Raw genomic sequence first — 144,179 nt, 5'->3', positions numbered from 1 at the left:
CATGACAAAAAAAAAAAACAGTTAAGGACAAACAGTTCAAAGTAATATGAAAATGAAGATAACGAAAGCGAAAAAGCCACGATGAAGCAGTCTGGGAAAAAAAGAGCAGTAGTTACCACATATACGTGGTCTTAAATTAAAGATATGTAGAATGTATCAAAATGCTTTTTAGGGTGTGTTCGGTATGGAGGAAAATATTTTCCAAGGAAAATGTATTCTTGGAAAATAAGTGAATTTTCACTTATTTTCTTATGTTCTTTTGGGTAGCGGAAAATAAGTGAATTTCTTACTTATTTTCTCATGTTCGTTTGGTTGGTAGAAAACATTTTCAGGAAGATACACACCCAAGCCCCACAACTCCACCCCCACCCCCACCCCAACCCCACCCACCCCCCACCCCAATTTTTTTTTTTAAAGTATTTAATTTTTTTCTGGATTTTCTAAACCACCACATCCCCTCCCCTCGGTGTGGACCCATACCACACCAACCCCCACAACCACCCACCCCTACCCCCACCCTCAATTTTTTTTGGAGAGGGTGGTGGGGGTGGGGCAAAAAACAAAACAAAAAAAAAATTTCAAAACTTTTTTTTCAAAACAAAATTAATTTTTTTTGGGGGGGGGGAGGGTGGGGGAGAGGAAGGGGTGGATGGTGCAAATAACCAAAAATAAAATAAAATTCAAAATTTTTTTTTCAAAACAAAATTAATATTTTTTTTGGCAGGGGGTGGGGGTGGGGGCAGGGTGGGATGGGGGTGGGGCAGGAGTAGGGTGGTGCAAAAAACCAAAAAAAAAAATATATTCAAAACTTTTTTTTCAAAACAACATTAATTTTGGCGTGGGGCGTGGGGGTGGGTGGTGCAAAAAACAAAAAATTTAAAACTTTTTTTTCAAAACAAAATTAATTTTTTTTTGCGAGGGGGTTGGGGGTGGGTGGGGTGAGGATGGATTGGGGGTGGGGCAGGGTGGGGTTTGATTGCGCGTGGGGGTGAGGTGGTGCAAAAAATTAAAAAAAAAATTATTTATTTTTCAAAACAATTTTTTTTTTTGCCAGGGGGTGGAGCAGGGGTGGGTGGGTGGGGTGGTGAGAGGGTGAGTTGGGTGGTTGGTAGAATACACTTACAGACTTGTTTTTCCTACTTTTATTAAGGAAGTCATTTTTTTTATTTTTGAGGAATTTATTTTCCTAAAAAAAATATTTTTCAAAATTTTTGACCAAAAGAACATGGAAAAATTGGAAAATATTCATACGGAACACACCCTTAATTTATAATAGATGTGAGGAGGACTAACAAATTCAAGCCTTGTGGATGGGTCCCACTGTATACTTCATTTTTGTATTTATTCATTTAATTATCAACCTTAAGTTTATCCATACTATAAAAATATCAAGGGACACCATCTACTCAGCTGAAACTCATTCTGAATGTCAATAATAACTCTAAAATGACATCATTTTAAAGTATATCTATAAAGCCAAGAACCTCAAAGAACTTGCTAAAATCTTCAATCACTCACTTTATTTCACTTTCCAAAAATCCAATCAAAGCAATGATTCTACAAACTACAACCAATTCCTTCACATTTTCATCTCAACCAATTTCAAGAAACAATTTTTTACTCAAAAATCTTAACTTTTTCACTTCTCCTTTGTTACCCAAATCTTTTTTACCCAGTCTTGATTACAAGTTTTATTTGGGAAACAAAAGGAGTTCATTGAGTGTTAAAACTGGGAACAACCATTCATGCCACTTTGCTTGAAGCTCCTGTTTTGTGGGCTGGTAGAGTTTGTGTATTTTATGCACTCTTGAAAGCTGGTTTAGCTGGATCTCCTTCTAATCCTCTTGTCTCAGGTATTTGTGTTGTTAAACATCAAGAATAGGAAATGGGGCTGTTTTAATTTATGTGGAGAAGTATGGTGTGTGAGTCTTTTGCTTGGTTTGTTGTGTATTAATGAGAAATGGGGTTGTTTTGATTTATGTGGGGAAGTATCATATTTGAGTCTTTAGTTTGATTTGTGATGTGTTAATGAGAAATGGGGTTGTTTTGTTTACTTGAGAAGTGTTGTTTTTGAGTCTTTTAGCTTTGATATTTTATGTGTTTTGGTTGTAGAGTTAATCAAGAATGGTAAATGGGGCTGTTTTCTTATGTGGTGAAGTATGGGTTTTCAGTCTTTTAGCTTGATTTTTAATGTGTTAATGAGAAATGGGGTTGTTTTGCTTATTTGGTAAGTGTTGGTGTTTTAGTCTTTTAGCTTGATTTTATGTTCTAATGAGAAATGGGAAGCACCTGTTTTGTGGGCTGGTAGAGTTTGTGTATTTTATGCACTCTTGAAAGCTGGCTTAGCTGGATCTCCTTCTAATCCACTCGTCTCAGGTATTTTTGGTTTTTCACATCAAGAATGAGTAATAGGGTTGTTATATTATGTGGAAAAGAATGGTTTTTTAGTCTTTAGTTTGGTATGTTATGTTTAATGAGAAATGGGGTTGTTTTGTTTCTTTTATGTGCTTTTAGCTTGGGAATTGTGATTTTTTGTGTCTTTTAGCTTGATTTTTGTATGTGTTTTGGTTGTAGGTTTATCAAGAATGGGAAATGAGGTTGTTTTCTTATGTGGGGAAGTATTGTATTTGAGTCTTTAGCTTGATTTTTAATGTGTTAGTGAGAAATGAGGTTGTTTTGCTTATTTGGTAAGTGTTGGTGTTTTAGTCTTTTAGCTTGATTTTATGTTCTAATGAGAAATGGGGTTGTTTTGGTTATTTGGGAAGTGTGAATTTTTTGTGTCTTTTAGCTTGATTTGTTATGTGTTTTGATTGTATATTTATCAAGAATGGGAAATGAGGTTGTTTTCTTATGTGGAGAAGTATGGTGTGTGAGTCTTTTGCTTGGTTTGTTGTGTGTTAGTGAGAAATGGGGTTGTTTTGTTTACTTGGGAACTATGTTATTGTTAATGAGAAATTGGATTGTTTTATCTATTTGGGAAGTGTGGTTTTTAAGTGTTTTAGCTTGATTTATAATGTGCTAAAAAAGAGGGGGGTTGTTTTGTTTATTTGGGGACTGTGGTTTTTGAGTCTTTTAGCTTGAATTGTTAAGTGTTAATGAGAATGGAATTGTTTTCTTATGTGGGGAAGTGTGGTTTTGAGTGTTGTAGCTTGATTTGTCATGTGTTAATGAGAATTGGGGTTGTTTTGTTTAGTTGGGAACTGTGGGGTTTTTGAATCTTTTTGCTTGATTTGTTATGGTTAATGAGAAATGGGGTTGTTTTTATCTATTTTGGAATTGTGGTTTTGAGTGTTTTAGCTTGATTTGTAATGTTTTAATGAGAAATGGGGTTGTTTTTTTTTTTTTTTTGCTTGGAAACTGTGTGGTTCTTGAGTCTTTTTGCTTGATTTGTTATTGTTAATGAGAATGGGGTTGTTTTCTTATGTGGGGAAGTATGCTATTTGAGTCTTTAGCTTTATGTAATATGTTAAGTGAGAAATGGGGTTGTTTTGTTTATTTGGGAAGTGCGACCTCTTGAGTCTTTTAGCTTGATTTTTTATGTGTGTGGTTGTAGATTTATCAAGAATGGGAAATAGGGTTGTTTCCTTATGTGGGAAGGTATGGTATTTGTGTCTTCAGCTTGATTTGTTATGTTTTAATGAGAAATGGGGTTGTTTGTTTACTTGGGAACTGTGGGGTTTTTGAATCTTTTTGTTTGATTTGTTATTGTTAATGAGAAATGGGGTTGTTTTTATCTATTTGGGAAGTGTGGTTTTGAGTGTTTTAGCTTGTTAATGAGTGTTTTCATCTCAACCCATTTCAAGAAAGAACTTTTTCTCTAAAAATATGACCTTTTTCACCTCTCCTTTGTTACCCAATCTTGATTACAAGTTTTATTTGGGTAACAAAAGGAGCTCATTGATTGTTGGTAGTGCTAAAACTGGGACAACAAACATTCATGCTACTTTGCTTGACGCTCCTTTTTTATGGGCTGGTAGAGTTTGTGTATTTTATTCACTCTTGAAAGCATGTTTAGCTGGATCTCCTTCTAATCCACTTGTATCAGGTATTCTTGTTGTTAAACATCAAGAATGGGAAATGGTTTTGTTTTGTTATGTGGGAAAGTATGATATTTGAGTCTTTAGCTTGAGTTAGAAATTTTGGTGAACGGTTGGGAACTATAGTTTTTGAGTCTTTTAGGTTGAGTTGTAAACCAGTAATGTGTTAATGGAAATGGGGTCTTTTCTTATGTGGGAAAGTATGGTTTTTGAGTCTTTAACTTGATTTGTAATGTGCTAATGAGAAATGGGGTTGTTTAGTTTACTTGGGAAGTGTTCTTTTTATGCCTTTTAGCTGATTTGTTATGTGTTTTCGTTATAAAATTATGAGTCTTTAGCTTCATTTGTAATGTGTTAATGAGAAATGGAGTTGTTTTGTTTACTTGGGAACTGTGGGGTTTTTGAATCTTTGAGCCTGATTTGTAATGTGCTAATGAGAATGGGGTTGTTTCGTTTACTTAAAAACTTTGTTTGTGTCTTTTAGCTTGATTGTAATGTGCTAATGAGAATGGGGTTGTTTTGTTTATTTGGGAACTGTGGTTTTTGAGTCTTCTAGCTTGATTTGTTAATTGTTAATGAGAAATGAGGTTTGTTTTGTTTATATGGGAATTGTGGTTTTTGAGTTTTTAGCTTGATTTGTAATGTGTTAATGAGAAATGGGGCTGTTTGTTTATTTGGGAACTGTGGTTTTTAGAGTGTTTTTAGCTTGATTTGTTGTGCATTAATGAGAAATGGGGTTGTTTTTTTGTTTATTTGAAACCTGTGGTTTTTTGAGTCTTTTAGTTTGATATGCTATGTGTTTTGGTTGTAGATTTGGAGACTGATGGGAGTGCTGATTTGGGTTTCGCCAAATGGTTTGAGGAGTTACAAAGCAAACCAGGTTTGTGGAGTGTTCTTTGATACATCTACATTTGTTTGTATTTGTGCGTTAGGAATGAAGGATTATACTGTATAATTTGATGTGCTGATATGCTGATGATCAACTTCTGACTAGGCGTACTTTTAGAAAATAATGGCTTCGTAGGAAGTTTGAGTGGTTCTGTTTTTCTTCCTTTTGGTTTTTGCGGCAAGTGATAGGAGTATTACTTACATGACGAACTGGTTAATCAATGTTGTAGGAAAACCGAGGTACTAGTAGGATATAAACCATATATTGATGGGGTTTTTAGCTCTCAAGCCTCAACTTTAAATCCTTAAAGAGCAGTGGTGGAGCCAGGACTTTCGCCAAGGAAATTCAAAACATTAAGACGCAACACATGGAGAAGCCAAGGAAAATTCAATATCTACTATATATAACATAAATAAATTTTTTTGACCTTGTATATACAGTGTGGATTCGGATGAACCCCTTGCGTCCCTCTACCTCTGCTGCTTAAGAGCGTGGTTGCTATTGAGTGTAGCTCCCTCCTTCACTTGGTCCATCCTTAATCCTTCTCTATCAGCTCACTCCTGTAGAGAGTGGATTGGATCAGACTTACACGTTCTGAGGTTTCAGTGACCCCTTATTTCTTGATTCAGCTTAAAATCTTGGAAAGTTTGGAGTTCATATAATTTATAGTGTGTGCGCTACACTCTCGCCCTCCTTCCATTTGTGAAGCTGAGGTGGGAGAAAAAGCTTGATTTCCCAGTGTCATAGGTAGTATGTATTTTGCGAGGGTGATAATTAAGGATGCAAAATATATGCCAATCTGGAGTTTGTAAGCATTGGTAAGATTTAGAAAGAAAATTGTTTCATTACCCTTGTGTGTCAAACTCTCATGTGCTTTGCTATATGTTGATAACAATTAGCAAGAACACAGGCAACTTCAGTTTTCGAACTTAATTTTACTTTTATGCATGAACTCATACTAACAGCTCATTTACCTAATACATCAAATTTTGATATAACTTGGTCCTTATTGTTTTTTTCCCTTTGGATAGAACAAGTAGGCTCCTTACGGAAAATACCAAATACGTGTGAGTCCTCGCAGAAATATTGATTCCTTTGTGCAGTCTTACATTGCCATAGAACAACACCAATTCCCACCTCCTTTTTCATTCTTTGGGTGAAAGCAGTTGTAAATGGATGAAAATGAGGATCAATGGGAAGGGAGAACAAAGTGAAGCAAGTCTATTCGTACATATAGAGAGAATTTGAATGTTCTCAATATAATCATGTTTATCGAAAATATATTTGTGTCTTGCACCCAAGGGTGAAGCCTAGTGGTCAATGAAGTGGGAGAACCATGAGGTTTCAAGTTCAAATCTCAGCGGAGATAAAACACTAGGTAATATCTTCCCATCTGTCTAAGCCTATGTGGACAGAGTTACCCGGTACCTATTGCTGGTTGGAGGTAGCAGGTATCCGGTGAAATTAGTCGAGGTGCGCGCAAGCTTGGCTTGAACAACAGGTTTATCAAAAAGAAAAAATTGTGTCTTCATAGATGATTGTTGCTTGTACAACTAGTTACTTTTGACAATGCCACTTGGTACCTTTACCCCAATATAGCCATTGGTCGTACGTAGATTAATATTTGATAAATTTGGCTCTCTTAGTTACATATAAATGTAGTTGCTGTTTATCTTCAGATCAGTTATTTTTTTCTGAGCATTTTCTTCCAAATTCAGCCACTTAGTAAATAGAGAATTTAATGATATTCTTGTTTGAACAGAGAAGGAAGCTACTGATAGAAGGAAATTAGTGAGCAAATGGCACCCTACCACTAAGGGGACCCTACGTCGAAATTACAGGGTACCTTCCAAACCTGAAGGACGACGCCTTCTCAAATCCATTGCTTCCTTGCTATCAGATGATGACCACTTTAGAGATGCCACTTCTCACAAGGTAATGAGAGGTTCAGAAATTTTTTCCTCCGTCCCAATTTATGTCCACTCTTTCCTTATTAGTCAGTACCGAAATGAATGACATCTTTCTATAATTAGTTATAATGTAACTTTCAAAATGCCTATTTTACCCTTAATGAGATATTTATAGCCACACATATCTATATCTCAAATTTCAAAAGTCAGTCTTACTTTCTTAAATTCCATGCCCAATCAAACACCATCACGTAAATTGGGACAGGGGGAGTATTTCGGAATATGAATAACATATTCTTTTCAACATTACCAGTTTCAAAAAAAAAACAAAAAAAAAAAACATAATTCTGTGTGCAACATTTCCTAAGTTTTTATTGTTTTCTCCAGGGTTGTCAAATTAGGAGGGAGAGTGCTCATGGAGAAAGTGTCTGTTGCAACAACGTGAGAGCGTTGTTTGATGAGCTCCCTACGCCACATCTTATTGTCGAGATCACCCCTTTCCCGGCTGGTCCTCTAACAGAAACTGACTATGCAAAGGCTGAAAAACTAGAGAGGGTACTTAGATCAGGTCCTTCTGTCTGATTAAAGTGTCATGTTGAACTCCCTTTTTGTATGTATTTCTTCTCCTTTTGTACATAAGCAAGAAAAACTTGTCCAATGGTCCTAGACTTACCGAATTCAAACTATATCAAGAAATCATTTTCTAGTGCTTTATTTTCCATGCTTATCCAATCTCCCATTCCTCAACTACATGAATCCCATGACCCCCCAAACACCTGCAAGGAAGAGCTGACTGACTATCGTGCCTATGGTTGACCATGTTCTCACGAGTCCGACTGACATCAAAGAACTCGTGTGACATGAGACTTAAGATGGCGTTGAACCTATGTAATAAATGGGTCTAGATTGAATGGATTATGGCTGCTGGAAGTGCAAAAGATATGCCATCGGTGCCCAGGGTTACCGTTACTCGGTAAGAGAGCAAAGCATGATGTTAACAAGGTTTGATACTTAGGTAGGGTTGGAAGTGCAAAAGATATGCCTTTGGCCCCCAGGGTTGCTGTTGTAAGAGAGCAAAGCATGATGTTACCAAGGTTCGATACTTAAGTAGGGTTGGAAGTGCAAAAGATATGCCTTTGGCCCCCAGGGTTGCTGTTTACTGGTAAGAGAGCAAAGCATGATGCGAACAAAAGTTTGATATTTAAGCAGAGAAGAGTAAGGCTGCAGGTCCATCATTCGTCGAGTTTCAAATTGTGCACCAACTGGCCATTACAAATTTCTTGATTCTTAAAAAAAGAAAAAACAAGAAGATGAAAGGAAATGCGCATTATAAATCCAGCAAACTGAAGGTGGTTGACTAGCTTCTTCTGCATTACTTTAAGCCTTAGTAAACTCAATATCAGTTTTTATCAAAGTGAATATTGCTGTGGAGAGATACTTGTTCCATTCAAACGTTGTAATAAATTATAGTATAACTTACTAGAATCTAAGTATTATTTTTATACAAGATAGGACATATACATGTATTAGCAATATGAGAATAAGAGCATAACATTCACTGCATTATTTTTCTGGAGTGACAGTCCTGCATGCGTCACGATTCACCACATAAACAATACCTGCATTATAAACCCCACATAGTAAGGTAGTAAAACAAACACCTCTTAGTTCAAAATAATACTACTACATCCACCAACCCAAAATTCCTTCAACAAGTAGGCACCAAGCAAATAAGGATATGCACCATCCATAAGAGCTGTTTCCTAAAACACATTGCTTTTCCTATAAAATATATCTATCAAAAAGCATTTTCTGCAATACAAGAAAGGAGAATTGAAGGGGTTAGTTACCGTCTCTATGGACCCCAGTAAGAAAAAATGCATATTAAGCATTATCACCGATACATGGACAGTATAAATTTTGCTTTCACGCTGGGGGTGGGGGGAGGTTAACGATCAATTCGAAGATCAAACAGCAATCTACAGCTTGAATCATTTAACTCCAACAGATGCCATCAAGTCTTCGTATTCAGGATCACTCTCTTGTTTTCCTGCCATAGCTGGATTGCCACTAGGACGAGGAAGTCGAGGGACAGAAGTGGGTGAAAAAGGGTCATATATTTGATTTGCTCCAGCAGAGCTAGAGGCAGGCCTACCATGCCGAAAGAAGACATTATTGGGAGCCTCAAAGTTCTGTGGTCGCAGCATGGGATTTGGATTATTTTGCTGAAGAGGCATGGAGTTTCCTCTAGGAGGGAAAGAACCTACATGATTTGGAGCTGGCCTAAAGTTCATTGGTTGCATTTGAGGGCCAGCAGGCGAAGCTAGACCCTGATTCGAAAATGTCGGGTGCCTAAATTGAGGGAGAGGGCCCGCAGGTCCTCGAGCCAAGTCAAGCGACATAGGTGGTCCTGACTGGGGTCTTTGGAATCCTTGAATGACAGGTGGGCGATTTGGATTGTCTATTGCTGGTCGTAGATGAGGTCGCATCATTTGGTTTGAAGGTGAAAGTTCCTGAGATCCAAATTGACCAATTAGCCTGGAAGCCGTGGCTGGAGAGACTGGATTCTGTGGATGGCGAGGCTGGAATGTAAAATCGCTACTGGGCTGCAGTGGTTTTGGAGTTCCAAAGGAAGTAGGTCTCGTGGAATTAATATTAAGAGAACTTCCAGGAATTGGATTAGGTGTGAGACTCGGATTGACTGGTTGTCCACTAGACACAGAGTGGTTCAAGAAATGTGCTGGGGTAGATCCCGAAGATGGACGCAATGGAGGAGGCATATGCGCTGATGGAGCGGGTCCAGATGGCCCACGGAAAACATCTACATGCGGAGCTGCAGAGACATTCATTGGTCGTGAACCAAGATGATGACTTCCTTGAGGAGAAACTATGGTGGGACCCATGTTGCTTGGACCTTGACCTGTCTGGGTGTTCCATGGTGGCTGTGACCACCCAGGAGAGTTCCCAGCTGGGGTCAATGGTCGGTCTGGCTGAGGCAATGAAGACATAACTGGTCTGACAGCTTGCGGAAACCCTGTTGGACTCGGTTGGCCCTGAGAAAATTGAGGCAGAGTCATATTGGATTGAGGTGGTATTGGAGGTCTAAGTCCACCAATTTGTCCAAAATGAGCGGAAGGCATATACGGCTGCTGACGCATTAGAGGCGCCTGTGGGCTAGAGTGAACAAAAGGGTTTCGGGGAACCGAACCGAATCCATCTTGCATACCCTGTGGTGGACCAAAGGGTGATGATGGTGATACTTGGTGCGGGTTCCCGGAGTTAATGGGTCCTGGAAAGGGAGGTACTGGATTCTGAGATGTCGGTCCAGGAAACCATTGCCCTTGGTATGGCTGGAAATGACCTTGCAGTTGAGGAGGTTGTGACCCCACAACTGGTTGAGCCACCCCTTGATTTAGTACAGGAGGGGGCGTTGGGCCAGGAGTTGCTTCACTAGAAATAGTTTCTCCATCACCTGACGTTTTCATAGTTGTGGCCGCTGGAGTCACCTGAGAATCAAATGGCACTTATAACTTTATGACACAAAACAAAAAAACAAACAAGTTTTAAGAAAAATGTATTGCACAAAAAAAAGAAAGCTGAATTGCCACACTAATATTTACAAAAATATCAAGTACAACACGTCATAGTACTGTTTACTTACTGAAACTCGAGTAACCAGCAGTTCAATTAAAGCAACTGCAGCATCAACCTTTTCATATGTCTCAGCTGATACTTGGATATACATTTCATCATAAGCACCAGAGTCATTTTCACCAGAAGTAACTTCTACCTGGGGACAGATTAAAACACACAGGTCAATTTTCAAGATATCAAGGTGAACAACAGGAATATGTCGAAGATTGACAGTCCAGACATGATGATATAATACTCTATGTTGCTCGGGCTCTTCAACAATGTCGACTTTTGCGTGTTGGATCCTCCAAAAGTAGTGCATTTTTGGAATATCAGACACGGGTGCAATGGCATTTTTGGAGAGTCAGAGCAACATAGATAATACTTGGAGCAAGTAGACATAGATTGCATAAAACTCCAGTTTATAGATGTCCAACCCAGTCTAAAAAATATAAATGATGGATTGAATTGGGGGCATTACCTTCTCTCCGGTATCTGCTTTAGTACCATAAACCTTTACTTGAGCTCCAGTTTCCTGGTTTTCAGTAATCAGAAACAACTAAATGTTGACCAGGAACTCTTTTTGACTACCATGCAATCTACTAAAATAAGTAGAACTTCAAAGTCTTGGATGCTAGAAATAATTACCTTTTCCAGTTGCTTATGAGCGGGGCCAAAAATCAAACCAATAAAATTGTACCCAGGATGTTCTTTGATCTGCAATGAGAATAAATAGAGATGTCTCAGGAGGATATATCACTTCCCTTACGGTCAGAATTATGGCTAGTCTTACAGGAAATTAGTGAGTAATAGATAGAATAAGGATAACAAAGTCAGTAAAAAATAATGTCATGGCTCTTAATTACTATATGTTCCAAAGTTTTAAGTTTGTATCGTACAGCTTGACCTTAAATAGCACAAAGAATTGTTCCCTTTACAATGCCAAATAAAGGTCTCACAGTTTCCACATCCTGCATGATTTACATTGAAGAACTCCCAGGAGTCGTTTTAACAATAAGTCAAAACAAATGAAATCATTTATACGTAGCATTTCAGGAATATATCACGAACATTCTACACAATCTGGATATAGAGTTACCGACTACAACAACAACTATGCCTTATTCCCAAACAAGAGATGCTTAGCCAGGTGAAGACCAAATTCAATTTCCCTCTTAGAGAGCACAACACGGCTTTAAAGGACACATCATAACTAAATTGAATCATTAAAATAAATTAGAACATCAATTAAGCAACACCCAACTCATGGCAGTCAGAACCAGTATAAAAGAAAAGAAACGACAATGAATAAGCGCACATCTTCCATTTCACATTTAAACCTGCTCCTTTTGTTGTGGAAGCAAAGGATTAGTGGGAGGAGGACAACTAATGACAACTTTCTCCATAAATCTCCCGTTAATCCATAGTTTGTCTAAATTGTATTGCAAGGCCAGCCATCATTCGTATCAATATAAAAGCGTATTCAAGTCTTATAAGATGGCAACTAGAGTTAAATAGAGTAGTAATTTTAAGCCGACGAGAAGTTGTAGAGTGTAATATAATACAATGATGATCCTTAATCTTTATCCAGTTGATAAGAATTCAAAAATTTAAACTCAACTCACAGAACCCAAAGGGGGAACTATAGGAACAAAAAGAAAAGAAAAAAGACCAAGTGCCAGAAAACTGGATTAAACTTACAGGTACTGGTATTTTTGCCTCCTTTGGTACAGGCTTATAACCAGCAGGTGGCTTATAACTCGGATTCAGTTTTAGGATCTCCCCTGAATATAAATAAAAACATGTAAGTTGTATGGCTCATTTGATAAGAGAAAAGTAACAGTCAGCGACGCAAGGGATCAATCACAACATACCAATGGCTTCCCGTCTTTCAAGTTCCAGTAATTCCACACTCTACATCCACAGAAGACGTCAGTTTTTGAACTACTCCATGCAAAATTTGCAACTAAAAAATCTGATAAGTAATTTTACCTCATCAGTAGGATGATGATCTGAAGACTCGTAATCTTTAGCAGGAGAGTCGGGTAATGAGTCTTTGCTGACTTCTCCCTCCAAACTCCTAGAACTCAGTAGTTGTGTTATTTGATCCACACGACTCTGCCCAAAATTTGTAAGGCAGCAATATCACTTAGTGGCACCTGGAGTAGGAAATTGATAAAAGCCATTCACACAGAATTACACTGACTTTTATGACCCAATGGACAAAGGGATATTATTAATTGCCACCAAGAAATAAGACTCCTTCCCATATAATTAGGGCCATAAATGCCTGGAAAACATTTTTCTATTTGGGAGTGGGGGTGGGGTTAGTGATTAGGATGCTGGCGATCCTCATGTCGCACAAATATATGTTTACAGTTGTTTTTATCAGTAAATGACAAGTTTATTTACAGCTTTTGGATCAATGTAGCATATGCATACGCATATTGCATATATACGTATGTAATTGTACACTTACGCATAATCTATATTCTAACATGGTTAAAGTGATCTTTTATGATTGTGCTTTGAAGTGCTCTTGCCCATGTTTTTGGATTTCTTAGAGAAGGTGTGCCACTGTTATGATTCTTTTGTATATCTATGGCAAAACTCATGCATAGACTGAAGGAGCACAAAACAAAATTCTTTTCTAAAAAAGCGTAATCTCAACACATCACTACAATGTTGAGATTGGAGTAATTGTCAGTTTGTATTTGTTGGATGAAGAATATAAAGGTTTGTATTTCTGATGCAAGGACTCCTAACGGAACGAATAAACCAAAAAAATGACTAGAAAATACTTATTCCTTACTACCTACACATATTCTTTTTAGAAAGTATTACTTACACATATATTTCTCAATTTCAAGAAAAATCATAAAAAAGAACAGAAAGTGTAACTAGATTTCAAAGCATTTTTTTTTTAAACTGGTAACTGTAGATTTCAAAGCATTCTGAAGCACCTGATATGCCAAGGCTCTTGCTTTCCTGACAGTTGTATCCTGTGTGAGATCAGGGCCCCACTTGGTTTTCCTTTGCACCTGTTTAGTGCTATCTTCATTTACAGAATCACTAGTTCCTTTTTTTCCTACTCGAAATACCGGAACCAATGAACCTGCTAACTTGTTTTTTGGTATCACAAATCCAGTTTTATTGGCAAACATAGAGATCTTTGGGCCACTCAATGGTGTTGCAGATGAAGCGCGGCTAGACGCCTGCTCAATTTTTGTGCTCATGCTTCCTTTTAAGCCTTTTAAGCACAGCCGGTATTCGGTATACTAACACCTGCAATACATTTATGGTCAAGAAATCAATCCAATGGGTATCGTAGACAATTAAAAACAAACCAGAGATTCAAGAAAAAGGCCTAGAATCTACGTAGGTGTTTGGACATTAAACTATTTGAAAAAAAAAAAAGTAGTATTTGAAGTTAAGTTGAAAAAAGGTATTTGGAAATTGAAGTTGTGTTTGGCATTTAACTTGAGAAAAAAGTGAAATTTGTGAGTGCAAAAGATTTTTCAGTTGAAAATGGTTAATTTTAAAAAATCATCTTCAAAAAAGTTTCAAAAAATCAATCAAATGTTTTTTTTTTTTTTTTGAAAAACTAAAGAAGGAAAATTTGTATGGAGAAACGGCCCTAAGCTACCTATCTAATACAACAATCACATACATGTTATCCCACAAGCGGGGTCTGGAAGTTACCTATCTAATATTGACTCCAATTCTGACAGTAAGTAATTAAATAATTAGACAGCTAAATCAACAGAGATTAGTTCAAGAGCTCATAGATACAAAGAATAGGCAGCTATTCAAAACTCCACCCAATTCCACCAAATTTAAGCAAGTAAAAGCCACATTATAACTACTACTTGTGCTAGTACTACACTTATAAAGGAAAAGCATTTTTTCCTTGTAGCAGATAGATATGTACAGCATAAAGAATTCTTTTTTCTTTTACAACATAAAGAGCTCTTTACTAATTCCGTAGCTCGTAAATCTTAAGAAAAGGAAACTGAAAATGAATATGAGGCAGGCCATCCAATACAATTTTGGCCTTCAAAAATCTTCTATATGCTTTACATGGACCCACATAATTGCAACAATATAGGCAAAAATCAGGAGAACAAGAAATATGAAACAAACCACTAAATTGATGGACATGTGAAAGACCATATCTGATGTAATAATCCATCCTATTGAGACGTGAGCCGTAAAACCTTACTCTGATAACTTGTATAGATATTCCTTTTTTTTTTTTTTTTTTTTACAGCTCACAGACCTAAGTTCAAGCTGAAATACGAATAATACCAATTCTCCACCAATCTTCATAACCCTGTTTCTTCAGATACATTTTCTTAAGCAGAAAAGAGCTTCTCGTACAGCGCAGTTCCTAATCAACTACCATTACTTTATCAATATACATAAGCTTACAATGCTGATGTTTGAATGCATAAAAAGCACATAAAAAATTACAGAATACTACTATGCACTAATAGATGCATATTTGAACCCTGATTTCTACTATAACTGCTATAGAAACATTAACTTCAGAAGATGCTCTTAAACATACGTAAAACTCAAAACAAACATTTAAAAGTGTAGGCACCCTAATACCAGTCCAATAGCTTGTTTTGCCAACCTCTTAAAATCTGCTTATTCTGAGAAGTTCTTTTTGTCAGCAGTGTTTTCCAAAAAAAATACTTTTGGAGATTTACAATATGTGTTTGACAAATCAATCTAGCAAGCACTTTTGTCAATATTAAAATAGCAATTTGTGCTTGACCAAGGTTCCAAAAGTGCTTATGGGGGAAAACTATTTCTTTCAGCTTCTGAAAAACAGCTTCTACTACTGCTCAAAACCATTGTTTTCCCTAAAAGCTTGGGCAAACACCTACTCTCTAAAATAAGCACTTTTGGCTTTCCAGAAGCTTGACCGAACATGATATAAATCTAGTTCACATACATAGTTTTTTGTTTTCTTTTTCCCCGAAAGCTAACATAGCAAACAATTCTTCATGAACAGATGGGCATAGCAAGAATGACTAGGTCATATCCATCAACTAATCGCAATCAAACAGATTGTAATATCAAGAACTGAACTTTCCACTTTCCTCAAACATAAATGAAGCAAAATCCACAACATTCAAACTTCCATTTTCAAAACCAAACCATTTAACACAGCAAGGAAGAAGCATATATTTAGAATATCACATGAACAAAGAAAAATAATTCAATTAAACAACAAAAACCGAATCTTGGCTTTATATAAAAACAAATGAAATCTATAACACTTCAACAACAAACCACCCATTACCCAATAAAACCTTAAATGTCAAAAAACCCATGTCGGTTTTTACACCCAAATGCACAAAAATCACATTTTTACCAATAAGGAAAGAAGCAAATCCTTAAATATCAAAAACCCAAGTAGTATTTTGCACCCCGATGCACAAAAAAAACATATTTTTACCAATAAGGAAAGATGCAAATCCTTAAATATCAAAAACCCATGTCGGTTTTTACACCCAAATGCACAAAAATCACATTTTTACCAAAAAGGAAAGATGCAAATCCTTAAATATCAAAAACCCAAGTAGTATGTTTCACCCAAATGCACAAAAAAACATATTTTTACCAAAAAGGAAAGATGCAAATCCTTAAATATCAAAAACCCATGTTGGTTTTTTCACCCAAAAACATATTTTTACCAAGAAGGAGAGATGCAAATCCTTCAATATCAAAAACCCAAGAACTATTTTGCACCCAAATGCACAAAAAAAAAAAAAAAAACAAATATTTACAAAGAAGGAAAGATGCAAAACCTTAAAGACAATCACTTGAACTGTACTCTACAGAAGCAAATACATGGTGGGGTTTTGGAAAATTGAGGGATTTTGGATTGAAAAATGATAATTGTAAGTGCCAAGTGAAGGATTCTGGGTTTTTTGAGGGTAATGAAAGAGGGATTTATAATTCCATTGGTTGTTTTTTCTTTCTTTTCTCTTTCATGTTTAATACAAAGTTTCTTGAAACATATGCTAATTTTTTTTTTAGAGAGAATAACAAAAATGGTCCTTAATTTTGGGGTAGATTTAAAGTAGTCATCTTAATTATATTTATGAACTCTTTTGGTCCCTTAAATTTGTCGAAAAAATGAGCACTTTTTTATATTCGTCAAATAATTAACAAATTTTGTATGATAAATTTGACTTAAATGTGAAAAAAGTTTAAGCGAGAATTCACATATGAAGGTACATGTTTTAGTGTAGTGTATTTTATTACAGTTTTTAAATATTTGATGAAACTTTCCTGATATTTTCGCAGATCTCGTAAATTTAAAGGACCAAAACTACTTAAGTACAATTTTTGTCATTCTCTTAATTTGTTTACTTCTTAGTTAAGATTAGTCTTTTTTTATCTTATAAAAACCAGTTGACACATGAATATGATAAAACTAGAGAATTGGGTCGCGCTTCGCGCGGTGATTAAAGGAAATTATAAATTTTCTAACTAAGAAAATAATCTTTACTCTCCGATCAATGTCATATTCTCTTTGTTCTCCAATTGTAACATTATCAACTGTTCTACTTATATTATCAAGATTGATACCAAATGATAAAAGAAAACCAAACTTAATAAATTTAACATCGAACAAATGAGAGAGAATTTATTCTTAACTAATAAGCCAAAATATATATTCTTTAATACATTTCATTTATATTTTCGTAGTAAATCCTTTGATCTTTTTCTTTTAATCTAAATATTAGTAAAAAAATATTTTCTAGATCTTTTAAATAAAATAAATATGAAATGAAAAGTAAAGAAAGAGGATTACATTCAAGTCATATACTCTTTCCCTATTGGTTTTCCTTGTAAATTTTTTCTTTAACTGTTTATCTTTTTCTTACGTTTCCAATTCACTAATTTTGGTTCCTTTTTCTTCCTATTCCCACCTTACCCCTCCTCTATAAATATGCTGTCTCCAAGAGTGCTCGTATAGTCGTTTTTTTTTTTTCTTTTTTTCTTTTTGCAATTACCGTGCAAAAACGTTAAAGAGGCGAATAATTCTTTTTTACTTCTTCCGATCTAATCTTCAGAGTTACATAGTATACATCTTAAATAGTGAAGAGAAAAGAATTAAAAACATTATTCTTTTAATTGGGTAAAATGATAAAAGAGTTCAAAATAATAATTAATTTAATTTTACAAAAGTGTCATGACCCACGTGATCTCCCTATACTAATCCGACACAAGCCATATTATTCACACAGTGACAACAAAGATGAGAAAAATGTTTTGACACCACTGCAACACACCTATGACCAATATACTACAACACAGACCAAAAAACAGCAACAAAATGAAATGAAAGTAAAAAGTATATACAAACTATAAATTAACAGTGAATCAATTTCATTACATAAAAGCTTGCCAAACTTGTTCACCACCTAATAGAACTTGATACGGAGATATAATAGAACTTGATACGGAGGTATTTATGATATCATCATCTTGATCTAATATTTAATTTTATTTACATACATACATTTATTTTGATATGTATAGGTGAGGCCGTGAGGGTACATTTCTTGAAATATTTAATATCTTAATAATAGGTAATAAGAATATTGTTAAGACAAAAATAATTTGGAAACTCATCAAAATGTAGTTGAGATAAATCGGTGACCACAATATATATAAAGCTGAATTGGAATTTGGTTCTGGGATAAGGTAAAGAATTGAAAGGGACAAAGGATAAATGACAAATTACATTACAATTTAATACTCATAATCGTATAATACAATTCAATACCCATAATTGTATCGTAATTACTTTTAACAGTTGGAGAAATGAAACAAATCCGTTACTAATTTGAATGCTACTGCTTATGACCAAACTAAAATTGATCTCCTCCTCCTCCTCGTAATTATGTTTATAGTGAAAGTTGTAATGCAATTTCAAAATCTCGTCTCTTCCCTTTTATAAAATTCATAATTATGTATATGAAGAACATTTTAGTAAGGACATCAAAGATAACATCTATAATACCAAATAGGATAAAAGAAAAATGAGGAAAATTAAGATCATTTTTTAAAATAAGACCAAATTTATACAAATCATATATGCTATAAATAACTCTCATACTCCTAAAATTATATCTACACATATGCTTCAAAGTTTAATTAACAGTCTCCCCTCATTCCTACTTTGAGCCTATACCAAGCCACAAAATTTATTGAATGGGGGAGGTGAATGGTTTGAAACGAAGATCAAAGATCTATAAAATCAAGTTTGTATCTCATATGGAAAGCAAACAGACCGGAGCTTTAATGGTGGGTAGTTTGTGCTTCATTTTTTTCATGCAAAAGAGTGTGAATCTCCCCCTTTTTTTCTATTAATAAATATAACCTTTATAATCCCAGAAAATCTTAAATAATATTTTCCACCAATTAGATGATAGACGAAGAGAAAAAAGTGTAATTAAGAAAATTAAGAGATATAACTAACAGAATTAAGAGAGTGGTTTTGAATTTTTTAATATACAACACATTAATTTTAAAATGAGAAAAGATACATGATCTTCTCGGCCATAGAGATGTATCACCTCTTCAAGGCCTAGCTTTATATAATATATAGAAGATTACTTGCAGGCTTGCAGCAAATGAATAAAAAAGATCACAAAGAAACCAACAAAAAAGAAGAAGTTATACTTGCCTTTCGTTCTCGGTACGTATATGCCTTTTGATTCATAAGCATCATAATGAATGTGAACTTCCGCAACTACTATAGTCACCTGAGACTACAATAAACCAAAGATATCAGATTCATGACATTACCTTTTAAAAAAACCAACCGCAGCAATGGCAAAAACTAAAGAGAGAAAGCGTCATAAAAATAAGAAAATACAAGAACTTAACATATAAATTAATAGAGGAAAGCATCATGCAATGCAACACATAAAACCTGGAAACAACCTACTATCATGTTAAAAAAAAAAAAAAAAAAAAATAAATAAATAAAAGACACATTAACAGAATCGAAAATGGCAACCTTTTATCTGCAGAATGCAGCACTTATAATGATGTAATGATAAATGAAATAACAAACATTATGAGGACTTTTGTACTTCCAAAAGTTGTGGGAGTATGGAAATAAAGATCACTAAATTTTTACATTAAAGAATACGAAGTAAATGAAGGAGTAGTAATTGACACTTTTTTTTTTAATAATAAAAAATAGAAAAGTTAGAGAAATTGTCAAAAAAAGGAGAAAAAAGATAAATAGGAATGGAGACCATAAAGAGGTGTCACATCACCTCGTGTATGCCTATCTTTATATTATATATAGATTTGATTATAATGGCATTGGATTGTCCGAGTGACCAATTTTAAATTATTGCAACCATGTCATTGGGAAAATTGTCCAATTGATATTTTTCTCGGTACACGAATCATCACATTCACAAAAATTGAGAGAAGGCCGCACCTCAAGTTGTATAATGTACCAATATACCCTAGCGCAAGCATAAATGACTAATTTCACAACTCAAACTCGTAATGGTTACACAAAAACAACTTTATTGTTGATCTACGGCTCTCGGAAAAAGAGTATGAAATGGTGAATTTAAAAGAGTCCATTTTCTCAAGAAAGAATTATTCTTTCCAGTTTAGTTTCATTTTTCCTTGTTGTTTTTCTTTAGCAAAAACTTGGAAATTCAGATTTTTCCTTGAGGAATAGTCTATAATTCGGGATATTGTATTGTATATTCATGTATAAATGAGTCCAAAAAAAAAAAAAAAAAAAAAAAAAAAAGGTAAATAACTTTCCCAAATTATGTCATCTTACAGTTTCACTGGCCATTTTCGGTCATGTCTTTTGGAAAATAGCCATTGTCATACAATTTCAAATTCCACATGAAACTTCATGATATTGGGCACAAAAAGTGGCTATTTGTGAATTTTACCATCTAATAAGCATGGCATCTCATCCTCCATTGTCCATGGTGACACCTATCACTGCGAATTTACAAACTGTTATGTATGCAAAGCAAAATTGGTTTTGCGACATCCATGGTAGACATCAATTGAATAATTCTAGTTCATGTCAAATCACACAACTATGTCAAACTGGAGATGAAGAAAGCAAAATGCTCAACAATTCATCTTCATATCCTGCTCATCATAGGCTAAAACTTTTATCCTTCAAAACTGGATTAGCTGATGCTGCCGCCAGGTAGCCATCGGATACTTCAAAAAAGGAGCAGATTATGGTGAATCAGACAAAAAGAAAGTTCAGCTTAAGTTACTGGAAAGTTACCACGCGTCTCAGGTGAAGGGGTAGAAATTAGAGAAGAGCAAACTCCCGAGCAAGATGTAAGATGCACAATATGTCCAAATAATGTATCCCCATCCCTTGCTAAGACGAGGAGATGCCATGACATATGATCCAAACCAGTAGAGAGGAGGGCTGGCAGATAAGAATCGTGTTGAAACCTGTCAAAGTGATCGGAAGAGAGTCAAACACAATTTTGCCTAGCGTGTTTACCTTAGGTCAAATGACTTCCTAAATTGAGATGAAACTACAACTTTCAATCAACTAGATTCACAGTTGATGCACAAAAGGATAAGTGAGCAGAAAAGGGAGACAAAAATTTCGTGCCAGAGGACGATGCAAGCAAGAAAGTATAAACTATGTCTGTTACTAGAAAAGGAAAGAAGTTTATCAGCTCAAGAGCTCAATGTTCTTAAGACATCAAACTCCCAGAAGAAGTTAATTTACTCTCTGGTTTGTTTACAAGAACTTTTCCTTCTTTCGTTACCGCACAGAGTCTTCCAATTTCAAATAATTCAAGATTTTGCAGAACTTAATTAGCGTGTGGCAGAGATTCTCTAACCATCTTCTACAAGGTAAAAGAGAAAAAACCTATTCATTACTCGAAAATCTATTCTTCGACTGAGCAAAAGGACTTGGAATAGGTAGAAAGGGTAAAAGTACAATATGGAAGCAAAAATTCCTTGTTGCAATTACTCCCCAAGTAAAAAGGAAAAGAGAAAAGAAGATTGGTTGTACAATATATCTTATAAGTTGGAAGGATGGAGTACTGACGATCAGAACTTTTTTTAGATACAAAAACCAGTTTTATTTGGAATTTTATCATTAAGGAAAGGGTTAGGCAAATTGGAAATACGAAAGGGAAAGATTCAGTCCAATAAGAGTTATCACACCATTATACCAAAAGCTAGGTAAATATAGTCCTAGGGATGACGTCACTTCAGAAAAGGAAAAGAGGTTAGCTGACCTGTACGTGCATGACAAAAAAAGCTGTTGCAACCATGAACACAAGGTGTAGAATGAAGGGAACAATAATAACGGGTTTAAATCCTGAGTTCTCTGATGCTTCATCTTCTGATGGCTGTGCGACATAGTTTTCTTCTCTCACTGTTGGTTTCCGCCGTCTAAGAGAATCACCTATCACAAGTGAAGTACACAATGAGCATTGTCTTCACATTTCAATTCAAAATTTTGAAATAGAGTTCCAGAGGAATGTGATGGAACATACTGCCACTCATTTTTATATGAGTTGGAGAGAGATAAAATCATATCAATTCACAGATAACAATGTACATCTCATCACAAAGTGCAGCAAGATGAACAAGGAGATCATCAGAGCAAAAATTAGAGTTTAAATGAGACGCAAACATTGAAAGGAAACACGGCTACACAATATTGAATCCGAACTCCGAACTCAATGCATAACCACACAATGTTGAAAATGTTCAATCATAAGCAGTATACCATCTTTATATTACCAACTAGCAATATTGAGCAGTGCCAATATACTAGACCGAGAAAAAGATGTCCAGTCTTGAATTTTAATCAGAAACACCAAAACCTGCCTTCTGTACATGATAAACACATACGTCTTTTGGAAAATGATTATGTATCAAGCTATACCTTGCCCGGCGTCAGATCTGTTTTCAGATGGAAAGCCAACGCTCTTGGATCCTGCACTTCTCCCCCGAGGAATGGATGAAGCAGCAAGTTTTTTGTTTGGAGAGGACGCCCGAAAGCCAAGTGATACAAAAACCTCAGGCCATAGCTTCACATAATGTATGATTGTGCAGACTGCAAGAGATAATATTGGGGATGCAAGAACAAAATTTGGAATTTGTTTTACTTGAAAATACTTTAAGAAACCCACTCCCCTGAGACAGAAGAAACACAAAAGTTAGCCTCTCTTCTTGGCGGCAATCGACATTGTGTTTAGATGAGGATACTGGCATCCCCCCCCCCCCCTTTAATTTTTTTTTATTTTTTTTGGTGTTTGTGTGTGGGTGGGGAAAGTTATCCTTGAGCCGGGGGTCTATCGGAAACAGCCTCCATACCCTTCAAAAGGTAGGGGTAAGGTCTGCGTACACTCTACCCTCCCCAGACCCCACCTGGTGCGCTTATACTGGGTATGTTGTTGTTTGTGTGAAATGATAAAATAATGCATGAGAATGAGATCTACCGACAACATTACTATCTTGGCTATGACAAATCAGTTAAAGCAACAACGTGCCTTTACATGAACCTATTTCCTGTGACTAGGATCTGGCAACACAATGTGGAAAACTTTGGTAAAGCTACAATATAGGGCCCACATCACCTTTCCTCGCCAAAGATATTAAACACAGCCACACAGGGTGAGTAACTGGTGGTCACTTGGCCCGACCAATCACCGCTGATAAATTACCCTTTTTCTAGAAAGATGATCATATATCCACTCTTAGGAGCCCACCAGAGCCCCACCCCAAGTGGCATCTCACTTCAAATACATTGGTTCAAATTTAAATATAACTAAAAGAATTTTTGCACAAAAAATAAGCAAAAAAAAGATTATTATATAAATGGCTAAAAGTGGGAGATTGGAATGTGATCAAGGTACTTTTTAAAACTTAGCCTTAGGATCTTTTTAATTATTAACCTTGAGGATAGGACAAAGTAGTTATTCTAGAGTATTAGGACTTTCTAGAAGTACAAGAAATTGAAAATCCTTTTTTTCTTTTAGTAAGGGAAGAAATTGAAAATTCTTCTGGTATTAGCCTTAAAAAGAAAACAATCTTACACCCGAAGTTTCAGCACAATAAGATAAAACTGCAATTTGATATCTACCAAATCAAATTTAATGTTGAAGGGGCAAGTTAAGAGTTTGAAAAGGTAGAAAAGGTACCAACATACCAATAACGACTTTGAATATAGTTGTAGAGTAAAGGAAGTCTTGCCTTGCACCAAGGCCTCATTTCATCTGAAGTGCCTCCCACACACATATTGTAGTGCCCATAGGCTTGAAAAGCAATAAATGGGAAAAATATAAATAAGCTACGCAAAGCCCCAGAAAGAAGAACCAGCAAGGTCACCTGGCAACATGTGGAAGATTTCATCTGAGTTGAATCTCAAACAACTAAAATATCACTTTCTCTACTGCTATTTGCTGTATTTGTCGAATTTCGAGAAGAACTATTAATGCTCAAACAAATCGATAGTTCATAATCATGAAAACTATGAAGAAAACATAACGCAAGCCACTGAAACCTAACATACTCCCTATATATGTGTTTGTTTTCTATTGGGACGTCCCAAAAAAGTTAACAGATTATTTTTGATAAATTAATTTATACAAATCTAACAGATTTCAAGAATTTATGTTCTTTTAACTATCAATAAAAATGCTATAACAGTCAAACTAACAATTTAAACACCCATGTCCAGTCAAATAGTGTAACATAATATGAAAAGGAGATAGTTCTATGAGGAGCAGGAGACTCCAAAACAACTGTGCTCAACCACCATTAGGTTTACAAAGATGGGATATAACAAGCATATTGGTGATAAGACAGTTCAGAGCAAAAGAAGAAAACTGATTTATGAAAAGCATAGGGATAGGAGGAGTAAGGCTTTTGGGATTAAATAACTTTTTGAGGGAGATATAGAGAGGAATAAAGAGGGTGGAAATGGGGGAAAGTTGACCTTTTCTGTATTAACTTTGCATAGTAATACAAAAGCATGTAGATAATAAGGTGTTAATCTCAATACTAATTCCTTTCCTTTTTGTCCTTTGGCCTTAGTCTCTCTACTCTACCTTCTTCTTTTTATATCTCACATTAGAAGCCTCTGGTCTCAGAATTGACCTTCTTGAGGTTAAAGTAATAATAGTAACTCCTTTAGAAACATGGTTGAAAAGCCTGACAGGCTCATCTGGCTTTGTTTCATGGATGATCCATTAAGCAGCCCACCCCACTTGAGCCATCATCCATGAGTATATTTTATTACCACTCATGGCATGCCAGGTTAAATAATACTCCCTGAAGCCCCTTGGGAAGTAGTGTGCCAACTACAGCTTTTGCGAACTCACAGTAAAGCAGTGCAGCTTAATTTACTATGAGCCTCCGCCACTTTTCTCCATATAGAAATTCGATTTAAGAATACTAAGCACTGATCCAGAAAGAAGTTGCATCGATCAAAGGAAGAACAGCAACAGAGCAAAACTTACACCAGCATGTTTTCTAACAAAAGCTGCTTTATAGGACCTGTGCATTGTCTGGAAACAAATATAGCCAGCATTAAGCACTCCATTCGACCTTGCAAATCCAGAGAGAGCAAGCCAAAGTGTTGCGACGTTATTTGAACCCCTCATGAGATAATACAATCCTCCAATGGAACACAACGCATACATGCTCTCAGTATATCTGTAAACAAAAAGGATAGAACATACTCATACGCAAGTCATCACAATATGAGACGAATGCAAGGCAAGGCAGAAGAAAATACATTGATGAGTAGAATATGGAGGCGGGATTAAGGCAAAACAATATTGAAGCTCTCAATGCCAGCTCTGAGTCCTTCAAAATAATAGCCGAAAGTCTGTGAACCAAGAACATAAAGAATATTAAGCAGATTAAAAGAGGAAATAAATTCCTTCATAAATGTGCAAATGTCCGGAAAACCAAAGATAGCGAGATACAACTAACTGTGATATCAACAATGGTCTTAAATACAAGTTTCAAGAGATCTTTCATTTTCCTGCATCGATGGTCAACATCTCTTCAAAGTCTTTAACTGATTCCACAGTAAAAGTTCTACATACCACCCAATAGCATACTTTCATAAAGAAGTAATACTAAAACAAAATTGACACAGCTGCAAGTTCCTTAGAGATGATTAAAACCCATAATGGATTATCAAGCTTATAAAAAGAGCAAACATCATTAACATGAACGTGTGTTTACTTAACACCTATTAATTGAATAGCTAAATAAGATACTATCCAGCATAGGACATTACCTGTAAAGATAAAAAGCAGCCAAAACAAATGCAAAGTTATTAAGCACATAACCAGATAATCCGAGAACAGCTCTCTGTCCGATAAAAGGTATCAATGGGACAAACACTGCAAAAACAAACATTCCATAACTTTTTCAATCTAACAAGTAACAATTAAGGAAAAAAATGCCAACCTTTCCAGGAAAACAGGAAAACGAAAAATACCTACACAACGAGCACCATTCTTAATGAGCAACATAATATTTTTGAAGCATGACGTGTAACAGATCAGTGATTTCGCGTTTATCTATATCCATACTATAAAATGCCAAGGAAGGAGACAAAAAATTGAGGCACATCGAGCTCTCAGAAGAGCTAGAACATGGGTGGAGGCTAACAATCCGACTTCAAACTAGTTGGTACATTCAAATAATTAAAAGTTCTCTTTCTAGTCCTATTTAGATTCTGTCACGTGAATATCCTGTTGCTTCCACAGTCCCTCTTACAGCCTGTTTCGGAGTGCACCTGCTTTTCAAGAAGTACTTCTAAAAAAAAAAGTACTTATTTAGAGTTTTATCGAGCACTTCATTAAGTATTTGGTGCAATTAGCTTATGAAGCATTTAAAATTTTGCATTGACAAAAATTAACCACACATACACATTTCTATGCTTCAAATTTGATAACAAATGCAAATTGCCTTTTGGAACAAAGCCTAAAATTTAGGTCCAACAGCAATTTCAAAAGCTTCTAAATTTGAGTTAATGCAAAAAGAACTTTTACTGCCAAACCAGAAAAAACTAAAATTTTGAAGGAATAAAGAAAAGAAATTCACAATATTTACAATTAAAAATGCGTGCATGTAAACACTATACACTTCGTAATTGTACCCTTCGGCCATCTAGCTTGCCAAACATGGCCGAAGTATATATAAACTACCTATACACTTCGGTTGTATAGGTATGCATATTCTATGTATAGGTATGTATATGTTGTATATAAACCATACATTACCTATACATTGTGTATATATTTTGTAAACTAGATGGCCGAAGGGTATTTGGCTGTAATTCCCCTATTATTAATCCACAGAGTGGCATCAGATAATTCAAATAACTGGAAAAAGGAAAAATCACCCTCTATTACGCCGTATAGCCCATACTTTGAGTTTGTTACAGGGGTTTAGCTCATATTTGTGTATAAACACCTTTTATACACTTTTATACAAGGTTGATACATTATGTATAATGTTTTCCCCTCAGCTATAATGTTGTATACTATTGTAAATTGGGCTGCCTGGCGTAATAATTTTCAAAAGCTGAGATTAGTGTGGTTATTGAGATCGGAGGACGATTTTCCGTCCATTTTTACCGGCAGGGAGAGGAAGTTACCAGTCCAAGAATATATTTCTGTGTATGTGTATATATTTAAGGCCACTAATTTTACTGAGACGCTCCTGCATATGTTTATTATATGTCATCATTAATAAACAAAAATGACGTAAGAAAATTAAAAAGAGAGAATTACATGTTCATGAGGCAAAAAAGCATATGTGTGTTCATATTCATATCCACACTGCGCTATACGTACAAAGTACACACTATCCCAAACAATACTATCCTCTATTGCCGATGCTAATCTCGGAAACCGAACCGGCGGAGTATTTTCCGGTAGAGAGAGTTCGCCGGGTTTATTTTTGGGTATGTGTATATATCTCATATTAAAATTTAGTTTTAGGCCACTAATTTTATTGAGACGCCTTTGCATGCATTTATACTAATATGTAATTATTAATCAACAAAATAGCATCCGAAAATTCAAATAATTGAAAAAAGAGAATTACCTGTTCGCGAAAGCAGAGAAATACAAATCGGAACTAAAGGCATAAAAGCATACGTCTGTTCATACTCATATCCACACTCCGCAATCCGTACAAAATACACACTATCCCAAACAATACTATCCTCAATCGCCGATGCCAATCTCGGAAACCGAACCGGCCGCGAACCGGAATCCGAACCGTTAATTGAACCGGAATCTGAACCGTTAATTGAACCGGAATCTGAACCGTTGAGGCAGCTAGGGTTAATTGAACCGGAGGTATCGTAAGGGTTGATTAGTGATCGCCAGAGAAGTATTAAGGAGATTAGAATTATTCGTGAAACGACGGCGTATTTGAGGACGAGATTAGTGTGGTGATAATTGAGATCGGAAGAGGATTTTCCGGTCATTTTTTCCGGTGGAAAGAGGAGGTTACCGGCGGTTTTATTAGTCGGGAGTGTGGAAATTATGATAAACGGACGTTTGAAATGTGCGTTACACAAATTTATTTTTGTATTTTGATTTGAGAAAATTACACTATATGTTGTTGGGACAATAAAACTAATAAGGTCGAGTATACTTTACCCTCCCCAGATCTCACATTATGGGATTCAATTGGGTATGATGTTGTTATTGTTGTTCATTGGGATAATAATGCTATCAAAATTGACTTATTCTTTTAATTCTTAAAAAAAATGACTCAAAATTTTCTCTCTATCACTTTCTCTCGCTCTCTCTCTATGTATGTATGTTTGTATATATTTGTATAAGTGTCTATATATGTTTGTATATGACTATATATTTGTATATTTTGGGCTATTTTTCGCAATGTAAGTTTTGAAGTATTTTTTTATAATGTAAGTGACCAATTTGTATATTTCTGAAATTTTAACAATTTCAACGCAGAGTGTGCGTTCGGCACCAAGAAAAATATACATTTTTGTCTAAAGAGTTTTAAGGAAAAATGATGGTCCTATAATCACTAATTCTATTTAAATATATGTTTAATGACTCTCATATGATACATTAACGTGTTATTATAATAGTACTGCCTTTGTTTCAATTTATGTGAGCCTATTACTATTTGGAGAGTCTATGAAGTGATTTTTTCACCACGTTTTTCTTATAGTTTTTCGAAATGATTTGAATTGCAAATTATGATGACTTATAGTACTTTTTATATAGTATCTAAATATATAAATTTTATTTTTATAAACTTTAAAAATTTATGTCAATATTTACGATCAAAGTTAAAAAGTTTGACCCTCGTATTCCAAAAAAGTTCACATAAATTGAAACGGAGGAGTATCAAGTTTATTTATTTATTTTATTTTATTTTACTTTATTTATCTATTGTCTTTTAGACAAATATTAGTGATTTAAGGACCATTACTTGTCCTAAAACTCTTTGGATCATGTGTTTAGTTGATGGGGACTCTCATATGATGTATTAAAGTGTCATTATAATGTTTAAATAGTGGTAAGTCCCTTATTTTATTTTAATTTATTTCTTTATTACTTTTTTAGACAATTATTGGTCTTAGTGTATAAATTGATCCATCATTGACAATGATGTAGTTAAGCCAAAACTATATTTGTTGGCGATTGACAGTGTTCCAGTTTACTATATACACGATCTGTTAGATTTATATAAATTGAAGTTTGGAGTCTGGGATTTGGGGTTCAATAACGTGTCAGGCTTCCTATTCTAACAGTTTATCTTTATTTTATTAGGCTTATTATCGATTCATAAGGTCCATAATTTCTCGTAGTCTCTAATTTAGTATAGATTATGTTGGTTTATAATTTTTAACGTTTCATGGTTTAACATTGTGACGGAATCTAAAAACAATGCAGAAATGAAAGAAAACAAAACAAAGATGTATACTAAACCATATTCTCATTTCATTTCATCTCCCAACAAACATCCAAAACATAAAAAAGCTTTCAACTAATACATTCATAAATGAAAGCTTTATAAAAGTACAATGAAATGAAAAAAACTAGTCTAAGGGGGTGGAGGAGGGGTGATGACATGATCTGGCTCGATCTCGAGCCCATCCAGGATCACTAGCAGGAAGCGATTGATACGCCAGTTTTTTTTTGCAGAAAGTAAAGACAACTGAAGCAATAGCAACAAAACCACAACTGAAGCAATAGCAACAAAACCTCTTCATTCATATATAGCATAGCATAAAAAATTTCATTTGATGAAACTCAAAAGCTTCTATAACTTTCATAAAATAAAAAAAATTGCGAAATATTACATAAAAACTATAGTTTATTAGGGGTAGAAGATGGTGGTCAGATCATCAGGCTTTTCCCTGAGCTTTCAAGAATTACACGCAGAGAATGTGTAACACTGTAGATGTGCATTTCCATCCGCTATATGTCATATTCGAGCTCCATGAAGAGACGCTCCGTGTTACGTCGAGTGAAAAGCATTGACGACAGTGATGGTGATTGCATCGTGGTCGAGTCTAAATCCTTCTCGTCATTTTCTTATGTAGAGTGGCATGGTGGATCATTATCTTTAAAGACTTTCCTACTCTCCTTCTTATCATTTTTTATGATCTACATACAAACAATAGAGTGGTGTTGACCAACCACAATATAAAAATAATAACAATCGATAACAAGTCTAGTGATTGACCATGATAAATTTGCAAAAACACAAAAAGCAGTATAGAAACAAGCAAAACAAGTAGAAATAAGACATATTTCGATTAAAAAAAAGGGCTAAAACTTCAAGTCTAGTAATGGACCAAGATAAATTTGCAAAAAGAAAAACAGAAAAAGCACAATCAAAACAAGCAGAATAAGTAGAAATAACACATAGTTTGACAAAAAAAGAAGAAGCTAAATTGCAAAAAATAAAAAACCTAGAACTTTATGAACACTAGGGTTTATCAAGTTTGAAAAAACAAGAACTTTTATCTTGACGATATGGAGCTCAAAATGCTTTGCCACTGATGCAAAATTAATTAACATACTGAGGACGATGATAAGAGAGCTTCGGGACTCTAGAGAGAAGAAAAACCAATAGGAGAGATTGAGATCTTCATAGAGAATAGAGTGGGAATATGTGCAATGATGAAGAGAGAGAGAAGGGAACTAATGCATATTTAGGAGAAGAGAGAGAGGGACTTTTGTATATTCCAAGAGAAGTGAAAGGGACTTGAGTGTATAATTTTAAACCTTCAAACTTTTTAAAATTATGAATTGTACCCCGGGCCCCCTTTCCTAAACCCTAATCTGGAAAAATAAATGAAAAAGAAAATGAGTGGTGTTATTCCAAATTAAAACTTGAAAGTGGCCCGGTAGCCAAATCTTCTCCGATTTCTTACTCATTAATTTGGGTTTGGTATGTACCAAAAAAGTGTTATCCTAAAAACATTTGTGTATAATTTAGATAAATGTTATTTGGGGGGGGGGAGGTGGTGGGAGGTCAGGGTAGTAATGAAGATGAGGTGTCTTCGAAGGGTAATTATGAGACAATCAATGTGGAATGTGACTTGTTGAACTTGTTTTTTCCACTTCTAATAGGGATGCCATGTTATTCGTTTTTAATGAATTTATTTTCTAGAGAAAATACCTTTTAAAATTTTTGACCAAACATGATAAAATTGGAAAATCCTCCACACCAAACACACCCTCAATGTATTAAAAAAAACTGTTTTCTTGTTCTGTTGGATTAAGAAAAAAGATTAAAATAGTTAATCGTGTTTTAGCTTTGTACACTTACAAGTTACAAAGGCAAGTGTTAAAATATGACAGGTAATTAGTACTAAATGTTAGTAGTAATATTTTCTAGATATATAGTGAGAGGAATAAAAATGATTTCTCTTATTTATTCTTGGAATTCATAATACGAATTAGGTTATTCACTTTTATATTTTTTCCAAATGATGGCAAAGATTGATTCAAAATGCTTAAATTCAAGCATTTATTTTTCTAGTTAGATATTAACTCTTGTGGTTAATGTGGGACCGCTCAATTAGAATTTCAAGACGCAACGACACCTACAACGAAGGACATACATCACAACTTTTTTTCTTCGTTATCTTAATTTTGTTTTTTCATTTCATGAATCTTTGACATCATTTTAAAATGTTCAATTCTCGTGGGATTTACACGTTATTAGTTCCCAAAAGAGTTTGATATCTCCATAACTAAACCCTTCCTTCAATACAGAATCCGGAGGCCTTCCAATATACGATGTTGCAACATTTTCAATAACATGCTCCTATTTTGTCTTTTTCTTAATAAGTCATTTTCAATAACACGCTCACAGCTTTTTTATTCTCGAACTAAGGAAGATGAAACTCAAATAGAACCCTCATAGATATGGGCCAATGTCAACCCAAAAACAACTAAATTAAAGTGTAGCTGCTATCATCATTCAAACTTAAAGCATTTTGAAACTCGATGTTACTTCTATTAGCTACTAGTTGCGGGGGCACTCAAGACAGAAAAGTTCTTTTTTCATTTCAGTTTATGTGAAAGTATTACTATTTGAGGTGTCAAACAATTTTTTCTTTAACTATAAATTTCTCATACTTTTTAAAAATATTTCAAATCATTTTTTATGTTGATTTGTATTGCTTTTCATGTAGCTTTAAAGTATGTAAATTTTATTTTAAAATACTTGAAGAATATTTGCAAGAATTAATGGTAAAAAATAAGTGGGTCGACCCTCGTAGCATTAATATGAATTAGCTCTTCTTGTTTGATCAACTCCATGTCGATTCATGCTTATCTAACCAATCAACTCGTTTAGTTTTGATTTTGGTTTTGTTTGTTGAAAATTAATCTTTTTCAAATTTGTTGAACAATAATTACAAGAAAAAGTTGTCATTGAAGTTAATTTATCCCTAATTAGTTGTGGGATGTTGAGTTGGTTTCTTGTCGATTTTGAGCGTTCCTTACCTCATGAGCTACTTTTAACTTGTGATTGAGACTCAAAATTTATTATAAATGAATTAGACTCAAGATTTATTTTTATAATATGGTATTAATACCTCCATCTCATTATTTAATTTATTCGATGTTGGGGAGCACTTTAGTCGATAGGCCTGGACGTGCAGGAGAATTTAGTTGTCTGACATGGATTATAAGATGTGAAATTAGTATCTTTATATGTTGTTGGACAATCCTCCCTATAAATTAAGATTCAAGAATCATTAATTAACACATAGTAATTAGTTTGAAATTATTTTCTAGAAGCATTCGTATTGTATTGTATTATTAATCGCCCCCCCCCAAAAAAAAAGGAAGAAAAGTAGAAAAGGGAATAAAATCAAGAGCGGCGAAGGAGCATATGTGAGGACCATTAACAACGATGCAACTTATTTATATTATTGTTCCATAATATTGTGAATCTTGGAGATCCACAATAAAATTGAATATTTAATCATTGATCATCAAATCTTAGGTCATTAGGTGCTTCCGTCATGTTTTAAGATCGAGATAGAAAATAAACACATTACTTAAGTCTATTTTTAACTGTTGATCATGATTCAAACATCAAGAATACAGTTATTGTTTTACGCATTATTAATTTAATAGCTTAGACATATTTTTCATGAATTTAACTCACTCTAAAAAGTAAAATTTATTTTCACTAAATTATTCTTAATTAAATAGTATTTATTTAATATAATTTTTTATTATGTAAAAATTTAATACTTCTTGATTATTTAAAATATTATTTATTTTAAATTAAATATAAAAACTTAAAATACCATATACTAACATACGGAAAGTAATCCGATAAGGGCCTAAAACAGATCCTTAAATAGTTGGACCACTCACCTAATTGTAAAAGCCCACGTGGGAATGTCCACAAACACCAATTACAGCAGCTAGCCACGTGTAAAGATACAAAGAGTTGAACCTACTCAACATGTGTCACTAACAAATGTAAGGGCTGAAAATGACAAAAATAGCCCCGTGAGGACTCCAAAAAACTTTCATTCTTTCTTATATATAGTACTAGTTACGGAAGGCCCGGGCTGAAACTCAAAATATAAAAATAAAAATTCTTATTAAATATGTATAACGTGATACATTTTCTACCGCATAATTAATTTAATGTATTTGCAGGTTAATGATATTTTATTGATAAGTTTTATAATTATTAAAGTTTCTTTAACACACAATTAGATGATTTTTAATGAAAAATTTATTTATGAGGAGGAAAGTTAAATAGAAAAATTAGCAAATCTCAAAGGAATACAGTGACTCGATATCCTATACTAACATTGATTATGATAAAGTATGACAATTACAACTTGCAAAGCTCATAAATCAAAAAATATTTTCGTCTTTTTGTGAATTTGTGAGCGTGTGATTTTATTCATAGATAAAAATTGATTTGCTTTGACATTTATTAAATTTTCATTCATTATCTTGCGTCAAGGGTTTATGCCAGTTAAATGTGACTTTTCACCTTAGTTTCGGACGAAATTCAAGAAATAACCTATATTTATTAAATTGAATCATTCAATAAAATTTAATTCTTCATGTACTCTCTATACTCAAAAAAAAAAAAAAATTTAGTTAACCAAACAAGAGATTTTAAAGATAACCTGATCTCAATGTATGACATTGCCCTCATTTTCAACACTATAAGGCATCATTTAAAAAAAATTACTTTATGTATTTATAATAAATCATAGATATTTCAAAGGCAACGTATAAAATTGTCCATAACTTTTTTATTAGGCTAAAATTACATTCTTGAAAAAATTATCTTATAAAATAAAAAAGGACCTAAAAGTAATTAATTGAAAAGTTTGACATTAATTTGGAAACTTTTGTGAGGACTACAAAAGTCCTTTGATTGTCCCTTATATATTATAAATAAAATAATAATAACTAGATGATGAAAGCACGGGCTCAACACAAAAAATAGTACCGCACTTTTTTTTTTAGTTGTCAAAAAAAGAATGATATATTTTTATGTTTAGAAACCATTTAACTTGAAACTTTCCCTTTTACCTTTAATGAAATGATTTAAATCCACACAAATATTTATGGCTTGTTTTAGACCACAAGTTTTAAAGATCTTTCCTTTTTTTTTTTTTAAAACTTTGTGCCTGGTCAAACTATGTCACATAAATTAGGACAGAGACAGTACCTTTTAGTAATATAATTATGAAATTTTTATTATAGAAAGTATTATAATTCAATTAATTGAAAATATCAATAAATTATTTTACTTAGTCCGCTTCTTCCATATATGACTTTCTTGGTTTGGTTCTCCAATTGAAAGAATTGACATACACATTCTCCTACCGGGTTTCATGCCATCATCTCTTTCTACTCAACAACACTGAAAAAAGTTTTCATGCGTTAGCATCTGTTGTAGTCTTAAATTTTTAAGTATAGACCAACTTCATCATTTTAAGAAAATATGTGTACACGTTTCTTGACCGTTTTTATTTCGTCTTCTTGATGTTATTCCTTATTATTTGTGTGAGACGTATGTGTCTAAAATTAGTGCATTTTTATCCTTACCCAAAGGTATAAGTTTTAAATCTTTTGATTTTATGACTTCTTTAGCGACTTTTGTATTCCATTTAAATCGTTATTTCTTTTTCCTGAATTTCCCTTCTTTAAATTTTCTCTAACCGCACCTTTACCGTTTTCTGAATTTATTATCATTATTTAAATGTCCTGTTTTGTATTTTTTATTTTGTTTTGCAATTGTTTCCTACTTTTTCACGTGGGCCTCACCTTAATATTTTTTTTTTAAAACTATTATAGAAGAGTGGGTGGACGACAATCTCATGCCCAAACCCACAAAAATAATGTGATAATGCCAATAAATGATTTAGGTGATCATTGATGTGTACCATTGATAACGATAACGATTGATATTGAGTTGGTGGAGCCTATCAATTTCGAGGAAGGAGAGAGTCGCACATGACCAAAAGGTAATTATATAATTTTTAGCATATAAGTTCAAAGTATATATAGTAGCAAAGATCAATGGTAAATTCAGAATTGAAAATGGATACAGACTATTATTATATTTATTAGTCTTTCTTGACAATGCATACAAATTTAATGTGGGTAAGTGTGTACTCTATCTAATTTGTGTTCAAAGCTGTAAAGTCAGATTAAATTTAACTTACGGAAAAGGGCCAAATATATCCCTGTACTATCGAAAAAGGGTCAAATATACCCGTCGTTATGCTTTGGGTCCAAATATCTTTCTTTTTTAAGTTATACTTTTAAAAATATAACTCCCCTTCCACCGTTAAAGTTGACCAAGGTTAATATTTTTAATGAAGAAAATGCTTATGTGCGCATGCCTCATTGTCCAAATCCAATTTTAACCCTCCCTCCTTCCATGTCATCTTTCACCATTTGCACTTACCCTCCACCACTACTACACCACTATATCCACCACCATTTTTACAAACTCAAAAGGTGGAAGAAATCAAAATGCTTCAAATGACTCATCCCAATTAACTGCTTTCCCATCAATTGGAAGCCAGAAGAGCCATTAAACTTTGAGGTATATCTACTTCGAGCATTTGATCATAGGCAAAACATTGAGCAACTTCCTGTCTTAAAGACATGATGAGATTAATTCAACTGTGTAGTGCAGTCCGGCCAATCCAACAGGAACATATCATGAGTAAAAAGTCACGTGCACATTACAAGACACTGAAAACTAAAAGTTGGCGCACATGAATAACGTCGGAATATTGGCAATGCAAGTCAAAGGGCTTGCTCTATATATACACACATGGAGTAATACTTCGGGATTCCGATGCCTGCTTATAATCTAATTTTGAAAAACCAAAATATGTACATCTATGAAGCAGTTAATTGGGATGAGTCATTTGAAGCATTTTGATTTCTTCCACCTTTCGAGATTGTGAAAATGGTGGTGGGTATAGTGGTGTAGTAGTGGTGGAGGGGAGGTGCAAATGGTGAAAGATGACATGAAAGGAGGGAGGGTTAAAATTGGATTTGGACAATGAAGTGGCATGCCACATGGCATTTTCTTCATTAAAAATATTAACCTTGGTCAACTTTAACGGTGGAGGGGTATATTTGCACCCAAAGTATAACTGTAGGGGTATATTTGGACCCAAAGTATAAGGAGGGGTATATTTGACTCTTTTTTGTAGTACGGGGGTATATTTGGCCCTTTTCCGTTTAACTTATAAATGCTGATAATAGCACTCAAAGAAGTTTATGCTTTCAGTTCATATTTACATGTTGTAGCAGGTCCAGTGGTGGAGCCAGGATTTCTGCCGAGGGGATTCAAAATATAAAAAGGTAAACATACGAAGAAGCCTAAGGGGGTTCAATATCTACTATATATACATAAAAAATAATTTTAACTTTATAAAAACAATATTTTTTTTCCGCCGAAGGGGTTCGGATGAACACCCTCAGCATAGTGTGGCTCCGCCACTGAGCAGGTCACCCTACTTATTGATTATGAACTAATGTGCATTCATCATAGGACATTACATGCATGTAACTATCTCTTATATGACCTAATAATATTTTTATAAAAAATTATAGAGATAGCGTATCAAAATTAAACTCAATGAAAAATTACTGATTTATTATCGCATCTCTGTCAAGTGATCAGACTCTCTCACCCTCACGATGCGTCTAGGTAAAAATTTACTCATATTCGGTATTACACAAGATTAGTGAATGTGTCGTCAATACACACATTTATATCACTTATCAATAGTTAAATCATGATATGTCCTTTCACTCAGGGGTGGAGCTACGTTCCGCTTATAAGTTCGACAAATCGGTACTTTTGGCTAAATTATGTATTTATGTTAAAAATCTACTTAATATATACAATTTGTCCAAAAATCAGTAAGCTCCATTTTCTAAATTTAAAATTCATAAACTAAAAATGCTAATTCCGCCTCTATTTCGCTTTAATTTTTAATTGTTAAGATTAAATTATTTGATTTAACGCATATATACGGATAGATATTTGCTACGTGTTTGTTGTAGAAGTGAGTACCACTAGGGCCCAAATACAGGGCTTATGAGATGGGAAAACTACATATATATACATGTTAAGGAGAAATATTTACGAAACGTGACGATAGTTTTCCTTATTTACAAAACATAACGATATATTACGAAACATGACGGATTTTCATATATTTTTCGTTTTTTTATTTTTTTCCAGAAAATATATATATATTTTTTTAAAAATTAAAAATTATTTTTAAAAAAAAATTAAATATTTTTTATATATATATTTTTTAAAATTTGTTTTTTGCTCAAAGGCTTAAAAAATTACCTCAAATTTTTGTGTATGAAAGCTGTATAAAAAATGTATGAAATGTGTATGTATGAGAGAAATTTTTAATATAATTTTCATACACAAAATTGTGAGCGAAAACTTTAATCCTTGAATATTGTATGAAAGTTGTTACAATGTTGTTGTAGTTGTATTAATTTTCCAAAAACCTAATATGAATATTATATATGAAAAATGTGAATGAAATTCTAAGTCTTGAGCGAGATATACACATTTCATACCATTCTCATGCATAACTTTGAGTGTAATGTTTAAGCCTTGATCGAGATATACACACTTCATACATTCTTCATATATAAAATTTGAGCGAACTTTTTAAGCCTTGAGTAATATATATACATTTCATACACAAAAATTTGAGCGATTATTTTAAGTCTTGAATGTTGTATACAATGTTATTGTAGTTGTATTAATTTTACAGAAATCTAACATGAACTTTATACACTAAAATGTGAGCGAAATTTTAAGACTTGAGCGAGATACAAATTTCATACTGTTTTCATACACACAATTTTGAGTGGATTTTTAAAGCCTTGAATGAGATATACACATTTCATACATTTTTAATACCGTTTTCATACACTAAATTTTGAGCGAACTTTTTAAGCCTTGAGCGAGATATACACATTTCATACAACTTTCATACATAAAATTTTGAGCGAAAAAAATAAAAAAAATAAAAAATATATTTAAAAAAAATTAAATAAAAAATATTTTAAGAAAATATTTTTTTTAAAATAAAAAAATATTTTTTAAGAAAAATTAAAAAATAATTTTTTTTTTTTTAAAGCATGTTTTGTATAGGATTTGTAATGTTATATTTTGTAAATATAAAACTATCGTCACGTTTCGTAAATATTTCTCCTTAAGATGTATATATACGTAGTTGTCCCTTATGAGAATCTCATGTACAACTGGCAACCTGGATCACTGAAGAAGTTTAAAATGTTAAGAAAATAATAACATAATATAAATAAGAGTGTATTTCACTTTATCCCCTAACATTTAAAGGCCAGAAAAGAATACCCCTCACATATTAAATGGGAACGATAACCTCTTATCTAATATTTTCCGGTGAGAATCTTTTATTTTTAATAAAGATCTTTTTTTCTTCTTCTTTCTAGAATTAAATACAATATATAACTCTTATTATTGTCCCATTCACCTATTCTGCTGAAAACAATGTATAACAACTACTTGAAAAAATCTGTTAATAAATTTCAAGCTAGCTGTCGTTGGTTTTTTTTTTTTGGGACTAGAGGGCTAAGATCTTAATTATTATACAATCTAAATACAGTCTAGTATCGGTACCGCGCGGCTTGACGATATTAAAAAACACTAATCTATGTTAAATTGTGATGTCGCTTGTTTGAGGACATTGTATCATAATAAAATGTTAAGTATCATCTAATTTTCGATATAATACACTCAAATTAACGATATTTCTGTGAAATTAAAGTAAACAAATTAAATCTTTTTAAATATTATTTGATTTAATCTTTAGATTTAATTCATAACATACACACACACACATACACACACACATACACACACACACATAATCTTTCTCTTGTTATTTGTCGTAAGATATATTGATAAGTTTAATAATTACTACTTAGCACTATTTTACATAAGCAATTGAATTATCTTCTTTTTTGTTTCCAGTCCACAAATTTTGTGTTTTAATTTTAATTGTTAATATATACATATACTCTCTCTCTCTCTCTCTCTCTCTATATATATATATATATATATATATAGAGAGAGAGAGAGAGAGAGAGAGAGAGAGGAGAGAGAGAGAGATGAAAGATTCAAAACTTGGACATATAGAGAAAAATATAGGTAAGATTTAACAAAGATTAAATCTCGTTTCAATGGCCAGTTTAGTGACTTTTTATTATTCTATTGAAATTAATTACTTATTCTCACCGGAAAATATTGGATAAGGGAGTTATCGTTCCCATTCAATATGTGAGGGGGGTATCGTTTCCCAACCCTTAAATGTTAGGGGAGTAAAGTGGGATTCACTCTATAAATAATAGTAGTACTAATGTTTAATGACACTTAAAAGAACAGCCTTGAGTTTGTTGGATTGGACAGTCTGGGGTTTTAATACATTTTGGACAGTTGGAAGTAGTTGTTTCATTGATTCATATGGTTAGTTCTAGCTGTTTCTTTTAAGAATTTTACCGTATACAACAGTTCAACAGAACTCACAACAGAAAAATAACTTTAGTTTTCACTTTTAACTAATCATATTCATGGTATAATCAGTGTATTATATATACACACACACACTAATGAAAACTATAAACTGTTACGATTAGGAGGATGAAAATCATTTTAGCCGGCTTGGTAACAATGTGAAGATGAACAACTTCCTCTGTCTTTAAGAGGTAGTTTGGTTCAAAAGAAGGTTATCTCAGAATTATAATCTTGTGATTATAATCAGGATAGATAATCCCATCTTCTATACTGGATAAATGATCTCATGATTTTGGTATAAATTTTGTGCTAATATTAGCTGATATCACAACCAAATACTGGACAAATTAAGTCTCAAAATTTTATACTCGGATGTCCCCTCATCCTTGTAACCAAACGGCCCCTAATTAAGAGGTCGTTAGGTTGCCGATATTAGGACACTAGTTCCGACTTTAAATTTGGTATTGTATTTATCCACTGTTTGGTTACTGCTATTGAGGAATACTCGTATAAATTTTATAACAAAATCTTGAGATATATTATGTCATATAGGAGGTGAAAGTATATACTTTCTCCTTTCCAAAAAAAGAAAAAAGTATATACTCTCTAGATTATAATTCTAGGCTAACGGCCCTGTTTTGAAACAAACGATTAGCAAGGTTTGAAATATAAAAATTCTTGCATCTAATTTTTAGTATAAGGTAGAGACTTCAATGTTAATCAACAAAATGTTCGTCGACCATTTCTTCTCTAATCCTGCCATGTAACATAAATGTGGGTTTTATGATATAGTACAGAAAGTAAATATGGAGTAATGCTACTTAATTATGTGGAGTACCTTGCAAGATGTAATTATTGGTTCTTCTAAATAATTGAACCCCAGCTAGATAAAGAGTTTCCATTTTTTTTTTTTTTTTTTTTTTTTTGTGAAAGATGTGCTGTTAATAAAATAGACAGAACCAAGCAAAGATAAGATTTCATTAATTATTATGAGAATTTAATGCATTTTGATTTTTGGACTGTTGGAAGTTGCTATAACTTAACTATGATACCGACTTTTGCCCTAGATATTAGGTACACAAACATTGCCCTTATGTTAGGATAAGAAGACTGGATGATGATAGTTCATTTTCTTTTGTCATATCTTTCTACAAATTGTCAAAAAAGGAAATATAAAGTTAGTAGTGTGTCTTACTATTAATATCATGATCGATCGAGTTTCTTAATCAAGAACGATGTGATGTTATCATTACTAAGCATATCTAGAATTTAAACCCTGAATATGATGTGAAATCTAACAAATACTTAGATTAACAAATTTGCTTTTGATTTTGGTGCGGTAAAAGTTTATATCCTTCTCTTTGATTTGTTGTAACGACCTGAATCTTTCGCGTAATATAAAAACCTTAAGACATATCATGATTTTTCACATCTACCGCGACTTGATACACTATTAGAAACAAAGGTTTTTCCTACTGATATTTGGCGGGAAATTTGTGCTATAAAATATAATTTCCCCATCTCATTCCCATTGAACTAGCTCATTGGGAAAACACATGGTGGGAAACAGGACGTTCCCATTGAAACGGTGGGAAATTTCGTATTTTTTTTCGTGTGGAAACACTACTATGTAGTTTTTTCCTACCGACATTCAATGAAAAATAACCAGTGAACATTTTTCAGTGAGAAAATAGAGATATTTTAGTAGTGATAACTAATTTGATCTGACCATACACTAATTTGCCTTTAATTTCATGTTTAACCTTTTTTTTTTAATTAGCAACTCATTTTATCAAATAATCTTGATTCCTTGCAAAATTAATTCAATTTCACGTTTAAATTGATATTCATGACTTTTTCGAAGGTCAAAATATTACAATTCAACATAATATATTTCGTCGCCTATCATCTTATACACTATTTATGGGGTAAAATTCATATATAACTACTTTTCAGTTCTTGTAATTGAAATAGTCACGGTCATGGAATTTCAAATTCTACGAATGAAACTTATTGCATTATCCTGAAGTTTCACCGGTAGAATTTAAAATTTCATAAAATTGGCTAATTTTTAAAGACATGGACAAATGTGACCGGTAAACACTATTTTAACCTATTAATGTGCCAAACCATACAAAAGAATAAAGTGTTGCCGCACCAAACATGTTATGGATGCTAAAATGTGGCTAGACAACATCGAAATGAATGTGACCATACTACAGTAGTTGGATGCAAAAATTGTGACTAGATAATAATGAATAAAATATGAAGTTCATATACATTAAGTTGTGTACAATTAATATAACCAAAACCAGTAGGTTTATAGATTTGTTTATACATTCTCTAGAAAATAAACGAGAATACTGGAGTTACAACTAGATAATGTCCTACGTATGAACACTACTAGCTATAAATGTTGAATGCAACTATACACTCGCTATCGGCTATTCTACGCCGACGTAGGTATGTCAAAAATACCACTGCAGATCGTGGTAAATAAAATAAGAATATAAGATCCTTCGATCCTTAATCGAAAGTCTCGAGTTTGAGCTTAGATAATGAAAAAAATCTTTGAAGGAATCTAGTCGGAACTCCAAAACGTTACTGGACATCTGTTTGGAAACCATAAAAAGAAAAAGATATGTCAAAAATGATCCCAATCTTAATTTAGGGTTTGTTTGGTTTAAAGAGTTTTATCTCATCTTATTAACTTTTCTTATAACCACAGTCCCTTTTTCTTTTATGGTTTGTTTGCTTTATACAAAAACTTATTTGGATAATCAGAATAGTAGATAGCTCCTACGAAATAGAATATGCAATTGTTCAAAAATATAATTGGAGAGATTTTAATTGAAAGTTACTTTAAGCTACTCCCTCCGTTCATTTTTACTTGTTCACTTTAGACTTTTCACGCTGTTTAAGAAATAATAAATTGATTACATAATTTACTAATGTACCCATATTAATTGATGCATATTTTTATTGGATTTTAAAAATGATTTGAAGTGAGTAATTAATACTATGGGTAAAATAGGAAAAAAAAAATTGTCTTATCTTAATATGTGAAAAATGACAAGCAAAAATCAAAATTTATTTTAAAAATAGTGGATAAGTAAAAGTGAACGGAGGGAGTATATAATGCCCAATTTTAGTAAGAGAAAACAACGGGACGTTATAAGATTTCTAGGTTGAGTTAATAAATATTCAGCATTTTATGATGAATAAATAGGTGACCCATGATCACAATTCACAACTAATTTTAATTGAATGAACAGCAAGGAAAAATTTGTATTGTTCTCTTCCAACACGTGTTGGTTTTTAGTTGCAATAAATAGATCACTTTTCCCATCGACATAAGAAAAATATCAGTGATGGATAATTTTTGTTGCTAAACCGAAAAAAATCGTTGATACTCCTAGTGAATAGTGGATTAACGATGAATTATTAAGAAAATTATTAGCTACAGCTATGTAACAACAGATTAATGATGAAATTTATAGCTAATTTCTATTTTTTTGTAACTTTTTTTTAGAAAACAAACAACTAAATAAATAAGATTAAATAGGAGATAGAGCAAATGAAATCTGGGCCCTATTTTAGTTACTTATCTCATTTATTGTTGAGTGCTATGTGTAATTATCTTTTAAGATGGCTGATGAAGTAAAATTCTTTTGTATTATCAGTGCATAGAAGTTAAAAAAAAAAAAAAAAAAAAAACTTAATGCATATGCAGCCCCCTAAATTTGTTTCCTTTTTTCATTTTGGAGCCTCAACTAAATGTTGTTCCTATTGAACCCTTGAATTTGTCATCAAGTGTGTCTATCAAACACAATCCGACTTATATAGTATTTCGTCTTCAATGTAACAACATGCTAATATATATTCTAATTTAATTATGTCATCTTTTAGCTAAGATTAGCAACAATTGAAAGGGAAAAAAAGAGTAGCTCTTAATTTTGGCAATGAAGAAAGTAAATAATACACATTCATTTGACCTAAAGAATAGGCTTTACTGTACATGTCTAAAATATTCTCCACCTTCTTTCCCCAATTTAATTTTTGGTTCTAATAAAAATCAGATTTAGGGGGTTTGATAGACATACTTGAAGACAAGTTCAGGGATTTAATATAAATAACACTTAGTTAAGATGCCAAAGTGGAAAAAAGAGGGAAGTTTAGGGATCGCACATGCATTAAGCCAAAAAAAAAGTGTTATAATCAGTTGATCCCATATATAACCAAAAAACATTCTTTTTAAGTCATGGTCATGAAAATATCCAAATAGTCCAGATTTCGGACCATCAGGATCACAGGTACTTAATGGTATACTAAAATATCGAATAATAAAAATAAAAAAACTTCTGTCACATGGGAATATGATCATGATCCAATCTATCATCGATTACATAATTTGGGGCTTTTGTCACGTTAAACTGAAAATATATCTTCTTCTTTTTTCTTGGAAGAGACAAAGATAGATGCGGATCTGAAATTTAAATTTTATAAGATTTTGAAATTTAAATTTTATAAGTTTAGAAATTTAGCATAATCATCTTGAAGTGTCAATTATAAGTGGATTTGAAATTTAATATTTACATATATTTAGTAATTTTATATATATATATATATATATAACAAATTTATATCAAAACTGTTGGATTCGGTCAAATCAATAGCGTATACTCTGATTCGCCCCTGACAAAAGAATTACAAAAAATATTCATCTAATAATAATTGTTTTAGTAAATGAAAAATGTTCTTTTGTTTGGTCTAAATGTCTAATTGTGACATAAAATTGAGTTAAATATCTATTATCACGGATTAAGCAAACATACTGTCAACATGTCACGGGTTAGAAAGCAAAGAAGATAAATCTTTTTAAAATCTCCATCCATCACGGGGGTACACTTTGATATTTAATTAATTTTTGTTTGACATATTTAATTTGTCTTTTGGTCCAACAAATAGAAAATCTGAAAAAGATCACAAACGATTATTCTCCAAATAAAATGAAGATGTTGATTTTTTTTTTTTTTTTAGTTTAATCATTCGGTGTAACAAATTTACTAGCTCGATTTAATCCGAATTTGTTATACCTAATTTGTGGCGACCAAATAAACCTATTAAGGGAATAAAGAGCTCTCAATAGAAGTTTTCAATTTTCAAAATTCAAACCTGATACTTTTAATTAAAGATAACATGTAAAAATTCTAAACAAGCCATCATTTTTTTTCCTTAATTTTTGAACCATAACAATATGCAGGTATAAAGCTACCACATTAAATTACTGATAATTATAATCAAATAAGCTTGTATTGACAATAAAGAAACACATAACTAAAGGTTGCAGTGGATGGATAGTATCCCTATCCTAGCTCTGTAATCAAAAGTTTCGAGTGCAAGCTTTGAAAATTGAAAAAAAAATCCTATAGAAAACGTTTTCTCCCTTAATGAACCATATGCAATGCTAATCAATGCTAATCTGAATTAATCGAAACCTTGACATGAATATCGGATACGAGGGAGGGGAAAAAAGGTGTATTTATTCATCCATCCTTATAGACATTAATCTAAAAGGAACTACTCAAGAAGTAAATAAAACAAAAGTATAATGAAAATGGAAATTTTTGGATGATGAAAACATTTTTTCTTATGCGTTAATACTCCAAAAACATCTTTTCTTATGTGTTAATATTAGTATTAATTTTCCAAGAAGGGGACCATTGATTTTAATGCAGTCGGTGACATGTTAATAAATAGTGACAATGTCAGGATAACTACTACTACTAGATAGTACTCTCACTAATAAACAATAGTGCTAAAAATCAAGAAAAAAAAGGTTTCAAATTTAGTGGTTTGTAATCACTCCTTCAATCATTAAGGAACTAAGTAGACAAAACCATTTACAGATTGCAATAGGTCACCAAAAATGATTGCTATTGTTTTTAATTTATTAGATTTTCAAACACGATTTAACTTATATACATTAAAATTTCTTTTTTATCCTAAGAGTGATTTTACCTATCAGAGCAGGTAGAGATAAAGTCATGATTTGAAGCTTAATTATGGTTTGAGTCCTAGTTATTATTACTGAGTTCTAAATTAATAAATATTTGTACATATTCGATGAACTTTTATTAATACAAATATAGAGTTTGAACCAAAGCTATTAGGTTGGATGAACCCGTAACTAAACGTGTCCGCCTCTGGAAGTAGGTAACTCCACTTTTTATGAACTACGTGTAATAATCTTTTAAATGACTTCGACATAAAAACTCTTTACATTGTCACTATATAAAAATTAAACTATTTAAAATAAGTGAAAATATGAGATTTGATCAAGAATATGTTGAAATATTCTCTTCTTTAGCTTAATTAATAAAATAATAGAAAAATAGTAACATTAGCACATACATGTGAAGCCTCTAGAGTCCATAACAGGAAAAACTTTTTAGACCTCAAAAACCATAAACTAACCTATTTATTTCTATCTCCCACCACACCTATTTGCCCCCATTCTTTCAGTACACATCACAACACTAGGCAATTATTGTCACAAGAAAAGCATAGAAAGCAAACTTACCCATCACTTATTCATTTGTCTATACATCTTTCTTTCATACTCCCAAACTATTCCCTCAAAAATTGTTCCAATGAGTTCAAAAAAACTTGTGACTTTTGAACTTCATTTCTTCTTCTTCTTCTTGATCTTATTACTCGGTTTTTCGAGGGCGGATGTCGATAAAGATAAAGAAGAATGTGCCAATCAACTCGTCGGTCTCGCCACGTGTCTTCCTTATGCTAGCGGACAAGCCAAAGCTCCCACACCAGATTGTTGCACTGGTTTAAAAGAAGTGCTAGACAAAAGCAAAAAATGTCTTTGTATATTGGTGAAAGATAGAGATGATCCTAGCCTTGGTCTTAAGATCAATGCTACTCGTGCATTAAGCCTTCCTACTCTATGTCATTCTCCCCCTGATGTGGCTAATGTATCTAAGTGCCTCGGTAAGTACATGACACATGTCTTTTTAAGCGTTTAATTAGCTTCTATGCACTGATATTGTAAGAAAAAAAATTTACAATATCGATCAATTAACATTGAAGATTATTGTTGCTTCCTGTATTTGCTTTACGTACTTGATTCTTGATATGCTTAACTTGAGTCAATAGTCTATCAAAAACAACCTTTCTACCTTCACAAAGTAAGGGTATGACTGCGTTCACGTCACCCTCCCCGGACCCCACTTGTGAGATTTCACTGAGTATTTTGTTGTTGTTGTTGATCAACATAAAAGATAATTACGAATAACTACACATTAAAGTAAAATTAGTGACCTGAAAAATAAGGCACGAAATATATTATACGTAGATTTATTCTGACATTTGGAGTTGTGATTTATTTTTGCAGATTTGTTGCATTTGGCACCAAATTCACCAGATGCTAAGGTTTTCCAAGATTTTGCAAAGAGTGCAAAAGGAAGTACTACTGCTCCATCCGCATCAGGTAAAAATGAAAAAGAAAAAATCAATCTAATTAAGTTTTACTAAATCTAAATTAATGCCTTGCTTCTGTCTTGTTATTTGTATTCTATATGTTCTATTTTATACCACACTCTTTTCTTTTTAGTCTATTTAAAAATGTTATACATTAAACATTTTTAGTTTTAACTTTTCATTTTACCCATAATGACATGCTCTTATAACCAGCGACGGAGCTAGAGAGTTGAAGAGAGTTCATCCGAATTACCCCCACTACTAAAAAAAAGGGGAATTTCTTATGGATGGCCGGTCAGAAATTCGTTAGAATTTGACTCGTCCGTAACATTTCCGACGGATTTTTGACGGAAAGTCATGTTTTAATAAAACCCATTCGTCGAAAATTTACACTGTATATATAAGATCAAAATTATTTTTTATGTACATATGGTAGATGATGAATTCCCTTGGCTCCGCCACTAGTTATAGCTATAGAAATATCATCTTGTGTTTAATTAAGACCAGAAGTATTTCTGATATGTGTTATAAAGTATTTCTTCCTTTTTAAATTTTGTTCTGTCAAATACCATTGTATAAAATGAAATAGAGGGAGTACTAAAAAAAAATTTCCATTTCTGACCTCTCTTTATTTTGTTATACAGTTAGTGGAAACTCCAATGCAAAACCAGCAAGTACCGCAGCAAACGATAAGAGTAATGGAGGAGACAGAAGGAGATGGATGGGATTTATGGAAATTGGTATGGGGTTTTTAGTAATTATGGTGCTTTCATATCTCACCTAATTATTAACATATAATTATTGTATCAACTTTTTTTTCTTCATATTTGTACTATTTACCTTTTTGTGTTTCCTTTTGTGGTGTTGGCTTCTATTAGTGTGTCTTGTCTTCTTTTTGTAACTCATGATTTGTAATCTTCAATTCTTTGGACTGTGTTTTTTTTTCTGAGCTGTCAAAACCAGAAAAATATATTTGCTATGTATGAAAAGTTGAGTTAATTTTTCTGGAATATCTCTTACCCACACCCCAATTCTTTTTTTTTTTTTTTTTTTTTTTTTTTGTGGTTTCCCTCTCAATATTCAGTATCCGTATTGGAGCTCGACTATATCTGAATTCGCGTCGTAAAGTCTCACGTTGGGGTGTAAAGCATTCCCAAACAAAGGTGGTTTTATACCCAAGATTCGCGAGACATCTGATTAAAAATGAATGAGATTCGCGAGACATCTGATTAAAAATGAATGAGTACTTATCACTCCATCACAAGTCACAACACTCACGTAGGAAAAAATGCTGTTAAAACTAGGGGTGGGCATTTGGTTCTTCGGTTTGGTTTTATCAAACTTCAATTCGGCTATTTTGGTTTCGATTTTTTGAAGGTGGACACCGAATACCGAACCAAACTAGTTCGGTCCGGTCCTTTCGGTTTTTTGAAGTTCGGTTTCAGTTTTTTCAATTCGATTTTTTTGATATGATATTAGAAGTGAATTTACACTAATTCATATTCTCGATTTTCGGTATTTATGCCCAGCCCTAGTTAAAACTCAAATTCCCTTATGGTAGCCAAACAGATCATTAGTTTAGGAAAAGGAAAAAGGGAAAAACAGATAGCCCAACATGGACTCAACAAAAAATGGCCCAATTCTACTTTCAGCCTAACTGCCTTAACCCAAGCCTCATAGCCCATTAGGTTATCTGAATACAAAGCATTTTTTTCGCACGGATTGGCCTTCAAAGGCGCCGGCCTTTAAGTTTTGTCCCTCAAATTGCTGGTCCTTAATTTTTGTCCTTCACTTAAAAGAGTGGCCGGAAATATCCCAAGATTTTGCGTTTGAATATCCGCTCAGTAAAAAAGATAATTTCGCAAGGCAAGGCTTCGCGAAAATTCTACCTGAAGACAGAAGTTTGCCTTAAGACAAACTTTTGCCTTGCGAAATTTTGCAAGGCAGATTTTTTTTCCTCTTCTGTAATTCTACAAGATTAAGGCCTAACTTTGCCCAAATGGGCCTAACTTTGCTACGAAATTCTGTCTTGCGAATTACTATTTTTTTGACTGAGTGAAGGGTTCGAACCCAGAACCTTAGAGTATTTTAGGCTAATGGCAAAAATTAAAGACCAGCAATTTGAGGGCCAAAAATTAAAGACCACCCCCGAATTAGGGCAATCGTGCAAATTGCCCAATACAAAGTTCTAAAGGAATCTTTACCTATTTGGCCTTTAATTTAAATACTCCCTCTGTTCAATTTATGTGAACCCATTTGACTAAGCACAGAGTTTAAGAAAGTAGAGAAGACTTTTAAACTTGTTGTGTTAAATGGGTCACATATATTTTGTTTGGCTATAAATTATTGCATAAACGTAAATTGTTTCCAAACATACAAAGTGATCATTCTATTTGACACAAACGAATAAAAAAATTATATAAATTAAAACGGAGGGAGTAATTGCTAGCTTCAAAATGCACGACAACACCTTCAATCTCTATTTCTCCATAATCGATATGGAAATTGAAAAAATCAACCACTCAAAGCTGACCTCAAAATGTTCCAAACACGCATATGCATGAAGATTGAAGATTCCACTTTTTCTTTTCTTGCTCTGATTTTGTGTAACCTCAATTATTTAAACTTTAATTAAAAAAGAATGAAAGATGTATCTCATTCAAATTTCACATTGAGCTGTATACAAAATTATAAACCTAAAGTAAAACCTTATTGCATGCAGCTAATGGATTGTTAACGATAGGCTTGAGTGTTGATACATGCTATTGTATGAGTAGGTGAGTTTTTCTGTTTTTGTTTTTTCACTCTATTTCCTGTGCCCAATGGGGCCTCGATTAATTTGAATTTGTATCGCATAAGGTTAATTAAAGAGGGAAGCGCCAGCGATTAGGATCACTATTTTCAACGGCGTTTTCGTTTTCGGGCGAGTCTCGGGGCGAGGCCGGAGACGGGGCATACTAAAAACGCTCTGAGCGCAAATGAAAGGCGCAGATCCATAGGGCGTACGCCCTAGAATTTGGGCATAAGTCCCGGGCGCAAAAGCGTAAGCCCTGAGCATAAAGTCATACGCCCCGGCGATAAATTTGATTTTTATTTTTTTTTAAAGTATTTTTGCTATAGATTATGATTTTTATTATTGATGTAATGATATTTATACTTTATGTTATCATGTTGTGGTGATTCTTCCTAAAATATATAAATAAAGAAAGCAACTCTCATAGAAAATAACATTGCCATAAATAGTATTTTTTAGATGATTATGTTTGAAATTGATATGATAGAGATTTCACAGCACTATATTCATAAAGCAACTTTATTTATTTATTTCCATTGCTCTTACACTTTTTGCCCTTCTTCTTCTTTGAATATATAAATAAAAATCAGTGCAAATATTAATTAAGGTTGGGAAGGACTAATAGATCTGGAGAATGATGATGAAGTGAATGAAGATTTCATTTTAAAGATTATCTAGACTATTATCATTTTTTGTGTTGTTCCCTTTCTCAAATAATAATTATAATAATTATTTTTATATTATTGGTGGTTTATTTGAATTTATTTGCAGAATTTAAATGAAAATTTTACTTTTGCTTATTTTTAGTAATAAAATTATAAAACTGAAGATACACGAGACATACGTCCCGTAGATCCATGGAACTTACGCCCCGTGTCTCAAGGTTTATGTCTCACCTCTCCTCGCGCCCCTGCCTCTTAAAACACTGATTAGGTTTTTTCTATACCTGAGGTTCGACTATGAGACCTCCGTAGGGTAAGAAATCCTATCCATCCCCCAACTTTGATAAAAGAGTAAATTTTATCACGTCAGACTAATGTGTCAATGTGTAAATATATCTTAATCTTTTTTAATGTTCGTGTTTCGTTAAGATAGCAGAAATTATGTTGTAGTTAATAAGCAAAGAAAATTGTCCTTTCGTGTTCTTATTGGGACATTTTGACATTACTTGTTTGATTTTAAATCCTAGTCATGATTTGCATTTTACAAGTGAACGTCACGCTTTGCCATACTAAAGAAAATTGTCGATCAAAAAAGATTGCGTGTTAGTATTAGTATAAAATAGAAAAGTCAAATACTAATCTCCAATAGTCGATCCAAGGTGTAAAAACAATAACATATTTCAATTTGTTGAATAAATAGAACTGTTCCAGATTTGAATGAAAAGAAAGGAAGAAGAGAAGTATATAAGCAATTTAGTCTTTAGGTAGAACTTTTGACAATTTGTCACCTCAAACTTGTAACATATTCTTTTGTGAAATTTCTTTTTATCTGCTTAAGTTTTGGGGACATAATAGTTATAAAAAGAATCTTAAAGTAGTGTAATACAACCCACTAAAAATCATGGTTGGATGGATAGGATCCCTCCACCCTTAATCAAAAATTTTGTGTTCAATTTCTATGAGTGAAAAAATTTCTAGTAGGGCGGTTTCCGCTTTAACAAACCTTACGCAACACAACATCAAATTAATCGAGCATCAAATTAGATTCGAACTATGAATGGGAAAAAAGTAGTGGAGTACGTATTACTTCAAATTCCTTGAGACAAATATCCAGACCAAATTAACATATCTTTATTGAAAGCTCTATTAAAGTTTTTTGTCAAGATAAAAAACTATGATATTAATTTCTTTTCACTAACCAAAAGTGAAAAAAAGGAAAAAAGAATTTTCAAGATTTGTTTTGTCATGAAAGTCTCAAAATTCATGTATTATTCTTGTTTATCTACTTAACTAGTGGGCATTTGGCCCAGGCTTAACTAAGATTAAAAGTTAAATTTGTAATTACTTTTTATTTTCTCCCGCATCCTTGTGACATTAAGTTATTGAAAGATTAGTTTGATTTTTTCTGCAAACTCTAGCACAGGCCCAAAATCAGGATTAACAATTACAATTGTAATTATTTTTTATTTTTTCCCAACTCTTTATAACGTTAAATTATTGAAAGATTAATTCAATATTTTCTGCAAACTCTTAAAAAACTAAAGGCTTCCCATATATTTAAATTACAGAAAAATATTTAAAAATTGAACAAAGATCCTTTTATGTCCTTACTTTAGACCCTTTTTTTTTTTTTTACCTTCAAACAAATACATGACATAAAGTCTCTTAATTTTTAATAAAATATATTCAATATAAAATTTTCTTTTAAAAAAAAAATAGTTTGTTTCTAGAGACATCAATTAGATATGCTACATTTATTCTTTTGTTAAGATTTTAATGAGGTTACTTATAAACAAAAATAACTTTCAAATAAATAAAAATAAAATTTTATACTTTACAAATGTTTGTAGATGTTAATTCAATTAAATTATACAAAGTATATTGAAAAGACGAAGAATTTTTTTTTTTTTTTTTTTGGTGAACAATTACTTTTCTTAATATAATTAAAATTTCCTTTTACTTTCTAAAAATTTACGTGATGAGAAAATGACATTTTTTTCCTATTGCTAGTTTAAATGGTACATTATTTTATAAAATGTATATTTTAATTATTTTCTCAAACACAAATGAAGATTCAATGCTTTATGATTCATTTAATCATGTTTCCCTATGCTAACAAACACTGCCTAACATATTTTTTACCCGCGTAAAAGAAAGGATACTCAAAAAACATAAAAAGCTTACTCTCTTTTGTCACAAGATGTTGGACATTATTCTTACTGGAAAACTAAAAAATGTTTTATTAACTATATATTTTTCAAAGATGTTCTTAGCATTTAAACTACTCCATCAAGTTCATATTTTAATTTCTTTTTGTGTAACTTTTAAGCGTAAATGTATATTAAGAAATATATTTATGAATTCATACCAAAAATTGAACTGACTAACCATGTAGTGCGTCTTGCATTTTTTTTTTTTAGATGAATGCAGTATAAACTACAACTTACATTGTTCATTATGCATAGAAAATATAATTAGGTAAGCGTGCATCATATTTAAAAAATAAAATATTATAATAAACAAAATAATATCCAAAAAAGAAGTTAATTTTGTTAAGCATGAACGAATAGGTAATCAACATACAAACCAACAAACACATGCCGATGAAAAGATCCAAAATTCAATATTGTTAATAAATGATTAGATAAAAAATAAAAAAAATTATGTAACAATATCTAATCCAAATTAAGACCAATTTTATCTATTAAATTTTCAAAGTTTCACATTGAATAATTAAAGAGCTGTTAATTAGAGAAATTTCAATTTTTTTGTGCAATACATGTTTTAATTAAGGTAACTTGTATTCTCTCATTCAAATTATGCATAGTGACGTGTTTTTTTTATTGACATCATCGCAATTCACAATTTCTTAAGCGTTTTAAGAGGACCTTAAAATGTTCTAAATTTACCAAAATTGGATGTGGTACCTTAAATAATAAAGAAATAAAGTAGGAGTAAAAGTAAGCCATATGAAGAAGTTATAGTACAAGTCATCACCTTCAAAAAGTTAGTCTAAGGGATTTTCTATAATAAAAAAAGGCTTAGAAGTGCTTTTTTATTTTTTGGTAATTAACGTCTTTCATTAACCACCAGTGAGAAATACAAAACAGAGCTGTTCCAACTAAGACAGCTTCTCAGAGTTCAATCTATCCTGACCACTGGATGCTATTAGGTAGAAGAGGCTCACACCCCTCAGGAAGGTATCTTCTATGCCTAAAGCCACCTCACAAACATCGAAACTGCTCAAACAAAAGGAGCTAAATAAACAAAGACTGAATAAGTGTTCTAACCCCAAGAGGGGCCCTAACATTACATGTATAAGCAATAGTCCTAAACACCCCATAGTATTTCTAATATTTCTAAAACACCCTATAGTAGAGAAAATATAAAAGATAAATATATGGGTAAATTTGGAAGAGAAAACCTTTAGTTAACAATCTTAGTGGTAATGTAACCAAAGACTCTTATTATATATAGTAATATAGTTTTGGATAAAAGATGGCCCACAATATAATACTAATTAAAAACCTTCCTTCCAAGAAATTGCTCTATTTTGGCTTCTTTCTCCCATACCATCACAAAAGTCTAAACCAAACTCCCCTCTTTCTCTAACCAATAAAATTGCACTTATCATTTTTCTTCTCCCTCCAATTAAAGTACACCTCTTTTACCAGAAAGTACAACCATCTAATGTACACCTACCCCTCTACAAAACTGTATTCTTCTCCCTCCAACTAAAGTACACCTCTTTGTGCATAATGTACAACCATCTAAAGCACACCTACCCCTCCAAAAGCTCAATTTCTTCAACATAAACCATACTATCAACTTTTTTCTTCTCCCTCCCATTAAAATACACCTCTTTAAGAAGAAAAGTACAACCATCTAATGCACACAAAAATTTCTTCAAACAACCATGGGTTTCATTTCACGGTTCCATTTGGGTCTTCTTCTTTAACCAATATAACCATACTTTTCAACTTTTTTCTTCTTCCCCCCAATTAATGTACACCTCTTTAAGCATAAAGTACAACCATCTAAAGCACAAAAAATTCTTCAAATAACCATGGCTTTCATTTCAAGATTCCATTTGGGTCTTCTTCTTTAACCAATAAAACCGTACTCTCCAAATTCTTTTCTTCCCCCACCTTAAAGTACACCTCTTTAAGCATAAAGTACAACCATCTAAAGCACAAAAAATTCTTCAACAAACATGGCTTTCAATCCAAGATTCAATTTGGGTATTCTTATTTTCATCATATGTTATCCTTTTACCATATCTTTCATCCTTAGCCCATCACCACAACCACAACCACAACCAAAACCAAAACCTACACTATATGATATCCTACCAGATTATGGTCTGCCACGTGGCATCTTTCCAGACACTGTGGAATCTTATAATATTGATAAAGATGGAAACTTTGAAGTTTTTTTGAAGACCCCATGTTATGTAGAGTTTGAATATTTGGTTTATTATGCTGAAAAGATTAGTGGGAAGTTAAGTATTGGTTCAATTACTGAGTTAAAAGGGATTGAAGTGAAAAGATTCTTTTTTTGGTTTCATGTTAATGAAATAAGAGTTGATTTGCCACCACCTTCTGATAGTGTTTACTTTCAGATTGGTTTTGTTAATAAGAAGCTTGATGTGCATCAGTTTGAGACTGTTCATTCTTGTATGAATAGTGGAATTTGGTTGAGGTCTTGTGGAGGAGGATCATTGAGACAAGTTCTACAGGTAAGTTTCTTTTAAAGTTTCTTTTCTTTCTCTTCTGTTTAAGAATGCGACCGATCACAACTTGTTTGGTACTGAGACGTAGTAGTAGTAGTAGTTGTTGTTGTTCTGTTTAAGAGTGTATGTGGTTAGGGGTGGAGCTAGAGGGGCGGAAAGTTACACTGTATATACAAGTTATGTTGCTCGGACTCACCAAAAATATTGTCGTACTCGTGTTGGATCTTCCAAGATGCACTATCTTTGGAGGACCCAATACATACCCGTCAACATAGTATACAAGGTCAACTTGTTTGGGATTGAGTCGTAGTAGTTGGTGTTGTTGTTCTATTAAGAGTATATGTAGTTAGGGGTGGAGCTGGAGGGGCAGAAAATTACACTGGATATACAAGTTATGCCGCTCGGATTCTTCCAGAAATGTTGTCGTACTCGTGTTGGATCTTCCAAGATGCACTACTTTAGGATCATCCGACACATACCCGTCAACATAGTATACAAGGTCAACTTGTTTGGGATTGAGTCATAGTAGTTGGTGTTCTTGTTCTATTAAGAGTATGTGTGGGGGCGGAGCTAGAGGGGTGGAAAATTATACTGTATATACAAGCTATGTTGCTCGGACTTTCCAAAATATGTTGTCGTATTTGTGTCGGATCCTCCAAAATGCACTATTTTTGGAGGATGCGACACACACGCGTCAACATAGTATACAAGATCAATTTTTGATGTTTATATACAATAGTAGATGATGAACCCCTTGGTGAAAATTCAGCCTCCGATATTGTATGTATGTGGTATGATGGAAGTCAACTTTCACTTTACTGAAAATATTTCCGAGTGTTTGGTTGGTAGGTGAAAAATATTTTTGGAGAAAGAATATACTTGAATGATTAATAATAATATTAGCAAGTCGGATCGTGTTTTGGTGAAATCTTTGAGTAATTAAGTTCGATAGTAATGTCTTTGTGTTGGTTGGGGATTTGATATTATGGATGACTGGTTACAGAGGGACTGTTTCGTTTTTGTACGCTGGTCCGGTCTATTGCTCTTTCCTTGTGCCTATTTTGCTGTAGGGCGTTGGCTGTGATATGAAATTAAGAGCTAAGATAGTTTCAAGGAAAATGACTTCCATCATATTATGGGGTTTTTCTATATATTTTGTGGGTCTTTGAACTTTTTTTTTCCTGCACATACTGATCTGCTTTGTGTTCCTTTTCTTGTGGGATTACACTGGGTAGGTTGTTGTTGTTGTACATATTGGTCTGCTTTTTGTTCCTTTTCTTGATCATTGTGAAGTTCTATTGCTGCTGATATTATTTACTGTGTGGAGTGTCAAACAAATGTTTATTAGACATTATCATTTGAAGAGTTTCTTCTTTCAAATATGCAAGAAATTAATGTCCAAAGTCAACCTAAAAGGTAGATACTTTGACTTTGCACTGCCTCGTTATTCGTCATGGTAGAGTTTATATTTGGTGTCTGAGTATGTCCTTTGAGCTATGCTGCTCAGATATCCAAAAATGTTGTCGCACTCGTGTTGAATCTTTCAAAAAAGCATAGCTCTTGGAGGATCCGTCACACATCAATATGTTTGAAGAGTCCGAGCAATATAGCGTTTGAGTTTGCTGCAACTTCATTTCAGGACTTGTTAGCCTTTCTTGGTAGAAAGGTCTGATCATTTACTTGGGAAATTTAGTCATGTTAAAATTGGTTATTTGCGCTTTTTCTTTTCGGCTAGTTGGTGAAAACAATGAGGAGTTTGTGGTTAAAGCATCCATTTTCAGCTTTGAAATATTGCATCTTCCTATTACAAGTGCCATCATAGTAACTTTCAAGGTCTCTAGTTGTTTGTTTGACATGCAGTAATCAGGAGTTCATGCTTATTCGAATTTCATTTGCTAACTGGTTATTTTTCTATCTTGATTTTTGAATTTTGCAACAAATTGTTGATTGAGAAGAGTGTCGAATACTGCATTTTTGGATTATATTTTTTTTTTGTCGGTGAATTGATTCAAATAGAGTTTTCTTGAAGGTACCAATAAGCTAGACCATTGTGGATATTTGGTAATAGCGCAGCATTTGTTGAAACCTGATTGATCTATTTATTCAAGAATGACTCAGAATACTACTAAAAATCGTGAATTTCCGACGGATATACCAGTCGGAAATCCCATTTTTTCGATGCCGTTTTGACGGGATTGTCCATCGGAAATTCACATTTTTTAGTAGTGTTCTAAGTAACTTCAGAATAAATTGATCACTCAGGTTTCAGCAAATGCTGCTCTATTACCAAATATCCACTACGGGGCAACTATTGAAGATGAGTTGAAGAAAAATAGAGAACTTGTCAAGAAAAGATGAGATTTCCCGCGTCAGAGTAGGCTGCCTATAATACATTCCTTAGGGTATGGTCCTTTCCCGGACCCTGCATAAAAGCAGTATGCTTCGCGCATCGGGTTGCTTTTCAACATATTTTCAGAATCTATTCATATTGGCACACAGATTTACCTCTATCTATAACATTCGGCAACTTAATTTGAAAATCAGAAATATGACAGAACAAATATACTACTCCCTCCGTCCCAATTTACGTGATACGTTCTTTCCTTTTTAGTCAGCCCCAGAAATAATTACACCTTTCTATATTTAGTAACAATTTAATTTTAGAATACCCATTTTACCCTTAATGAGATGATTGATAGCCACATAAATATCTATTACTTATTTTTTACCAAGAGTTTCAAAAATCTTCTTTTCTTTCTTAAACTCTGTCCAGTCAAACACCATCACATTAATTGAGGCGGAAGGGGTACTATATATACACCCGAGAATATTACAATTCCAAGTATACAAGAAAGAATCAAAAGTTTACATCCCCCTGCTAAGCGTTTCTTGAAATTGCTTAAATGATTCTTCTCTTTCAAACTTAAGCTGCTTCCTGAAATTCTTGATAAAATCATCAGCCAACTCGTTCACATCCTCCATCAAGAACCGCCTAGCAGATGCCGTTCTCTCTCTATTTCCACCATCTTTCTCCAACCCCTTCTTAATTGAAGAACCCTCTTGGTGATGATCCATTTGAAACTTCTTTTAGTGTTCTTAGCACTTCTTTGGAGGTTGAAGAGTTAGGTAAATGATGATGGATTCTTAGCTAATGAAAATTGATGTTTATATAGTTGCAAAATTATGAGTTTAAGATGTTGTGTTCTTAGCTTTAAAGCATGTGTTTTTTATGGGAAAAAACGAAGGAAAGAAAAAGGAAAGTTAGAAAGATTAATGATCTATGTTTGTTCATGAGTGGAAGGCATTCTTATGAATACTTGAAGGCTAAAAGGGAAAAGGCAAAGGACTTATTTTTATTTTATTGTTAGCTTTTTGTGTTTCTATATGGTTTTAGCATTTCAAAGGAAGTTGCAGGCTGACATAAATTCACATATAGATTAATGGATGGTTCAAATAGATTAGGGTCTTAATTTTCAGTTCTTTTAACTTTATAACTTTGAATAGATGGTGGGGGAAATTATACCCTATACAACTAAGTTTATGGGATTTCTGATGGAAAGCCTGTTGGAAACATTCTCGACAAGGCAATTTCTGATAGATTTTCATCGAAAATTCGAGTTTTTTTTTTTGTTTTTTTTTGTAATGCTGAAGATCTCTAAGGCCTTATTTCTTACAAGTTGTAACAATTTGTTACTAACAAACCAATTGTCTATTTTTGCAGCTTCCAGCTCCAATAAATGATAATATGCAAATGCTTGTTACTGAGTAGATGGGAATGAATATGCAACTCAAGCTGAAATAGCAGTGGCAAAATGTATTATTTACTGCATTTGTTGTGAAGAGAAAAAAAATCAAAGACTGGTCTATATACAAGACATATAATCTTAGATTAAAGATTCCACATATGTATTATTTGTAACAAGATCTGGCAGCGTCATTTTCTTTTATTCAAATTGTAAAGGACTTTATTGAATCATTTCCTGGATGTTTGATTATATACTAGTTAAAGTATATTCCTCTCTTCCACCCCGTCCTCCCTCCCCACACCCTCTGCTTCCCAGCAGAAGTGGATGCAGGATGTATTTTCGACACGAAATATAATATATATTTGGAGATTTAATTTCAAAAAAAAAATGTGGAGATTTACAAAAATAATTCAACAAATATTGAATTTCGAACACTTAATCTCAGAAGTCTAATGGATTTAATGGTAAAAAGTTAAAAGATTGAATCGATCAAGCTTAAATTCTGAATCTTGCGATGCTCCCCAGTTCCCATAAGTGATGACAGGAGTAAAGGGAGAACAAAATAAAGACGAATATGGATTAGAAGATGGATTGCGAAGCAATATGGATGATACCAATTTCCATGACGAGCTAGTAGCTTATTTGGTTTTATTCAAATTTAAACTGTCTGTATAAAACCTATAAAAATTCCGATAAATAATGGAGTATTTTTTTCATAATTACAATTTACAAGTGTACAATGAATTCAGCGTTAAGAACTTTGAATGTCAAGCGCATTAATTTTAAATCGTGCATCTGCCTCAATTTAAGACTCTATCTCTCTAGACAATTGAAATGATGTTTTTGAGATTGTTCAACATTATTTATGACATTTTTAACAAAATTGTATGTATTGTAAGTATTTCATAATATTTATTATTAATGTTATGATCTTACAAGTTGGAACTGCCCAATTAAATACTAAAGATAGAACTAGTAGAAATGAGGTAAACATGACTCATTTTCTCTCTTTCCTTTTTGTTTTTGTTTTTGTTTTTCACTAATAGGTAAATGTTTGTCCGCAAGCCATTTAAAATTAAAAAAAAAAAAAAAGCCCCACTATGCAAGGATTTCGGGGAAGGACGGATCGCGAGGGTACATATGTACGCGATGCTACCTAGATTTCATAAGAGAATGTTTTCAGTTTCGAACCGTGGCCTCCACGATTACATGGCAATAACTTTACCAATTACGTCAAATCACATGGCTAAGTGATAAAACATTATGAAATCGACAATGTTTTCATAGATTTGGTTAAACAGCGTGTGAGGATAAATTATAGATGGATTTGATTTAAATCTTTCATTCCAAAATAAAAATAATAGTTAACGTTCCTCAGTAGGACTTTTCAGACAAGCCCCCCGTGCGCCCCCCCCCCCCCCGCCCCTGCCCCGAAGTCAAAACTAGTACAAAAGATGAGTCAAAAAAACCAAATGATAACTCCACAAAAGAGAGTAATAATATAATACATGATGGACAAGTTAGGTATTTTATTTGTTATTCCCTCAGAAACTTCGTTTTGTAGTGTATAAATTCCCCCACCATCTTTTTCAAAGTTAAAAGCTTTTTAAAAAATACTTAGTAAGACCCTAGTCTATTTGGACCATCCTTTAATTTATATGTGAATTTATGTCATTCTTTTGCACTGCAAATAAACAAATCCCAGTCTGCAACTTCCTTTGAAATGCTAAACCATATAGAAGCAAAAAAATCTGACAATAAAATAAGGGTAATAATATTTTTGGTCCCTCACTTATTGGAAATTCTGATTTGGGTCCTCGTAATATTTGATAAAGCACATTTTGACCTTCAATTACGTGAAATCTGTGTATTTTGGTCCTTTATGTAGGAAGCATGTTACATTTCGACTATTTTTGAAACTGTATTACCATCAAATATGAAGTATCAATATAAGCTTAACATGAAACACGAGTAACTACGTGGTGGAACGGTTAATAATTACGATTAATTTGTGAATATTCACGAGCAAATGGATCAAAAGTATGTATTTCAATTAACTGAAGGTTAAACATGCTTATTCAGTTATCACAAAGATTGAAATCAAAATTAGCGATAACTGAAGGACCAAAGTATTAGCCCATAAAACAAAATAAGTGTTTTGCCTTTTCCTTTTTGGCTTCAAACTACTCATAAGAATGCCTTCCACTCATGAACAAATAACTAATCTTTCTAACTTTCCTTCTTCTTTCCTTTGCTTTTTTCTCATGAAAAACTCATGCTTTAAAGCAAAGAACACAACATCTTAAACTCACAATCTTGCAACTATTTAAACATCAATCACTAGCTAAGAAATCCATCAACATTTAACTAAGTCTTCAACCTCTAGAGAAGCGTGAAGAACACTAAAAACAAGTTTCAAAATGGATCATCATCAAGAAAACTCTTCAAAATATATGAAGGGGTTGCAGAAAGATGGTGCAAAAAGAGAGAGAATCGCGTCAACGAGAAGGTTCTTGATAGAGGATGTGGACAAGTTGGCTGATGATTTTATCAAGAATTTCAGGAAGCAACTTAAGTTTGAAAGAGAAGAATCATTTAAGCAATTTCAAGAAATGCTTAACAGGGGCACTTAAGATATATATGATTCTTTGTTTAGTTCTTTCTTGTGTTCTTGGAATTGTAATATTTCTCAAGTGAATAATATAGTATATTTGTTCTGTTACTTTTCTGATTTGAAAATGAAGTTGACAAATGTTATGGATAGAGGTGAAATTATGTGCCAACATGAATAGATTCTGAAAAATGTGTTATGCAGCGCGTGATTGTGTGAGTGAGACGTTCGTCACTAGTTTAAACCTATAATAGACCAAAGCATGCAATTTAAGTGGCGAAGGGTATATGGATTCTCACTAATCATGTTTCTTCATTTAAGATCAACTCATGTCATTATCATAATACCAAAACATTTAACACCACATCTTCAATAAAAAAAACTTCGGAATTACATTTAACCAAATGTCATCTACATTCCCACAAAAGGAAATTCCACGAATTCTAATGCGAAAAAGCATCATGTAACTCTTTCAAGATTTTACATTAACCTATGCAAGCAAGAATACAAAACTCAGCATGTTATGCAAAATCTTGAAAATGTTACATCACTGAATATACCAATACCTGCTTCATAGAACCTTTCGTCGAAAAGCACAAGCTTTAGGACATAGACATTGCAACTATGTTCTAACTGTTCACGAACGACAGATTCAACAGCACGGGCAGCAAGATCATAATGCTGGTTAGAGGGAACTTGTAAATAAGCCGCTTCAGCGGCCAACAATTGCAGTTAAATGCCACTCCTTTTCCAATTGTATTGTGTACAAATCTTGAAAAGCAGCAAGAGAAGACGGTAAGAAGCAGAGATTCGAGCTATATGTCCTTCACGGTCAATGACCAACCTATGTTCAAAATATGGTATTCTAAGACGGGAAACTAAAAAAACAAAGGCAGCCCGGTGCACTAAGCTCCCCGCTATGCGGGGGGGTCCAGGAAAGGGATTCTAAGACGGGAAACTATTGGTGCAAAACTATAGGTCAAAAGGATACACAAAATATAGAGCTATCTGGTCGTTTTATGATGCGAAGAAATAGTCTCGTTTTTCTACTTCAGAAATCATCAGCAAGCCAGCTCTGCATTTGAACTAATTTAGAAGTACGAAAATACTGGAGAAATCCATGCATGAGCTGTTGATGCTGAAAGCCCTCCTCTTCAAGGCCAATCCAAACACTTCCACATGACATATACAGATTTGGTTCACAAACCGGGTTGAGCATTATCTGCAGAAGATCATCAGGAAGTGAAAAATGAATGATGCGACAATTTGGTTCACTACACCAGAATGATGCCATGTTGAGGTGACGTCAAAACTGCTTTAACAGAAAAGATTTTGTTCTCGAGGTTGAACTAATTCTTAGTTCTCATCAAGAAGGACTACTAGACATTATGGCCAACTCTCAGGCTTGTAGCACTTGACAATGCACAATATGACTTTTCAACCCTCCTCGTCCTGCGATGCTTGACCATAAATTAGTGAATAGAGTTCTGAAGTGACCTTTACCGGCAATGTTCTCCCAGAGATGCGGATTAGTTTCCACTTGTTTATCAGGACTTGATACATCGACGATACTGATGCTCATGTTGTTACGAATTATACAAAGTTTACCATTAAGAGGAACCAAAGCTGCAGCCTCTAAAGCACGAGAACTTCCATGATGGAGCTTACTGTCGATAAATTTATTCCACGAATCTGTGGGTTCATCATATACTCGAAGTTTACACCCATCACGGCAGTCCAAAGCATAAAGGCGACCGTTCATGGAGATGCTCGGGTTGCGCCAACCGGCAACCATCCCGTCATTAACCGGGGTCCACGCATTGGTTTCCGGGTTATAAGCTTCACTTAGAACTTCTCTGTGGGACCCCAACCCTTTTAAAAACCACTTCCCATTATAAACAACTCCGATAAAGGGCACCATAGCTGTGCTCATATCAGCAATAAAGGTCCAGCGGTTCCTATTAGGGTCGTAAACTTCAGCTGAACGGAGAGTCCTTTGGATTCCTTCACATTCTCCACCAGCAACATAAAGACAATTGTTGATTACACAAGAACCAAAGAAATGACGTTTACGAAGCATGTCCGGTGCCCTGTGCCATTTGTTCGTTCGTGCACTATAAAAGATTACCCGTCGCATGGACCCTTTAATTGGATCTTTTCCTCCAAATAAGTAGAGATGGCAACCACTAAGAACAGCACAACCAAATCCAAGAGCTTCACTATATTCCCCCGGAACAGGTGGAAGTGGTTGCCACAATTGGTAGGTCGGATCAAATGCATGCCATGAAATCCTTCCATCACGATCTCTCTTTATCACGTATACCCATTCCTCAGCCATTCCAAGACTCTTTCTGAGAGAGTAAAAGAAGTTTCCAGCAAGAAGTCGATACCACCTTTTGCAGACTAAACGGAGCTTGTTGTGTTCAACACGAGGAACACGTATTAGACAAGCAATTGCAAGATCATCTGGTAGACCAGGCAGAAGAGGTGGCTGAACTCTTGACCTCTCCCTGCGGGAGTTTTTAGTCTTGTGTGCGTGAGGGTTAATGTCCGGCTGGATGCAAATTTTCGATCCTGGGACAAACTTTCTTGCCCCTGCAACCGTCTTTAATCCCGAGTCAACCTTGCAATAGCATGATACCGAATCAACCTGCAAAGGTTTACCAATCAGAAAATGCGGGTGTACTCTAGCACCTAACAAATATAGCAAAGGAGAATGCCATCTTTACACTGGTAGGAGAACTGAAATAAGAACATATCACCATTGACTATTTAAGCTAAAATTGAGGGTGAAAAAAGAGGTGAGGATATGCATGACTATGAGTCAGAGGAAGGATAATGCCTGGATAAGGTATAAACACCCTAGTCTAAATTATGTGGCGTGAACCGAATAGCAGATTTTTATTAGCTGAGCTCACACAGTGCCGGCTGAAGGGCATGGCAGCCAAAGCAATGGCTTTAGGGGGCCCCATTTCACTAATAATAGGTTTATGAATATTATTTTTTAAATAAAAATTACTCCCTCTGTCCTAATGTATGTGATACTTTTTCCATCCCGAAATTCAAATTGCATGAACTTTGACTAGCATTTTAAGATGTATTTTTTCACCAAATTTATATGAAAAAAGATGTAACTTATAGTACTTTTCATGTAGTTTTCAAATATATAAATTTTAATCTTAAATATTGAGTTTATCTAATCAAATTTAGTCAAGTTGACTCTCAAAAAGTGAAAAGTATCACATAAATGGGAATGAAGAGAGTAGTATTTAAAAGTAAAAAGGTATGATTTTAACGAAAAAGGGGAAGAAAAACTAATATATTTATTACCCGTGTTGATTGCACCGGTTAGAAAAATAGACCTCATAATAAAAATATATAAGAAGTTTTCTTAAAAGAAAAGTTAGGGTCTCTCATCTAGATTTGGCTTTAGGCCACCCAGGACGTTGAGCCGGCCCTGAGCTCACATATCATTTTACTATAAGTTCTTTAAGTACAACAACAACAACAGCAGCATACCCAGTGTTCTCACAAGTGGGGTCTGGGGAGAGTAGGATGTACGCAGACCTTACCCTACCTTTGTGGGGTAGAGAGGTTGTTTCTGACAAACCCTTGGCTCACAAGAAATGTATCCAACGCGGGATTATAAGAAAATAAATCTACCAACGGAGTCTGTAGTGACGAATCTTGTATGTGTTCCTAAGAAAAGGAATTTATCCATTTTCCAGGGTCTCAAAGGGGCGTGGAAACACATAAGAGCTCTTGGGAAGCTCCAATAAATAAATATGGAAAGGAAGATACACAAGATGGGCACCTGCTCCATTGTGCTTTACAGCAATGTGACCTAATTTTAACTTTCTAAGTGTATGAGACTGTCCTCATAATGCAGGACCTTATTTTTCACTGCATCCTACAAACCTTTTCAAATTTTTTGAATAGTTATGTGGTACAGACCTATATACAACATTAATTATAGTCTAAGTAGTAGTGCTCCATCTCGTCATACCCCTACAAGCAATGAACAAAAGGAAGTATAAAATAGTACAATTCCAGAGAACCTCTTGACCGCAGAGTTGAATTCAAATGAAACAGTGCAGAATTAGCAAAGCAGATACTGTTATAAGAATCTGCCTTCTTGCAAAAGACAAACAATATTACAGCCAGTAAGAGAGGCACTCTCTTTTTCTTTTTTTCTTTTTTGATAGGCCAGTAAGAGAGGGACTTATAAATTCACCACCAAAAACAACATATCCAATATAATCCCACAAGGTGGGATCTAGGGAGGGTAGAGTGTACGCAGACCTTACCCCTACCTTGTGAAGTTAGGGACTTACAAATTCACCATATACAAGAAATATAGGTACTCAATGTTTCACAAAATGAAGAGGACTCCTTCAAAACGGAAACTGAAAGACAACACCTCCATGTTACAGTCTTATAGACAATCATATGTCCCGATTATTCCTAACCAATGAACGGAATCAAGAATCAAGATAACCACATGCAGCTCGAAAGTTAAGCCTCCTTAGCAATCACTCTGATAAAGGAAAGAAAAGACTCACGCCATAATAGAAGCTTCTAATTCTCACACAACACATATATTCAGTTATGCAATATAATTGCAAATTTATTCACTTATCACAAATAATTGACCTCATTCAGTCTTTAACTGTGAGCCTGTGATGGGATACTCTATTTCCTGAAAGGCAACTCTAGTCTAAAAACAGCTCGAAGACTCAAGTCAACTTAACATTCAATCATTTTTTAACCTTTGACAGACCCAGAATTTTCGCCAAGGGATCCAAAATATTTATAGGTAAATACTCGGAGAAGCCAAAGGGGATTCAACATCTATTAAATGTACATCAAACATAATTTTGACCTTATATATAGTATATACTGTGTAATTTTTCGACGAAAGAGTGAACTAATATTGCTAAGGAACGTCTTTGGAAAATAACGACTTTCATAAAAGCCGCAGAAATTGGAAAACAGAAGAGATCAAAGAGGACTATCTTCAGAAACATGAACACAACAACATATAGTTGTTCATAAATTCATAATGCTGTAGAGGACTAAAAGATGAATCTTCAAATTCAGGATGAGGCAAACCCCAGAAGCAAGAATTCAAAGAAATCCTAGAAAGTTGCACATTCAACAAGAATTTCACCTGAGCACCTCCCACTTTTCATGCCAATGGAAGCCCCAAAAGGTCAAATTAAGACGACAACAACAACAACAACAACATACCCAGTGTAATCCCACAAACAAAAAATTAAGACAAGACCCAAAAACAGTATACAAGCTAGGTACCAAAAATCCTTGAAAGATTAAAACTTAAAGAAAAAATTTCATCAGGGTACCTCAAGAAACAAGCTAATTACCAAAAAAATTTGCCAAGGTAGCTCCTTTACCAGGAATTTTCATCAGGGTACCTCAAAAAACCAGCTAAAGACCAAATTTTTTTGTCAAGGTAGCTCCTTTACCAGGAATTTTCATCAGGGTACCTCAAAAAACCAGCTAAAGACCAAAACTTTTTTGTCAAGGTAGCTACTTTACCAGGAATTTTCATGAGGTTGCCTCAAGAAACAAGCTAAATACCAAAAACAATTTGCCAAGGTAGCTCCTTTACCAAGAATATTCATCAGGATACCTCAAAAAAACCAGCTAAAGACCAAATTTTTTTGCCAAGATAGCTACTTTACCAGGAAATGTTATCAGGGTATCTCAAAAAACAAGCTAAACACAAAAAAATATCTGTAAAGGTAGCTCCTCTTACCAGGAAATTTCATCAGGGTACCTCAAGAAACAAGCTAAATGCCAAAAATTCTTATAAAGATAGCACCTTTACCAGGAATTCTCATCAGGGTACCTCACAAAACCAGCTAAAGACCAAAAATTCCTTGTAAAGGTAGCTCCTTTATCAGGAATTCTCCTCAGGGTATTTCAAGAAACAATCTAAACACCAAAAATTCTTGTAAAGGTAGCTCCTTTACCAGGAATTCTCATCAGGGTATTTCAAGAAACAAGATAAATACCAAAAATTCTTGTAAAGGTAGGTCCTTTACCAGGAATTCTCATCAGGGTACCTCAAGAAACAAGATAAATACCAAAAATTCTTGTAAAGGTAGCTCCTTTACCAGGAATTCTCATCAGGGTATTTCAAGAAACAAGATAAATACCAAAAATTCTTGTAAAGGTAGGTCCTTTACCAGGAATTCTCATCAGGGTACCTCAAGAAACAAGATAAATACCAAAAATTCTTGTAAAGGTAGCTCCTTTATCAGGAATTCTCATCAGGGTATTTCAAGAAACAATCTAAACACCAAAAATTCTTGTAAAGGTAGCTCCTTTACCAGGAATTCTCATCAGGGTACCTCAAGAAACAAGATAAATACCAAAAATTCTTGTAAAGGTAGCTCCTTTATCAGGAATTCTCATCAGGGTATTTCAAGAAACAATCTAAACACCAAAAATTCTTGTAAAGGTAGCTCCTTTACCAGGAATTCTCATCAGGGTACCTCAAGAAACAAGATAAATACCAAAAATTCTTGTAAAGGTAGCTCCTTTATCAGGAATTCTCATCAGGGTATTTCAAGAAACAATCTAAACACCAAAAATTCTTGTAAAGGTAGCTCCTTTATCAGGAATTCTCATCAGGGTATTTCAAGAAACAATCTAAACACCAAAAATTCTTGTAAAGGTAGCTCCTTTACCAGGAATTCTCATCAGGGTACCTCAAGAAACAAGATAAATACCAAAAATTCTTGTAAAGGTAGCTCCTTTATCAGGAATTCTCATCAGGTATTTCAAGAAACAATCTAAACACCAAAAATTCTTGTAAAGGTAGCTCCTTTACCAGGAATTCTCATCAGGGTACCTCAAGAAACAAGATAAATACCAAAAATTCTTGTAAAGGTAGCTCCTTTATCAGGAATTCTCATCAGGGTATTTCAAGAAACAATCTAAACACCAAAAATTCTTGTAAAGGTAGCTCCTTTATCAGGAATTCTCATCAGGGTATTTCAAGAAACAATCTAAACACCAAAAATTCTTGTAAAGGTAGCTCCTTTACCAGGAATTCTCATCAGGGTACCTCAAGAAACAAGATAAATACCAAAAATTCTTGTAAAGGTAGCTCATTTACCAGGAATTCTCATCAGGGTATTTCAAGAAAATACATTAATCAAACAAATTAACAGAAGAATTTTTTTTTAAAAAAAAAGTCAAAAGAGATTATGAAAGACTCACCAGTGGAGCTTGAACTCTAAAACCCCTATGTGCATTTGGTGACCTCTCAATTGTTTGGTCCATTTCTGAAATAAAAATTTCATACACAAATATTTCTGGTCAAAAACCAAAAATCAAGAACCAAAATTTCACCTTTTTTGCAATTTTGCAGAATCAGATCAAGAAAGCAAAATCCCAAATAAATTACCCTTTTTGCACTTTATAACCCCTTTCAAAATGCCAACAAGAAACAAAAAATAAAAAAAATATTAGTGCTTGGAAGTTAGAACTATAGCAACTTCAAGACTGTGTGATAAATAGACCAAAAATATAACTGAAGTTACAGCTGGACTATTGTCTTTCACCTACTTGCAAAAATTAAAGAAAATCTTTTTTGTAGATTTGATAATTAATACTACTACTATTATTATTTTGTAATAATTGTTTTTTCTGTAATCTGAGAAAATTTAATTTTTTCTGTTTTTAGTCATAGGACAAGAAACTTTATCAGATTTTTTTAATGCTTGCATTAATTAATTGGGTCAAACCCAAACTGTTCTCTATGTCTCATTGTGTGTGAGACAGAAAAGATTAAATAAATTAAATTTAAAAAAATTATATATTGAAAATGTCAGCACTAGATTAGTAGTTTAAGATTTTGTTTTGAAGGAACATATGAAATTAAAAAAACATTTTTTGATGTTAGGTAAACTTGGGTTTAAGAGATGACATAGAAATTCTAATAAAATATTTTTGAAAGAGTTTTTTGTCTATTGTATTTTGATTTGGTTAAAGTTTTCTGCATGATGACTTTCTTTTTATGCTTGTTACTTGTTAGTAATGGTTTTTAAGTGAGTGTTCTTTTAAATTTTAATATTTCTTTGTCTCAAGTTATGTTGCATATTATTTGTTTTAATTTGTTTAACAAAGAATGTCATATATATATATATATAAATTATTTTATAAATTTTATGCTTATTGAGATTATTATTAATAGCACAAATTGTACGGAGAGAGTACTAATTAGATTGTTGAGCTTCAAAACGTAGTTTTCAAAAATATATTAAAGATCAATAAACATCGCATTATAATAATATAATCTCATCTATATTATCTTTTTTAAATGTTTTCACACAGTTCTTAAGAATGATACTTTATAATCTTAATCTAAAGAGTATAAATACTTTTAATTTTTTTCTGAAATACCTCACATAATTAACATCGCACTTAAATATTTGAAAACAAATTCAGTTTATCGAGACGATCAAATATTTGAGACTTCATGGAGTATTTCTTTCTAAAATTTGCCTGACCTTTTTATTCATTAAAATTCATCTACTGTATAATATTTTATGGAGAAGAAAATTTTGTTATGTTTGTTACACTCTATCTCAAATTAGTTAACCCTTTCAGCTTAAAGAATCTTGTCCTTTTTAACATAAAATATAGATTTGTTAAGAGCAGTTTATTGAAAATTCAAATTTTTCCTTACATATGGTTGAGTAGTTGTAGTCGAAGATAATCAATTCAACTCTTTAAAAATTAATAAAAGAAGTATCGCCTACAATATTCGTCTTTGTGGTAATTTTCACCATATTACTTTTTATTTATAAATTTAAGATTTAATAAATCGAATTATTACAAACACTTTACGCATCATGCATTCTTTAGACCTGTGTGATGTATCGTGTATAGAAGAGCGGATGTAAATTTCCATCTTTATAGAGATAATCGAGTGGTTGACATATAAATTAAGTAATAATAAAAAAATTCCAACTGCACTACAAATTAAGAGCCCGTTTACTTCTATCCTGAAAGATAAATTACTCGGCAAGTCTACTGATTTGTAGCAAACTGTTTTTAAATTAGTCGAGTAGCAAACTGCTATTGAATTAGTAGAGGTACACACAAGTTAATTCCGACGAGAGAGAAAGATGTTTCTTTCCTAAGCTACAACAAAAAGTGAGAGCTCGTCTACTCCTATATTGGACGGAAATGATGACTAACAAGTATCAATATTACAATTGTACAATTAAGAAGCTACAACACATAAGATAACTCTTTTGAACTTACCAGAAATGATGACTATAAATATTTTTTAATAAGAGATGTCTCATTACACTATAATTAAGAAATCATAGAGTAAGAAAAGACTTGTTCTTTCATATATATTACCCTAGTCAAATATAATAGGACTCAAAATTTTAATATCCAAAACACCCTATTTGTTTTTGCACTGTCCAAATCAGAGAAAACCAAAATAAATGAAGTTATGAAAATTAATATTATAAGAGATAGTAGAAAAAATCAAAGCTGTCTATTTATTTGTGGCATGCATATGAACTGTACCATATTTTAAACCACGTAACAACCTCATGTATTTGTAATTTCATTTATGTCACTAAAAAAAAAACTCATGAATTTGTTATGAAATTCGTCACTAATCTATACCTTTGTAGCCCATAACTATTAATTTGTTTGATAACTCGTCCTTAAATAGGATTAACAACAGTTTTTTTATTTAGCGATAGAAGTTGTCGTCACTAATCCCTATATATATATATATATATATATATATATATATATATATATATATATATGATTTTCACCCCCAACTTTGCTTTAAAAAATCAAGTAACCCCCTCAACTTTGAACAATAATCATTCTCCCTCCTTTATCCTAATTGGCTTTTTAAAATTCCTATTTCACCCTTACATTATTAACTTGTCTTTTTTCTTTTACCACTTTAAAATCATTAGTTTTTTTTTTATCTCTTTAATCTATGTAACAAATTTTCTATAAAAAAAATAAATACTATTTTCGAGGCAGAAAAAGAAAAGTGAGAAATACTAGTTGAGCACATAACTTGATGTCGTTCTATAATGAAATAAATGAGAAGAATAAGAATTTTACTTATAATAATCAAAACTGTAATATCTATTTATACAAGTAAAAATAACATGTAATAATAATTTTATAAATATATTTCAATGAAGGTAATATAAAATAATTAATAAAAATAGAGGTATATTCTATAACAAATTCCTAAAAGATTATCTATTTATATTGTAAATGAATTTTAAATTATAATTTAAAATATTCCATTAATGACAACCAAAACTCGTTTATATATTAAAAATAGAGAATAAGAGAGAAGTGAAACTTAACTATATATATACATATAGACACGCGCTTGCGCGCGCACACACATACATATATATGTAAAAATAAAAGGTAGTATGTGTGTGGTGCGTGTATATATATATATACTCAATGCATGTAATATTAAAATATCAATCATAAAAGTAATATTTGATTTTGTGATAAATTCATAAATGGATTATTCTACTTATAATATGAATTTAAATAAAAAAGTATCAATACCTAGGTTAAAAAATAAATTTTATATAATATAAAAAGGTATTACATAGATGGAGGATTGAAAATGCCAAGGGTAAAATAGACATTGTCTAGGATAAAGGGGGAGAATGTCTATTGTTCATAGTTGAGGGTGGGGTTTGATTTTTAAAGCAAAGTTGGGGGGTGAAAATGCTTTTTACCTATATATATATATATTGTAATTTAAGCCAACGAGTGCGGATACATTGCACTACTCAGTGTTACAAACTAAACTTACAACAAATATAGGTTTTTGAAATATTCACTATTTGAAGAAAGAAAGCAGCTTCGACTGGGCCAAAGAAGATGTATAAGACACCAAGGGACTGGGAGATCTAAACCTGTAGCCGATCGGCCCTTGACCTACTGGGTTGGGTGGTCGGGTTAGCACTCCTTTTCGGCTGAAGTAACCCATCAATTGTTGCAAACCATAAATTGCAAAAAGTTCAAGTAAATGCAAAAACAATAATTTAAAAAAGACTAGCCTCCATCTATAATTAATGCCTCTACATGTAAATGACCAATAAAACGTCTATTCACAACCCAAAAACACCACCAAAATTCAATTATGGAGTGAATATTAAGCATTATAATGAGGATTTATTGCTATTTTCTATATATTCTTGTAAAATGAATTTTGAAAGTTTCTTTTACGTCGACTTAAATGTAGAGAATTTTGAAAACAAATTCAGTTTATCAAGACGGACAATATTTAAGACTTTATAGAGCATTTCTTTCTAATATTTGTGTGACCTTTTTGTTCATTAAAATTCATCTATTGTATAATATTTTATGGAGAAGAAAATTTTGCTATGTTTGTTACAATCTATCTCAAATTAATTAACCAATTCAGCTTACAGAATATAAAATAAAGGTTTGTTAAGAGCGGTATATTGAAAATTAAAAAATTTCCTTACATATGGTTGAGTAGTTGTGGTCAAAGATAATCAATTAAACTCTCTAAAAATGAACAAAAGAAATATCGACTATAAGGATCTAAATATTCCAAAAAGTCTCAGCACGAAGTAAGACCCCGTCTACTCCATTCATGAAAGATCATTTTTTCGCGTGGATTGCCCTTCTTTTGGGGTGGTTTATAAATTTTTGTCCCTCAAATTGTTGTCTTTAATTTTTTTCCTTCGCTTAAAAAAGTGGCTGAAAATATCCCGATGGCATAAATAAAAGTCTGTCTTATAAGGCAACCTCTCACGATCCAAGTAGTATCCTTTGAATATGCTTGCGCAACTTATACCGCATAAGACAGACTTTTCCAAAAGCCTTGCTTTGCGATTTTTTTAAATTTTTATGCCTGAGTCGGGATTCGAACCCAGAACCTCGGCCGTATTTTAGGCGAAGGACAAAAATTAAAGGCCAGCAATTTGAGAGACAAAAATTAAAGACCACCTCGAATAAGGGGCATTCTTGCGAATTACCCATGAAAGATATGATTACTCAGCACGTATGCTGATTTGTAGCAAACTGTTGTTGAATAATTAGTGGAGGTATAAACAAATTAATTCGGACGAGAGAGATATTTTTTTCCTAAGCTACAACACAAAGTGAGAACTCGTCTACTGAACTATAACAAATCAAATATATATAGGTTTTTTCTTTTTTCTTTAAGTAAGATGCTTTTATAATATAAATTTGATATAGAATATAATGAACATCAGATAACTCTTTTGAATTTACAGGATATGATGACTAATCAATATTTTTTTAATAAGAGATGTCTCATTACACTATAATAATCAATATTTTTTCAATAAGAGATGTCTCATTACACTATAATTAAGAAATCATAGAGTAAGGTAAGACTTTTTCTTTCATGTCATATAACTATATTCAAATATGACAAACTCAAATATTCAAAACACCCTATTTGTTTTTGCTCTGTCCAAATCAATGAAAACCTAAAATTAATGAATTCATGAAAATAAATATTACAAGACATAGTAAGAAAATTCAAAGCTGCCAATTTATTTTGTGGTATGCATGTGAATTATATTGTACAACAATTTTAAACCAGTTAGCAACCTCATGTATTTGTAATTTCATTTACATCACTGCAAAAAAATCAAGAATTTGTTACGAAATTCGTCGCTAATCTATCACTAAGTAGTCCGTAACTATTAGAATTTTGTGATAACTCATCCTTAAATAGGATTAACAACAAATTTTTTTTGTTTGTTTAGCATAGAAATTGTCCGTCACTAATTTCTATTTTTTTTTAAATTTAAGCCAACAAGTACGGATACATTTACTACTCCTTTGTAGCAATGTTACAAAATAAACTTAGAACGATTATAGGTTTTTGTTAAAATTTAATTTCTTATATATAGTTTGAGCTGAATGCAAAGGTGTGTCTATATAGATTATCAAAAAACTATAATGACACTTATCATTCTTATGAAATATTCACTACTTGAAGAAAGAAAGCAGTTTCGACTGGGCCAAAGAAAATGTATAAGACACCAAGGGGCCAGGAGATCTAAACCTGTAGCCGATCGGCCCGTGACCTACTAGGTTGGGTGATCGGGTTAGCACTCCTTTTCGGCTGAAGTAACCCATTTTCAGCACTATATTGACAGATAAATTTTAAAGTTAGTTTTTTTCAATAATATCTAGTTTCTTAAATCATCAGTTGTTGCAAACCATAAATTGCAAAAAGTTCAAGTAAATGCAAAAACAATAATTTAAAAAAGACTAGCCTCCATCTATAATTAATGCCTCTACCTGTAAATGACCCATAAAACGTCTATTCACAACCCAAAAAAAGACCACCAAAATTCAATTATGGAGTGAATATTAAGCATTATAATGAGGATTTATTGCTATTTTCTATATATTCTTATTAAATGAATTTTGAAAGTTTCTTCTACGTCGACTTAAATGTAGAGAATTTTGACTTGATATTTTCTTCAATGTTTGATGTTTAATTACCTTATTTGAGAATTCAACTTCTTGCCACCATTGACGGAAATATATTAGATGACCCATTTAATGCAATTTAAATGATGCAGAACATAGACACTTATGATTGTAGCATTTTCAGAATTTTAGGATTACAATTATTGTGTGCATATGTTATTTTATAATTGATTTTTTTTCTTATGCTTGTAAGTTGTAACAAGTATTTATTTTTTCACCTAAAGGTGTTGGGGGTAATTATAATCTTTCACCCTTAATGAAAGATCTCAGGTTTGAATCCTAAATGAAGAATTCTTGTCAGGGAGCGCGAATGTTGATGTTAATTACAAAGAGAAAGGGCCTTTCAGCTAGTGCGCAGGAGCGCATCACCTCCCCCCCCCCCCCCCACCCCACACACACACACTAATAGGGGTCTTGTGGTTTCAATGTTGTTGCATTTTTGGATTCTTTTCTTTTAGTGTTTTCATCTCAAGCGATAATTTTTAGCTAGTTCAATGGACAAGATGAATGCACTCCAACTAACTCAAGAATGGGACTACATTAGTCCGCCAAAAAGCTCATTTTGATCTTGAGCATAATATATTGAAATTCTAAAGCACCACCACGAATGCTATGATGCATCCGCCTGAAGTGATGTAAAGCACCACCCTGTTGTGCCAGCAGCCAACTTCCACGTGTCAAATAACTATATGTATATACTTTATGACCGGTCATAGCATATCACAACAATCAAGATGTGAGGGCACAACAATCACTAACCAATTCCTCATAATCATTAATTGATTGGTCAAATAAAGATGTAGTTAGCTCAATTTCCATATACAACACATCGTTGTGGGTCCTTTTGGATATTAATCCATTATGCCGGCCATTTATAGTTTTTTATAATCATAGGTGAAGTTTGATTTTACTAGGATTTTATTTACCAATATATGCAATTACGATTTTTTTTCATTGATCCCTTTTTTTACTCTTCGTCATATGTTAGTTATAATAATAATAAAAAATACTAATCATAATAGATAAAGTTGGTAATCATATCAGATCACAGTTATTAATTAACACTTTTTTCCTATACCTTTTTCATAAATTAAGTTACTATTGAAATTACCTAATCACGTACTCTCTCTCTATTCCAATTTATGTGGCACAGTTCGGATTTCAAGATTCGAACGGTTTAATTTTAACTGTGAATTCAGGCATGGAATCTTTAAGTTTTTTGAAATAAGATTTACATATTTGAAAACTACGTAAAAAGTACTATAAGTTAGAATAATTGACTATTTAAAATATTTAAAAGATATACAAGAAAGTTAAGGTTAAAGAAAGACCTTTTTTTAATCTCGACATCCAAAAGGTACGGAGGGAGAATAAAATTGTACTCATAATACACATTGGATGTTATTCCATATTCTTTTAATAAAATGATCATACATAATTTAAATATTTGGTAAATTCATACGTAACTGTTTGTATTAGAAAACTTTACTTTAACATAACTTATCCTGTGAAGAATAGTGGAGTAGCTAGGACTCTGAAAAAATTTGAGAAAAACAGAAAAATCTTATCTTAATATCCTTGGCATGACCTACAAGAATGGGATTTAAATTTATTTCCTTTTTGGGGGGGCAACTGGCACGATTGCCCTTATTCGGGGGTGTTCTTTAATTTTTGTCCCTCAAATTTGGTGGTCTTTAATTTTTGCTCTTCGCTAAAATCTTTGGTTCCTGTTTTGAATTCTCACTCAGTCAAAAAAAATTTAAAAAAAATCGCACGCTAGAGTTTGGATTCGCAAGACAGAGTTTGCCTCAAACTCTGCCTGATCAGGCAGAGTTTTTCCTTCAGGCATAAGGCAAAATTCTACCTTAAGGTAGAGGTTTGCATTAAGGCAAAAAAAAATTACTCAATTGGAATCTTACAAAACTCTGCCTTCAGGCCTAATTGCCCAGCCTAATCTTGCTACGAAACTCTACCTTACAATTTTTTTTTTTTTTACTAAGCCGGGTTCGATCACCAAACCTCATGGTATTAGGCGAAGGGTAAAAATTAAAGACCAGCAATTTGAGGGGCAAAAATTGAAGACCAGTGCCTTTGAAGGGCAATCCTCACAAAAAAAAATGTTTTTTTTTTGTTTCCCTCTCGATGTCCGATGCTCTTTTAGGGGTCACGACTAATCCCGATTTATGTTGGGTAAGACCCATTAAATCAGGTGCGCTCGTTACCAAGATTTTGTATATCTGCAAGTGAAACTTACATAAACAACTACCTTTTAATACCTTCTAACAATTTATAGCTACTTTTTCTATATTTACAAATCGTAGCTAGTTTTTGTTGTATTCGGTTGTATTTCGCGTTTTTGAAAGACACGGAAATACAAAAATCCGGCAGAGTTCGCGTTTTTGAAATACACGGAAATACAAAATCTGGTAGAGTAAAAAATAGGTTGTATTTATGGAACAAATTATCTTCTTTCATTTTAAATGGTAAGTCAAATTAAATCAACCATGTATCACGCATAACGGCTAAAGTTCCATGTGTACACGTTTCTCTCTCCAAATTACTCCATTCCAAACTTTTAGAAATACTTCCAAATACGTAAAAATATATACGGAATACAATGAAATATGGTTGATTGTTTAATAAATATAAAATTGTAGTATGCGTATATACAATGGAGTACAATGAAATATATCAGAAACTGTTTCATAAATTAGAAATACATTGAAATACAAAGAAATATACTGAAACAGTACACTGAAATATACTTAAACATTTTATCAAATACTTGGTGGGCATGAAACTCCACAACTCTCATCGGAGGTGGAGTATGCGCTGGATTCATGCCAGAGGGGCGGTAGAATAGCGCCGTTGTCAGTGAGAGAAGGGAATTAGCAATATTTTACAAAATCATCATCGCCTCTTTCAAGCCACCGATTATGCTGACCACTTCCACCAACTCCACCGGCAGCATTCAATGCTCCAGCGGAAGCATTAAAAAAAGAAAAGAAAAAAAAATAAAAACCCTTTGAACGATATGTAACAACAATGAAGAAATTGCACGGATTGCCCTTCAAAAGGAGCTGAATTTTAATTTTTGCATTTCAAATGCCAAATAAGCTATTTATAATACTCGCTCGGTTAAAACAGATCTGGGGGTGAAATAGGTAACGGAGAGAGAGAAACTGAAGGGTGAGATCTCATGGACCGTGTATTTAGGGATAGAATAGCTAATGGACCGTGTATTTAGGAGATGAGGAAACACAGTAATTGAAATATAGCTGGGTAGCTATGAAATGTAATTTTAGAATAATATAGCTGCAAAAATTAATATTAAATAAGGTAGTTATTTTTCATAATTAAGCCTTAGGGGTAGTTATGATAAGTAAATTTTCCTATTTTCAAAACTCAAACTCCAGGTCTTTAGTTAAGGACGGAAGAACCTTATCAATTTCGTCACAAGCCTTGATTGTAAAAAACTACTTCAATTACATGCATGTAAAGACATCGTGATAAGCAATAAATTAAAATAGTTTAGACATTAGATATGCGACAATTTATAAAATTAAATGAATAAATAAACACTACTATAAGTCTACACGAGTTTAGGCAAACAACTAATGTCCACACCAAACAACTACTTGCCATTTTGTCTGATTTCTAAAGGTCAACCAATTCATCTACAAACCTATAAATACCACAAAATCACTCCCAAATTATTATTATTATTATTATTATTATTATTATTATTATTATTATTATTATTATTATTATTATTATTATGCATTGAGGTTGTAATGTTAAAAAGTGGTAAACTTGGGACATATCAAATTTTATCATTTATCTAGTTTAGTTATAAAAAAAAAAAGTGTAATATCTCAAACAACGTATGAACTAAACGTTGCCAAAGCAAATTTGAAGGAAAATCTCTGAAGCTATCCGTCTCTATATTAGGAGCCTTATAATAATATGTTTATTTCTTATGCTTAGGTCAATATTGAAGAGTTAAATTAATGTATTAGCTTTTAATTATTATATTTTTAATTTTTCATCCGGTGATCGATAGTTGATTTAGGACTTCGAATAATCATGATCCTCACCACATAAAATTTATTAAAAGAGTAAGCACTTTCTATCCTCTTTTTCATTTTAAAGCTCGAACTCAATCATTTAATTAAGAATGAAGAAATCGTATGCATGCTGCAAATCTCGATAATTGTATTAACTTTTCTACTTCTCTTCTAGGGATGGTTTGTCACTTTGTCTTATTGGGAGATGCAAATTGGATATAAGCCGTTGAAAAGAGGTGTGTTCTCAAACCCCTCACCTAATGGAAAGGGTTTTATAAAAAGACAAAATATAAAACCAAAGAACCTTGAAAAATATGGAAAGTCTGTCAACTATTCCAATAGAGCTAGTGGAATTTATCTTTAACCTTGTTTTACTAATTTGATGTCATTGTAAGTAAATTTTCTTTTTCATTTTCATAAGAAAAGCATTTACATATTCTTCCACTAGAGTAAAATTTTCATTTTTCACAATATAATTAAAGCATGGTGAAAATGAAATAATTTTTATTTTAAAAAAAACGTTATTTTTGTCCTTTTTTCTCTCTCTTTTTTTTTTTTTTTTTTTTTTTGAAAGTGAGCTTTTTTAAAGAATCATCGGATCTCAGGTTCAAATCGTAGTGGAGACGAAAAACACTAAGTAATTTCTTCATATTGCACTTTAGTGAGACTGCAACTATTGTAGTCTGCACCTTGAGCTTAAAATATAATGAGAATTCATATAGCCAACTCCACCGATTTGAGAGCGAAGTGCAGTAGTTATTAATGAGCTATTTTGGGGAATCAACATCCTATGGTGTTATCTACTTTTGTTTGTGATTTAAACAAGAACCTATTATAGATATAGAAGTCATGATTTTGTGTTGAAAACTAGTTTTCATCATACGTCACTTATTAAAAAAAGAAAAACTAAATGTCAAGATGTCCTTGGCAACTAAACCACTAATTAAAAAGTGTTGCAATATAAGGACAAGGACTAACAAGAAGTTCCAAAAAGAAGTTGGTAATGTCAAGTCATCCATCAGACAGACACAGACAACTCAATAAGCTCAACCCCACACCAACAAACCATTACCAATGATCACTCAACCCCACACCAACAAACCATTACCAATTATCATTAAATCGATCCTTAACCAAAGGTCTTAGGTTCGAGCCTGCGTATGAAATCATGTTTGTTAGGAAATGCTTTACTCTCCAATGTGGGACTTCCCGGCGCGAATTGTATTCAGTCGGACACCAATGTAGTTACCAGACACCATCAAACCATAACCAATCATTAAAGAGAAATGAAATATTAAACAGCAAAAACTTTTCCAAGAACATATCTAATGTGTATACAATAGAAAATCTGGTTAATAGACTTCAGAACATTACAATAGTGACTACTAAAGTTGAAACATAACTTCAAACTTTTGGTTCAAAGGGCTCTGCAGAAGAAATCTACAACCACCAAAATTGGGTTAAGAGAAGTATAAACCACATTTCTAGCAGAAACACAAACTCCCCTTTCCATCACCTACAGAATGCTAACGCAGAGTGAAAAAACAAGAGGAAGTTAAAATGAGGCAAAAATTCCTAATCTGTTAGTAATTATTCGCCGCTACCTGCCAAGATTTACACATCCCCTAGAGCCCTTGCTATGCCACAACCGACAACCATCAAACCCGAGTACGAAAGGAAGAGAACTAAAAAAAAAAGTGAGCAAAACAAGAGTAAGCTCTAAAAAGTACGTAGTTTGCTAGTTACTAACGGGGCAAAATGAGGCCGGTTAGTCCCATGCACTAGTCACACCTGCTGCTCCATACGATGTATTATTATACACCCCAGATGCATAGCCACTGTTCATATTGGCCCCACCACCATAATAATCTGTAGCACCTCGATTGTAAGAGGAATCTCTTCGGAAGTCACGAGCACCAAAACGGGCTCCACCACGACGGTTTTTGCCTCCTCCGTAAGTGGATCGAGCAGCAAAGCGAGAGAGCCAAGCAGGTACTTCTTGGTTTGCTTCTTGCATCAAGTCGGATAGTGATCTTGCCAGTGACGAATTGTTCTCATTGAAGAAGGCGGTAGCTAAACCTGTTTTCCCAGCTCGTCCAGTTCTTCCAATACGGTGCACATAGTCATCAATGTCATTTGGCAGATCAAAGTTGACAACATGCGCGACATGCGGGATATCGAGACCACGTGCTGCCACATCTGTTGCAACCAAGATCGGTGTGTTACCAGTTTTGAAGGATCTCAGGGCATATTCTCTTTCCTGCCAAAGATGCACAACAATGGATCAAGGATTAAAACCAAAAAAAACATCTCCAGCATAAGCGATATGAAGGAATAAGGTAAAGAGGTGCCCAGGTCAGTGAGCCATGAGAACTAAAACACCGTGATGACATACAACAAAGAAAGCTGAATTAACACGTCAAATTTGGCATTCTGAAACTCATTTACCTAATCAGGAATCTGCTATGGCCGAAATATTACGGATAATTCAATGCTCAATGTCACAATGCCAGTACAAATATACCTTCCATATGGAACCTAAAGGATGCTGTCTCATACAACATTGCCATTCGAAGCTTAAACTTAATGGACAAGCTTTCATGATAATAGCACATAAGAAATACAGCAGTGCTTGTCTAACCAGAGCCATTCTACTTCTCATTTGTTAAAATCAAGATATTTGTAGTCAAACCGTAGCAGATGTAGCAATGCAAAGCAACATCTTACTCCACAAAAAGCCAAAAAAGTATTGCATTAAAGAAGCATGTGATTGGGGACTGCAAGCATACGACTCATATTCCATTTTATGAAGTAAAGAAAAAAAAAAATGAAACTCTGAGGTACCATTTAATTAAAAATACAAAAAATAACTTGATAACCGTGGTATCCGGGACAGCTTGCTCGCACCTGAATTAATTCCTCGGGGCACTTGCTATCTCCGACAAGCACCAGTACCAGGTAACTCTGTCCACTAAGGCTTGGACAGATGGGGAAAAACCACCTAGTGTTCTTGCCTCCGCTGGGAATTGAACCTAAGACCTCATGGTTCTCAACCCACTTCATTGATCACACCCTTGGGTACTTTAATTAAAACTACAAATTAAAGCATCATCCAGCAAAAAGCTGAAATATAGCACATTTCAGATTGAGCAAGGAGGTAACACAAGAGTGTGGCCCAGTAGGGGTTGAGAACCATGAAGTCTCAGGTTCAAATCCCAGTCAAGATAAAAATACTAAGTGATTTCTTCTCATCAGGCCAAGCCTTGCTGCACAAAGTTACTCGGTACTTGTGTTGGTTGGAGGTAGCAGGTACCCCGTGGAATTAGTTGAGGTGAGCGTAGCTGGCCCAAATACCATGGTTATAAAGAAAAAGATTTGAGCAATTGAGATTACAAAATCGAAGAACAAAAGGTTACAACTTGTATATATCAAATGCAAGCACGATGTTGTGCCACCATATGACATATCATTTTAAGAAAAGAGCAGAAGGATTTTTTCCAAAGGAGGAACAGAGTAGGAAGTCTAGGAAGTCAATTTTCTTTTTCTTTCTTTTTTCAAGAAATAGAGAGAGAATCAGGAGATTTATTATGTGTTCTATAAATTTTAGAACTTCAGAAACAATATTTCCAATTTTATTTTACTTCTACGAAGGAAGCAACTTCTTCACCAACTTCTTTCACTTTCATTTGTGGACAAATAAGATTACTTAAACCCAAGGAAAAGGAGTAAGAGGGGAAACTCCACCCCCTCCTGTTTCTAGACTATTGCATCTGGAAATTTGGTTAGAATCTGGAACTGGAGCATACACATAAGCCAGCTAATCATCACACAGACAATGCAAATGAAGTTATGTTAAATCTGGAGAAGCAACCTAACATAGTGAAGATCATGAAAATTGAGGTTCCATAGTAAGTAGCTATACTGAAGCATGTACTCCTTGTTGACCTCCAGAAATTCAAATACTTCAACAACAACATTCCCAGTGTAATCCCATAAGTGGCGTCTGGGGAGGGTAGGATGTACACAGACCTTACCTCTACCTTTGTGGGGTAGAGAGGCTGTTTCCGATAGACCCTCAGCTAAAAAGAAACATAGTCAATGCAGGTTCAAATACATCCTCCATTTCAGATATTGATTACATGGTTCAACTTGACATGAATTAACAAGAGTCCCTTGATTTCTAATTGAACAACGGGAAGAGAACAGTTCATGAATATAGCCAAAATTAAAACCGCAAAATTCAATTTGAAATGGATTAAAAGAATATAATAAGAGCAGAAACAGAGGCAAGAAAAAGGCTAAAAAAAACTTAGAAAGAATAAAACAGTCATTGTTATAAGCTTATGTATCATGAGATGTCAACCAGAAGGCGCTAGGAATAAGCAACCGTACCTGCTGAGTTCTATCACCATGAATAGCAGTAGCAGGGAAACCATTCATACAAAGCCAATGCTCCAGTGCATCAGCTCCCTTCTTAGTCTCCACGAAAACAAGGGTAAGAGCTTGCTGAGAAATAGAGAGTAGCAATGAGCAATCAAAAAGTTGAGAAGTTTGAAACTGGATGATTATAAAGAAAAAGTTGCACAAATTATGTCAGCCATATGTCTTGATAATACAGCACTCACCACGCAGGCGAGAGTGACATATTTCCACAGATATGAATTTATATCTTTCACTCTCCAAAAGTTAAAATAATATTGGCAGGACATCAGAGGGTACACCAGACACACAGCAAGTGAAGCAGATTGACAATCTATACAACTATCACCCTTCGCTGCCTCTTCCTTTAATTACCTAAATTGTTCCTACCTCCAGAGGCCAATCTTTAGTGCCTGTACTTGTATTTTCTTCATCACAGACACGCTTAATAGTGATTCTAAGAATTTTCAGGAAACAGATATTAATCCAACCAAACCATAGAGGTTCCAAGACCGGGAATTATCTCTCATCCTGATAAATTTGTAAAGAATTATGCTTAGTTCACCCGAACAGTAGCAAGGCACTGGCAACTGCTCTCAAAATCCGTAACCAAGAAGGGAAGGCGGAAACATATTCCCCCATAATTATAAATGTGAGAAATAGAGTGTGCTCTGCTACCTCGTAAACATGAATAATTAAGTAAACTTGAAACAATAGACAGAAGCTACCTTGCCATGAGCACCGTTTTCCCTCTGTGCATGAAGAAGATCCATCAAGTGACTTCTCTTATCAGTCTCTTGAACATATTCAACTCTTTGGACAATCAAATCTGTGCTAGAGCCAACCCTTCCGACGGCCAAAAAGATATAATTGGATAGAAAATCTGAGGCCAGTCTCTGCGTTCAGGTTAAAATTTTAAGTGTATAATTCTTGCAACAATCACTACCAAGGCTCTCCCTATGATTTAATCAAGTAATATATATCCAAAAATTAGAGAATAAGATGAGCTTCTTCATTTAATTGTAGAAGATCAAGCAACTCAAGAAATTTGTAATGATTTTGGAAGGTCGCCAGAAATGTTGCTCATCCACGATGACGGTCCGAAGCAGAAAAATCCACAGGATAATGGAGGTTTAAAGTAAATTAATATCAAGGCAAAAAAGTGATGGATCGAAGAAGAGTCCGCTAATGTAGAAAAATAACCTGAATCTCTTTTGGAAAAGTGGCACTGAAAAGCATGGTCTGTCGTACACCTGGCGGGGGCATGTCCATCTGTTGCACTATTTTCCTTATTTGAGGTTCAAAACCCATGTCAAGCATTCGATCAGCCTCGTCTAGAGCCAAATACCTTATCATCTGCAATGAGACTCTTGCTCTCTCAAGTAAATCTACCAACCGTCCAGGGGTTGCCACAAGAATATGCACACCTCTCTCTAATTCGCGAAGCTGTTAACAGTGTCACAGCATAAAATCGACTGTGAGAAACTAATCACAGCTTCAATGATGAAAGATATTTCTTCTTTGTCAATAAGGGCAAAATGTAAGACATGATATCCGTGGAGTCAAACGATGCACCGAAAGAAGATAAAACTTGTACGCATTAAACAACCCAATGAAGCAATCTCTCTCAAGCTTCACTCTCAGATTCTCATATTTTTACGAGCCCAAAAGAGTGCCCGCAAAGCGGTAGCAAATTTATTTATTTGAGAAGGTGGGAAGCTACTCTATATTTCCATTATGAAACGAGGATCTAGTATCAGAATCTATTTCACAAATTACTCAAAAAAGAATAAAACAGTCGGATGATTCTCTCTCTCTCTCTATTTCTCTTGCACTCTCTCTCTCACACACACAGAGTCATTAAATGGACCCATAAACTTTGCAACAACCAGTCAATGCATATTTCCCCAAAATGTTTTCAATTGTCACCATTGCATTAACAATATCAGTTAGGCTGATATGAACCTCTTCATGTGCTCACATTTCAGTGAAACGAAGGCCAATTTCGCACATGTATAACTTTACTGAGACTAGAGGGTCTCTTATTAAAGGTCAGCATAAAAGAATCTACTCACTTAAGAAATAAGGTTAGAAAGTGACAAAATGTAGTCAAGTTCCAGTTTGAACTTGATCAACAACTTACTCAGAACATGAATCCCTCTAGTGGCATAACGAATCCATATATCAGAACCTCAGAAACAATCCTACTAGAGATAACACTACGATAAAAGCTGACATTGCATATGAAAGAAAACCCAGCAACAAACAATGCAAATCCAAAAATAACCAAAAATGCCAGCAAAACATAACTAATTAAAAGAGAAGTACCAAGCAAACAAGAGAAATATAGGACCTGTTGGTTTATAGGAGCACCACCATAGGCAACAACCACCTTGACGCCAGTTTGATATGAAAACTTTTTAGCTTCATCATGAATCTGCAGGTCATAACACAAACCTCAACCCTTCAGATAAAACTTGTGAAGAAAACCATATATCAATGTACAGGGAAGAAAATCCTTGTTACTTTTTTGTTCTCTTTTTCAACTATATAAACCAATAACCAGGAAAACTTACTTGGCATGAGAGCTCCCTCGTCGGGGAGAGAATAAGAGCTAGAGGAAATGCCACACGTGGACGTGGAGGTCTAGGAAATTGGCCCCTCATGATTCCGCTTATAATAGGGAAGCAGAAAGCAGCAGTTTTTCCGGAACCAGTCTGAGCACAAGCCATCAAATCCCTCCCTGCGAGTGAAATAGGTATAGTATGCCGTTGCACAGGGGTTGGCTTAACATACTTGCACCTCCTAATATTTTCGTTGACAGCTTCACCTAAATCAATATCTGCAAAAGTATTCACAGGAGGGGGCACATTATCCCCGCTTGTTTCCACCGGAATATCCTCATACGCATCAAAATTGATCGCGGAACTCTCTTGTTCACTAACAGGTTCATTATCCTCGTCTGTAAAGGGGTTAACTTCCCGGTCCCTCCCACGATCCCAGCCCCCAGTTCTGCCATTCCAACCGCCACCACCTCGTCCTCCTCCACCAGAATAACCAGATTGGTATTCATTTCTTTGACCACTCCAACGACTCCCAACCACATTTGGTACACCATAACCACTATGGTCATTATTACCTAATGCAGCAGCCCCAGCATACGAAGCCTGTGCAGGAGGTTTAGGATCTGCTGAAGGTCGGTTTCGTAAATGTGGCGGAACATATGCTGACTTGGCGGGAGCTCCAGCTGGATTCTCGGCTGCAGAAACAGAATCAGCCCACGACATCGGCATAGTCAAACGTCCAAAAGTCGCACACTCTTTACCTTTCTTCAAGTTACCAAAACCAAAACAAAAAAGAAGATATCCCTAAAACCAAAATTTCAGCTAATTTTACAAATCCAAGCTACTTTTTTTTTTTTTTTTTTTTGATAACTAAATATTCAATCCAATCCAAGCTACTTATCCTTCCTAAAACAAAAATTCAGATCAAAACCCAGCAACTTTCGTCAACATCAAGTCAAAATTCAAATTCACCAAGTCTCTTATCAGCCTGCAAATTCCACAACCCGGAAAATCAGTCAGACACTTACCCGAATACCCACTTAAAGAAGCACATATTCTAACAAACAGCCTCATATCAAGAATATGCAATCCAACCCAAATGGATTGAAATAACCAGGAAACGAAACAGAATTCCCAGATAAGAATTGAGATAAAAACATCGACTTTAACATTGACTTAAATCACACACACACACACTCTGTGTGTGTGTGTGTGTGTGTCTTAAGAACAAACCCTTATCAAAATTGAGATAATCAGAAGAAAAATAAAACAATTCCCATCTCAACAATCAGCAAAAAAGCACCAAAAAGGAAAGAAAGACTACCCATTTCAAAATTGATAACTAAACAGACATATACATATAAAAAACACCCAAAATCATAATCAAATAGGCACATCCACTTAATAAAATTGAGTTAAAAAACATGAAAAACAAACAAATACCCATTTCAAGAATCAGTTTAAACAACAATAATTTCCAAACCAAACACATAAATCAACACAACCCCATATAAATACTTAAAGCAAATACATAAAATGTGAGAGATAACAGGAAAAAACAAACAAATACCATTTCAAGAATCAGTTTAAAAAACAACAATTCCCAAACCAAACACATAAATCAACACAACCCCATATAAATACTTAAAGCAAATACATAAAATGTGAGAGATAACAGGAAAAAACAAACAAATACCATTTCAAGAATCAGTTTAAAAAACAACAATTCCCAAACCAAACAGATAAATCAACACAAACCCATATCAATACTTAAAGCAAATACATAGATATAAGATAAAAACATGAAAAACAAACATATACCATTTCAAGAATCAATTTTTAACAACAACAATTCCCAAACCAAGCACACAAATCAACACATACACATATAAATACTTGAAGCAAATACATACAGTTGAGATAAAAACAGGGAAAACAAACAAATACCCATTTAAATAATCATCAAAAAACCAACTTTTTCAAATTGAGATAACCAGAAAAACAAAACAACTCCAAGTTCAATAATCAGCACAAAAACACCAAAAAGGGAAGGAAAAAAAAAAAAAAAAAACCCCATTTCATTATATATAACTACACATACAAAACATCAAAAAATCATAATCAAAGTGGTGCATCAACACAAAACCATATCAATACTTAAAGCAAATACATAAAATTTTGGAGATAACAGGAAAAACAAACAAATGCCCATTTCAAGAATCAGTTTAAACAACAACAATTCACAAATCAAACACACAAATCAACACATACTTAAAAGCAAATACATACAATTGACATACAAACATGAAAAACAAACAAATACCATTTCAAGAATCACTTTAAACAACAAAATTAACACAACCCCATATCAACACTTGAAGCAAATACATACAATTGAGATACAAACAGGAAAAACAAGCAATTACCCATTTCAAGAATCACTTAAAACACACAAATCAACACAAAACCATATCAATACTTAAACCAAACACATAAAATGTGAGAGATAACAGGAAAAACAAACAAATACCAATTTCAAGAATCACTTTAAACAACAACAATTCCCAAACCAAACAGACAAATCAACACAAACACATATCAATACTTAAAGCAAATACATACAATTGACATACAAACATGAAAAACAAACAAATACCCATTTCAAGAATCACTTTAAACAACAAAATCAACAAAAACACATATCAATACTTAAAGCAAACACATAAATATGATATAAAAACAATAAATTGACTTGCAAATGACAAAAATAGAAAGAGAGAAGAAAGAAACCTTAAGTTTTGTGAAGCAGAAATAAAGGTAAGTGTTTTCTGATCGGAAATGCAAAGAAAATATCTTGGTTGTAGTTTGATTTTTTTATTTTTACTTTTTTTTATATATATACCTTTTTTTTTTTTTTTTTTTTTTTTTTTGTAATCTTCTTTGTTGGGTCTCCGTTTATTAAACGTAAAGGGAAAAAGGGGTTGAAATGAAAAAGAAAAAGGCCGTACGTTTATGTATATATACAGTTTGTGATTGCGGCTATGCTAAATTTTGGCCTACTTTTATTCTTTTTCTTTCAACTACGATTATTAGTAATTTTTCTTTTGGATAATATTTTTTAGTTTTTTTTTTTTTTTTTAATAACCGTGGTATCTTACCAGCTTATCCAAACTTAAATTTCTACGATTTTTTAGGAGGATTTTGGTGTAATTATGGTTATTTCTTTGATAATGTAGGAGTAATATGTGAGTTGCGAAATCGAAAATAATTTTTCTGCAAAAATATATGGAAAAATGTATAAGATACAGACACTTTTGATCACGATAATGAAATCTTTGGGTTAAGGTGAAAATATCTCGCTTTCTTTGGAGCGATTTGCACAAACAGGCGCAGACGTGACAAGTACACAAATAGTCGTTGTCAGGATCTCTCTTATTTAATGTATAACCGAAGTTTGTAATTTTTTGTAAGTTTAACCATGTAATAATCAATTTCGGACATACACGGCCGAAAGTTTTGTCAAAACAATACTATAGATAATTTGACATATTGCTAGTGCAAGCATATTTTAAACATTTCTTAGTTGAAATTTGTATTACTAAACCTAACTTCAGAATTCAGACTCCCAATCCATATAACTCTTAATTAGATTCACTATTTTTCTTTCGAATAACATTCAACTTTAGGATCATGATATATCTGAACAATAACTAAGTTTAAATTTAAAAACATATACTGTGTGTTTATGAGTCACTGTGTCATTATGTATTCATGGTACGTAATCAACCACCTTCATTCCAGTAATTCATTAAATATATGCCAAAAACTTAAGTTGTCAAATAGGATTGAATCCTGAGATTGATTAACCAAATATTTGATGCTGAAATGAGCACCCAAATCCATCAAGAAATAATGGGTTTTGGTCATTGCTACCAAAGGAGGAGGAGGAGGAGAGAGGAAGGGGAGAACATTTGTGAAAAGTTTGTCAATACTTGCTATAAATTAAATAGGTTTTATAAAAATGAATATAGCTCAAAAACAAGGGTGAAAACTGACCACCTAATGCACTTTAATAATTATACCACTATTTAAATTTGACTTGTTTAAACAAATTATATAAAATAACTAGTCTACCAAAACTTGAAGCTTGCAAGTTAAAATTTGATGGTAAGTCTTGAAGATTTGACATAAGTTCTGGTGGATGGGCAAACTGTCTTGTCATAAGTCCTGGCAGATTATCAGGACATTAGTACAATTTGTATAAAAATTATTTACAAATCTTGACAGATGTTATAACTTGTTTTTGTTTACATTTCATCAACAAGTTTTTATTTCAAATTGGTACAGATCAACTCTGAATTTAATACCCATAATACTAATCCTAAAAATTCCCACTAGCTAGAGCAGTTTCAAAAAAAAAAAAAACTTGATTCAACCAATTTTTATGAAAACAACTCATTTTGTCTTATCCAATAATCAAGCTCAACATTTGAATATCGTTCTTCAAATTTCTTCGGTAAAGAAGTTACTAGCATTTTCTATTGTATCTTTCTATATATTTATACCTATATTTTCCTTTTTGTTTTCTGTTTTTATTACACAAATTTATATGTGAGTTTTAATTTTTTTTTTTCTTAACTTATGTGGATCAAAGAGCTACTGATTTGATGGCATCTGTCTAATTTAATGGCATCTTCTCTTATATATGATCTTTCTGAAAACAGAATTTCAAGCAAAAAAGGTTTGTACAAGCATATAATGCTTTACTTCAAGCGAATAATAGTGCCTCACTTTCTTTTAATAGGATGAGAAGTTGACATGTTACCTAAGAGACATCATCTCTTTCTTAGGAGGAAATAATAGGGCGTCATGCAAAAAAGCTTAACAAAAAAAACTTTGAATGAAGATGACAAAGAGAAATTATTAAAAAAAAAAAAAAAACTCACAGTAGGCGTTTGGGCATAGAAACCAAATATTCTTCACTTTATTTTTTCACTGAAAGTGAAAAGAGGTGAAAATAAGATTTTTTTTTTTTTTTTTTTTTTTTAGGCGTTTAGGTTTTTCTAGCTGTACTGTCTGTTCCCTCTTTTGCCTTGGAATTTGATTCTATTAAGTATATCGAATAGACACACACACACATAAGAAAGAGATGATGTCTCTGAGTAACATGTCAACTTCGCATCCTATCAAAAGAAAGTGAGGCACTATTATTCACAATTCGTTTGAAGTAAAGTATTATATACTTGTACAAGCCTTTTTAACTTGAAATTCTATTCTCATGTGTATATTTATTTTATATTTTGTGCACCCACAAAAAATTTTGGGCTTTTGATGTTTGCTTCTTTTCATGCTTTTAGGATTACGTTGATTAATGTGCAGATATGTTTGTATTTGTACTCTTTCCTCATTAAGTAGAGGTCCTATGTTCGAATCTTGAAAGACGCTTTTATTCATATAGTGAATTTTTTTGCGGAATGAATACTAAATTGGTTAGAGAAATAAAAATGCCATGAAACTATAATATGAATTCCAAAACAAAATCGTTTCACATACAATAATGATAATTTATGTGAATATATTATTTATATCAATTTATATTTTTAGTGGAAGAAGTGAATATTTTTTATACCATATTAGATCACCATAAAGGTGAAAAGAATAAATAATCATGGTAAGTCTTTCAACTCGGCTAAAAGGAATAAAATTATAAGCCAATGAATGAAAGATGCTCATCATTCTAGGGCAAGTAAGATCGATTCTATTCTTGACTAGCAATAGCGATTCCATCTTACTCTTTCTGTTCCATAATACAAACGAATTACATGTACATTATTAAAGCTTGAAAGTGAATTTTAGATAAATAATTCTCCATATAAGAATCTAAGAAAATAGAAATAATGCTACAAATCAAAGATTTTCCTATAATTTGTAGCCAACATTTAAAAAAAGCGATTTATTTTGTTGTAATCTAAAATCTTAGTATTAAAAGGCTTCATACATAGATAAGCACTCAAACTTGACACTATTTTCTAATTTGGCATCTGATCTTAGCCTTGTGCCATTTTAACACTTGAGGTTGCCTCAGATTGTGTCATTTAAACACAGAATTGGAGATAGCGAAGTTTAAATGACACAGTCCGAGGCCACTTCAAGTGTTAAAATGGAACAAGGCTAAGTTGAGGTATCAAAATGGAAAATATAGTGTCAAGTTTGAGTGGCTATCTATGTATTAAGCTTTTTAAAAAACTCACACAACTATACATTCCATAAATGGGCTTATCAATTATATCAAAACATTATAAACTTTTAACTTTTTAGTGGAATTAATACAAAATTTTCACTTAAGATGAAAGGGATCATATCAAATTTTGGGTCATATATACATCTGAATTTTTTCCCCAACATTGTAAACATGTAAAATGACATAAACAAGTATCATCATTATAGTTACATGCCACTAACTTAGCGTTTGACCACTTGTAAAATATTTTTTGAAATTTGAAATTATGTTTGAACATGTATTTTATTTGGAAAAAAATTAAAATCATGTGAGTAGAAGTGAAATTTCAACAAAAAGCTGTTTAACCTGATATTTTTTTGAAGATAAATTTTCAAAAACTGATTAAATTTCATGAACAAGCTATTTTTTTTTTTTGAAAATCCATGATCAAACGAGAGCTAAAAACTGTGATAAAATAAATACTCCCTTTGTTTCATTTTATGTGAACCTATTTCCTTTTTAGTCCTTGTCAAAATGAATGACCTCTTTCCTAATTTGGAAACAAATTCACTTTATAAAATGATTTACAGCTACACAAATATTTAAGACTTATTTCGAGAATTGATTTACAGCCACACAAATATTTAATCGGTTCACATAAATTGAAACAGAGGGAGTATGATTTATCAGGAGTACCAGGAGTACTAGATTTGAGCTTTGTGCCTAAAAAAATATTATGATAAAAAGCGTTTCCCTTATAATAAGTCTTACATAACATAAATTCAGATTAATCGAGCGTATATCGATATCGACACCTAATAAAAAACAGAAATAAATAAATAAAATTACTTCAAAAAAGGAAAAGAAAGAGAGAAAGAGTAAGAAAGAAAAAGAACAAAAATAAAGCTAAAGAGAGCTTTTTCATTTTTCTTTCTTTCTTTCTTTGTTTCCATCACCACCACTCACTTCTCCTCTCTCTCTTTGAGTGGAGCTGACAAAACGATGTCGTAAAACACCAAAACAAGAAAATCAAATCAAATCAACCCACATTTCCCTTCTGCTCCTCATTGATGTGTAATTTTATGCTGTAATTGTGGTAAAGTTCCAACCTTTATTGCATTTTTGTGATTAAGTTCCAATCTTTATTGCATTTTTGTGGTAAAGTTCCAATATTTATTGCATTTTTGTGATTAAATTCCAGTCTTTATTGCATTTTTGTGGTAAAGTTCCAATCTTTATTGCATTTTTGTTGTAAAGTTCCAATCTTTTTTGCATTTTTGTGATTGTTGTGAAGAAAAGCTTCAAACCCACCCCCATTTTCCCTTCTCTTTGTGTAGACAAAAAATCTAGGATTTTTATTCTATAATTGTGGTAAAGTTCCAATCTTTATTACATTTTTGTGATTGTTGTAAATAAAAGCTTCAAACCCATATTTTCCCTTCTCCTTATTGATGTGTAAACAAAGAATCTAGGAATTCTATGCTGTAATTGTGGTAAAAATCCATTTTTTTTTTATCAAGTAAATGTAGGTAAAGTTCCAATCTTTATTGCATTTTTGTGATTGTATTGAAGAAAAGCCTCAAACCCATATTTTTCCTTTTCCTCATTGATGTGTAAATAAATCTATGCTGTAATTGTGGTAAAGTTCCAATCTTTATTGCATTTTTGTGATTGTTCTGAAGGAAAGCTTCAAACCCATATTTTCCCTTCTCCTCATTGATGTGTGAACAAAAAGTCTAGGATTTTTATGCTATAATTGTGGTAAAGTTCCAATCTTTTTGCATTTTTGTGATTGTTGTGAAGAAAAGATTCAAACCCACATTTTCCCTTCTCCTCATTAATGTTTGGACAAAAAATCTAGGATTTTTATGCTGTAATTGTGATAAAGTTCCAATCTTTTTTGCATTTTTGTGATTGTATTGAAGAAGGGCTTCAAACCCATGTTTTCCCTTCTCCTCATTGATGTGTAAACAAAAAATCTAGGATTTTTATGCTTTAATTGTGGTAAAGTTCCAATCTTTTTTGTATTTTTGTGATTGTTTTGAAGGAAAGCTTCAAACCCACAAGGGAAAAAATGAGCTTGGATCCAGTGTTGTCTTCTCAAGGAAATCTTGATGAGCAAATTGCTCAGCTTATGCAATGCAAGCCCTTATCTGAACAAGAGGTGAATTTTCACATTTACCCATTCGAAATTTTCGCTGTTTTACTATCTCAATTTTGTGGGTTTTGCATTTCCTCATGAGTATTGGAAGATTTTTTGATCTGGGTTTGATTTTTCTTGTGTATTTTCTTGATCTGAGAATGTGTGTGGTTTTCTTTCCTTTTTTGAATCTTGGGTTTTGCTTTTTTGTTCCTCAATCATATGTGGGGTAATGTCGAAATTCTTTGAGTCAGATAGTTTTTCCTTCAGAATTGATATGGCCTATGGGTAGTTTCAACATTTTGAAATCGTTTCAGTTTCCTGTTTCTCGTGTTAGATTTCTTTGTTATGATTTGCATATTCAAAATGAAGAATTTGCTGAATTTTACTATTTTTAGCTTAAAAAGTAAAAGTTGAAATTCTGTTGATAATTTTCGATACAGAATACAACAACAACATACCCAGTGTAATTCCACAAGTGTGGTCTGGGGAGGGTAGGATAGGATGTGCGCAGACCTTACCCCTACCTTTGTGGCGGTAGAGAGGTTGTTTCCGGTAGGCCCTCGGATTTTTTTTCCATACAGAATATAGATGTAAAAAGTAAATTGTATCAAGGTAGTAAATTATCATTTTTTCCTTTCTGAACTGTCCTTTTCTTCTTTATCAAAGAATTTTCTTCTTTTTGAAGAAAAAACTGTATTTTTTTTCCTTGGCAATGCAAAATGAAAACTTGGTGAAGTTTGCAATTTAGCTTAAAATTTTTTGAACTTTCTGAATGATTGATTAATCGGAATTTCAGTCTTCTGATAATGGTTTTCCGCACAAACTATAGCTCTAAAAATGTGAATTTTATTGAGACAGTATATTTTTGTTACTAATACGTAATAAGAGCCTCAATGTGTTTTTCTTGATTCACAACATCATGTGGAAAACTTGGTTAGGTCTCGCTATGTTTTACCTTAAAAAGTTAAAACTTGTTTTGACATACAATGGTTCATGTCATCGGGTTACTTTTTCTTCTGAATTGTCTTAATTCTCTTTTGTTCAGACAATCCGAGATCCTAATGATAACTTGGCGAAATCTAACTGTGTTTAAGCTTAAAAACTTGAATGTGTTTCTTGTTATCTAGTCCATAAGCAAGTAATTCATGTTATTTCTCAGGAACTTGTAATCTTGCCCTAGTAATAGTTTTTCAAATTGGACAGTTATAAAAGCCTTGGTTCTTAGCTTATTACAGAGTCATTAAGGGTCTCGATGGTCCTCTGTTGAAGTTGTGGTTTAAATTCTGAGAAAAGCTCTATTACAGGAAAAGGGAACTGCAAATTCTGCTATGTCCAGTGGTTAATCGTGCCAAAAGAAAGTAATCTAAATAGAAGTTTGTAGCAATACTTGGATCTTCTGCTAAACTTGATCTTCAAGCTTATATTTAGGATAGCCCGATGAACATTCTTCAAAATCCAACTTGGCTTCTTTTCTCAATGGCTTGTTGCATGTAGTCCTTCTTAAGTTTTCTTACTGTATTTGTCATGAAGGTGTACATTTATTAGCCTGCAAGTTTCTTATTCTTATTTTTAATGTCACTAGGTAAGAGGATTATGTGAGAAAGCAAAGGAGATCTTAATGGATGAAAGCAACGTGCAGGTAAGATACTTTTAATGAGTGCTTTTTCTCTTTTTCTTTTCTGCTATTTTTTTCTTCTTTTTGGTCTGGACTTAAAATTCTCTTTTTGTTTCTGACTTAAGACTTACTTCACTGAATTATGCTTGTTAATCACTTTGTCTTCAACTTTCAAACTGTAAGAAATATGGTCTTGATCTGTCTCTGCATGGATGCCAGTGGAGCAATTTCATATGCCTATTTTTTTTCGATTAAGCACCGGGTGTCCGAGTTTCTTTGAGCCCCGACTAATCCCGGGGGTGCACAGGCCCTCGGCAAGGAGTTTCCCGCAAGTGCACCACGGGTAATTCAGGGTTTCCCCAGTCCGATGGCCCTCAGAAATTGTTTGCACCCAGCGGGTTTCGAACTTGAGACCTTGAAAGGGAGCACCCCAAGGCTCAAGTCAATTGCCACCAGGCCAACCCCTGAGGGTTTCATATGCCTATTTTGTTAGATATTTATGTTAGTTTTCTTTATTCTAAAAATGTGATTTTTTTTCCTTAGACATTATTAGAATGAGAGGTGTAAACTGGGTGGTCTGATATTAGACAGTTTCTTTACAAATATAAGCGGTCTAGTATTCTCTAAACATTTGTTATCTCCTCTAGATTTTTTAAGCTTTAGTCCACAAGCATGTAACCAAGGTTTCAGCTTACCTTAATATACAAAACACAGTAGCTAATCTGCTTTATATGAAACTATCTGATACAAGATCATAGTGATTCATTGTATCAGAGACAGAGCTTAAAAACAAATTGTTCTCTTATAAAGATTTAGAAGTGTTAAACATGACTTTCAGGACTGAATCGTTTTAAATTTCCCTGTTGCAGCCTGTGAAAAGCCCTGTGACTATATGTGGTGATATTCACGGCCAATTCCATGATCTTGCTGAGCTTTTTCGTATTGGTGGGAAGGTACCTGCCCTTTTTGTCTCTTTCTGGATTTTGTTTCTCTATATGGGATTAGCCAGTTCATGTTTGGGTAAGAAGAATTGTCTTCTAATTTTGACTTCCTTGCTTGGTAGCAATGAACATTTGAACCTTCCATCATTTAGGATCAAACAAGCAAAACCTTCTCAAATTGTGTATGATCCTCCTTGAATTACATGCCTTTATTAAGGTTTTGGTTAGGCCTGGTAGTATAGTCTCTTCTCAATGATCATGTACAAAGTTTGGGATGTCAAACTCAATATTGTAGCTTTTTGCACATAAATGATCAATGGAGACAATGTTTAACCAAAAAAAAAAAAAGAAGGTATAGGCTTGTTGTGGTAATCAACTTCTTTCTCCCTCTGAGTATAGGTCTTTGATATAGCTCCTTCACATAAGCCGAGGGCTAAACAAAACCATATGCAAGGCAAGGCTTAGTGATGTGAAATCCTTAGAAATCTTTTGAGATGGTTGACCATTTGCTCAACAAACTCCTAGGGCTTGTGAAATCTGTGGCTAATGAGCTATACAATGCTAGTTTCAAATTGGGTTTTACATATTATTGTGGTGAATTTGTTGATAACGTTTCTCTTTTACGCTTTTACTTTAATGAAGGCGATGGTAGTCGAATCTCCTTTTCTAAAATGTCCTGCTTTTGTTTTACTTGCAGTGTCCTGACACTAACTATCTATTTATGGGAGATTATGTAGATCGTGGATACTATTCTGTGGAAACAGTAACGGTGAGGTTCTTTTTTGTATTATACCTCCAAAAGGATTTAGAAGGATTTATTTTATGTTATTTTTTCTTTGGGACAAGGTTGGGGGATTTTATTGTGCATATCTCGTTGTTTATGGCAAAGTAGTGTTATGCTTTCTCATCACCTTGTCTAAAGAAAAGTTCTTTACACATAAATCGCACACCGTTACAAATATTAAGTAAATCTCTTTATTGCTTTAATGGGAGCTAACTTCACTTGGCTCAATAGCATCCAAGTGATAGCGTCATTTGACTGTTAACTTGCTTCCAGCTTTTGGTGGCTCTCAAAGTTCGGTATTCTCAACGGATTACAATTTTGAGGGGAAATCATGAGAGTCGTCAGGTATAGATAATTATGTTAAGATTTCATTCTGTACATCTTGCATCAAATGGATGCATTTCTCAGCGAGTTGCATTAAAAATATTTGTTCATTCTGCTTCTATTATGGATTAAGTTTTGGTTCAGGTTTAGATTTTGAGCTCTGATTGTCTGTTTGTATCTTGCAGATAACTCAGGTTTATGGGTTTTATGATGAATGTTTACGAAAGTGAGTCCTCCCAGATTTTACTTATTTTCTTTATCAGCAGCATTTTTTTGACTGTTTGACTTGATATCTCTCTAAATTCTTTTACTCTACGTTCTTATAGTCGTTTACGGGCATTACAGATAAAACCATTTAAACATGTACAGATAGTAGACATAATGCCTGCATGCTATATTGTTTAGTAGTGATTGTTTAAGATGTATTCAATAGACGGTGGTTTTTAAACTTCAGAAACAGTCACTTAAAATGTGATATTCAAAGTTTGGTATGTGTTCACAGTTCACACTAGAGTGCTATATAGAAAATATTTAAAAGTAAGAAGCTTTATTAGTTAGAATTCTTGGAGAGAGGAGATTCCTATTCAAGAGGTACCTAATTTGGGACAGCACGAAAGGGAAGCGTGTTCAGCAAATTTGGGAAGGATTGCTTGTAGCTAGCGTGCTAAATCAACATCCATTACTTGGATAAAATTAGAATGCTGCTAAGCACCCAAGGGTGTGGCCTAGTGGTCAATGAAGTGGGTTGAGAACCATGAGGTCAGGTTCAAATCCCAGCGAAGGCAAAGACACTAGGCGATTTCTTTCCATATGTCCAAGCCTTGGTGGATAGAGTCATCCAGTACCTGTGCTGGTGAGGTTGCAGGTATCCCGTGAAATTAGTCAAGGTGCGCAGGCTGGCCTGGCCACCACAGTATTAAAAAATAAATAAATAGAATTATGCTATCAACTTTGACAGAATCTTCACGCACTCCTTTATAGTAAGTTCAAAAGTATGCATTTAATTCGGTGTCTCTCTGAATTCCTAAATTTACCTTAACTTTTTTTAATGCAAAAGTATGAGCTATTAGAATCTTTTAACACTTTAGTCTTTTCATTAACTTAGGTCAGACCGTTGTTCTGTAATATTCCTTCTTTTCTTCTGACATGATAGTAAGGTTCATCTGAATCTGAGTATTATACCTGTAAATGTGTGTTGATTGGCTGCATTTGGACTTTATAGATATGGTAATGCCAATGTGTGGAAGACTTTCACAGATCTATTTGACTACTTTCCTCTCACAGCTTTGGTTAGTATGCTTTCCTCTGTTCAGCTATGTTGCGGATACTGTGCACGAGTATTTTATTTTATATTACATTCATATCTCTTCGTAGTCCTCTCCACTTAGAAAATAATTTTGCTGCTGATGCTGCTTAAATTTTAGGCTATGGAAATGCAAATACCTTTTAATATTGTATGGAATTGTATTGGGATGGCCTTGATGTTGAACACCAATTCATTTTGTACTAAGTTGCATTAAACATCCCACAACTTGCTTTTATATATTTCTCAACTCGAGAGAGGGGCACTATTAGTATTAGCAAACGTCGAAGTTGCTGCTCTATGTTAAAAAAATGACAGGTTTGATATGTCTGAATATTCGTGAATTGTGGGATGAAGTGGTATTACATTTTGGAAACTATAAATTTGTAAATTGTAGCTAATTCACAGTTTGCTAATACTAGTAGTGCTCCTCTCTAAATGTTTGAGATATGTAAGCATTTTGGTTGCTAAATACATAACATTTAATCACTTGTTTATGACATATGATTCATTAGTCCATGTTTGATGGAGACATGCTGCTAATTGATGCGTCATTAATTATTCAAAGAGGCTGATGGGAAGAACAAAGCTTACTGATTATTTTGACCTTGCATTTTGACTTTAAGATGTAAAACCGACTAGCTCTGCTACCAACATGCCAAACATCACTATGGAAATTTATACTTTACACTTGAAATTTTTAATACTTCGAAATTTGTAATGATGGTTTTCCTGGAATCTTTCTAGGTTGAGTCCGAAATTTTTTGCCTCCATGGGGGTTTGTCTCCATCTATTGAAACTCTTGATAATATACGTAATTTTGACCGCGTCCAAGAAGTTCCACATGAGGGGGCCATGTGTGATCTTTTGTGGTCTGATCCTGACGATCGATGCGGGTGGGGTATTTCACCCAGGGGTGCTGGATATACATTTGGCCAAGTAACTTTTGCCTACTCCTTATCACTTCATATTTTTGCCTTATGTAGTGGTTCTTATGTGTTCGTATGAGCTAACGAAGCTGTGATATTGTGTTATTTGCATTGCAACAGGATATATCTGAGCAGTTTAACCACACCAACAGCTTAAAACTAATTGCGCGAGCGCACCAGCTAGTTATGGAGGGATTCAATTGGGCTCATGTAAGTGGTCTTATATATCTGTATACTTCATGTCCGAGTTTAATCCATGAGAGCCCGATTTAACCAATTCGTTGTTGCAGGATCAAAAAGTGGTTACCATATTTAGTGCCCCTAATTATTGCTACCGATGTGGGAATATGGCATCCATCTTGGAAGTTGACGATTGCAATGGCCATACATTCATTCAGGTTCTCTCTCTCCTCCCACAACACCTGATCTGTCACAAACTGCTGACTTCCAAGATGGCAGAAAACAACTACTACTATACCTCAATTCCAAGACTATATGAATGTCACACTATTTAAGCTCATTTCGGGCCAATATTATATAAAATAACAATAAAAATCAGAATAAGTACTAGAAGTTGCACCCAAGGCTGTAACCTAGTGGTCAATGAAGTGGTTTGAGAATCATGAAGTCTTAGGTTCGAATTCTGTCGGAGGCAAAAACATAAGGATATTTCTCCCGCCCGTCCAAGCCTTGATGGACAGAGTTACCCGGTAGTTGTGTTGGTGGGAGGTACCAGGCTACCCCTGTGAAATTAGTCGAGGTATAAGCAATTTGGTCCGGACACCACACTTATAAAAAATATAATAATAGAAGTTTCCACGTTTACCATTGGTGTATAAATCTCTGGCAACACCATAGATTCCTAGAAAATATTGGACCTAAAGTAAACGTACTAACATGACTAAAAACTTAATTCTCGATGAATTTGTATCACATATATAGATCTTCTTCTTCAATTACACCCTATTTTTTGTATGTTCTGTCGAGTAATTTTGCTAATAACATGTGGTAGTTTGAAAACTGCTTGTCCATGATGTTTGATTTTTTTTTTTCTTTCTGTTTGGCAGTTTGAACCAGCTCCCAGGAGAGGGGAACCAGATGTAACGCGAAGAACGCCAGATTACTTTTTATGATCAAGATGCACAAACGTGGTGATTTTATTGCATTACTTCTTGCTAAACCGGTTTATATGCTGTGACCTTGGAAGTTCTATAGCTATACAGCTATAGTATCATGACTCTGCAATCGCAAGAAGCATGTAAATCGGCAGGTGATGCGTTCTTCCTTACAGTTCTTCTTGAAACTTCACGGAAATGCAGTGAAGAGACAGCAAAAACTGGTGAAGGAGTCACCATGCATGTATCATTTCCTACACACAAAGATTAACCTTTTTCTTTTTCTAACAGTATTTCTTTCTTGTTACTAGTAGAAAGGACCATCATGTCGTTCCTCAATTATTTTTGTCCCTTGTAGAAGGACAATGACCCTCGTGTGAGCTCTGTAGAGGCAAGACATTATTTTTCAAACCTTATAATGGGTGCTTGAGTAATTTATATCTTACTTTCACCTCGCCCAGTTTCCACTCTTTTTTGAATGGCTTTTTGAATATGCTAAGTGGTTATGTTGAAGTTGATTGGTATTTTGAACTTTTACTTGCTAGTTTCTTAATCATTAAATGGGATATGTTGCAAACAACAACAACAATTACCTTCAGTGCAGAACAAGTTGGGATTGGCTATATGAATCCTCATATACACTCATTTCTGAATTTCTGATCAATATTATACAAATTGCAGACAAATTATTCTAAGATCTGCAGAAACATGTACGAATTTGATTTCAGTACGGATTGTGATTTTTTGATCATTGCATATCCCCTTAAGTATAAAATCTGAAGAACTTTGGGCAATTTGCAGGATTACCTTTCGCGGGTGGTCTTTAATTTTTGTCCCTCAAATTGGTGGTCTTTAATTTTTGCCCTTCGCTAAAAATCCCTTGGTTTAGGGTTCGAACTCCCATTTAGTAAAATTTTTTAAAAAAATTCGCAAGTTAGCAGAATTTTGGCCTGAAGGTAAAATTCTACCTTAAGGTAGAGTTTTGCCTTCAAAATGCATGGGCAAAATTTTGCAAAATTCTCGGCAAAACTCTGCCTTAATGCCTTGCAAATTCAAACATTTGTCTTCATGATTTTTTTTTCTGAGCTGGGTTTGAACCCAGAACCTCGGGGTATTCGGCGAAGGATAAAAATTAAATACCACCAATTTGAAGGACAAAATTATAGACCACCCCAAATGAAGGACAATCTGCAAAAAAAAAAAAGAAAAAAAAAAAGAACTTTATTTCGAGGTAATGTTGGATAAAACCTGCATCTTGGTTCAAATATGTATCTCTAAATAAATTTTAGTTAGTGAAAGTAATTAAAGTGAATGGTTCAAATGTTGTTCGAATCGCAAAATTGAACTATCAAGTCACAAGTAATTTGATTATCGCGATGGAAATAATTGCTTACTTGGTACTTCAAACAAAGCGAGACTGTGATAATCTTTACAAGATTATTCTTCCAAAAGCTAGTGATTAGTTGATAGTATTGTATCTCGGCTAAGATCCCATTTCACGTTAAGATTGTCGAATGTAATCTACCTTTTATGGCCTAGCCTCTATTAAAAAAGTTTGGCATGTGATATACCTAGTGAGGAAAGTGTATAATTGCACATGGTATGTTTTGAAGTTCACATGTTTTGTCTCTGTGAATTTTATACCTAACTTCCAAAACATACTGACAATGAACTCTTTTGTTGCATGTGTGTATAACTTGATTTTTATCATACTTAGAATTCAGGACAAACTAGGAGTTTTGTCCTTTCATGTACTTTCTCTTCATTTTTTTGAGATTAGCTTGGTTTTCGGTCCACTTCTAAATAACCGCTTTGTTTAGTCTCTTTCTTCATCAAGTTCTCTTCCTCAGTCTCAAACAAGTTGAAGTCCAATTTGCCTTAATTCCATTTTGATCGTATTCTTTCATGTAAACTCATCTCAAGCCAATATTATGCAAAATACAAACAAACTTGAATATAACCACATAGATGAGTCGGGTGTTCATCGAACCCCTCGGAAGCTTTGCTGTTTTTTTTGAGGTTAAAATTATTTTTTATGTATATATAGTAGATGTTGGACCCCTTAGGCTTGTTCCTATGTTTACTTTTTTTATATTTTGACCCATAAGCAGTAAATTCGCCTAATCTTTAGTCGATCGGGAAAACCCTGTCCAAAGGGTCTCATCGATAGCCTAAAATCATCTCAAAACTTAAATGAAGAAAGTAACGTTCTTGCAGTTTTGAACCATATAATTGGCTTTTCATTAGAAGCTCAGCCTAGATTTGATCGACCAATTTCCCGTGTTATATAGAGAATAGCATTTCGTTCTACATATTAATACAATAATTCTATTTTACACTTGACAACTTTCTTGTATGTTGTCTATTGAATAGCCAAACTTGGTAAAGATAGAGCTCTAGCATATGAAAGAGGTAAAGTGACCAACTTCTTAGCCCTTCCAACATAAGCTCTCTTTGTCAAGTTATCATAATCATTCTCCTCTATTGCATCCAAAATCTTCCTGTACAAAATTAAGGATGACCAAACCTACAATCACAACACATACAAGAAACTTATTAACGTCGTGTAATCAGAGGCAAATTCAAGATTTGACGTTTACGAGTTCCTACAGCGATATCAAGTTAATGTACAATAATAATTGAGTGCATAGTCATATTTCTAGAAATTAGTTGATTTCTTAATACGTATACAAAATTTGAACAAAAATTTGGATGCAAAGTCTGATAATTTCACTTAATCCACAAGTCTAGGAAGGTTACGTGCACATAGTAAGAGTATATGGGATGCTATATGAACCAGAATAAACAGGTTAGTTGTGTCCTTTTGCTATTGTCACAACTGGTACCAAACCCGGTCGGCTTGACTTTTTTTGCAAAACCGATCATAATCAATAGGGCATTCAAAGATGAGAACGAGGACAACCGACTACGTTAAAAGTTAGAGTAAGAGTACACTTTCTATAACTGAAAATCGCTGTTGCATGCAGGTCTGACTATGTTTTTCCCTCTCTATTTCCAAGTAAAGGGTGAGATCATGCGTCAGTTTGTGGATAGCAATCTCATACACTAACACCTACAAGCTGGGGCGGAGCCAAGTGTAACCAAGGGGTTCATCCGAAGCCCCTCGATAAAAAATTACAGTGTATATTGAAGGTTAAAATTATTTTTATGTATATATAGTAGATGTTGAATCCCCTTGGCTCCTTCGTATGTTTACTTCTTCATATTTTTGAACCCCTTTACTGAAAAGCCTGGCTACGCCACTACCTACAAGCTATGTTGCTCGGACTCTCCCATAATCTTTGTTGTGCCCGTGTCGGATCCTCCAAAAATGCACTACTTTTGGAGGATCCGACACACATCTATCAGCCTTTTTGAAGATTCCGAGGTATATAGCCTACAAGGTGAACTTACTTTAGGCCAGTCGCTCAAGGACGAAAAGGGTAGTGAACCCTTTCTTTTATTTTCAAAACGAACTGTCTGTGTCTGTACATGAAATTGAATTGACTTGAGAATTTTTGAAAGTGAACTTACTGGCCAACGGCTAGCTTTGTTAAGATGAGAAGCACCCTCCTCAGCAAGATTGAAGTAAAATCTTGCCCTTCTGATCTGCTCCTTCATGAATTCTCTCCATTGATCTGTCACTTTCCTCTCGAACACGTCCTCGTTAAGATTCCGAACTGTGCAAGTTCATCTTGTGGCAGATAAACTCTTCCTCTCAATGCACTAAAAACAAATCAATTAGTAGCAAAATGGTTAGATAATCTAATAAGTGAAGTTGGAATAATAGTACACTCAAAATTTTCTGTAACGGCGTCGTTTGTCCATATATATTTTTGGCTGTTATAGCGAAATGCTTTATAGAAAACATATAATATAACAGAACATGAAATTGGTTCCAAAAAAAGTTGGCCTTAATAGTGAAATATTGTTATGGAGAGATCTGATTGCATCAAGAATTGGACTAAAAGTAAACTTACTCTTCCCCAACATCTCTGAGAATGTTAGTAAGTTGATTCCCTATGCCCAAATGAAGTGCTGCATTATATACAGTTTGAGCTGAAACAGGAGATTCTGGTGCAATTCCCATTATTGGGACACTCATTAGGCCAACTGTTCCAGCCACACAGTAGCAGTACATGTACAGCTCCTGGAAATTTGCATACCGGCTTTTCTTCGTGTCCATTCTCATTCCGTCTATCATGTCCTTGAACGGCTATACATCATAAAACACGAATATTCGTCTCACCATACTAAAAAATGTTTAGTTTTTCTTGGACAGGACGAAGGGTATATCCAAAATTTTGGTACCTTGATGTCCAAAGGGAACTTGCAAATCGTATCAGCTAATGCAGTATCAAGCAAGTCGTAAGGTTTGTAGTTGAAAATATCTTCTAATCTCTCTTCCCATCTATCAAGAACTGAGTTGTTCATGTAATCAGCATTAGGGCCATCAACAAGTTCATCTGTCCTTCTGCACCATACTAGAAAAAAAGGAAGATCAATTTTCAGTTCTACTTGCAAAGTACAGATCAAATACAAAATCCACGCACACTACTAGAAACAGAAGTTTTTCCCACCGCCATTCAGTGGGAAATTAGTATTATAAAACATGATTTTCCCACTTCATTCTCACTGAACCAGTTCGCTGGGAAAATGCATGGTGGGAAACGTGTTCCTATTGAAACGCTGAGAAACTTCCTACTTTTTCTATGTGAAAACACTGCTATTTAGGTTTTTCCCACCGACATTCAGTGAGAAATAACCACTAAACATTTTTCAGTGGGAAAAAAGATATTTTTTAGTAGTGGCAATCTTCGCTTCAAGTAGCCGACAACAACTATGCCTCAGTCACAAACAAGTTGACATCGGCTATATGAATGCAAATCACTTCTTCATTTAAGCTCAACTCATATCATCTCTATAACAAATAAAATAAAAGTGAAAAATAAGAAGTTCCCTGATAAGTCTAAAACGTATTGCCAACTAGCAGATATCACCTATATGGCTCTTATTATTCCATTGTGTCCTATCTCTAGTTAAGTCTGCAGTAATTCCAAGGTTTTGTCCGACTTTCAAGATAACTTCCTTGTATGTGATTTTACGTCTATCGTGTGTACTTTTAACACCTTCACTTACCAAGTTTCACACCTATGGACCTATACATCTGCATATAGACACAGGTCATGACTAAACCATCTCAAGCGACCTTTTTAATGCATGATAATTTTTAAAAGCTTGAGATCATTCAGTCAATATAGCTTACCATAGATAGCCCATATTGCTCTTTGTCTCTCTGCAGTCATCAGTTTAGTCCCTGCAGAATGATCAAATTGAACATTAGTCATATTTAAACTAGGAGACAAACAATAAAGAAACTTTAATACTAGCATATTAGCAATTATAGCAATAATTGAGTTTATACTACTTGAAACATGTCAATCTTGAAAAGAAGGGATCAAGAAATGAACCTAAGTAGAAAGTTTTAGCATATTCTGCACAAATTTTCCTGCATGATTCATAAGCTTCATCAAGAAACATAGGATCAAAGCTTGGATTTCTACAAATATCATTTGTAACACGTGTTTGCTTCCAAACAACTTCGCGAACACGTCGATGAGTGTGAGCAATTCCTTGTGATGATAATAATTCATGAATCTTATGCTGTCCCTTTTTCTTAGGAGAAACTGTAAGAACTTCAGCTCTTATAACTTTTCCTCTGCATTTTTGAGATGAAAATTTTCCATTTCTTGCACTAAGGCAAGAATTGCCTGAATAAGAAAGTGTTGCTGGCCACATCTTCTGTTTTATTTATAAAAACAAAAGATGTTGAACATCAGAGTCCCTGCCTAAAAAATGGATGGAGATAGTACTTATACACAAGGAACTAATAAAAATCTCTTAGTTTATGAAGAATTTAATAATAAGTAGAGTTCTTGAGAACAACTAAAATTTCTACAACTTAACAATTACAATGAACAGGTACCATTTATAAGCTTATTTTTGGCTTATCTTACACAAAGGTGGCTAGAACTTTGTCATTTTCTCAATGCTGATTCCATTTAACTTATATTGTTAGTCAGTGTAAACACTATAATTTCTTGTTGCAAGTAACTTGCTTTATTTTTGAGGTTACTAATCCCCCTTTTTACGGATGGTTAAATGTAGTTATCTTTTGAGTGACCCGATAATAATGTGAAAATTCATTTGCATTGACAATATATTGGTTATACTCTTTAATATTAAGTTTCAGTATGCTTTGGACTAGCTATAAGGGGAAACTCAAAACAAACCGTAGAATTTTCTCTGTCTGACCTATAAGTCAGGGTTTCGAGCCGTCGAAGCAGCTTGCATCAGGCCAGGCCACTTCCCCGCCCCTGCTTGAGGCGATATGTTTCGTGTACCGGGCTGCATTTTTTTTTTTTTTGGGTAATGTTTGGACTAAAATGAGAAAATGTTCTTGCTTTTTTCCATATGTATTGCTCAAAATTCCCATATAGATTAGCCTCTTTTAGGCCATGATTATTGTTCTTTTTGTCTCTTAGTCTAATAGCCTGTTTGGCCAAGTTTTTAAAATCAACTTATTTTAAAAAGTATTTTTTTTCCTTTCCAAAATTGCTTTTCAAAAAAGTACTTTTGGTGAAAAGCAATTTGTGTTTGCCCAATTAATTTTAAAAGCACTTTTGAGCAGCAATTAGTGTTGACCAAGCTTTTAGAAAGTCTTAAACAGTATTTTTTTAAAAGTGCGCTTTTAAAAAGTGCTGTACAAAACTATTATTTTTAGGCTTCCTTCTAAAAACTCCGCCATATAACAAGACTTATTTTCTTCCAAAAGCTTGGTTAAGCACCTCCCTTTTTTTTTTTTTTTTTTGAAATAAACACTTATTGAAAAAAATAAGTATTTATGGGGAAAAAAGCTTGGCCAAACAGGCTATAATTAATCCTTTGATTTGTTTAAAGTGTGGAAAGTCTATTATGTGAAATATCCTATATAGGTGACATGCCACTCATTACCCGACAAATTGCATGTTCTTAGGGTATAATTTGGTTTACAAATAATCTCCTATATATGGTTTCCTCTGGTAGTGAATTTCTAGTGAGATTTACCAAATAGCTGGACCACCAAGCTTTGGTTTTAAATATTCTTACTTCCTTTCTTGTAAGGCTTTTATAGTGTTTATTTTTCTGTAATTTATATACACTAACAATCTAAATCTTTTATACGCTTAAGTGTTACAGTTAACTGTCTTATTTTTTAGGTTACTAATTTCACTTGTTATGAATGATTGGTTATAATTATCTTTTAAGTAACCTGATTGTGCAATTATATTTGGCGTATACCGCTAGTACATAGAAATTAAAGCCTTTTTCCCCAAAAATATTGGATATATTTATATTTTCCTTTTTCTGTTTCATCATATGAGCAGGAACTGTGAATATTTTTGTTTGTAGTAATTAGAGATGAACTTCTAGTTGAAAAAATCAAATGTTATACTCAATAAAAAATGATTTAACTTCTATATTTATACTAATAGTATAAAAGTTCAGGTCATTTCTATTATAAATTATAGATAACTATCAATAATAATTGGAATTATTAACCTAAAAATCAAGATAACTAATCTTTTTATAACAATTTAAATTGCACTGATAGTAAAAAAAAAGTTCATTACGCTGTCAGTGGGTAAATAATTATATCCCAATAAAAGTAGCTTATGGTAAGTTAAATAAAACATTATGATGACTTTCTTTTTGGTTTGATAAAAAATATATCTCAATAAAAGTAACTTACAGTAAGTTAAGTAAATTATTATGATGACTTTTCTTTTGGTTTTTTATCCGGTGTTCAGTACTCATTTTTGGACCTCGACAAATTCGAATGTGTGCCGCGTAAGACCATTAAAAGGAAAACGCTTCTCATCGGAATTATTTTTCTCATTCTGAGGACTTTGAACCCAAGACTTTGATTAAGGAGAGTGGAATCCTTGTAAAAATTACGATGATGTATCCATGCACTTTAAACGCCTGCAAAGTTATAGTATTTCTGATAGTTCTTATTTTTATTTTTTTAATTTTTTAAAGATAAGTTCTAAGTTAGATATACATAGTATTGTTGGTATTACAGTCACAATGCTTATTCCCAAAGATGCTATTTTGTCTTTTTACCCACAAAATGTTAAAACAATTTGTTGGAAGAATCGTCCATCATGCAAAAGTAGAATTGAGGATCTTGTCTACATTTTATACCTCTAAAATGAAGCTTTTAGATTTTGGTTCTTTCTGGCAAAATTAACGAAAAGACAATAGAATGAACTTTTTGTATGAATAAGAAGAGTATATACATTGGAATAATGCGATTTTGGAGTATATTAAATATAATCAATTTGAAAGAGATCGACATCAATATATATAAATAGATTGTTTTGTCTTTTTCTACTTACTGAGAACTTTTTCCATTGGTGTTTTCCTCGAATATGTGGATACTCTTTATGAAATGATCAATCAACTTATTTTCAATGAATTTAAATTATGCGATAGCGTATAGAATTTTTATATCATCAAGTAAAATTAGTTATAAGAATATGTGACCTTTCATGTCAAGTTTGATGAGAACATACTATAACAAGTTAAATTGCATTACATGTCTAAGTCAGATAACGTATAACTCAAGGAGAGAGGAAAATGATGCCTATAATTGGCCAATAAATGATGATTACATTATGATTCTTAGTTTGAAAACAAATTCCATGTTGGCCATATTAGGGTGTATAAGCTCGTGATTAATAATGTTTACTACTAATTTATTGATTTACTACTTAGTTTTTATACTAGCTAGGCTCGGTTGTGGTAGAGTGATAAATATATTCTTTCATTCTTAATCAGAGGTTTTCGGGTTCAAAGCTTGGTTATGGAATCACCTTTATTGGGAAGCGCTTTACCCATAGTGTGGAACTTCCCGGCGCGAATTCAAATTTAATTGAGCTCAATACCGATATCAGACACTCGGTGAGAAACCAAAAAAATAGCTAAGCGCTCATGCATACGTTTACTCTCTGCTTATGAAGTGTTATCGTAATTTCTAAAAATATTAGATGTAACTGAACCTTGTTGCTCTTCTTTCCTCGCGAGCAGGGAAGCTCACCAGCATTGTGCGCAACGTGATTCTACTACATTTTTTTGCACTCTAGATGAACAGTTGATCAGAAAATCACTTCGATTAGCCTCGCTGGTAGTCAGACAATGTGCTTATCGTGTATTACAATACTACTTGTTCTTCTAGGCGGGCATCTGTGTGACAACACTACAGAGAGAGTGACACTTTCATGTAACATACTATACGATCTCAACGCCTTTTTCGAGGTATTGATGAATTTCATTCGCCCAAAGCTCGACCCTCGCACGATTAGGATTGGCCGTAATCTGAGCAGTACCACTCATCCTACCCTTCCACCTATAGGCGACCGTCCTGCAACCGCCCACAACCAAGTGTAACCAGAGGATTAGACTAAAGCATGGGGTCTTACCAAATTATCCATCTAGAGCTATTATGACGTCTACTCGTGACATAGTTTCATCGTTTCTCACAATTCAGAAGTACTTGAATTTCACTTATTAGTATGACTATTAATAATGAAAACTTAAAGCACAACGAAGCGTTTGTAGTCCAACGGTTAGGATAATTGCCTTCCAAGCAATAGACCCGGGTTCGACTCCCGGCAGACGCACTTTTTACCCTGGTTCGACTCTGACAGACGTCGTATTTTTATTTTCCTTTTTGTAAGTTTATATTTTTTCAGCAAAATTTCACAATTAATATGATCTTGATTATGCTGTGACTTTTAAAATCTGTATGAGGCGAAAAATAAAGGCATGCACACATTCACCCATATAATATTTTTGTCGAAGGTTTGAATAATCCCCTTCTGCTTTACACATTTCTTAGTTTATAGGTTTATTAATAAAACTAGCTACCTCTTAGCGGCAGAGAATTTGAAGTTTATGGGTTCGAGATTCTAATCGTTATAAAGAGTAATATATCTAAAACAGTTCAGTTTGGTTTAATTAATGGTGTTTTACTTATTGCCTCTTTGGCCAAACTTTTGGTAGGCGAAAAGTGCTTATATTTAAAGAAAGTGAGCTGTTTAGCTAAGCTTTTGAGAGAAAATAAGTGTTTTTGAGAAATAACAGAAACTGTTTTTCAGAAGCTAAAAAAAGTAGTTTTTCTCCTATTTTTTTGAAAAACACTTTTGAGAAAATACACTTAAAAACACTTTCTAGATGTTTGACCAAACACTAATTGCTGCTCAAAAGTGTTTTTTAATAGCCTGTTTGGATTGACTTATTTTAGGTGCTTTAAGTACTTTTATAGTTTTTGGGTAACGATAAAAAAAATGCTTTTAAGCACTTCTTTCAAGCCAAAATAACAAAAATAAGCCAAAAGTCACGAGTTAATCCTGACTTAAGACTTTTGGCTTATTCTCATAAGTTATAAGCCCATTCAAACAGGCTCTAAATTGATCTTTTTATTTTTGCGCAGATTGCCGGTCATTTGGGGTGGTCTTTAATTTTTGCCCTTCAAATTGGTAATCTTTAATTTTACCCCTCACCTAACACCCTGAGGTTGCGGGTTCCAACCCCAGCTCAAGTAAAAAAAAAAAAAAAAATCGCTAGGCAAAATTTCACAAGGCAGACTTTGCATTTTGCAAATCTCAGAATTTCTGTCCATGCAATTTTGCCTGTGCCATGTAAATTCTGCTTGAAGGGCAAAATTTAAAGACCACCATTTTGAGGGGGAAAAATTAAGACCACCCCTAGCGAAGGGTAATCCTGCAAATTGCCCTAAATTGTTTAGACTAATACAAGTGCTTGTCACCAAAAATAATTTTTTGAGAAGCACTTTTCAAAATAAACTGATTTTAGAAGTTTGACCAAAAAGGCTATTAATCTAGCTAGTTGGTTTAATTATCATCTTATCTTATGGAGAACTCATTTAGTAACATATCTATTGTTCATTAAAAAGGTACTATTTTATAAAGATGTCACAGTCAAACTTGCAATTACCTTACTTGAAAGTCCTCCTAATTAACAATTTTCTTGTGGTACTTATGAAAATTTCCTTGTTTTAAATACCATCAAAACAATATTAATTGGGAGGATGCAACATAAAATCATAATTCAGAAGTATACATCCTTAATTATTAATTTCTCAACATGACTCACTTCTCAGTGACTTACCTTGAAAGGTAAGGGTAAGGTCTGCGTACACTCTACCCTCCTCAGACACCACATTGTGGGAAATTACTGGGTATATTGTTGTTGTTGACTCACTTCTCGGTGAAGATCATTTTTTTGTTATTCATAGTTCAGGGAGGTAATAGTTGCATTTCCAATTCAATAAGTTATGAGGTGCACATTCTCAATAGTCTTCCCCGAATTCTCCTCAACTAGAGCTTCATTGTGCATCTGGAAAGTGCAGGATGATGGATTTTATTTGGGTCATTGGAATGAAGAAGCTGGTATAAATGTTTACAAAAATATCGTGATTGGTGAACTTTTACTTCGTACCTAATGTATACACAAAACTATACTTAATTTATTATGGTTAGTGAAAATTTGAGATTGAACTATGCATTAAGTAATTAATTAACTCTGGTTAAATGATAACAATTTATGTTATAAAGACAGTTGTCGTGTGTTTATTGAGTCGGTATACATCGGATGTAGGTAACAAGGTGGGAGTAACGATATTAATTTGTTTTAGCAAACTTGCATTCTTGTTAATCTGAATAAGGTTGATTAGATCGTCTCGGATAATAAGAAGGAAGCTATAGTTGTTTGACAAGGGCGATTCAATAACATTAGTGGCCTAAAAGCATTGACCTAGCGGGACGTTAATCCAAATTAGTCAAAAAGTCCCGTTGTTTTATCGGGGCGGTTCCTCCAATGAATCCAAGAAAATAACAATAGATTGAACTTTTTGTATGAATAAGAAGAATATATACATTGGAATAATGCGATTTTGGAGTATATTAAGTATAATCAATTTGAAAGAGATCGACATCAATAGATTGTTGTCTTTTTCTACTTATTGAGAACTTTTTCCATTGTTGTTTTCCTCGAATGTGTGGATACTCTTTATGAAATGATCAATCAACTTAATTTCAATTAATTTAAATTATGCGATAGCGTATAGAATTTTTATATCATCAAGTAAAATTAGTTGTTAGAATATGTGACCTTTCATGTCAAGTTTGATGAGAACATACTATAACAAGTTAAATTGCGTTAAATGTCTAAGTCAGATAACGTATAACTCAAGGAGAGAGGAAAATGATGCCTATAATTGGCCAATAAATGATGATTATATTATGATTCTTAGTTTGTAAACAAATTCCATGTTGGCCATATTAGGGCGTAAGCTCGTGATTGATACTGTTTACTACTAATGTATTGATTTACTACTTAATTTTTATACTAGCTAGGCTCGGTTGTGGTAGAGTGATAAGTATTCCTTCATTCTTAATCAAATATTTCGGGTTTGAGCCCTGGGTATGGAGTCACCTTTATTAGGGAGCACTTTACCCCCATTGGGACTTCCCGGCGCGAATTCGAATTTAGTTGCGTCCAATACAGATGACACCGGGTAAGAAAACAAAAAAAAGCTAAGCCCTCATACTCTACATACTTTCACTCTCTACTTATCAAGTGGTGTTGTAATTTCTGAAAATATTAGACGTAACTGAACCCTGTCGCTCTTCTTTCCTCGTGAGTAGAGAAACTCACCAGCATTGTGCGTGACATGATTCTGATATAATTTTTGTACTTGATTAGATGGACAGTTGATCAGAAGATAACTTCGATTAGCCTCGATGGTGGTCAGATGACATGCTTATCTCGTGTGAAATACTACAGAGGGAGTTGTTCTTCTAGGCGGGCCTCTGTGTGACAACACTACAGAGAGAGCGACACTTTCATATAACATGCTATATGATCTCCATACCTTTACGAGTTATTGATGAATTTCATTCACCTTAAGCCCGACCCTCGCACGATTAGGAAGATTGGTCGCAATCTGAGCAGTACCACTCATCCTACCCTTCCACCTATAGGTGATGGTCCTGCAACCGTCCACAACCAAGTGTAACCAGAGGATTAGACTAAAGCACTCGTGACATAGTTGCATTGTTTTTTCACTTTAGAAGCACTTGAATTTCCATTTTAAAATGCAACAATGAAAACTTGAAGCACAACGAGCGTTTGTAGTCCAACGGTTAGGATAATTGCCTTCCAAGCAATAGACCCGGGTTCGACTCCCGGCAGACGCACTTTTTTTTACCAGGATTCGACTCCCACAGAGGCATTTTTATTTTCCTTTTTGTAAGTTTATATTTTTTTTAGCCAAATACGTATATAGCCCCTTAAACTTGGCACAAAATTTCACAATTAATATGGTCTTGGTTATTCTGTGACTTTTAAAATCTGTATGAGGGCCAAAAAAAAAAAAAAAAGGTATGTTCTCTTTCAAATTTCACCCATATAATATTTTTGTCGAAGGTTTGAATAATCCCCTTCCGCTTTACAGATTTCTTAGTTTATAGGTTTATTAATAGAATTTGCTATCTCTTGGCGGCAGAGGCGGACCCGAAATTTAAAATTTATGGGTTCGAGATTCTAACTGTTATAAAGAGTAATATACTTAAAAAATTTCACTTTGGTTTAATCAATGATATTTTACTTATTGCCTGTTTGACCAAGCTTTTGGTAAGCGAAAAAGTGCTTATTTTTAAAGAAAGTGAGGTGTTTGATCAAGCTTTTGAGAGAAAATAAGTGTTTTTGAGAAATAGCAGAAACTGTTTTTCAGAAGCTAAAAAAAATAGTTATTCTCCAAAGTACCTTTTTAAAAAACACTTTTGAGAAAATACACTTAAAATCACTTTCTAGATGTTTGACCCAAACACTAATTGATGCTCAAAAGTGTTTTATAAGAGTCTGTTTGGATTGACTTATTTTAGATACTTTAAATATTTTTATAGTTTTTGGGTAACGATAAAAAAAAATGCTTTTAAGCACTTGTTTCAAGCTAAAATAACAAAAATAAGCCAAATGTCATAAGTTAATCTTAACTCAAGACTCTTGGCTTATTGACATAAGTCCATTTAAACAAGCTCTAAATTGATTAGCCAAATACAAAGTGCTTGTCACCAAAAATAATTTTTTGAGAAGCACTTTTCAAAATAAACTGATTTTAGAAGTTTGACCAAAAAGGCTATTAATCTAGCTAGTTGGTTTAATTATCATCTTATCTTATGGAGAACTCATTTAGTAACATATCTATTGTTCATTAAAAAGGTACTACTTTATAACGATGTCACAGTCAAACTTGCAATTACCTTACTTGAAAGTCCTCCTAATTATCAATTTTCTTGTGGTACTTATGAAAATTTCCTTGTTTTAAACACCATCAAAACAATATTAATTGGGAGGATGCAACATAAAATCATAATTCAGAAGTATACATCCTTAATTATTAATTTCTCAACATGACTCACTTCTCAGTGACTTACCTTGAAAGGTGAGGGTAAGGTTTGCGTACACTCTACCCTCCCGTACACCACATTATGGGAAATTACTTGGTATGTTGTTGTTGTTGACTCACTTCTCAGTGAAGATCATTTTTTTGTTATTCATAGTTCAGGGAGGTAATAGTTGCATTTCCAATTCAATAAGTTATGAGGTGCACATTCTCAATAGTCTTCCCCCGAATTCTCCTCAACTAGAGCTTCATTGTGCATCTGGAAAGTGCAGGATGATGGATTTTATTTGGGTCATTGGAATGAAGAAGCTGGTCTAAATGTTTACAAAAAATATCGTGATTGGTGAACTTTTACTTCGTACCTAATGTATACACAAAACTATACTTAATTTATTATGGTTAGTGAAAATTTGAGATTGAACTATGCATTAAGTAATTAATTAACTCTGGTTAAATGATAACAATTTATGTTATAAAGACAGTTGTGGTGTGTTTATTGAGTCGGTATACATCGGATGTAGGTAACAAGGTAGGAGTAACGATGTTAATTTGTTTTAGCAAAACTTGCATTCTTGTTAATTTGAATAAGGTTGATTAGATCGTCTCGGATAATAAGAAGGAAACTATAGTTGTTTGACAAGGGCGATTCAATAACATTAGTGGCCTAAAGGCATTGACCTAACGGGACGTGAATCCAAATTAGTCAAAACGTTGTGTTGTTTTATCAGGGTGGTTCCTCCAATGAATCCAAGAAAAAATAAGGAACAAGTACTTTTTGATTTATTATGGTATATGAATTCTACAAAAGAATATACAAAAATGGACCATGTACTATTTCAGAGTGAGATAAAAATCCAAACATGAAAATCATTTTAAGAAGTGACAAATAACAAAAATGAGGTCACTAACAAAGCATACATCAATAACAAAGTTCATTAGTATTTTCCAAACTATTGACAAAGAGCCAATTTGGATGGGCTTATGCCTATAAGCTGTTTGCAGCTTATAAGCTAAAAACAATAAGTTGGGGTAGTCTAACTTATTTTTTTTGGCTTATAAAACGCTTTTCACTTTATAACGCTTTAGATAAGTTTAAGTTTCACCCAAGTCTAATTATTTTTTTGAGCTTATTTTAAGACAAAATGATTTTTGTTCTATGGCGTACAAACACTAAAAAATGGAAACAAACTTTTATAAAGTTAACTTATAAGCCAATCCAAACGGGCTCAAAGTACATATCTTTGTTGTTCTTGGATGCATATACAGCTGTATCATGATTAGAGTTTGTGTACACGGATACCAATCATAACTAAGGTAAATGTTTATCAATTTCTTTTATAACCGAGAAATCCTGGAGGGCCAGTGATACAAGGTTCGATATACGTTTATCGAATTCTATACATCTCTGTGTCTGTAACTCTATACTAGCTATACATGAATATACAATGACTATTATGAGTATAGTATCATTTGTTTTCTCTTGAACCTGTTATCGGTAGGAAAGCTGCCAAAATCACGGATACCTTGGACAATAGAAATCCGATCGTCCCAAGCATGAGATCTTGCGGTGTTAGCACTCTAGCAAAATCTCCGAGAGCATATTTTGCTGCAACAGTAGTAACTGCAAGAGCCAATACTATGTTTAAAACCGAACCCTTAAATCCTTTATCGGTTCGATCAAGTGTCTCTGTCCTGTTACTTGAAGTTAATTCTGAAGATGGTATAACATCAACAGATCTCTGCACGAGTAATAAATATAGAAATCCTCCGATACCACCTGTTAAGAAGGCGATTGCAGACTTTTCCCCGGCTAAGAATGCAATTGACGAACCAGCAATGGTAAGGATTGCATCGTAAAGCAATAAAGATAGTTTCAAGTCTGCGTATTCCTTCATGGTGTCTTCGTTCGATATGCTCTGAGTGTTAAGGGAAGATGATGGCGAAGTTTTTTCGCTTAGTGATACGATGTTGTCCTGGGAAGACTCGGTAACTGAACATGGTCTAAACTCCATCATGGAACTATCGCTTTTCTCACCGAGCAAGACATCCTCGATATCAAAGTCATATTGGATGGCTGTGCAGTCGGATAAATTCTCCTCGTTTTCTACTGACGCAGAACTTAGTAGGGAAATAACAGTTATGCTTATACCTCCAAGTCTCCACTGACCTGCTTATAATTAACAACAAAAGTTAGAAACATTGGGGTCCGTGTTTATTAATTTCCTTTTTGATGCTTTACATATGCAAACTAGTGATCAAATGTTGCTCAGGCTCTTTAGAAATGTTGACGGGCGCGTGTCTGATTCTCCAAAACCAATACATTTTGGAGGATCCGGCAAGGGTGTGGCAGCAGTTTTGGTGAGCCCGAGCAACATAGATCAAAACAATTACTCCCTCTGTTTCACTTATGTGGCTTGATCCAAAGTACGAGGGTCAAACTAAATGTACTGTGTGAATTCGGCGTAGTGAATTTACATATTTAGAAAAAAAGTACTATAAGTCACAATAGTCAACAATTCAACATATTTAGAAAGTATTTGAAAAATCATGGCAAAGGAAATATACTTTTGACTCTCTAAACAGCAATGTTATCAAAGGCGAAAAGCGCAATAAAGCTCTAGGTCTGTTGGGACTTTAAGCGCAAATAAAGCACAGCCTTTAATGAAGAAAGGCGCAAATGGAGAAAGAATTACAAATATGTATGTGTAGTCCAAGACTCATAATTATAAGCATGAATAACAAATATATGGACAAAGAAACTAAAAAAAAGAGTATGATTAAGTGAAATATCAATTGTTTAGTGTCACCTCTTTGGGATCACGCTCATTGGCAAGGAAAAGTATGCCTTAGAGCTTTGATGACGACACTGAAGCGCCCGTTAAGCGAGGCAAAGTGCTCAACATGTTTTGCGCCTCGCTTCAGGGCTTAAGCACGACTTTGACAAACATTGCTTACATGTACATCACTTAGCTGGAAATACTGACCTGATTCTGGGCTGATCCAAACAGCCGCAATTTTTCCAAGTTTAGGTCCCTCAAATACGAACTCATCTACAGAACCTCTTTGGAAGTGGAGACGATCAGAACCAGCTGATATCCTCTGTAAGATTGAGTCACCATTTTCATCTATCAAACAAAGCAGGACTTCGGAGTTTATGTCGGTAAGATCTGACCCATATGCACTACTTGTTTGCAGCTTGACTTGGTAAATCGAATTGGATTTATCCACTTTCGAATGATTGAGCATGTTTTCCAGCGACCAATCTCCACTGAATTTTACGTCAGTGGTTGGTAATAGGCGGGAAGGTTTTACATAGTCCCGAAAATCTGAAAAATTAATTTGCACGATTAAAGAGAGCAGCTGAAAAGAAAACACTAGCATAAATGAGCGAATGAAACACCCTGTCTGCTCCTAGTAAGCATATATGAGTTTAGACAGTGGTTTGTTCGCCAAGTTGCGTGGACTCTTCATTTTTTGACCAGATTCCACGGACAAATTTGAGGGGAAAATTGAGATTTTGATTTCTCAAAATAAAGGATAAAACAGATTTAATACATGGGAAATGACATATCTTCAATCCTTTTTAGCTTCTCTGTTGGTCAATATTTGCTATTTATAATTTTTTTTCTTTCTCATAGAAAGGAGGGATAATTTCTATATTAATTATTAGCCTGTTGATTTTTTGACAAATAATTTATGTTTTTAATGCCCATCTTGGAGAATGAAAGAGCGAATTCTACAACATAGCAAGTTTTCCACAGAATATCTGTCAGAATTTAGAATATCTTTATAGCTCTGTTTTATAATTTTGAACTCTTTTAGCCGAATCCCAACACCGGTATCCATACCTGGATCCGTATTTCTGAATCTTAAACTTCAGATTTTGCCAGATCCGACCCTCGGATCAGCATCCGTGTCGGACACCCGCACCCGAGTCCGAGCTACTTAGTTTGTTGAACTCTGATTCTCTATTCAACCGAAGCCAAAGAATAACCAGAGCAGAAGACACTACAAGCTGGACAACAACTTCATAGATTTAGAAGTTAACAGCGATTGCGCATTCATAGAGGTTTAACACATCAAGTCTTCAACCCAACATTACTCCTCTTTAACACCTCCACCTTTATGGGAAACGTTTAAACAAGATCTCCCTTGTACTCATTAATTTGCTAGTTGATGGATTACTGATATCATCAAGAAGCTGGTAAAACTGAGGGAAATATACGGTGCTGGAAAGAAAAATGTTATAATTTTATCAAAATCCAGAGTCAGAACTCTACAAATATTTTTCTCTCTTCCTCTAATTCATGCAGTTCAGATATAACTAAAGCAAAATTATGACGATCCTGCTATCCGTGATTCCTTATGCCAGACCTTTATTCAATTTCAATGTTTTTCAGGAAAAACAACAGCAACATCTCTGAAATGACGGTCGCTTATTCTTCCCTATTCACTAATCAATGGATATCAGTAGCCTCAATGTAATGCGAAATGGATGAACTTCACCCTCTTTATGGGATATGAAAAGGAAAGTACATTATTTCCTTGGGAAGGTTCCACTTAAAAGTTAAAACTGACAGTTATAAACATACTTTAAAAAAAATGGCATCAAAGTTCAACCATGAATCCTAATCTACAGTTTCAAGCAAATGCAACTGTGGAATCAAAGGTAAAGTGACTCCTGGTTTTCATTGGATTACGAGGTATTAAAGATGAAAATGATCCCTCCAAAGAACCTTATGAGGTAATAAAAGCAAGGAATTTTGACCAACCAAGTTCAACCCAACTCTATTAACTATATTTCTGTTGGAAATAGCTATAGGATCGGGTCCACCCATAAGGGGTGCTAATTAGCTCGTTAACCATTAGCTTGTCTTCCTCCTAAACTCTTTCTATAATGTATAAATACACTATTATGGATGTAGGAAAAAAGATGGGCCACATTAACATAACGGTTGGGTTAGCTTTACAAAGGAAATGTTTTACATCTTTTGAGGATATCTGGGTTGTGGACAAAGGGAATTCATCCGCTTTGTGAGGATTCCGACTACAGATCCGTTTCCGCTATGGAGAAACCCGTAAGTCGCCTAAGCTAGTATTTATGATTCACATACTACAACATTGTTCATGTTTAACAACATTTCATCCGAAATTCTAGTCCCGTTTGACGAAAAAATACGTAAAAATTGCCCACGAATCTAGAGCTTTGTGAGCAAATAAAGAGGAGCACAATTATGTTCTCTTTTCTTTTTTCCTTACCATCTTTGGCATACAACCGTTTATACTTTATAGTTACACATTTATGTTCATAAACTGCTGAGATGCTTCATGGCCACAAGAACTCTTAAGTCTCCCTTAATGCAAATTTGATAACACTTAACAGTTAAGCTATGGATCCTCCAATGCTCAAAGAATCTTCTTAAACTCACACTCTAATCCATTGCATCTCAGTCCAAGATCCTCTTAATATCTACATCCACATTTCAAACTTTGTATTTACTTGTTGCTCGGACTCTCCGAAAATGTTGTTGGGTGCATGTCGGATCCTCCAAAAGTAGTGTACTTTGGAGTAATATCCGACACGGGTGCTGCCAGGGTCGGATTTACATGGCAGTGAGGGTGTTCCGAACACCCTCGGCAAAAAATTACAGTGTATATATAGGGTAAATTTTTCGTGTTTATGTACATATATTGACTTTTGAACACCCTGAACAAATGCAAAAGGTTAGCTCAAGCGGTCCAGGGTGTTCAAAATTATCTCTAGCATCCTAGGTTCGATCCCAGGGACAACATAGTTTTTTATATTTAGCTTTCGTTATTTTCTTCGAACCCCTGAGTGAAAGTCCTAGATCCGCCGCTGGTGCTGCAACATTTTTTAAGAGTCCGAGCAATATAGGTATTTACACAGTCTTTCCTCAACATCATAATCCCAAATCAAAAATTTCTCCAAGCCAAAAAACATCATCTCTTTCCAAGTTAGCTCATAACCTCATACTAAAAAGGGAAAAAAAAAAAAAAAAGGTTCCTCTAATAATTATGACAAAAAGTAAAGTTTATACTTGTTGAAACATCATATATACACACATAAACATTAGCACACACAGTAACATTATCACAAAAACAAAGTTACAGAAAAAAAAAATCACCATTAGAAGTTACAAAAATTATAATATAAATAAAAAAAAGTAAAAAAAATTCCAATTTTCTGTTTCCAAAAAGGGTACCTTGAAAGTCTGATTTTTTGAAGCGAATTTTCCAAGAAGAGCTGCAAATCCTTCTTATATGAATTGGGTTTCTTGAATTCCTCATTGGAACTGAATATTGAGTTGCAAAGATCAAATTTTTCATAGTTAAAGACTCCATTTTTAGCTAATTTCTCTTCAGAAAATGGAACTTTTCTTGAAGTTGGTTTTTAATTAATTTAAAGTGAAAAGAAACGTATGGAAATGGGACAACTTAAATATCTTTGAGGCCCAATAAACAAGGTTTTGTCCTATCAGAAATGTATGTTGTATGTATAATATATTTTTATATACCAAAAACAAATATTTGTTGACTATTATTTTGGTGGGCAGCTATTTATGTCAATTTTTCTTTTGGTTGCTCATCTCGTGATTGGTATCTGCTTTGAATTTATATATTTGAAAACTATGTAAGATATAAATAAGATACAATAATGAACATTTTAAAACATCTAAACGGCATATGAAAAAATTGCGGCTATGTCAACTTTTTTTTTTTGGTTTCTCATCTCGTGTTTGATATCTGCTTTGAATTTATATATTTGAAAATTACGTAAGAAGTAAAATAAGACACAATAATTCACATTCTAAAACATCTAAAAGGCATATGAAAAAATTGTTGTTTGACTCTCCAAGTTCGAAAAGTGCCACCTAAATTGGGACGGAAGAAGTAGTAAAAAAAAAATTCAATTAATTCAAAGGAATTTTTACATTATATAACAGTCCATCAAAATAATAGCTGACTAATAGCCTGTTTGGCCAAGCTTATTTTTTCTCAAAAGTACTTTTTTTTTTTTCAACAAATGCTTATTTTAAAAAAAAGTGAGGTATTTGGCCAAACATTTGAGAGAAAATAAGTGTTTCTGGGGAGTAACAGAAACAGTTTTTCAGAAGCTAAAAAAAATAGCTTTTGGCCAAAAGTGCTTTTCAACCTAAAAAAATAGCTTTTGGCCAAAAGTGCGAAAAACACTTTTGAGAAAAATAGGCTTAGAAGCACTTTTTAAAAGCTTGACCTAACACTAATTCTTTGATCAAAAGTGTTTTTAAAATTAATTGGTCAAACACAAACTGTTTTTCGCCAAAAGTACTTTTGAAAAAAAGCACTTTTCAAAATAAGCTAATTTTAAAAGCTTGGCAAAACAGGCTATAGTATATATACACATATGATATACTTCTTTTATACTGCATAATTAGTGTATAATTTTTTTGTGTATATAGCTAGTGGTTGTAACTTTCCCTAATTCAAATTCGAGTTGGATATTCAATTTTTGAGGATAAACCGTTCCATGCAAAGGCTAATTCGTTCCCAGAGTTCGAATAAAAAAATATGTATGATACTCTTGGTAACTACGGTGGACAAACTTATACTAAAGTTTTATTTTACTTTTTGGAAAGTCTGGAAAAAGCAAAAAAAAGAAGACATAGGGCGTGTTCGGTATGGAGGAAAATGTGTCCTTGAAAAATAAGTGAATTTCTACTTATTTTTTCATGTTCGGTTGGTTGCTATAAAATATTTTTCAAAAAATACCACACATGCGCACCAATCCCACTCCAACCCCACCACCCCATACCATATCAACCCCTACACCCACCCCACCCCACCACCCACGCCAACCAAATCCAACCCCCACACAACCACTTCATCTTCACCCACCCCTACCCCCACACCACCACCGGCCCCACCCCACACCACCGCTCTATCCAACCCTCCCACTTCCAAATTTTCTATGTCATATATTTTATTTAACTTTTATAAATCAACACATACATGATTATGAAAAGATCATAAATTAAAACAAAAGACCACAAAATGACCTAATAACTTTGCTCGTAGCTGTTGTTTACAGGAGTAGGCGAACTAGAAATATTGAACTTGTGGTTTATAAATCAATTGTGGACTTATTATTCCTACTTTGATTTGTTGGGGGAGGGGATATGGGTAGTGCAGAAAACCCAAAAAAAAAAAATTTAACTTTTTTGGGTTGGTTGGGGGGGGGTAATTATTGGGTTTGGTGGTTGCTTGGGGGTGCGTTGGGTGGTGATTGGTTGGTTAATGAAATGTCAATCGTGAACTTGTTTTCCCCTACTTTGATTAGGGAGGGGCGAGGGGGATGGGTGGTGTAGAAAACCCAAAAATATAATAATTTAAAACTTACAAAAAAAATGGTGGGGGTTTTGGGGGGGGGGGGGGGGGGGGGGGGGGGGGGGGGGGGGGGTTTGGATGGTGGTAGTTGTTGGGATCTTGTGGTTCGGGGTTGGGTTGGGTGGTGGTAGGGTGATTGGTGAAATGTCAATTGTGGACTTGTTTTCCCTACTTTTAACCAAACGAACATGAGAAAATTGGAAAATATTTTCCGGAAATACCGAACACAATCATAGAGCAACTACTTTTGGATAAATAGTGATAGCTATTAGGACTTAGGAGTATTGGACGGAGGCTAACAGACACATCACAGTTATTGTGATTCAAATACTATCTTAATTTTACACTTTTTTGTGTTATATTAAAATTTGTGATTTTTTACATAACAAATGATAATATTTTAATAATAGTCGATTGCGAAATATTTGAGATATAAGGTAAAAAAATTAATTAAATTGTTGCAATACCAAAGAAAAATCGAAATGATTGAGGCGATTTTGGAAAGTATAATTCTGATATCACAATTGAATAATTGAAAAAATTTGTATGATATAGATTTTTTGAAATAACCGGTAGAACCGAACCGAACAATTGACACCCTTAAAGGTCTTGTGCTTTATAAGAATGATTTAGGTTTCATATAACCGATCTAACTTGTTTGGAATTGTAGGGTGTGTTCGGTATGGAGGAAAATGTTTTCCTAGAAAATAAGTGAATTTCCACTTATTTTCTCATGTTCGTTTGGGTAGCGGAAAATAAGTGAATTTCTTACTTATTTTCTCATGTTCGTTTGGTTGATAGAAAACGTTTTCCGAAAAATACTCATTCAAGCCTCACCAACTCCAACCCAACCCCATACCCCCAACGCCAATCACACCCCACTCCCACCCACCCACCACCCACCCCCTCCAAAATATATCTTTTGATTTTTTTGTTTTTGTTTTTTGCACCCCCACCCCAACCCTCACCAACTCCAACCCTACTCCATGCCCCCACCCCACCCACACCCCACTCCCACTCACCCACCCCTACGCCCCCACCCCATCCATTTTTTTATTTATTATTTTTTGCACCCCTACCCCCAACCACTCCCTTAACTCATACACCACCCCCTCCCCCCGCACCCTACCCCCCACCCATCTACCCCTTCCCACAACAGTTTTTTGAAGTTTTTAATTTTTTTTCTAAATTTTCTACAGGATCACATCCCCCCTCCCCCCTTGCGTGGAACCCATACCACACCAATAACCCCCTCCCCCCCAACCCCAACCCCAACATTTTTTTTGAAGTTTTTTATCGTCTTTTGCAGGTTTCTACATCCCCAGACACCCCCTACCCCAAAAAAAAATCTTTTCACCACACACCCCCACGCCCCACCACCCAAAATACCCCATCACCCCTTCCAAAAATTTTGATTTTTAACCACGCAAACATTCAATTTTTATAATTGTCAACTTTTTTTTAATTTTTTTTGGAGGGGGGGAGGGGAGGGGGGTGCAAAAAACCAAAACAAATGTCAAAACTTTTTTTTCAAAAAAAATATTTTTGTGGGGGGGGGGGGGTAGGGTGCGGGGTGGGGTGGGGGTGGGGGTTGGGGGGTGCAAAAAACCAAAAAAAATGTCAAAACTTTTTTTTTCAAAAATATTAATTTTTTTTGGGGGGGGGGGGGGGGATGGGGGTAGGGGTGCGGGTTGGGTTGGTGGAAACAAAAAAAATATTTTTTTTGCTGGGGGGTAGGGGTGAGGGGGTAGGGGGTAGGGGTGGGGTGGGGTGCAAAAAAAAAAAAGTAAAAACTGTTTTTTTCAAAAAAAAAAAAAATTGTTGGGGGGGTAGGGGTGCGGGGTGGGGTGGGGTGCAAAAAATAAAAAAAATTCCCGGGGGGGTGGGGGGTAGGGTACGGGTTTTGCGTGGGGGGTGCAAAAAATAAAAAAAAATGTCAAAACTTTTTTTCCAAAAAAAAATTATTTTTGGCCGCGGGGGGGAGGGGCGTGGCGGGTGGGGGTGGGGTGGTTGGGTGAGTGGGGTTGGGGAGTGGTTGGGGTTTGGTGGTTGGGATTGGGTTGGGTGGTGATAGGGTGGTTGGTGGAATGAACTTGTGAACTTGTTTTCCCTACTCTTATTTGGGAAGTCATTTTCCCCAATTTTGAGGAAAATGTTTTCCAAAATTTTTGACCAAACGAACATGAGAAAATTGAAAAATATTTTCCAGAAAATGTTTTCCTCCATACCGAACACCCCCGTAATTATCAGATATAATGTGAGTGGTGGATTGAATTGAACATATTATTATTAAACATTGAGTCATTATAACAATTGAATCCGCTGTAGCACTGGCTAAATCAATCCAAATATTGAAGGAAATCCAGGTTCGAACCCTGGCAGCGGAAAAACACTTTTGGTGTTAACCATTTTTTTTTTTTTTTTTGGTTGTGTATTTCAAAAAACTAATCCAGTTCTGATTAAGTTAAATCCAAAACAAAATAAGAAATGAATAAATCTATGTCCAAATGCCTACTGAATCACACACTACACCCAAGTGAAAATAACTCAACACTCCTCTGTACTTTTTTTTTTTTTGTTTTCCATAGCAAAGAGGCAAAAACTTGGCAGTAAAATCAAGGAGAAAGGACATAATTGGCCGGTGGGGTGAAACTAATTCCACCCGGTGGCCAAAGTTTTTTAAACCCAAATTATACCTACTAAACTAATCCCATCCATTAGCCAAAACTTAAATAAGACAATTTTCAAATAAAAACCCAAACACAAAAATGTTTGAGGCGATTTTTATATATAATATGTGTCATTTGTGTATAAAATAGGTATCGCATCTATCTCGTAATGTATAGAAACTGTATAAAATATGAATCACTAAGTTATGTATCATTTTTGTATAAAATATGTATTATTTGTGTATATAATGTGTATCAACACAATGCAACTGCCCTATATAGAATATAAAATTGTATCATTTTTGTATATAATATGTATCATTTTGTATATAAAGTGTATATATAATTCCAGCATGTGTATATAAACTGTATCAGTCTTGTATAGAAAGTGTGCCATAGGTATAAAAAATGTATTATAGAAACCGTATCATTGTGGTATATAATATGTATCACTATTGTATATGTTAAAAATAAATATCATATCATCATTGTATAATATGTGTATAATAAATGTATAATTAACGTATAATTTATGTATAATAAATGTATGATTAATTCCGCATATGTATATAACCGTATAATTCTTGTATATAAAGTGTATATATAATTCCAACATATGTATATATCTTGTATGCTTGACCTTCTTTAGTGGCGATAATTAGTCGATAAAAAGTTTTTTTTTTTTTTTTAAGCGCCTAGGTACATTGGGCAATTTTCACCTTGCGCATTATTTTGGGCCGACTCACTCTTCGAGGTATTAAGCCTCAAACATTGGCCAAATGTGGCATTACTTTGGGTCATTGGACACACAGTGTCCTTTTCCCTAAAATCAATCAACTCTTTACAAGTTAGCTCATAACACCTCATACTAAAAGTATTCCCTCCGATCCATTTTACTTATTATATTTTCTTTTATGCCTCTTAAGAAAATATTGACTAAAAAAATAATTTTACTAAATTATCCTTCTTTATTATTTAATATCAATTTAAAACTACAGTCTTTTCACCACATTAATCTCTCTTCACATTTATTGAGAAAGAGTAAAGGTGAAAACTAATCATTAATTATATTTTAGTTTTCTAAAATGACAACTATTGAACTGTCTATGTTTAGTAAGGACGACAAGTAAAGTGGACCAGCAAGTATACAAGCTGCCTCTAACAGTTATAACAACATAGTTGCAAAGAACAAATCACCAAGTAGGTTTACAAAACTATATAAACCGTGAAAGTTACCAAAAAAAAAAAGTTCTTTAAAACTTTCTAATTTACTGTTTCCAAAAGGGTACCTTGAAAGTCTGATTTTTTGAAGTGAATTTTCCAAGAAGAGCTGCAAATCCTTCTTATATGAAATAGGTTTGTTGAATTCCTCATTGGAATTGAAAATTGAGTTGCAAAGATCAAATTTTTCATAGTTAAAGACTCCATTTTTGGTTAATCTCCCTTCAAAAAATGGAACTTTTCTTGAAGTTGGTTTTTCAATTAATTTAAAGTGAAAGAAACGTATGGAAATGGGACAACTTAAAATATCTTTTGAGGTCCAATGTAAATGGTGTTTGAAATAGCAATGGAAAAAGCCCAATAAACAAGGTTTGGCCCTCTTTTGGGGTCATTGGCACTTATGCCCAGTCATGCCCCTCATAAACTAATTTCGTTCTTACCTAATCTTCCGAAAATATTTACCTGAATATCCCTTGCCCAAAACTCTTATGAAAGAATGTCTCATTGAAGGACTGAAGCAATCCTCCATGATACCATCTCAGTTATACTGAGATGGTACGCTATCCGAGTAAATAATTCTGGGGACATGAAAGTAAGGGTTCATTTTTCGGCAATTATTTGTCTACAGTGGGCATTTGTGTTTCTTTCCTATTTTTTTTGCGGGACATAAGTTTATATTTTTGCATCATAATATTTCATAAATTATGTCCTGTATAACTTTTGCCTTTAAAGAACATATGACCCGCTAAGCATACGTTCGATTACTAAAGGGCAAAAAACTTAAAGACTGGTCATTTGAAGGGCAAAACATGCAATTTCTTCCCTATTTTGGTTTCTCATTTCGTGTTTGTTACCCGCTTCGAGGTTCGATTAATTTTGATTGGCATTGAATATTTCACTATTGATGAAAACAAATACTTCTTATTAAAAGCTACTTCATAGTTCATTCTCAGAGATCGAACCAAAAAATATATAATACTAGTCATGAATATGATGGATATTTATATTTTATTTTTATTTTTGGAAAGTCAGGAGAAAAGCAATAAAAATAGACGTGTTAACGCAACTACATTTTGGATAAATAGTGATAGGTATTTGGAGTATTGGACGGAGTGACAGGTATTTGGAGTATTGGACGGAGGATATCAAACACATCACGTACATTGTGATTCAAGTCGAGTGCGTGATATTTGAGATATAAGGTAAAAAGATTAATTAAACTGTTGCAATATCTAAGAGAATCGAAATGATTGAGAAGATTCTGAAAAGTATAATTCTAGTCATACACAATTGAATAATCGATAAATTTGTATGATATAGATTTCTTGAATAACTGAACCGAACAAATGACACGTTTAATTAGAGATTAACATTTTTATTGCAGGTCTGTGCTTTCCAAGAATGAGTTAGGTTTCATTTGTTTACACTTAACAAAGGTCATTCAACTTTTAATCATTGAATTATTTTAATTTATTTATGTTTAAATCTTATTAAGATGTCTATTTAAAGATTTCCACAAAATGGTGATTCACCAATTCCATCTATGCACATCTACCGCTATAGTTCACCATTATCATCTACCGCCATTGCCGCTCAACATTATCAACTACTTACTACCACCTACCAACCACAACCACCATCCTCAACAACGACCACTATTGCTGTCAATCACAACAATCAATTGTCACTATCACTAGCCACCATTTACATCATTATCACCAATCATCATTACCACAACAACCACCGATCACCATCATGAGTCACCACGTAATATATCATCAACCACGTCACTATCCACCACCACCATTAGTTATCACTATCATTCACCACAAATATAGATTGTCACCACCAACTACCACCAACCTCTACTTCCAACCACTATCACTACTTGCTCCTTGCCACACCCCACCATTAGCCAACACTATCTCCAATCGGCATCCATAACCTTAATCGCTAGTCATTGCCACTACCAACCACCAGATAAATTTTTTAAAAATATTTTATTGATATATAATATTAAATTAAATATTATTTTATTAGATTTTATATTTATTTAAATAAAGATTTTTTTTTATTACATCTAGGTATTGAAAAACGATAGTATTAATTATTTAGTATTCAAATCTTAATATTCAGACGTGTATTCAGATTCAGACCTCTAAATCTTAATACACATCTTAATATTCAGACATGTATTGAGATTCAGACGTCTTAATCTTAATGAAAACAAATGAGCCCTTAGCCATTTCAAAGATTAATATGTTTAGAAAATATATAAAACTTGTAATTCCTTTTATTTGTATAAATATAATATAAAACAACCAATTTACTGTTTCCAAAAGGGTACCTTCAAATCTAATTTTTTGAAGTGAATTTTCCAAGAAGAGCTGCAAATCCTTCTTATACCAATTGGGTTTATTGAATTCCTCATTGGAACTGAAAATTGAGTTGCAAAGATCAAATTTTTCATAGTAACTCCATTTTTAGCTAATTTCTCTTCAGAAAATGGAACTTTTCTTAAAGTTGGTTTGTAATTAATTTAAAGTGAAAGAAACGTATGGATATGGGACAACTTAAACACCTTTGAGGCCCAATAAACAAGTGTTATATCCCGCATTTTTGCACGTTGGAATATTCTAAGACAATTGCGGGAAGTTGAGGGCAAGGTCATTCTCCGGTTTTAATTTAGTGCGCAAGTCGTTTATAAATATTGTTGGCATGGAATGTTGAGGGCAAATTCGGAATTTGGAAAATTTTAGTCAATGACTTCTTGAAGAAGCCTTGTGGCCATCCAAGGTGGAATGGACTATGGCCCACATGGAAACATAATACATGTGATTAAAAAAGATGACTAAGTAAGCATAAGTCATCTTTTACAATTAAAGAGAATTAAAGAAAATTCTAGAGAATTCAAGGAAATTGGAGAATAAGAAAACAAAAAAAAAAAAAGGAAAAAAAAGAGAGCATGAGCCGGCCATGTGCATATATTATATATATGTACAAGTCTTGAAAAACAAGACAATTCATCTTTTAAATTTCTAGAGAGTTGGAGAGGCTTGAAGGAAAGAAAAAGGAAGGAGAAAAATAACAACCATGGCTGGCCGAAGTGCAGCCCATGGGTGATGGTCAAGAAAAATAATTTCTTCATGCATGCCTACTAATTGAAAGGTCCTCTACTACATGGAGGGGTTGTTGGAGAAAGAAAATCGTCCGTTGTTGCCTTGTCCAAGCCTAACCGAGAGAAGAGGATGAGTGGAAAAGGTGAGGTTTAATTCTCTTTATATGTTTTATAGATGGTTGTAGTATGTTGAGATGAATGAAGTTTATGAAATTATGGTAAGATGTGTGTATGGCCGTGTGTATATATTGTTATATAGGAGTAAAGAATTAACTCACTTAGCATGTTTGGGTTGTTGTATTATGCGTAGTTGAACGTGTAGTGCGTTGGAATGGATAAATTTCATGAACTTATGCATATTGTGGTTGGCCGTGTAAGGGCTGGTTTGGGGCAGCCATGTTGAGCTAATGCTATCTAATATTTTGGTTGTCGTCGTCGTGAATTTTATGACGTAAAGTGAAGCTTAATGATCCATGTTGAAGTCATAGTTGTGTGGGCTGATTTGGAGCCTTAGTGTGATTTCAATATGTTTCTTGAATTTATGGAAATGGTGTTGCTAGCTCATGAGATTATTGATATAGGTTATGAAATTGAAAGAAAGAAATGTATCGTTGATGTTCTTATGGCAAATGGTAGTTTCGGGTGAAGTGGTATATGATTTGGGCCGTTTTGAATGTTGCATAGATTGCTTGGAATGTTCTTAAATTGTGTTTGAATGGCCTCAAAATAATAATTGAACGTATGATCGATAATGCGAGTTTGAATGCACGTAGTTTATTTGAAGGTGAATGAAATGAAGTTGAATTGAATATTGATGTGTTGCTAAAATGATTGTTGATATTGTTGTTGGTTTGGCCGGGTTGAATTCCCGGGTTGTTGTTGATTGAAATTAGCCAAGTTGAACTTGGCGGGATGGAGTATTTACAAGGGAAATGCTGCCGAAATTTCGGTAGGCAAGTGTACCTTAAGATTCAATCACTAAAGGCTTCTAACCAAGGTTTGGTAAATGCGACCATTTGTAGATTTTTGGCGGATTTGGAGCTTGAATTTGGAGGAGCGTAAGAAGCGGAAAGAGGTATGTAAGGCTTCACTTTCTTTCTATGGCATGTCTTAGATGTAATAGGCTTGAATATGTGTCTCGGGGACAATCCCTTTCCTAGAAATCCGAGATTGAAAATAGTTACTATTCATTCAGTAGAATTGAACTAAATGCCTATGAATAGTCGAAAGAATTATCTAAACACCTAGAACTTGCATGATTAGGATCCGTATGCCCTAAGGCTCTCATACGTCTTGTCATGAAACGTGTTATATGTAAACGGTGTACGCCGCCTCATTTGACTCGAGGTGGGCCTACTATTCCCTAATTTCCTCCTATGGCTTCCTTCGGCTTATTTCAATACTACAGTTAAAGGAAACTTTTGGATACTATTCCGACTACTAAATAAGAATTGTTTTAACCAAACCCTTGACCCCAATGCATGATTTTCTTTTCTAAAAGTTTACAAGTGTTTTCCAAAATATTTATTTTTCTCCAAAAACCAAGTTTTACAATGTTGAAAGTCTTAATGACTAAAACGACGACCATGATTCTATGATGACCATGACTCTATGATGACTATGATTCTATGGGGACTATGATCCTATGAATACTATGATCCCATGACGACTACGATCCTATGAAGACTGTGATCCTATGAATGCTATAATCCTATGAATACTATGGTCCTACGATGCCTATGATTCTATGATGGCTATGGTTCTATGATGACTATGATTCTATGATGCTATGATGCCTATGATTCTATGACAACTATGATTCTATGGTACGATATGCTATGTCTATGACCCGATATGCTATGACATGTTCTACGTTGATAGTCTCGCCTTATGATTATCGTTCCTTCAAGGTGAGACAAAGCGACCATGATTACTTCATAATGCGATCGGAGGTTTCCGACCTTACGTCACTCCGATAAGTACATGATTTCCTTGGGCTCTCTTGCATGCTAAATATGAACATGGGTTGGGGGGATGGGAACTATGAATACATGGGGGAATTGGGAAGGAAACTATGTTTCATTGCCACCTGGTCAGCTGGCTTATCATCCCGGACGCGGGATGCCCGAACGCGGGATTTATGGCAGAGCTGGAGTATTCCGGCGCTATGTGGGCGAGCCGTCTCGTGCGGCACTATGACCTGATATGACCAAACAAGCATGCATGGCATCCGCCCCCAGGGGCACTCATATGCACAGGTTACTCTGCTATTCTATGATATGTTCTATGTTTCCATGCAGTTATTACTCATATGTTCGGGTTACAGCTTTACATTATATGATCCCGATGTACCGGATACAGCTTTACATGATATATTCCCTATGTACAGGATACTCTCTCTCACAGGATATGCTTAATATTTCTATATTGTTGTTGCACATGACTACGCCTCTTTCTATGTTACCGTCTATGCCTTACATACTCAGTACATTGCTCGTACTGACGCCCCTTCTTGTGGGCGCTGCGTTTCATGCCGCGCAGGTACACCAGACGAGTAGAAGTCATTATAGAAGATGTTCCGAAGCAATATTGGCAAGCTCCACTCGCCTTGGAGAGCCGAGTCGGCTTTACACGTGCTATGGTCCATGGTTACAGTTAGAGACTTACGACAGAGTCGTGGGTCTAAGGTGTCAGCTTTAAAAAAAAGAGTCCCACTGGTTGATGTGTGTATTATACAGAGCCCTCATATTCACAAACTGCATCTACTTTGAGAGACGACGAAAAGATTTTAAAAAAAAAAAAAAAATTTACTATGTATTTTACTTATTTTTGTACTAAGAATTCAAAGAGTTCACATGTGTACTACGATAGTCAGAGGGTTCGCTCGGCCCTATATAAGGGTCGGGTGCCCATCACACCCTGATCAAGGCTGGGGTGTGACAACAAGGGTTTTTGGTTTGCGCAACGTACACATTTGGCTGGTCGGTAAAAAATAATTATATTTTGCTAGCTAAATATATAAGAAAAATATACATTACTGAGTATCAGAAATATATGTTTTATGTATAATATATATATTATGTATAATATATATTTATATACAAAAAATATACGTTTGCTGGCTATTGTTTTGGAGGGCAGCTATTTATGTCATTTTTCTCTTGGTTTCTCATCTTGTGTTCGTTATCTGCTTCAAATTTATATATTTGAAAACTCTATAAGAAGTACAATAAGACACATTAATTAACATTTTAAAACATCTAAAAGGCGTATGAAAAAACTGCGGTTATCTCAATTTTTCTTTTGGTTTCTCATCTCGTGTGTCGATTTCTGCTTCGAATTATGTATTTGAAAACTACGTAAGAAGTACATTAAGACACAATAATTAACATTTTAAAACATCTAAAAGGCATTTGAAAAAAATTGCAGTTATATCAATTTTTCTTTTGGTTTCTCATCTCGTGTTTGATATCTGTTTCAAATTTATATATTTAAAAACTACGTAAGAAGTATAATAAAATAATGAGCATTTTAAAACTCTAAAAAGCATATGAAAAAATTGCGTAAAACAATTCATGTTTGACTCTCCAAGTTCGAAAAGTATCACATAAATTAGGACGGAAGGAGTAGTAGACAAATTCGATTAATTCAAATAGATTTTTACATTATATAACCGTCCATCAAAATATTAGCTAACTAATATATATTTTTTGTATTTTAATGTATATATACACATATAATATACTTATTTTATACTGCATAACTAGTGTATAAGGTTTTTGTGCATATGACTTGTGGTTTAACTTTCCCTAATTCAAATTCAAGTTGGATATTTCATTTTTGAGGATAAAATGTTCCATGCCAAAGGCTAATTCATTCCCAGAGCTCGAATAAAAAAAAATATAGTACTCTTCGTAATTATGATGGACAATTTTATAAGTTTTATTTTACTTTTTTGAAAGTCCGGAAAAAGCAATATAAAGAAGACATAGAGCAACTACTTCCGGATAAATAGTGATAGTTATTACGAGTATTGGAGGAGGATATAAGACACATCACATACATTGTGATTCAAATACGACCTTAATTTTATATTTTTTGTATTATATTAAAATTTGTTATTTCTTACGTAACAAATGATAACATTCTAATAACAGTCGACTGTGTAATATTTGAGATATAAGGTAGTAAAAAATATTAATTGAACTGTATTGATACCTAGTTAATTGAATTGGATCGATATCTAAGAGAAATCGAGATGATTAAGATAATTTTGAAATATATAATTCTGGTCATACACAATTGAATAATCAAATTTGTTTTATGCCTTAGATTTCTTGAAATAACTGGTAGAACCGAACCAAACAATTGACACCCTTAATTAGACACTAGCACCTTTATTGTAGGTCTTCTGCTTTCTAAGAATGACTTATATGTTTCATTTTGTCTGCACTAAATGAAAGTCTTAATTTTAATCATTCAGATCTCGATCATTAAGTCTTTGTTTTTTAGCTCTGAATCTTAATCATTAAGTGCGTTTATTTTTTTATGTTTCAACCACTCAATAGGTTAGAATAGATTTGAATGATTAAGATCTCTAATAAAGTCTTAATGCCATTAAATGGTTTCACCAATTTCATTTATGCGCCTCTACCACTATTGCCCACCATTATCTACTACCGCCATTGCCGCCCACCACTATCAGGTACGTACCACCACCTACCACTCAACCACCATCCTCAATCACTTAACCACCATTACTATCAATCACCACAATCAACTGTCACTACCACTTGCCACCATTTACATTATCATCAACAACCACCATTACCACAACAACCACCAAGCACCATCGACAATCACCATCATCAGCCACCACATTATATATCGTCAACCATCGTCACTATCCACCACCACCATTAGTACTTATCACTATCATCCACCTCAAGTATCAATCGCCACCCCCAACTACCACCATTAACCTCTACTACCAACTACCATCACCACTAGCTCCTAGCCACAACACCCCCCCAACCCCCTCCCCAAATTAGCCAACACTATCTCAAATTGGTATCCACAACCACCGTCGCTAGCCATTACCACCAACAACCACCATATACTTTTTAAAAATATGCTATACATAATATTAAATTAATTTAGCATTTTATAATATTCTATATTTATTTAAATAAAGACAAATTTATTATATCCAGGTATTGGAAAAAACAACAGTATTAATTACTTAGTGTCCAATCTTAATATTCAGACATGTATTCAGATTCAGACATCTAAATCTTAACGCACATTATTTGTATATGTATAATATTGGCACGAGGTAAGTTTAAATAGAGTAACGTGATTAGTGAGATATCATACGACCGACCCTAACTAGTTTGGAAGTGTAGTTATCATATACTAATGTAAGTGGTGGACTGAACTGAAGATATTGAGTCGGTATAACAATAGGATCCGCTGTAGCAATGGCTAAATCAATCAAATATTGAAAGAAAATCCAGGTTCGAACCCTGGCAGCGGAAAAATAATTTTGGCGTTAATATATTTTTCTCGTCTTTTTTCTGTCTTTCAAAAAAAATTAACCTAGTTCGGATTAAGTTAAATCCAAAACATAATCAGAAAAAATAATAATTAAAAGAACTTAAACAGAAACATTAATAAGAATTTTAATAGAGTTGAGATTGAACCAAACTCCTAATTCAAATCCATGTAGAATAAATTAGACTTTAAATAAATCTTGTCTTAATTATTCTTTCTTTTGTTCCTTCTGTTTCCTTATTAGTGTTGACTCTTTCTGTTATGTATAATTTACTAGTGAAATTGTTCGCGCTTCGCCCAGACGTGAAAGACATTGAATTTACAAAATAAGACCTTTGATTATTATTTTTTGAGAAAAGAAGATATAAAAATTCTCATGTAACGATCTTATATTAATTTGAATTATTCCTGTTCTTTTTCCCTTTAAGTTAAACGTTTGATTTAAACAAACATTTCATCCAGGTTTAAGGATAACAAAAAAAAAAAAAAAAAAAAAGTAAAATATGTTAAGAAATGTTATCTACGATCTTGGACTTCAATCATAATACACATCTTAATATTAAGACGTCTTAATCTTAATGAAAACAAATGAGGCCTTAGCCATTTTAAAAATAATACATTTAGAATATATATAAAGCTTGTAATTTTTCTAATTTGTATAATATTGGCATGAGATAAGTTTAAATAGGGTAACATGATTAGTGAGATATCATACCACCGACCCTAACTTGTTTGGAAGTGTAGTTATCATATAGAAATGTGAGTGGTGGATTGAATTGAAGATATTAATATTAAACATTTAATCGTTATAACAACTAAATCCGCTGTAGCAATGGCTAAATCAATCAATCAAAATATTGAAGGAAATCCAGGTTCGAACCGCGGCAGCGGAAAAACACTTTTAGTGTTTTTTTTTTTTTTTGGTTATTGTGTCTTTCAAAAAAATTAATCCAAAACGTTAATAAATTAGGAAACCGAATTTTAATAGAGTTGAGATTGAACCAAACTCCTAGATCAAATCAATGTAGACTAAAATTACACGTTATAAATCTCATCTTAATTAATCATTTTTCACTTATCCAACAACTATATTTCACTTATAAATTGCATCTTTCCTTTGTTCCTTTTACACTTATCCATTTCATATTAAGTTAAATCCAAAACAAAATAGGATTAGAAGAAACTAAAAGAACTTAAATTGAAATAGGAAACCAAATTATAAACCTGTTAATACTGAACCACCTAAATCAATAGGGGTGCTACTACTGCTATTTTCTGTGTGGGGATCATTCAAAGATCCGTTGTCTTTTCCCCCAAAACTAATTATATTCGCTAGCTAATTACATAAAAAAATATACACTATTGCGTATCATAAATGTATACTTTATGTATAATATACATTCATATAAAAAAAAAATATATATATATATATATATATATATATATATTTGCTGGCTATTGTTTTAGTGGGCGGCTATTTATGTGAATTTTTCTTTTAGTTTCTCATCTCGTGTTCAGTATTTGCTTCGAATTTCTATATTTGAAAACTACATAAGAAGTACAATAAGACACAATAATTAATATTTTAAAAGACACGATAACATTTTAATACATCTAAAAAGGCATATGAAAAATCAGTAAAGAAATTCTTGTTTGACTCTCCAAGTTCGAAAAGTGTCACATAAATTGGGGCGGAAGGAGTAGTAGACAGATTCGATTAATTCAAAGAGATTTTTACATTATATAACCGTCCATCAAAATAATAGTTGACTAATATATACTTTTTGTATTCTATAATATAGTTACTGTATTTTGCAGAACTAGCGTATATATATATATATATATTTTTTTTTGTGTATATAGCTAGTGGTTTTAATTAATAATTTAGTGGTCGTAACTTTTTCTAATTCAAATCAAGTTGGATATTCCATTTTTGAGGATAAAACGTTCCATGCCAAAGGCTAATTCATTCCCAGAGCTCGACTAAAATAAATATATAGTACTCTTTGTAATTATGATGGACAATTTTATATTTAAGTTTATTTTACTTTTTGGAAAAAGCAATAAAAATAAGACACAGCGCAACTACTTCTTGATAAATAGTGATAGCTATTAGGAGTATTGGACGGAAGATATCAGACACATCACATACATTGCGATTCAAATACTATCTTAATTTTATACTTTTTTGTATTCTATTAAAATTTGTTAATTTTTACATAACAAATGAAAACTTTCTAATAATAGTCGACTGCGTAATATTTGAGATATAAGGTAGTAAAAAATGTTAATTGAATCATACCGATACCTAAAAAAATGGAGATGATTGCGACTAATTCTGGTCATACACAATTGAATAATCGAAAATTGTACGATATAGATAGCTTGAAATAACAGATAGAATTGAACCGAATAACTGACACCCTTAATTAGACACTAGCACTTTTATTTTAGGTCTTGTGCTTTCTAAGAATGACTTATATGTTTCATTTTGTTTGCACTTAATGAAGGTCTTAACTTTAATCGTTCAGATCTCAGTCATTATGTCGGTTTGTTTATTAGTTCTGAATCTTAATCATTAAGTGCGTTCATTATTTTTATGTTTCAGCCACTTAATAGTTCTGAATAGATCTGAATGATTAAAATCTGTAACAAAGTCTTAATGTCATTAAAATGTTTCATCAATTTCGTCTATGCACATCTATCACTATTGCCCACCATTAACCATTATCCACTACTGCCATTGCTGCCCACCACTAACAAGTACGTACTACCACCTACTACTCACAACCACCATCATCAGCCACTTAACCACCATTACTATCAATCACCACAATCAATTGTCACTACCACTAGCCACCATTTACATCATCATCACCAACCACCATTACCACAACAACCACCAATCACCATCGACAATCACCACCATCAGTCATCATGTTATATATCGTCAACCATCGTCACTGTCCACCACCACTATTAGTTATCACTATCATCCACTACAACTATCAACCGCCACCACCAACTACGACCATCAACATCTACTACCAACCAACATCACTACTAGCTATTACCCACACCCCACCATTAGCCAACACTATCCCCAATTGGCATCCACAACCACCAACGCTAGGCATTACTTGTTGATATATAATATCAAATTAATTTCGTATTTTATTGAATTTTATATTTGTAAAGATAAATTTAATTACATCTAGGTACCGAAAAAACGACAGTCTTAATTATTTAGTATTCAAATCTTAATATTCAAATATGTATTCAGATTTAAATATCTAAATCTTAATGCGCATCTTAATATTTAGACGTGTATTCAGATTCAGACGTCTTAATTTTAATGAAAACAATGAGGCCTTAGCCATTTTAAAGATTAATATGTTTAGAAAATATATAAAACTTGTAATGTTTTTTATTTGGATATGGGTAATATTGGTACATATAAGTTTAAATAGAGTAACATAATTAGTGAGACATCATACAACCAACCCTAACTTGTCTAGAAGTGTAGTTATCATATACAAAATATGAGTGGTGGATTAAAGATACTAATTAATTAGACATTGAATCGTTATAACAATTGAATCCGCTGTAGCACCGGTTAAATCAATCAAATATTGAAAGAAATCCAGGTTCGAACCCTGGCAGTGGAATAAAGTTTTGGTGTTAACTTTTTTTTTTTTTTTTGGATGTCTTTCAAAAAAAAATTAATCTGGTTTGGATTAAAATTAAATCCAAAATAAAACAGGAAAATAATAAATTAAAGAAATTAAATAGAAACATTAATAAACTAGGAAACCGATTTCAATAGAGTTGAGATTGAACCAAACTACTAAATCAAATCCATGTAGAATAAATTACATTTTATAAATCTAATACTATTAAATAATCTTTTTTCACTTATCCAATAACTATATTTTACACTTATCCACTTCATATTAAGTTAAGTCCAAAACAAAAAAATTAATCTGGTTTGGATTAAAATTAAATCCAAAATAAAACAGGAAAATAATAAATTAAAGAAATTAAATAGAAACATTAATAAACTAGGAAACCGATTTCAATAGAGTTGAGATTGAACCAAACTACTAAATCAAATCCATGTAGAATAAATTACACTTTATAAATCTAATACTATTAAATAATCTTTTTTCACTTATCCAATAACTATATTTTCACTTATCCACTTCATATTAAGTTAAGTCCAAAACAAGATAGGACCAAAAGAAACTAAAAGAACTTAAATTGAACTAGGAAACCAAATTGTAATCAAGTTAATATTGAACCAAACTCCTAAATCCAATCCATGTAGAATAAATTAGACGTTCTATAAATCTCACCTGTAATTAATCTTCTTTCTTTTGTTCCTTCTGTTTCATTATTAGTCTTGGTTCTTTCAGTTATACAATTTATTATCCCTTCAAACAATATCAAGATTCAATCGTATTTTCTACTCCATTATTTTGAATTGCTTAGGACTTGATATTAATTCATATCTAAATAGAGTTCGTAGTCAACAATTATTGGAATAGTTTGCACTACTATAAGTAGGGGTGCTACGACTATCTATTTTCTGATCCGTTGAGATTTATTGCCCCTTTTTTTTTTTTTACACTAAATTACTCTTTGATATTTTAGATCCTTCACGTGTTTCTAAGATAATATTCAAAAAAGTTATATCGAAGTGCCCCTTTGACCAATCAATCTAATGACGATTCATACAGAACAATCACCACCAACAGTCACCACGATCAGACAGACTTCCATGGAACCCTCAGAAACCGCCCTAGAGTTGCCGATAACCGCCACGACGACCGCCGGCGCCCCGAGGGTGAAAAAAAAATTGACCCTCATCCCATTAATTTTCCTAATATACTTTGAAGTAGCTGGTGGTCCATATGGTGAAGAACCAGCGGTAAAATCAGCAGGCCCATTACTAGCGATTCTTGGTTTTCTAATTTTCCCATTTGTTTGGAGTATACCAGAGGCCCTAATCACATCTGAACTTTCAACAACTTTTCCTGGTAATGGTGGATTTGTTATTTGGGCTGAAAGGGCTTTTGGGCCTTTTTGGGGTTCTTTAATGGGCTCTTGGAAATTTCTTGGTGGAGTTATAAATGTTGCCTCTTTTCCACCTCTTTGTGTTGGCTACTTAGAGAAACTTTTCCCAATTTTCTCATCTGGACTCCCAAGAAAATTAGCAATTCTTGGATCAACATTGTTATTATCAATTATTAATTTTTTTGGTTTAACAATTGTGGGGTATGTAGCTGTTGCACTTGGGGTTATTTCACTAGCACCTTTTCTTATAATGTCAATTATAGCCATTCCAAAGATTCAACCTCATAGATGGTTAAGTTTAGGCCAAAAGGGTGTGAAAAAAGATTGGAATTTGTTCTTTAATACCTTGTTTTGGAATTTGAACTTTTGGGACAATGTTAGTACTATGGCAGGTGAAGTTGAGAATCCCAAGAAAACTTTCCCTTTAGCACTTTTTTCAGCTGTGATTTTCACTTGTTTGGGATATATTATTCCGCTTCTGGCAGTAACTGGCGCTATTTCACTTAATCAAAATGATTGGGACACGGGGTTTATAGCAAATGCTGCAGAGATGATTTCGGGAAAATGGTTGAAAATTTGGATCGAAATCGGTCTTTGTTTTATCAGCAATTGGTCTTTTTGAAGCCCAATTGAGTAGCGCGACTTTTCAGGTTTTGGGCATGTCCGAATTAGGCTTCTTACCTAAGTGTTTCGCGAAAAGGTCTAAAAAGTTTCACACACCATGGATCGGGATTTTAGTGTCTACTGCTATTATGTTGGCGATTTCTTGCCTGAATTTCACAGACATTGTTGCTTCCGCGAATTTCTTGTATAGTTTAGGCATGCTTTTGGAATTTGCATCATTTATTTGGTTAAGGTACAAGTTTCCTAAGTTAACTAGGCCATATAAAGTGCCTATTAATTTGCCCGGATTAGTGATTATGAGCTTGATTCCATGTGGATTTTTGGTTTTCATCATGGTTATTGCAACAAAGATCGTGTTCTTGATTAGTGGATTGATGACTATTGGAGGTATTGGATGGTACTTTTTGATGAAGTTTTGCAAGAAAAAGAAGTGGTTCAAGTTTTATGAAGTGTCATCTGATGAATAATCAGAGGCGAATTCAGAAGTTGTTTATGAGTCCTTTGGATCCTCCTTGAATTAGGTATTAGGAACATGAAATAAAAATCGTCCTTTTCCCCTCTAGAGATTTGTTTTGATCTGAAGAAGGTTCTTGTAAATATAATTTTTATCTTATGTTTGGAACTTTGCTTCCTTAATCAGGACATTGTTCTTTTACTTTTCAAGTAGTTAATGCAAAAATATCTTTTATGATACTCTCTGTATATCTAGGATAGATGTATGAGAAGGATACATGTGATTGCCAGTTTAAGACATATTAACTGTCAAACTTAATACTATTCACTTGTTTGGTATTAGTAAAAAATACTCATATTTGATGTTTGCATCGAATTAATAGATGCATCATATATATTTGCA

General features: G+C 33.7%; 9 protein-coding genes, 2 non-coding genes and 2 pseudogenes across 22 annotated transcripts; 7 read left to right on the top strand and 6 right to left on the bottom strand.

Moving 5' to 3' along the window:
• The first annotated feature begins 3,810 nt into the window (after positions 1 to 3,810).
• Positions 3,811 to 7,546, top strand: LOC132032720 (uncharacterized). The gene is made up of 4 exons (XM_059422418.1): positions 3,811 to 4,045; positions 4,849 to 4,917; positions 6,689 to 6,861; positions 7,224 to 7,546. Exons 1-4 carry the CDS (start codon positions 3,826 to 3,828, stop codon positions 7,416 to 7,418), a joined length of 657 nt encoding a protein of 218 aa, XP_059278401.1. The 5' UTR covers positions 3,811 to 3,825; the 3' UTR covers positions 7,419 to 7,546.
• Positions 7,547 to 8,500: 954 nt separating this feature from the next.
• LOC132032719 (uncharacterized) lies at positions 8,501 to 13,794 on the bottom strand. The gene is made up of 8 exons (XM_059422417.1): positions 13,433 to 13,794; positions 12,462 to 12,587; positions 12,344 to 12,383; positions 12,171 to 12,253; positions 11,118 to 11,186; positions 10,951 to 11,004; positions 10,498 to 10,626; positions 8,501 to 10,342 (listed from the first exon to the last, which is right to left on the bottom strand). The coding sequence occupies exons 1-8, from the start codon at positions 13,703 to 13,705 to the stop codon at positions 8,828 to 8,830; spliced, it is 2,289 nt and encodes a 762-aa protein (XP_059278400.1). The 5' UTR covers positions 13,706 to 13,794; the 3' UTR covers positions 8,501 to 8,827.
• A 6,634-nt stretch (positions 13,795 to 20,428) lies between these two features.
• On the bottom strand, positions 20,429 to 28,123 carry LOC132032718 (uncharacterized). Of its 2 annotated transcripts, XM_059422416.1 has the most exons (9): positions 27,615 to 28,123; positions 25,795 to 25,900; positions 25,282 to 25,374; positions 25,004 to 25,199; positions 23,692 to 23,870; positions 22,426 to 22,676; positions 21,770 to 21,939; positions 20,788 to 20,963; positions 20,429 to 20,717 (listed from the first exon to the last, which is right to left on the bottom strand). In XM_059422416.1, the coding sequence occupies exons 1-8, from the start codon at positions 28,000 to 28,002 to the stop codon at positions 20,796 to 20,798; spliced, it is 1,551 nt and encodes a 516-aa protein (XP_059278399.1). In that variant the 5' UTR covers positions 28,003 to 28,123; the 3' UTR covers positions 20,429 to 20,717; positions 20,788 to 20,795. The 2 variants fall into 2 exon arrangements, with proteins under 2 accessions (XP_059278399.1, XP_059278397.1); XM_059422414.1 differs by having other exon boundaries at positions 20,429 to 20,963; positions 27,615 to 28,122.
• An 18,478-nt stretch (positions 28,124 to 46,601) lies between these two features.
• LOC132035168 (non-specific lipid transfer protein GPI-anchored 14) lies at positions 46,602 to 48,558 on the top strand. The gene is made up of 3 exons (XM_059425459.1): positions 46,602 to 47,126; positions 47,530 to 47,625; positions 48,260 to 48,558. Exons 1-3 carry the CDS (start codon positions 46,775 to 46,777, stop codon positions 48,397 to 48,399), a joined length of 588 nt encoding a protein of 195 aa, XP_059281442.1. The 5' UTR covers positions 46,602 to 46,774; the 3' UTR covers positions 48,400 to 48,558.
• Positions 48,559 to 54,956: 6,398 nt separating this feature from the next.
• LOC132032717 (uncharacterized) lies at positions 54,957 to 59,784 on the top strand. 3 transcript variants are annotated; one of them, XM_059422412.1, is made up of 3 exons: positions 54,957 to 55,004; positions 55,302 to 55,809; positions 59,525 to 59,784. In XM_059422412.1, exons 1-3 carry the CDS (start codon positions 54,988 to 54,990, stop codon positions 59,570 to 59,572), a joined length of 573 nt encoding a protein of 190 aa, XP_059278395.1. In that variant the 5' UTR covers positions 54,957 to 54,987; the 3' UTR covers positions 59,573 to 59,784. The 3 variants fall into 3 exon arrangements, with proteins under 3 accessions (XP_059278395.1, XP_059278394.1, XP_059278396.1); XM_059422411.1 differs by lacking the exon at positions 54,957 to 55,004 and having other exon boundaries at positions 55,060 to 55,809; positions 59,525 to 59,783; XM_059422413.1 differs by lacking the exon at positions 54,957 to 55,004 and having other exon boundaries at positions 55,060 to 55,813; positions 59,532 to 59,782.
• Positions 59,785 to 62,482: 2,698 nt separating this feature from the next.
• Positions 62,483 to 69,872, bottom strand: LOC132032716 (F-box/kelch-repeat protein At1g55270). Of its 2 annotated transcripts, XM_059422410.1 has the most exons (3): positions 69,599 to 69,872; positions 69,412 to 69,476; positions 62,483 to 64,810 (listed from the first exon to the last, which is right to left on the bottom strand). In XM_059422410.1, exons 2-3 carry the CDS (start codon positions 69,472 to 69,474, stop codon positions 63,560 to 63,562), a joined length of 1,314 nt encoding a protein of 437 aa, XP_059278393.1. In that variant the 5' UTR covers positions 69,475 to 69,476; positions 69,599 to 69,872; the 3' UTR covers positions 62,483 to 63,559. The 2 variants fall into 2 exon arrangements, with proteins under 2 accessions (XP_059278393.1, XP_059278392.1); XM_059422409.1 differs by having other exon boundaries at positions 69,412 to 69,870.
• An 11,207-nt stretch (positions 69,873 to 81,079) lies between these two features.
• Positions 81,080 to 89,725, bottom strand: LOC132032715 (DEAD-box ATP-dependent RNA helicase 37-like). The gene is made up of 7 exons (XM_059422408.1): positions 89,561 to 89,725; positions 86,783 to 87,758; positions 86,560 to 86,643; positions 85,410 to 85,652; positions 84,935 to 85,102; positions 84,180 to 84,293; positions 81,080 to 82,047 (listed from the first exon to the last, which is right to left on the bottom strand). The coding sequence occupies exons 2-7, from the start codon at positions 87,497 to 87,499 to the stop codon at positions 81,556 to 81,558; spliced, it is 1,818 nt and encodes a 605-aa protein (XP_059278391.1). The 5' UTR covers positions 87,500 to 87,758; positions 89,561 to 89,725; the 3' UTR covers positions 81,080 to 81,555.
• Positions 89,726 to 93,946: 4,221 nt separating this feature from the next.
• On the top strand, positions 93,947 to 102,598 carry LOC132032713 (serine/threonine-protein phosphatase PP2A catalytic subunit-like). 7 transcript variants are annotated; one of them, XM_059422399.1, is made up of 13 exons: positions 93,947 to 94,068; positions 94,961 to 94,994; positions 95,038 to 95,154; positions 96,716 to 96,772; positions 97,618 to 97,701; positions 98,387 to 98,458; positions 98,747 to 98,818; positions 98,983 to 99,023; positions 100,020 to 100,086; positions 100,848 to 101,039; positions 101,150 to 101,239; positions 101,320 to 101,427; positions 102,097 to 102,598. In XM_059422399.1, the coding sequence occupies exons 3-13, from the start codon at positions 95,065 to 95,067 to the stop codon at positions 102,160 to 102,162; spliced, it is 939 nt and encodes a 312-aa protein (XP_059278382.1). In that variant the 5' UTR covers positions 93,947 to 94,068; positions 94,961 to 94,994; positions 95,038 to 95,064; the 3' UTR covers positions 102,163 to 102,598. The 7 variants fall into 7 exon arrangements, with proteins under 7 accessions (XP_059278382.1, XP_059278384.1, XP_059278387.1 ...); XM_059422404.1 differs by having other exon boundaries at positions 93,954 to 94,068; positions 95,043 to 95,154; XM_059422401.1 differs by lacking the exon at positions 94,961 to 94,994 and having other exon boundaries at positions 93,950 to 94,086.
• Positions 102,599 to 104,387: 1,789 nt separating this feature from the next.
• LOC132035167 (phytoene synthase 2, chloroplastic-like) lies at positions 104,388 to 108,118 on the bottom strand (annotated as a pseudogene).
• Positions 108,119 to 111,797: 3,679 nt separating this feature from the next.
• Positions 111,798 to 111,869, top strand: TRNAG-UCC (transfer RNA glycine (anticodon UCC)). Its single transcript has one exon. It is a non-coding gene; the product is annotated as a tRNA-Gly (tRNA).
• A 3,528-nt stretch (positions 111,870 to 115,397) lies between these two features.
• Positions 115,398 to 115,469, top strand: TRNAG-UCC (transfer RNA glycine (anticodon UCC)). Its single transcript has one exon. It is a non-coding gene; the product is annotated as a tRNA-Gly (tRNA).
• Positions 115,470 to 117,987: 2,518 nt separating this feature from the next.
• On the bottom strand, positions 117,988 to 123,106 carry LOC132032712 (uncharacterized). 2 transcript variants are annotated; one of them, XM_059422397.1, is made up of 3 exons: positions 122,902 to 123,106; positions 119,662 to 120,003; positions 117,988 to 118,844 (listed from the first exon to the last, which is right to left on the bottom strand). In XM_059422397.1, the coding sequence occupies exons 1-3, from the start codon at positions 123,038 to 123,040 to the stop codon at positions 118,144 to 118,146; spliced, it is 1,182 nt and encodes a 393-aa protein (XP_059278380.1). In that variant the 5' UTR covers positions 123,041 to 123,106; the 3' UTR covers positions 117,988 to 118,143. The 2 variants fall into 2 exon arrangements, with proteins under 2 accessions (XP_059278380.1, XP_059278381.1); XM_059422398.1 differs by lacking the exon at positions 122,902 to 123,106 and adding an exon at positions 120,526 to 120,984.
• An 18,917-nt stretch (positions 123,107 to 142,023) lies between these two features.
• LOC132035166 (probable polyamine transporter At3g13620) lies at positions 142,024 to 144,060 on the top strand (annotated as a pseudogene).
• The last annotated feature ends 119 nt before the right edge of the window (positions 144,061 to 144,179 follow it).

Source organism: Lycium ferocissimum, chromosome 10 (genome assembly GCF_029784015.1).
Source record: "Lycium ferocissimum isolate CSIRO_LF1 chromosome 10, AGI_CSIRO_Lferr_CH_V1, whole genome shotgun sequence".
In the NCBI taxonomy this organism is placed as follows: Eukaryota; Viridiplantae; Streptophyta; class Magnoliopsida; order Solanales; family Solanaceae; genus Lycium; species Lycium ferocissimum.
The sequence above is the reverse complement of the archived record's forward strand: the minus strand, read 5'-3'. Positions and strand labels throughout refer to the sequence as shown.

What these genes read in the sequence shown, in the direction of transcription:
- LOC132032716 (XM_059422410.1), bottom strand. Translation starts at nt 69,474, where the DNA reads ATGGACCAAACAATTGAGAGGTCACCAAATGCACATAGGGGTTTTAGA. An exon ending in TTAGAGTTCAAGCTCCACTG is followed by an intron (nt 64,811 to 69,411) that starts GTGAGTCTTTCA and finishes AAACCTTTGCAG; the next exon opens with GTTGATTCGGTATCATGCTA.
- LOC132035168 (XM_059425459.1), top strand. Translation starts at nt 46,775, where the DNA reads ATGAGTTCAAAAAAACTTGTGACTTTTGAACTTCATTTCTTCTTCTTC. An exon ending in TAATGTATCTAAGTGCCTCG is followed by an intron (nt 47,127 to 47,529) that starts GTAAGTACATGA and finishes TTATTTTTGCAG; the next exon opens with ATTTGTTGCATTTGGCACCA. An exon ending in TACTGCTCCATCCGCATCAG is followed by an intron (nt 47,626 to 48,259) that starts GTAAAAATGAAA and finishes TTTGTTATACAG; the next exon opens with TTAGTGGAAACTCCAATGCA.
- LOC132032718 (XM_059422416.1), bottom strand. Translation starts at nt 28,002, where the DNA reads ATGACCGGAAAATCCTCTTCCGATCTCAATTATCACCACACTAATCTC. An exon ending in TTCTCTGCTTTCGCGAACAG is followed by an intron (nt 25,901 to 27,614) that starts GTAATTCTCTTT and finishes TTGTTTTTGCAG; the next exon opens with TGTTTGTCCCATTGATACCT. An exon ending in TTTTTGTCATGCACGTACAG is followed by an intron (nt 20,964 to 21,769) that starts GTCAGCTAACCT and finishes TCACTTTGACAG; the next exon opens with GTTTCAACACGATTCTTATC.
- LOC132032719 (XM_059422417.1), bottom strand. Translation starts at nt 13,705, where the DNA reads ATGAGCACAAAAATTGAGCAGGCGTCTAGCCGCGCTTCATCTGCAACA. An exon ending in AGGCAAAAATACCAGTACCT is followed by an intron (nt 11,187 to 12,170) that starts GTAAGTTTAATC and finishes TTCTCATTGCAG; the next exon opens with ATCAAAGAACATCCTGGGTA. An exon ending in CTCATAAGCAACTGGAAAAG is followed by an intron (nt 11,005 to 11,117) that starts GTAATTATTTCT and finishes ACTGAAAACCAG; the next exon opens with GAAACTGGAGCTCAAGTAAA.
- LOC132032715 (XM_059422408.1), bottom strand. Translation starts at nt 87,499, where the DNA reads ATGCCGATGTCGTGGGCTGATTCTGTTTCTGCAGCCGAGAATCCAGCT. An exon ending in AAAACGGTGCTCATGGCAAG is followed by an intron (nt 84,294 to 84,934) that starts GTAGCTTCTGTC and finishes TCTATTTCTCAG; the next exon opens with CAAGCTCTTACCCTTGTTTT. An exon ending in ATGGTGATAGAACTCAGCAG is followed by an intron (nt 82,048 to 84,179) that starts GTACGGTTGCTT and finishes CATCTTTGGCAG; the next exon opens with GAAAGAGAATATGCCCTGAG.
- LOC132032717 (XM_059422412.1), top strand. An exon ending in CATTGAGACAAGTTCTACAG is followed by an intron (nt 55,810 to 59,524) that starts GTAAGTTTCTTT and finishes CTATTTTTGCAG; the next exon opens with CTTCCAGCTCCAATAAATGA.
- LOC132032713 (XM_059422399.1), top strand. Translation starts at nt 95,065, where the DNA reads ATGAGCTTGGATCCAGTGTTGTCTTCTCAAGGAAATCTTGATGAGCAA. An exon ending in CTGGATATACATTTGGCCAA is followed by an intron (nt 101,040 to 101,149) that starts GTAACTTTTGCC and finishes GCATTGCAACAG; the next exon opens with GATATATCTGAGCAGTTTAA. An exon ending in ATGGCCATACATTCATTCAG is followed by an intron (nt 101,428 to 102,096) that starts GTTCTCTCTCTC and finishes TCTGTTTGGCAG; the next exon opens with TTTGAACCAGCTCCCAGGAG.
- LOC132032720 (XM_059422418.1), top strand. Translation starts at nt 3,826, where the DNA reads ATGACCTTTTTCACCTCTCCTTTGTTACCCAATCTTGATTACAAGTTT. An exon ending in GGAGTTACAAAGCAAACCAG is followed by an intron (nt 4,918 to 6,688) that starts GTTTGTGGAGTG and finishes TTGTTTGAACAG; the next exon opens with AGAAGGAAGCTACTGATAGA. An exon ending in GAGATGCCACTTCTCACAAG is followed by an intron (nt 6,862 to 7,223) that starts GTAATGAGAGGT and finishes TGTTTTCTCCAG; the next exon opens with GGTTGTCAAATTAGGAGGGA.
- LOC132032712 (XM_059422397.1), bottom strand. Translation starts at nt 123,040, where the DNA reads ATGGAGTCTTTAACTATGAAAAATTTGATCTTTGCAACTCAATATTCA. An exon ending in CAAAAAATCAGACTTTCAAG is followed by an intron (nt 120,004 to 122,901) that starts GTACCCTTTTTG and finishes TTAATTTTTCAG; the next exon opens with ATTTTCGGGACTATGTAAAA. An exon ending in TTGGATCAGCCCAGAATCAG is followed by an intron (nt 118,845 to 119,661) that starts GTCAGTATTTCC and finishes AATTATAAGCAG; the next exon opens with GTCAGTGGAGACTTGGAGGT.